General features: G+C 37.0%; 3 protein-coding genes and 4 long non-coding RNA genes across 8 annotated transcripts; 5 read left to right on the top strand and 2 right to left on the bottom strand.

Moving 5' to 3' along the window:
* Positions 1 to 1,574: 1,574 nt before the first annotated feature.
* On the top strand, positions 1,575 to 30,835 carry ocrl (OCRL inositol polyphosphate-5-phosphatase). 2 transcript variants are annotated; one of them, XM_051127247.1, is made up of 24 exons: positions 1,575 to 1,878; positions 2,451 to 2,530; positions 12,903 to 12,994; positions 13,270 to 13,308; positions 13,735 to 13,848; positions 14,530 to 14,658; positions 14,784 to 14,985; positions 15,067 to 15,225; positions 15,306 to 15,407; positions 16,376 to 16,490; positions 17,287 to 17,403; positions 17,640 to 17,821; positions 17,957 to 18,068; positions 19,526 to 19,635; positions 19,733 to 19,868; positions 19,944 to 20,054; positions 20,576 to 20,741; positions 22,211 to 22,446; positions 23,419 to 23,442; positions 25,200 to 25,316; positions 25,407 to 25,491; positions 25,884 to 26,011; positions 27,546 to 27,657; positions 27,742 to 30,835. In XM_051127247.1, exons 1-24 carry the CDS (start codon positions 1,837 to 1,839, stop codon positions 27,864 to 27,866), a joined length of 2,835 nt encoding a protein of 944 aa, XP_050983204.1. In that variant the 5' UTR covers positions 1,575 to 1,836; the 3' UTR covers positions 27,867 to 30,835. The 2 variants fall into 2 exon arrangements, with proteins under 2 accessions (XP_050983204.1, XP_050983205.1); XM_051127248.1 differs by lacking the exon at positions 23,419 to 23,442.
* Positions 6,278 to 7,770, bottom strand: LOC127175934 (uncharacterized). The gene is made up of 3 exons (XR_007829042.1): positions 7,516 to 7,770; positions 7,198 to 7,329; positions 6,278 to 6,369 (listed from the first exon to the last, which is right to left on the bottom strand). It is a non-coding gene; the product is annotated as an uncharacterized LOC127175934 (long non-coding RNA).
* Positions 30,836 to 31,048: 213 nt separating the features above from the next.
* On the top strand, positions 31,049 to 52,242 carry vimr2 (vimentin-related 2). Its single transcript, XM_051127255.1, has 10 exons — positions 31,049 to 31,278; positions 33,176 to 33,317; positions 33,629 to 33,787; positions 33,942 to 34,061; positions 37,070 to 37,165; positions 37,664 to 37,801; positions 40,411 to 40,545; positions 48,593 to 48,703; positions 48,776 to 48,900; positions 51,400 to 52,242. The coding sequence occupies exons 1-10, from the start codon at positions 31,181 to 31,183 to the stop codon at positions 51,440 to 51,442; spliced, it is 1,167 nt and encodes a 388-aa protein (XP_050983212.1). The 5' UTR covers positions 31,049 to 31,180; the 3' UTR covers positions 51,443 to 52,242.
* A 26,146-nt stretch (positions 52,243 to 78,388) lies between these two features.
* Positions 78,389 to 102,879, bottom strand: apln (apelin). Its single transcript, XM_051127269.1, has 3 exons — positions 102,493 to 102,879; positions 87,960 to 88,132; positions 78,389 to 81,976 (listed from the first exon to the last, which is right to left on the bottom strand). Exons 1-2 carry the CDS (start codon positions 102,557 to 102,559, stop codon positions 87,966 to 87,968), a joined length of 234 nt encoding a protein of 77 aa, XP_050983226.1. The 5' UTR covers positions 102,560 to 102,879; the 3' UTR covers positions 78,389 to 81,976; positions 87,960 to 87,965.
* On the top strand, positions 81,937 to 115,262 carry LOC127175933 (uncharacterized). The gene is made up of 11 exons (XR_007829041.1): positions 81,937 to 82,008; positions 82,320 to 82,707; positions 82,813 to 82,846; positions 83,010 to 83,046; positions 83,211 to 83,243; positions 87,937 to 88,149; positions 93,331 to 93,559; positions 100,701 to 101,597; positions 113,210 to 113,327; positions 114,487 to 114,602; positions 115,192 to 115,262. It is a non-coding gene; the product is annotated as an uncharacterized LOC127175933 (long non-coding RNA).
* A 2,731-nt stretch (positions 115,263 to 117,993) lies between these two features.
* Positions 117,994 to 138,514, top strand: LOC127175931 (uncharacterized). Its single transcript, XR_007829039.1, has 11 exons — positions 117,994 to 118,050; positions 118,139 to 118,181; positions 118,674 to 118,769; positions 124,099 to 124,129; positions 125,001 to 125,081; positions 127,165 to 127,337; positions 127,742 to 127,868; positions 133,667 to 133,776; positions 134,247 to 134,364; positions 137,340 to 137,413; positions 137,771 to 138,514. It is a non-coding gene; the product is annotated as an uncharacterized LOC127175931 (long non-coding RNA).
* A 1,348-nt stretch (positions 138,515 to 139,862) lies between these two features.
* Positions 139,863 to 143,324, top strand: LOC127175932 (uncharacterized). Its single transcript, XR_007829040.1, has 3 exons — positions 139,863 to 140,184; positions 140,460 to 140,708; positions 143,238 to 143,324. It is a non-coding gene; the product is annotated as an uncharacterized LOC127175932 (long non-coding RNA).
* The last annotated feature ends 855 nt before the right edge of the window (positions 143,325 to 144,179 follow it).

The following is a 144,179-nucleotide window of genomic DNA, read 5'->3' as shown; positions in this document are numbered from 1 at the left end:
ACACAAATGTTTCAGGAGTTTAGGACACAGAATAGGACACACTGTCGCCTTAGGATTATAAGGTTCTATCTGACCTTTTTTTTCAAAATTGAGTTATTTACATATTCTTATTCGGTGACAACTTATTTACATTATGTGATGTACATTTTTGGCCTTTTTTTAGAAAACAAAAATGGTTCTATCTACAGAAGTCTATAGAACGCAAAAACTTTGAAGCTCAATATATCAAAAGTGCTCAGAATGCATACAGAACCTTATAATTCTAAGGCGACGACATCTTATTTCCTATTTGGGCATATACTTTATTTTTTAAGACGATTTTTTTTTTCCAAGGCATTGATTCCAGTGTTTTCTGTCATATTTATGCAAACATTAGATTTCAAAACCAGTATCACAGCTGTTAACTATTTCTTGAATGATCTCAAAGTAAATAATAGCTTTAACACTTTAACACTAACTTTAATAATAAGTCTGAATTTGTCTTAAATTAAATCATTGCACGGCTCTGTGGAATGCTTGATTCTGATTGGTCAGTCATGACATTCCAAGGTAAGTTATTCCCTGATAACAACTGGTAAAAGCTAATAACTCAGACTCATCTGGACTGATCAGATTTATCATAACTCAGCGCTATACGTTTGATAATTTTTCTTGGTGGAAGCCTTGCTTTTGGTTAGCTAATAAAATATTTAAACTCAATATTAACTATTTAATATTATGTGTACAATTTCGTAATTCTGTCAGCTTGCCACTTTCTGGCAACTGATTTCCTCATGGAAGCTTTGCTTTCAAATATTTCAGACCAGTGTTTTGTGTCTAATTAATTACTTTTGTGGCAAGGAGCTGTGTAATAAGTGGGATAATGTACATCCAGCCAGTTGTTATCGCAAAATAAAGATGTATATTATCCCTTACTTATAATCTTAATTCAAGTGCTAAAGGATTTTGAAAGTCTGACAGTAATCAGTGTTGAGTGCTACTGTAAGGTTAACTCTGCCTGGTTTAAATGTTTCAGGAGTTGAAAATATTAGAAATTTAGAAAAGTAATCAAAAAGTAAAGTAATTGAAAAGTTACACTACTTATTACATTTTAAACAGAGTAACTTGTAATCTGTAACCTATTACATTTCCAAAGTAACCTTCCCAACACAATTTAAGGTTTAGCAACAACTTTCTATCCGATTAATATCAGGGGGTTTGACTGAAACTCCACAAAGCTAATATTTGAAGAGTGCAGTAATCCAAACTGTGTTTACACGCCATATGCGAAAAGGTTAAGCATCTGTGACGTCCCTGAGCAGTGCATAACACACCCAGTAATGTTGGTGCGTCCGGGACAACCCGGTGATGATGACCTAAGAACGCATACATAACCGGTTATGTCTTCCAACATATTTTGGGCAACTTCAACCCGAATCTCACTCGAGATGTCATTGACTTATTAACTCAACAGCATAACTGTCATCAACCGTTGATTCCTGTTTCACCCAAAATTCAATACACAAGTCTCGGAAGGGTGTCGTTCAATGACTCCGCACCGGCTCACAAGCTCGCACTCTTACGTCACTTCTACGTCACTTCTTTTTGGAAGAGCGAGTGTAACGTTACATTGATTGTTTTTTCCCACCCGTATTTATTCAAAACCCGTTTCTACGGGCTAAATTCTTCCCGAGCAAGAAATAACGTTACGTCTCTCAATCACCCCGGAAGGCCGGGAGCACGGCATGCGCGGTGAGGGGTGGAGCTTGACATGAGAAAACAGTCGCGCTGAGTTTAGCCTGTTAGCTAGCCGCCTAGCTGACGGCTTTAATTCAACACATTTAACAACAATTCATCATGGAGCCTTCATTTGGGATATCCGATAGCCGATGTGTGGCCGTATCCTTTATTTGGGAGCTCGGTTGTTCATTTTTAATTTGTAAATAATAGTCGTCTTTTTTAAAGTCATTTAGCTATGTCTTGTTAGCCTAGCTGTAATGGGAAAAATAACATTTATTTTCGTCTTGTTAGTGTATTAGAGAAGCTGAACCGAATGCAAATGTTGTCATTTGGGTTGCTGTTTTGTCTCTGCTGTCAGACAGAAGTTATACACAAGTGTCTCGTGGTAAGCGTTTTGTTTATCCAAACATACTTGTATTTCTTAGGAATTTCTTGAACACGCATTGGCATGTCACTTGATATGATGTGTTTGTAAGGTGTGACATTTTGGATGCTACAGAAACTGCGGGGGTTTATTATGAGAATAGCTCTTTTTAGTTAACTTACATGTCTTGAAGTATGAGAGTTTGTCTCTCTAATCTTTTATAACTTACCTAATTAACTTATATAAGGTCCAACAAGTTATTTCATTGTGAGGGAGGGAGCATAGGAGAGCGTCACAATTTCCACCCTGTTTCCTTTTCCTCTGCCTCCAGCTATTTAATTGAATCCTTGACAGTGATTTTTCTCAGACTGTTAGAGGACATGAGCTCAGAAACGGACAAAAAGAACCAAGACTCCTGTCCCTGCTAGAGTGTTCTGGACAGTTCAAGTGAGTAGAGACTGTTTGATTGATCTGAGTTTTCCTTTCTACGTTAGTCACATGGTTTTGCTGTTATACTAAAGGATGCTTTTGTGTAAAACAGGATTAGTTGCAAACGTTTCAGAAACATGAGCATCAGAGCAGCTGTTGACTGATCATTCTGTCAGGTGGTTCATTGCTACTGCCTGTCTGTTATTACATTGATAATTGTGTTGTTTTTGGCCTTTTTGACATGATTAGCAAGCAAACCCACAAACACATGCCGTCTAATTGCTAGCTATCTAATGAGCGTCTCTATCTTGAGAATGCAGCTGGCTTTTAATAGGCTGCGATTCGTTTTTACATCCGATGGTTTTTACTTTTTACATAAGATATTTCTTACCAGATATATCATTGTCTTTCCAGCTGTCAGAGTTATTCCTGATTAGCAGCCCTAAAATGTCAGCAAATCTCAAAGACCTTAAAGATTGTGAATATGAACTGTCTGTGATGAAGAATTTGCAATCTCAAAGTCTTTTTTTATTCTTTAAAAATGTTATGTACGTTTATAACAGTATGTTTTGTGTTATATGTGACCCACCACCACAAAATCAGTCTTAAGAGTCAATTGTTTGAAATTGAAATTTATACCCTGAATAAATAAGCTTTCCATTGATGTATGGTTTGTTAGGGTAGGACAATATTTGGCCGAGATACAACTATTTAAATGTCTTGAATCAAAATATTGAGAAAATAGCTTTTGAAGTTGTCCAAATGAAGTTCTTAGCAATGCATATTACTAATCAAATGTAAATATTTACGGCAGGAAATTTACAAAATAATCTTTGTGGAACATGATCTTCACTTAATATCCTAACAGTTTTTGGTATAAAAGAAAAATCAATAATTTTGACCCATACCATGTATTTTTGGCTGTTGCTACAAATATACCCATGCTACTTAAGACTGGTTTTGTTGTCCAGGGTCACATATTAGCATTTTAAAAAAATGTTAACGCAGCTGCAAGGATTGACATTCTTCTCTTGTCTGACTGCCATAATCAGACACTTTCTATTATTCCTGGAAACACTATCATGCATTTTTTTCCTTTGCTGTTGAAGCAACTGGGAAAGCAAAAGTCATTCTTGTTGTAGTCTCTCATTTACTACTTGCTTACCCAGCTGTGACAACTTCTGCTTTTGAGACCCCAGAAATGTCAATGTGAATGTGAGAGAAATGTGAATTATATATAGCCTTAACCGCTGGTTGCTATAGATGTGAGAAGACTCTGTGAAAGTTCGTGTAATGAGGCAGTGTGGCTTTCGTTGTGTGTGTGTGTGGTGGATGCCAGCATGCTGCCCATTATCCTGCATTCCACCTTGGTATCCTAGAGCCTAATAAGGCTCACATGAGCACACAAACTCTTTAACTGTGTTAAAACTGTACACACTCATCTTTTACTCAAAGCTCAAGAACTGACTGGGCAAAAGAGGTCACAAATGTTATTTTTTTTAAATCTGTGTAATGAAAAGATTCTCCTAACAATAAGAACAAAGTATAGAGTTCATATTTCAGCCCTGCATGAGCATTCATTGGCTGTGATTGTATTAAGCATTAGATGTAAAAGTATGCATTAAAATATTTTATGCAAGTTACTTTTGCAGGTAGCTGTGCCTTACAAAACTCTTGGATTAGAGGAAATCAATTAGAGCAGTGGTTTGCAGTCCTGGAGAACCTAAGACTGCACATTTTAGTTGTCTTCCTAATCAAACACACCTCATCAGCTCATTAGTAAAGACTCCAAGAGCTCAAAGACCTTGAGGCATTTATGCACATTTATCCACCTTATTTTTCCCATAAGAGCGGGTGTGGTCATTTGTAAATTTAATGTGTCTGGCTTCCAGTCTCATCTGCTTCCAGCAGTTTTTAGCTGTACAAAACAGCTTGTTTTACTGCTTGATATTGCAAACTGATCCGTATTACTCCTATTATTTTAATGTATTGTCTTAATTATGAACACAGTGGTTTGTAGTGTAGTTTTACTGTTTACTGCACTTTGTTGTTCTTCTCATTGTTTCCCTATGGCGGCTTATGGACTGGAAGTCTAACGCATTACCAGAAAACAGCTTACTTCCGCATCGATAAATACGGTAAATACTACTGTTGCATGCTTGAATCTGACTGGCTGACGACCATTCCAAGGTGTCCAATTATTTTCAGGTAAACGCTTGGCTGAAGTAGTTCCAGGCAGGTCTTGAACGCATTACATGTCCATATCAGTTTGCCAAATGATTTCAGTTATTTTGAAGGTCCTTACAGCGTACATCAGCAAAAGAACCGAAACCCACAACGATGCTGAGCAAACAAATAAATATAGAATAAAAATGGCAAATTATTTCCGTGTTTTGCCGCAAAAATGTTTTATGTACGGAAAGCATACGCTACACTCTAAAAAGTGCTGGGTTAAAAAAATAACCCAACCTTAACCCAGCTGCTGGGTAACTATGGGACAGAACACGCGTTGGGTTGTTTTGACCCAAGTGCTGGGTTTAACCATTTGACCCAGAATGCTGGGTTGTTTATTTCACCCAAACAGTGGGTCCGGTTAACTGTGTTGCTGGGTTAAACAACCTAAACATTGGGTTATTTGTTGTCTTATTGTCTTGCTACCTTTATATTTACCAGTAATAATAAATAATCACAAAAGAATGTAAAATTATTATTGCTTTTCTGTAATACAGTTAGAAAAACACACAAAAAAATGCAACTGTAAATATTAATTTAATGAGTTTTATTTTTTTTAAAACAATTTTCAAATGGGTGCAGCTGTCACACATTTTATCCAACCATTACAGACACATAAAACAACAACTTCAGTAGATCAGTTAATTTAAAACACAAAACTGTGTAAACTAGGCACTGTAGATTCCCATTCTTTGTCAACACTGTAGCAGCACAACACTTAAAAATTAATTATTGCCACATGAAAATCGTTCCAAACATTGTGCTATTAAAACTAAGCCAAACAAAGTGTCCACCAGACAATACATATGACAATTTAAAACATGTTACAACTGGCCAGAAAAAACTGTTGGCCTTAAAAAAATCACACATGAAGACTTGTCCATCATAATAATATACTGCAAGCCGGAGAAATTCCCTGGCAACGAGTCCGCTTCAGTGGCATGGCCCGAAAAAAATGGTGAAGGTCTGAGATGTCGTTGTCTCGTCCCCAAGACACAAATCCACCATGCTGGTCCCCACCTGTTAATTATATGACGCTTAGTCTTGAAGACACTTAGGCCTGAAAAAATGCTTATTTTAGAAGAAAATTTCAAACGGCACATTTTTAGTCTTTTACATCTGAACACTTCATACAGTGGGGGCCAAAATGATTGGAGCACTAGTATTTTCACCAGCTAAAAAATAGTTTTAAGTCAGTAAAAAAGTCTATTTTTTGCTGTAGTGTGTCAGTGGGAAAAAATTTCAGTTTGCATTTCCAAAAATTCATTATATATATATATACAGGGTGGGCCATTTATATGGATACATCACACATCAAACTTATTGGGAATTTCACAAGAAAAACAATGGTGTGCTTGGTTTTAATGTAACTTTATTCTTTCATGGGTTATTTACAAGTTTCTGACCACTTATAATGTGCCACAAACAGGACGTTAATATCACCAACCATTCCCATTTTATTAAGGTGTATCCATATAAATGGCCCACCCTGTATATATAGAAAAAGTAAAACAAAACGTACAGGTTGTATGTCAATGCATGGCCTCCAGAATTCTGTGGTTGTGGTTCTGTGGACCATTCCTCCAGAATGGGCAGGACTTTGAAAGCACTCTCCCCTTTAGCATCTAAACCATAAGAATAATACAGTGCAAACTGTGAAACGTATCTCATAATCAAAACAACACATTGAAATCTCCTCATTCCTTTAAATAATGAAATCATAATAAAAAAAAAAAATAAAAATTATAATGGTATTAATGCAAATGAATCCCCACCCCCATTCAACTACTGCAGGTTAAGTTTAGGTATGAGGTGGGATTCAGGGATGTAGAATATGCTCATGCAGAATAAGGCATCAGTATGTGCTTTATAAGTACTAATTAACAGCCAATACACAAACTAATAAGCAACTAGTTAAGTCTTACTGTACCATTGTATTTACCAGTTGATGTGTCAAATCAGTAGCGTAGCCAGGAAAGAGACTCTGGGTGTGCATCAGAAAAACTGGGTGTGCCACATTTATCATCAGATTGATGTGCAAAAACATCCGACTGGTATTACTAACATTACAAATTACATATTAAAATGACCAGAGATGCGGTTGTAGCCTATTTTTCTTGCGCGGCACGCGTCCCTACAACTCCCCCCTCACTGACAGAATTTCATGCGAAATGTTCACGCCAGTAGCGTAGCCCAAAAAAAGACTCTGGGTGTGCATCAGAAAAACAGGGTGTGCCACATTTATCGTCAGATTGATGTGCAAAAACATCCGACTGGTATTACTAACATTACAGATTACATATTAAAATGACCAGAGATGCGGTTGTAGCCTATTTTTCTTGCACGGCACGCGTCCCTACATCTCCCCCCTCACTGAAAGAATTTCATGTGAAATGGTCAAATACAGCTGAATTTTGTTTATATAGATTGACATATTATAAGAAATACCTTACCTGAAGTCATGTCACCCAGCTCTTAATGCACCTTTCCATCTTGCTGGGCATAGGCAACAATTTGGTCTGCAATTGTAGTCCAGTCTTCAAAAAGTCTGCCTCTGGATGTAGCTTCCTGAAGTCTTGTGAAATCTGATCAAATTTGAAAAAAAAAAAAAAAGAAAAAAGAAAAACAAGTTAAAGTAAAGTTAAAGCTTTTAAATGTTAAATTGATTGTTTGATTTTATTGCCATACCAGTAACTATGGTTATTTTAATGAAAAGATCAAATTCTAAAACAAATCATGGGTATTGAATGTTATTGAATGATATAACTTACCTTCAAAGGTTTTAACCAAGGTATCAAGCTGCCTTTCCTTCAACTTCTCTATTTCAAAGCTGTCCATCTGCACCATCAAGAATCTCACATATCTAGAATGAAATTTCAGATTTAGAAAATTAGAATTTCACAAAACTGTTTTTATTTTATATAGAAAGCAGGTTAATGCGTTTAGCTGCAGCGAAATCATTTAAACACAGATCAGTTCTATTATGCTGATATCGCGAGAAGGATTCTCAAGCATTTTAATATTGCGAGATCTCGTAAACGTTTAAAAAAAAAAACGTTTTGCGCAGTAGTGCCAAATTAAAACAGTTTGAATTGTTGCAAAACTTTGGCGATCTTCAGAGTTAGAACACAAATACTGTATGCACTGGAGCGTTTGTCAAACACGTGATGACACGATTCTATATTATATGGTACTGAAGGCAACCCAAGCTAGCATCTCACCACTGAACTGCATTTATCAGTCTCCAGTCTGAAGGGCAGAACCTACGCTGTTAAAAAAATCAGACGGCATACCCATTTAATTTTTATACTGGTCTCCTAGTTTGTAATGTAACACAAGCATTCACTAAAATAGAGGAAGAGTAAAAGGACCTCATAAACAGTGGTGTCGTGGTGCCTGGAGAAGTGGGTATACGCCCCAAATGCAAATAACCTTACATGCTGAAAAGAATAACTTACTGACGTCTGGACGTGATTCTCTGCAGTTTCTGATTAAATCGGTCGGGTTTTCTCTGTCAGAGCCTCCCCTGACATGCCCTCGCGTATGAACAGGGAGCATCTGGGTGGAGGAGTGGACGGAGCGGGCGCGGGCGCATTTAGGCGCAATCATCAAATATATTTAAAAGGAAGCCTGCGCCACGGTTCTGATGGCATCACTGTCCTTACCGGGTGTTTTTAGGGAATATTTGCATTTACTCACATGCGATTGAATTAGCTATTCATGTGGTGGACTGTCACGATTTTGGCTAATAAAGGACACTACTCGATGCGCAACAGAGGGGATTTAGAAGTGGGTACACGCAAAGCCAACTGATAAAGAAGTGGACATAAGCCGTATACCTGCGTATACCCTGCACTACACCATAAACCACTAGAGTCATTAAAGTAAGGTGTATAGCGGAGCTAATGCAGCTACCTGAGGAAAAAAGAGCGCGAAAATGCACAACATAAAAACGACGGATCTACCGTTGGATTCGGCACGTCGCAGACATTGACTTGAAAAAATATGCCCTTAAAAGATCAATTTTAGTACGAAATGACATAATTCTGACAAAACATTACAAAGCCATACAGTATTCAGACAGTAACTGAACTTACCCCGTATTTCTAACCTATGCCTGTTTTCAAAAAGGACAGTACTGATAAAAAAGGATGTGTACTGTATATAAATAAAACTTTGCACGTGCACACACACACAATTTGTTTATATAACGATAAAGCGATTGTTGAGGCAAAAAAGTACCTTACTATAGGCTGCTACTTAACGTTCGTTAATCATTCACAGAATTAACGCTAACCCCGCACAGCAACATATCAAATATTGCATTAAACAGTGAAATTACTGTGTTTTAAACCACAACTTATTAAAAAATAAAGGTAAATAATCATATAATCATATTAACTTACCGTATAATCCTGCTTTCTGCGAATTGCGTGACCGCCTGACGAGGAGACGAGTGAACAATCCAGAAAGTTCGATGAAGTGATAAAATAAACAAACCGGTTGGGTTAAAATAACCCAACCCGCGTGTTCAGTGGTGAAAACCACTAGAGTCCATTTGACCCAGCATGATCAACCCAAATGTGTGTTTACAGTACCTCAAACAACCCAGAATTTTGACCCAGCACAATTAACCCAGCAATGTGTTTACAAAAATAACCCAGCACTTTTTAGAGTGTATTACTCCCACTCTCTCCCTTTACAAACACACACACATACTGTACACACATTTTCTATACATAGAAACACACACGCACGAAAATGTATTGTTAGCGCTGATCTGATGATTTTGTCATTAAAACAGTTAAGCAGCTTAAAAAGCTACATGTCATTTCTCACTAATAACAGCTCTGTTCTTGAAAATGATGAACTAAAGGTTTTGCTATTAGTAGAAACCCTTCTGCCAAACAGTGTTGAGAGACACACAGACTCGGGTCATTTACACGAGCTTAATGTCTCTCTCTCTTTTTTTCCCTCTCTTTCTTTCTCTGTCTAATAACTTAATTATTAACCTTATTAGTTTGCTATCAACAGCTCAGTCCTCTGTTGTTTAGCTAGGTCTAAAATTTTGGAATTATTAAATACAACATCTGAGCAATATATGAGGTGTATCCATAGTATAAGTGGAATAATTGTTGAATTATTAGAAAATAATGCACACCACAAAATAATTTATCACCACCTTGGGTGTGCATTATTTTCTAATAATTTATTGGCTCTTTGGTCTGTTATTCCTTACGTAAACATCGACCATCACGCGTACTTGGAGAACATAAAATATGTTAAGCGGCAGCAGAACTATACTTGCAAGATGTGTAAGAACAAACGTCATTAGTTCTTGTATATCAAGCAAATACACTTAAGCTTACCTTTACCATATTTGATTAGCTCTATGTATGTGCTTCGATCAGTGTTTAATGTCAGGAATTTCCTTGAACTTTTTGAAGTGTCAGAGTTATGGTGGAATTGACCTTTAGTTGAGAGACAGAAATCGCAGGTTTCTTGCAGGTTTGTGTTTTATAGATAAACAATAACAGAATTTTCATTTTTGGGTGAATAGTTTGTTTGACCTGAACTGCTAGAGCATCTTTGTATAGATCACCAAAGGTTTAACCAGCTAATAAAAGTATATTATGCTTCATTTAGCCTGACAGACCTTTGGGGTGGATGGGGAGTGCTTGAGCTGCCTAACAATTTTGAGCTGCGTTGTCAGTGACACGTTAATGTGGCAGTTTAGTGCCACAGTTTAACCTCAGAGAATAAGAAGTATTTTGGTGTGAGCAAATTATAACCATCATCCCTAGACTGGGCTATTATTTGTATTGATCGAATGTAAGATTGCTTAGTAAGTCTAGGCCAAATTTCCCTTGTTCATGAGTGCTTCGTTTCCTGGCAACCGCATCCATTACAGCAATTATCGTCTTCTGAGACTGAGCGAGCAAGGCTCACTGGCAGCACAGAGGGGTTCTAGTCTTGCCTCCATGCGTTTGCATGGCACACTCAGGCAGGGATATCTGAAGGTTTTTCCAATAATCCACTGTAATTGAATTTCCCATGGAGTCAAATGGAGGTATGACCATGTTGAGAGGAACCTGATGCCCTGGAGTTGGCACCGTTATTGTCAGAGAGTGAAATATGGTCTGCAATTAGCCCTTTGATATGCATTTAGCCTGCCACATTTCTATAAGCTTCCCTCCACTCACTACATTTTTGATGAGATAAGATGCTGGACAGTAGTTGTAATATGAGATACAAATACCATTCAAAAGTTGGAGGTCAGTAAGATTTGTCAGTGTTTTTGAAAGAAGTCTCTTTTGCTCACCAAGGCTGGATTTATTTAATTAATAAGTACAGTGAGAACAGCAGTCATGTGAAATATTCTTAACATTTTCTATTGTGATATATTTTAATATATATACTGGTGATGGCAAAGTTGACTTTTCTGCAGCCATTACTCCTTACTCACATTATCCTTCAGAAATCATTCCAATATGCTAATATGATTTGCTGCTCGAGAAACATTTCTTCTTACTATTATTATTATTAAACGGGTTATGGTATGCCCAAGTTGATATGATGCTTAGGGTCTTAATGAAAAGTCTATAACATGCTTTGGTTAATTTCTCAATGGTGGTGTAAAAACACCTTTTTTTTTACCTTGCCAAAATCAGCTCTGCAAAAATTATCCTGTTCTGGTCGAGGTTGCTTTAAATGTTAATGAGCTCTGCTTGCCCCGCCCCCTCTTCTCTCTGTGGAGTGACAAGCCTGTTTACTTTACCCCATTTAGCCACGTTTAGCCGCTAAACTTGCTAACTAGCACATTATTAGGAAAGGCAGTTGTAAAGATTCATAAAAAACACTTCTGCTGTGAAGTGAAGCTGGATCATGAATGATTCGCGCAAACACAGATGGGTATATGTAGAACGGGAGGCGCGTTCCATTTACAAACGAACTTAATCCACTGCCTCTTCAGCGGCTCAGATGTTGGGAGTAAATGATGACCACTATGTTCATTATTACATCCAGCAACACAACACCTCAATCAGAGATTTTCTTGTCTAACTTGCATCCCTGCTTCGGCATGAATTAAAGCGGGTCTGAGGTAAGGCGCTCGTGTCAATCAGCTATCGTGGGAGCGGCCTCTGTCGGTGTGATGCCACAGGTGCGGACAGGCATCTGAGAATGGCTCAATTTGCAAAAGAAGATATTATTTTTACAAATTAATTAAAAACCACTGCATGGATTTTTATCATTATAGGGTAGATATGTACATACACTGCCAACACACATTAATGTTCAAACATGTAAAAGTGAACTTTGCATCCGATGACCCCTTTAATGTTAAGAACTGTTGTGCTGCTGAATATTTTTGTCGAAACCTTGATGTATTTTTTCCAGAAATAGAAAGCTCAAATAAACAGCATTTATTTGCAGTGGAATCTTTTGTAACATTATAAATATTTAGTAACATTGTAATCTCTTATACATGTAAGTTTTGATCAAAGTTCTTTTAAAAATAAAATCGTACTGACCCTAAACTTTCGAATGAATAGCTATAGAGCTTACTGCACGCTAACACATCCGCTTAAGTTTGACGTCACACGTCACCGCTTCCAGGTCCAAACGCTCTATCAAATGCCACAAGAAAACAACAAATTGTGCTAATATACACTCACAATGTGATATAATACTACAAAAGAAATTATAATCCTCCCGTTTAGCTCTATACCGAAATCCCAAGACAATGAAAATATAAATAAATAAATATAAAAATTATTTGTGTTTGCATGGAGACTGTATTGTACACTGTACATTAGAAAACGTTTACCTTAAATGTTTAATATGAATAAACAGTGCCCATAAACGGCTGTTGAGATGGTGTTCTAAAGTAAAGTGAGTTGAGGCTTGGACCAGGAAACAGCTTTCGTTGGACACATTACGTCACCACTTAAAAAGCAGATAAAGTGGTGTTAACACCCTGTTTGTTTGGGATTTTTTTTTCCTCATTTTTAAACTGAGCGTGTTTCTTTCGATAAAACTAAATATATACAACGACTGTGGTAAAATCCTAGAACAATAAAATGAATTGATAAAGGAAGTCTTGTGAAACAGGTTATGTATTCGTACAGCATTTCATGAATGAATCTCTTGTTGCTAGGTTGGATATTCTGGCAAACCCTGAAGCAATTGTATTAAGCCCAGTACCCCAGCTGTCCATCCCCATCAATAACCATTTTCAGTTAGTTCGAGGTAAGCTTCTAATGACTATTTATAGTTTACAGAAGGACTTTGTAACAGTGTAAATGCGTTTGTCCTCACTATAATATTGTTCTCCCTTTATGAACTCACCTTTGGTCTCTGTCAGCGAGGCTTAGATAACAAGCACTGTTTTGAATGATAAAATCTCTCCTCCTGATCAAATATTTGAAAATCATTTGTCACCATAGAGGGCAGGCTATGTTTTATATTTCCTGGTACAGTCCTCTTAAAATCTGCCACTGACTTTCTTTAATTTGTTATTTTAGAGGCTGAAGAAGCACTTCTCATTGACATCTCGTGTAACAGTAAGTTTTTAATTAGCCTGCTTTTCAGTTGTATGTTTTATATAATTCATTGTTATTTTTAGATTTTCATGATTAAGTAATTTTACTAAGTGTCATCAGCATAGAGTATAAATCAAGTGTATTTCAAATAATTGTTACATAATTTATAGTTAATTCATATCTATCTGTCCGTAAGCAGCTTATTGTAGCAGCATTCAGATTAAGCAGCTTATTGCTGCTCTTATCCATTTTATTTTTTAGAAACTGTATGAAATCGTAGTAGCTTATATGCACCATTTTCTATGCGATTTATATACTTGGGCAGGTTTCTTAATGCATATTGCTTTAATAAATAATGATTCACTTAAGCAAAGTGCTTTTGCTAAAAAATAAACTGCATAGCTGTGATGTTTGGATATGAGAATATGACACCGTGTTCCTCAACAGCGACGGTACGGATTCGTCTGCAAGGCGAGCGAACGCCGGAGCTCCACCTGGAGCTGCAGGATGACGTTCACACTCAGTCCTTCTTACAGCATGTGACAAAGGCCAAACAGCAAGGTGATACCTCGTTTTCCCTGCACAGGATGCAGCCACCAACATCAAGCTGCATTTCTTATTTATTAACTACTCTAATCATTTATTTACCAGGGTAACCAACACCCAGATTTATAGGTTTGTCGGTAATGAATGCTTCCTGGAAGAATTTGACCTTAGTGTCAGACAGAAAGTTTGACCCATGTAACTCTTCAGTGTTGGTTTACTTTAATTCACGCTGTTACAGCCACAATCATATCAAAGGTTAGGCCACCTGGTGCGTGATTCATCTGATTTGTTACCTTACTGATTGTAATTCAGCTCAGCTTGTTTTTTAAACTCTTACCTTAGAAGCTCCTTCACTGTCCATTGACATCAGTATATCGTTTAAAAAATCGAATCAGTCATAGATTTATTTTATAGTCAGATTTAAAAAAAAAAAAAAAAAAAAAATGTCCAGGTCATGAAAATATTTAAAATGGAAAACCATGAAACCTGCTTTTCTTGTTTTGTTTCTCTTTTGGTTTTGGCTTATTCTGACAGGTTGATTTTTGTCGTGCATATCTCTCTGAGGCTGTTTGAATGTACATATTTATATTTTTGGTCTTGCATCAAAAAGTTCATTTTCTACTGCTGAAGACATTTTGAAAGCTATTGGCCATGGCATAAATATATGAAACATCACTGTTAAATGGTAATTTTTAGCTGAGAGGAGTTCACTGCCAAGGAAGATGGAGCCTGTTGTACCTGTTCCAGTCCCGCCTCAAAGAGGAACCTCCAAATCCACCTCAAATAACATCAACAATAGCACTTTAGTAAAGCCCTTAATCAGAGGTATGGCACAAGAACATTACAATATCTACATTGGGTTGCATGGGTAGATACACCAAAGACAGTAGTTGCTAGTGAACACTTTATTATTTACAATCCTGCTGGTTTGTTCCTCTCTGTTTTTATAGACTCCGCCCTCGCACTGGCCACTGATTTTGGCTTTGAAGAGAAGAAGAACCAGAAAAACCGTATACGAGATCCACCTCCTCCACCACTGCCCCCTCTACCCCCTCGTAAGGGCACATACACACCATCGACCAACCACACGGCAGGCCCAACTACCAAAGAAAGGCCGCCATCTGCACAGAACTCCACACCTGTCAGAAATGAGTGAGTGCTGCTGGTCTTAAATGCAGAAGCCTGTGGATTTTCTTTTAGCTGTGTTGAACTCAGTGCTGTTTGTCTTTAAAGATTTCAGTCTGTAGACCGCTCTGCTTCCTGGTCTGACAGCCCATCCAACTACACCATGAGACAGGCTATGATGAGCAGCCATGCAGGGTCAAGGGAAGGCCTGCTCAAGTATCGCCTAAGCAAGAAGGAGAAAGATTATGTGGACATTAAGAACTTTAGGTAAATGTGGTATGCCTGAAAATGTGTCATTGGTTTTGTTCCAGTTCATTACCGGCATTTAATTAAGGGACCGTTTACAGGTTCTTCATTGGAACATGGAATGTGAATGGTCAGTCTCCTGACAGCAGTCTGGAGCCCTGGCTGTGCTCTGACCCAGACCCTCCAGATGTCTACGCACTGGGGTGAGTGGCAGATCATGAGCATGGACAGTATATGGGAAACATGTTTGAAAACAGTCATTATAGCTGTCCAGTGGGACAGACAGTAAATATTTCACCCTTAAAGGATTAGTCCACTTCCAGAATTAAAATTTCCTGATAATTTCCTCACCCCCATGTCATCCAAGATGTTCATGTCTTTCTTTCTTCAGTCAAACAGAAATTAAGCTTTTGAGGAAAACATTCAGGGTTTTTCTCCATATTGTGGACTTCAATGGTGGCCAACAGGTTGAAGGTCCAATTTGCGGTTTCGTTGCAACTTCAGAGGGCTCCATGAAGAATAAGGGTCTTATCTAGTGAAACGATTGGTCAATTATATATATATATTTTTTTTGTTTTAAAAAAAAAACAAAAAAGCTCACCTTGCGTTAGCTCTGCAATGCGCATGTGCATTTTTATGTAATCATGTTGGAAAGGTCATGCTCGCAAGGTAGGGTAGGGTGAAAAACGTAAAAATCATCCAATTTCGTTTCTTTTTTCCTAAAGGATGTTTGACTTTCTTTGCATGTTCACTTTGTAAACACTGGTTCAGTACTTCCACCTACGTCATGGGTGCGTGATTACGTAATGCACAAGGTCAAGCTAGTGCATTTTGTTCATTTTGTTAGATAAGACCCTTATTCCTCAGGCAGAATCATGTTGAGTCCTTTGAAGCAGCATTGAAAGGTCAATTTGGAACTTCAACCTGTTGGCCACCATTGAAGTCCACTATATGGAGCAAAATCTGAAATGTTTTCCTCAAAAAGCTTCATTTCTTTTCAGTTGAAGAAAGAAAGACATAAACGTCTTGGATGATATTGGGGTGAGTAAATTATCAGGAAATTTTTATTCTGGAAGTGACCTAATCTTTAAATATATTGTTGTACATTATTAATTGTCCATTCAAAGAGTTGATTGATTATGTTCTTATTGATTTGTTCTGTTATTTGCAGATTTCAGGAGCTGGACCTGAGCACAGAGGCCTTTTTCTATATGGACTCATCCAAAGAACAGTTATGGGTTGATGCAGTTGAGAGAAGCCTCCATCCTAAAGCCAGATACATACGGGTGAGTAAATGACAGCTGATTTTAGCGATTCAACATTTAAGTCCCCATTAAATCAAAAATGAATTTTTTTGTCTTTTAGTATGACTAGCTTAGCCTTAAGGTTAGCTGTAAGCTAGTGTGCTCCAAAACAATGACAAAATTTGCATTTACAAGATATAAGCATTCAAAACTTACAGTCTCTAACTTCTGCCAATATGGGTCAACGGTTTTGATGACATCACTCTGCACTTCAGCTTCTCATCAAACTTTCCAATCAAATGCTCTCTAGAATCCAAAGCGTCCTGCCCCCTACACTCTAAATAGAAGCTGAAGCTGTATCTGAAATCAATCACCTGTTCACAGAATTTGGATTTTCTATGGTGAATGGCACATAGTTCACTATATAGGGTATAGGGCACGATTCAGACGAATAGAGGCGAATTAAGTCTGGTTTCGCTTTGTATCGCACGAACAGCCACAGCACACACGCACACAGTGTGCTCCGGTCCAAAGACACAAAAGGCACGGAGCGGATCATGTGCGTTAGTCAGCATAGACCACAAAACATATCAGAGCCATTTGAATTCTGCCGAGAATGGTATATAGCGATATGGATGAGATTGTGGCTGTCATACACTGAAAAATGGGGCAGGAATGTTTGATTTGTCCCTCCCTGTCTTCCTGTTTCATTTAAAATTGTCAACACATGGACCTTTAAAGTCTAGTCTTCCCATTTTACAGTCAACAGATGAAAGTATTAGGTCCTTGCTTTTTTATTTGAGTGAACTTTTAATGAGGCTTTGCATCTTGCCTTCAGATACGTATCATTCGCTTAGTTGGAATGATGTTGGTGGTGTATGTCAACAAGGAGCACAAACATCACATTCGAGAGGTGGCTTCTGAGTCTGTGGGAACTGGCCTCATGAATAAAATGGTACGTTTGAATTTGCAACAATAGGAAGTGGTTTGTCAAAACAGGAAGTACTTTTAGCCTATCACTTGGCATGTAATGTGTATCTTTTGTTATATTTGCATTAGATATAGTGTAATCTTGGCATCGTATTGATTACACAAATTACCACAAAATGGTGGATACATCTTTTCAATAAGCAGATCAGTGTCAGTGACCTGATAAGATTAACCCACTTTTATTACTCTTCCTTTCTGTAGGGGAATAAAGGAGGAGTGGCTGTGCGCTTCGTGTTCCATAATACCAGCTTCTGCTTCGTAAACTCTCACTTGGCGGCTCATGTGGATGACTTTGAGCGGCGGAACCAGGACTACAAAGACATATGTGCCCGCATGAGTTTCCACCTGCTGGAATACCCCCCTCTCAGTATAGTCAAACATGAGTGAGTGTCACCAACATCTAGTGTGTCCATTGTAGCTGTTTTTAAAACTGGTTTCCTATGATGAGATAACAGAATTTTTAACGCTGATATTGGGTCTGTTTTTAATGGTTCAGTGTTTATGATTTCTCCTCTAAGTGTGGTGGTTTGGCTTGGAGATCTCAACTACAGGCTATGTTTGCCTGATGCTGGGGAGGTAAAAAGACTTATCGCTGAGAAAGAGCTACGGAGGCTTCAGGAGTATGATCAGGTAAATATAACATTTAAAAAAATCACTCTGATGGCCCGGGGCCAGCGTAAAAGACATTCATTTGTGACGGAAAAATAGCCTACAAAAGTTTGTCAAAATACTCATCTTTACGATTAGTTTTGTAGCTTTAACAATGATCAATCCATACTTAATTTATACAGTGGAGTACAGATGCACCGATCGACCGGACATATTTTAACCGATCTCTGTGCTTGTACGCGAACTGCATGCAATGATTTTTCAAAATGCCATGTGTGTGGAAATATTACAAACTCTTTAACATCCATTAACAGAGGCCAGAGGTGCTGAAGATGAACACAAGAGAAAAAAAATACTGTAGCAGGCAGAGCAAGATCACGGTTCACAATGCGCAAAATATTGGAAATATTGGGCCAGTAGAAAAAAACTTAGCGTTGAGCCCTGCTCTATTATTAGTTATTAATATTTTGAATTTAAAAAACACAAAGGTGTGTGGATTAGTGGTTTCCTTTATTTATGCACTCCACTGTATTTATCTGTTTTAAGGTTATCTTTTGTTGCTTCCTCTTTTCTTTTTCCTGTGTGTGTATATGGCAGTTCTGTGGAAGTGGAAGTCAAATATACAGTGCCTTGCGAAAGTATTCATACTCCTTCATTTGTTTTCATATTTTATATTGCTGCCTTATGTTAAACTACATTAAATAACTTTTTTCCCCACATTAATTTACACTCAATACAACATAATGACAAAGCAAAAAACAACTTTGCAAGTTTATTAAAAGTAAAACACTGAAATAAGTACATTGCATAAGTATTCATACCCTTAACTCAGTACTTCAAGTTCAAGCACCTTTGCAGCCTCAGGTCTTTTTGGGTTTGATGCCACAAGCTTTGCACATCAATTGCTCAGCACTAGGAAGAGTCCTAGTTGTTCCAGGCATCTTCTGTTATGGATAATGGAGGCTACATGCTTCTGTGAACCTTCAATGCAGTAAAAAAAATTTTCTGAACTCTTCCCCAGGTCTGTGCCTTGACGCAAGCCTGTTTCTGAGCTCTACAGGCAGTTATTTTGACCTCAGGGCTCTGATATGCATTTTCAGCTGTTAGACCTTTTCTAAGAGGTGTTTGCCTTTCCAAATCATCCTCATTCAAATGAGTTTGCCACAGTTTACCTCCACTTGACGTGTGGTAACATCTACAAGTAATATGAGTTCTCCTGAGCTAAATTTCAAGTGTCCCAGAAAAAATGTGAATACTTATGCAATGGAATCATTTTAGTTTTTAATGTCTAATAAATTTGCAAAGTTGTTACAAACCTATTTTGTGCTTTGTCATTATGGTGTATGAAGTGTAGACTGATGTGGGGAAAAAAGTAATTTAAAGCAGTTAAAAACATGAGTACTTTAGCAAGACACTCTAGACTTCCATTTTTGCTCTAAAAGCACACTTAATAGCATGTTCTGTTTCACCTTTGCCAGCTGAACATCCAGAGGAAGACTAAACGTGCCTTCACTGATTTCATGGAAGGGGAGATTAATTTCACCCCAACTTACAAATATGATGCTAAATCGGACCGATGGGACTCAAGGTACAGTTCTTTAAAATTAGGAGATCTTCCTTTAAACATTGTTCGATTATCTTAAAATGAGCTAGGCACGTCATAATTTGTTTTTTGTCATCCACAGTGGGAAGTGTCGAGTCCCTGCCTGGTGCGACCGTATCCTCTGGAGGGGGAGCAACGTAAAGCAGCTTCACTACCGCAGTCACATGGAGCTGAAGACCAGTGACCACAAACCTGTCAGCTCTCTCTTCAGTATCGGAGTAAGGTTTAGTTCTTTCATCATGCTCTAATAAAGGAGTTGAGAGCATTGCATTGATTTTATGTATGTGCTGCAGGTGAAGATGGTGATTGAGCAGCGCTACAAGAAGGTGTTCGAAGAGATCGTGCGGGACATGGACAGAATGGAAAATGACTTTCTGCCCTCTTTGTCCCTAACACAACGGGAGGTAAGTAATGAAAGGGAGCCAGACAGGGAAGTGTATCCTCTGACAAACTCTCTCTGCATCGATCCGTAGGCCTGACTGCAGTTTTTTAAGATCCCACTATATATATCAGAGGAGGATCAATAATGTTTGCACGATCTTAGCATTCCTCTGGACTCTGAGTGGATTTTCGGCTAATCACATGTGCTGTAGGTGCTTTCAGTCTAAATGCGCCGGGCTGTGTCTTTAACATGAAAGAACAGTAAAAATAAATTGATCTGCATCACCTGGAATCAGTGCACTCTGAGGATACTGTGTATTACATACATAAATGTAAAATATATTATGGTATCCACATAAATGGATAATAAGATTGATCATAACAAGAAATGTTTTTAAGCACCCAGGATATTAGAATGACTTCTGAAGGATCATGTGACACTGAAGAATGCCTGCTGAATATTCAGCTTTGCCAAAAACTTTTGAATGGTAGTGTATTTGCTTACAGCTTCATTTTCATGTTATACCTGTTCTTTATTCCATAGTTTGCCTTTGAGAATGTGAAGTTCCGTCAGCTGCAGCGTCAGAGTTTTCTTATCGCGAATGACGGACAGGTCGCTTGCACCTTTGCCTTCATTCCCAAACTCAATGACTCTCAATACTGTAAGCCCTGGCTACGTGCTGAGCCCAGTGAAGGAGTACTAGATCCTAGTGAGTATCTCATATGTCAACAAATAAAAATGAATCTTGTATAATGGTTTCCGCGATGTGGAATCCAGTCATAAAAACGGAATTCACTGTAAAACACGGAATGTGCCAAATTTTGGATGAATAAATGAAAAGTAGGTCAGTACATAAATCAAAATGCAGTATGGACTAGTGTCTGTGAATATTAAGTCACAAAAATACTATTTAAATATGAATCCTGCCTGTTCTCTGTGTCTCTGTGTGAATGAATGGCACACATACTGAAGCACGTGTGACACTTGCAGTGTTTTCTGCCTTTGCCGCCTAAATATGAGTACATGAACACATAATTAAAAACATAATCTCTAGAAATGTTATTTCATGGGCATTTTAATGTTCTTTTGAGGGGGAAAAAACGTTTCATATCATAACACAAGGAGAAACTTAAAGGTATTCGCAGGAACCCGTCAAAATAAAAGTCTGGTTTAACTTGAAGAAACTGTGACAGAAATATATTGCTTAATGTAATGATAGTACTACTACTAGTAATACAATTATTAAACATTAGTTTTAAGGAATGTTTACCAGAAAAAAATATTTACCAGAATTTCTTTTTTTTTTTCTTTTTTTTTTTTAACACAGCATTTCTGAAAAACAAAAATCAGTTAATTAGAGATGCTTTTGGTTATTAAAATGTAATGAAACCATTAAAATGGAAAAAATAATGGAAAGCACATAATTTGTTAAAAATAAAACTGGATTTAAAAAAAAAACAGTCATTAAAAATTATATTTTTGTTTAACTTTTAATAAATTGCTGTTACATTTTTATGATTTCAATTAATTAGTCATCCGTTTTTTTTTTTTTATTTAACCATTAAAACAGAGTCTAAAAAATTTAAACTGGAAAAAATGGAATCCAGAAAAATTCAAACAGAAAAAAAATAAAATGGAATTTGGGAAAAACAAAAACAGTTTTTGTCAGTATGTTTAATTTGTATCCATGTTGTTCATTCCATAAAGACCAATGGTTTTTACTGGAAATTGCCATAGAAAAACAAACAAACAAACAAACAAAATCAGCATATTTTGTGCTTATTCACACTTTGGGTTTAAAACCTTATCCTTAAGTAGCAATATTTAGAAATTTGTTGCCAAAGAACTTTACTATGCCTCTGCAGTTCAGAGTCCAGACCTCTGAACTGCAGACTGACTTCAGTTCCCCAAATTTTATTGCCAACACTATTTTCTGTTTCATTTGTTGACTAAATGAAATCTAATTTCAGTTTTGGTATTGTGATCAAATAATTTGAGTGCCTCATTAATTAAAACACAGTCTTGTGAATGAATCATTTTGCCAAATGATGAAAACAACGAATTAATTTTTTCTTTTTCCTTTTTCTTTGAAGATAGTAAAATGTCAGCTGCTTCAATGTTTTTGATTGGTGTGCAGACTGCGCGTCGTCCAGATTCTCATATTCCTATTTGTTGCAGATGAGAAAATAGAGATCTTCCTGGAGGTGTATGTCAGCAAAGATTCTGTGACGCTGCTAAACTCTGGTGAGGATAAAATCGAGGACATCCTTGTGCTTCATCTGGACCGGGGGAAAGACTACTTCATCACTGTCGCGGGAAACTACCTGCCCAGCTGTTTCGGCACATCTCTAGAGACCCTGTGCCGTATGAAGAAGCCCATCCGCGAGATTCCCATCACCAAACTCATCGATCTGGTGAGGCACATGTCGCAGGTTTAGTTGGTTTGATGGATTATAACAAAGACTAAAGAAATACAAAGACCGTTCACTCCTATATTTCTGAATGGGTAAAACTGCAATGCGCAATATGGCAGAATAGTCCCATATACTAAATAAAAGAGCCAATCGTTGATGGGTAATGTCATTGCATCACTACAGCGGCTGTTAGAAGTGCGTATGCGCATTAGCTGGTCTAGCTTGAAAAATAAGCTTTTTAAACACTATGTGAGCATAAGAAGCAACATTCATGGGGCAGTTCGTTTCAGATTTTGTTGTTGATTTGAAATATGTAATTTAATTGCGAATTCAGCAAGCAGTTTTTGAGATTTCAGAATTCCCACATTCATTTAGATAGTACTTGGTCTTGGATAAGCTGCCTGGAGGCATTGCAAATATGGCCGCCAAGTGAACAGACTTTCCTTGAAAGGGACTTTGATTATAATCATGGCTAAGTAGGGCTGATGTTACAAAATGCAAAAGTTGTCTTCCTTCCTTTGCCAATGGAAAGTCGTGACAGACAGTGCCAAGGAATTTTGCCCCCAGATGTTATATAAGAAAAGACTTTCACATTTGACAGGATTCTATTTTGAGGCTAAAATGAGGAAGTCATGTAGAGAGATAATGTTTTGATGCGATACTGCAATATGTCATCGTGCAAACCGCTCATGCTGTTCCATTTTCTGCTATATTCTCAAAATATGATTACTTTTTCATTTAGAGAGTAGTCAGTCATCTTAATTATTTGCTGTTCTATCTCTTTCCTGTTCAGTTACTGTATCACCTTTGATAGCCAAAAGCTGCTTATCTGTGATTATGCAATACCGGCTCTGTGTTCTCACGGATTACGCAATGTTTCTCCATTGTCTCATCTCTCCTCCCTTCTTTTACTCCTTTTCTTCTCTGACTGTTCCTTTTCGACCAATCATTCTGGGTCTGCATGACTCTCAGGGAGAGGATAGCTGCATGGAAAAGGTAAACTCCCGTTTCATCCAAGAAAAAGACTTATTAGGTTATACAATAATAAAACGGCTGCTATTATTGCGGCCTACATGTGTGATTGAGGGTGACTTGGTCCTGTTTTTAAATGTTTGTCCCAGTGTGACAGTGTCTCGATGTGCTTGCCCGTTCCTACTGGTCAGCTTGCTGCAGTCACTCTGCTGTTTCAGGCTAATGAAAGTCACTGAGGCTTGAATCTCTCAGCTTGATTTCTGCCCCTCCTTTCCCCACCCAGCTCACTGCTCACCAGCCAGCAATATTAGATTAGTAGAGAGAGAAAGCAGCTCACAGCATGGTGAAACCAGCCTCACAAATCAGTGTTTGTTATTTGGAGCTGACTGTTCTTCAGAGTTGTTTTTGCCTCTGTGGCTCAGCATGTGTTGCAATCCTACTAATTGCATGAGTCCCCTTATATTGTTCAGTGGTTCCGGGGCTGTCACTTATCTCCATGTAATACATTTCTGCGTCTGTATATGAGAGAGAGAGCAATGTTATTTGTCGCCTTTTTTCAGATGTCACATGGATGAATTTGTTATAAGTGTCATGTTTTCATGTTTTAACACAATGGTCATTCTCCACTGTTGTACTGGAACAATCTTAACAATCATCAGTATTTTTAAAGGCACTTTCCACAAATAAGGTGCAAATTCTTAAAAAAAATAAACAAAAATATATGTATATATATATATATATATATATATATATATATATATATATATATATGTATATGTATATGTATATATATATATATATATATATATATATATATATATATATATGTATATATATATATATATATATATATATATATATATATATATATATAAAAATAAATAAAATACATTAAATACATTTAAAATACATTAAAATAGGAAACAGTTATTTTAAATTGTAATATTATTTCACACAATTACTGTTTTAACTGTATGCAGCTGTGTGCAGCTTTGGTAAGCATAAGAGACTTTATATACTCTACCAGTCAAACGTTTTTGAACAGTACGTTTTTTTAATGGTTTTTAGAGAATTCTTTTCTCACCAAGCCTGCATTTTATTTGATCCAAAATACAAATCAGAATATTAGAATGATTTCTGAAGGATCATGTGACTGTAGTAATGATGCTAAAATTTTGCTTTGAAATTACAGGAATAAATTACATTTTAAAATATATTCCAATAGAAAATGGTTATTTAAAATGGTAAAACATTTTCAATTTTTTTTTGTGTTTTTGCTGTACTTTGTATCAAATAAATGGAGGCTTGGTGAGCAGTGAGTGTGAGTATTGGTGAGTATTAAAAATCAAATAATTTTGACTGGTAGTGTGTGTATGTATATACATATGTATATGTATATGTATATGTATATGTGTATATATATATATATATATATTGTTAGTGTTTTCCTTCTGATGTTACACAAATTAGGTTAATTCTGGGCTATAACAGTTTTAAGAATTTTAAAAATTTAGTTGTTATTTTGGCAGAAAAACATGCAGCTCCACTTAAACCAAATATCATTCCAACCGTGTTTTATGATTTTACTAATGAATACAACAGAGAAAGTATAGTTCAACCAAGAGTAAACAGAAGTATATGATCTAGTGCTTTAAATAATGGGTCACTAAAATGTGCTGTATTTGTGGAAAGTGCTACAAGAAATATTATGGCTCTCTTCTTAAACTGAATACAGCCTTAAATATAGTTTGTAAGATGGTGATAATTTCTCAATTTCACAGGAGAAAACCCGGATTAGTTTCTTGTTGGACAGTGCTGGAACAGAGGATAAACCTCTGAAGATTCCCAAAGAGGTCTGGTTGCTTGTTAATCACCTTTACACCAAGGCCTGCCAGCAGGTAAACAAAATACAGCATATGTTTACCAATGATTAACCATAACATCTCAAATTGCTAATGAGTTTTTTTAATTAATATTATTTTATACAGGAGGACCTTTTCCAGACTCCTGGCCTGCAAGACGAGCTACAAAGTATTATTGACTGCTTGGACACCAGCATTCCTGAATTCATCCGTATCCTTTCCCACCAAAAGATACATAAATATGTTTATATATGGAAAGGATGAGTTTTTCCCAGCAGATAGATTACTGTCTGGTACAGACCTCTTTAAAGGGCTCTCAGAGTTACTTAGCATAGAAATGCTAATGTCTGTCACTTGAGTGAATGCGACAGAGTGGCTCTCTTTAAAACTGCTCTGACTGGCTGGATTCTCCCACACAATTTATCCCTGAGCTACTGAGAATGTTTCTTTTGACCTGCTGTAATGGTGTTCGAGACATCCCTAGAGACGCTGTGTACTTTCCTTTCTCTCCCTTTCTTTTTCTTTTTCTCACTGCCACATATTTGATGCTAAAATGTGCATTCTCATGGTTTACCGTGGTTTTTCTTGACTGTTGGTTCTAAGCTGGCTCTAATCACTCAGTTGCCGAAGCACTATTGATCTTCTTGGAGGCTCTTCCTGAGCCTGTGCTGTGTTATGAACTCTATCAGCGCTGTCTCGAATGCTCTCACGACAGCCGCCTGTGCAAACAGGTAAACATGCATGCATGGCAGTAACTATATTGGTAGTGTCAAGACTATGTATTTAATATGCTATTTGTGGTACTTCTAGCAATCTATATATGTTCTTGTTTCAGTTCCTATTCACAAGCTCTCCATATAAATCTGCATTGAGTGTGTTTTGATGCTGATTCATTTGGGTGTCAGTTTTATTTATATGTAAGAAATTGTCTCTTAGCTATTGTAACTTGTACAGAATTAATAATGGGGTCTAAACTATGCAGTTCAGTTGCTGTTTATTTGTGATAATCAACAAAAACAAAAAAGTAAACTTTAAATAGCATTTCTTTATATAGAACTATTAATATAACTGTGTGTAAAATTATTATTATTATACTGCTATAAACACACGAATATATAAATCCTGCTGACTCCAAACTTTAAAACAGTACTGTGTGTATATTTTTTTTTGAGTTTATATATTTATTATTATTATTACTTTATTTTTATTTTATGCTTTTATTCAGTGAGGATGCATTTAATTGATCAAAAGTGAAAAGTAAAAACAGCATTGCCACATTTCAAAAATATTAAAATGTATTTTAAAAAAACTGTACATTAATATATTTTTATATATATGTACACTACCAGTCAAAAGTTTTTGAACGGTAAGAACGTGTTGTGGTTTTTTTTTTTTTTTTTTTTTGGTAAATAAGTCTCTTCTGCTCACCAAGCCCACATATATTTGATCCAAAATACAGCAAAAGCAGTAATAAAGTGAAATATTCTTACTATTTAAAATAACTGCTTTCTATTTGAATATATTTTAAAATGTAATTTATTCCTGTGATCAAAACTAAATATTTAGCATCATTACTCCAGTCTTCAGAGAAGAAACTATAGAAATTAATACATTTATTTAGCAAGGATGCTTTAAACTGATCAAAAGTGATGATAAAGACATTTATGATGTTACAAAAGATTTTTTTTTTTATTCATCAAAGAAACCTGAAAAAATTCTACTCTGCTGTTTTCAACATAATAATAATAATAATAATAAATGTTTTTTTGAGCAGCAAATCAGAGAGAGAATTATTTCTGAATGATCATGTGACTAGAATAGTGATGCTAAAAATTCAGCTTTTTCAGTCACAGGAATAAATCACATTTTTAAATATATTCAAATAGAAAAGTGTTATTTTAAATAGTAAAAATATTTCTACATTATTCTGCTTTTTGCTGTATTTTGGAGCAAATAAATGCAGGCTTGGTGAGCAGAAGTGACTTCTTTAAAAAAAAAAATTAAAAGTCTTACTGTTCAAAACCATCCAACCACAATTTTCCCTTTTTTTCTTTTTTTTTTTTTTTTTTTTTTTTTTTGTAACACATTGCTCGTGGAATTCTATCTGAAATGATCTTAAGACAAGCATGCAAGATACATTGGCTTCCAAAAGTCTGAGACCTCGTTAGAAAATCTAAGATTCAAAGTGTATTTTAATTCCAAAATTGCAATTCCAAAAAATTGCCTAAGTTTAAGAATTAATTCTTTTTTTTTTCTAAACGGCAGCTAATATCTCAGCTCCCACGCGCCCATCGCAATGTGTTCCGCTACCTGATGGCCTTCTTGAGAGAATTACTCAAACACTCGATTGACAACAACCTGAGCGCCAACCTCCTGGGTGAGTCTGACTTTCTCTATTGCCAGCAGTTTACAAACACACAGGTGCGTTACTGTTACATCTCCTTTCGTACCTCTTCCCCAGCTACTCTTTTCGCAAGTCTCCTCATTCGGCCTCCTCCCAACCTTGCCGGCAAGCAGACGCCACAAGACCGGCAGAAAACCAACGACTTCATATTGGGTTTCCTAATGGCAGGCGACGAGGACTAAGGAAGAGGACCGCATAACAAGGTGTCATGCCTTTTCTCAGAAGTGTTCAGGTGAAGCAAAAAGACACTTTAGGTGTGTTTGCAGCTGGTCTTCTGGGAGATACTTAGGTCACCCTGCACTAAAATAAAAGTTTGGCACTGTTGGATAGTGCCTGTTTTGCACAGACACTGCCCATTGGTTAAGTTACGCTGTTTTTCTGTTCCTGCTTCAGAGGAATAGGTATAAGTTTATCTTTATGTAGTATTAATAACTACACTTTAACCCTCACAAACCTCTGATGACTGTAGCATCTATAATGCTATGTGCAACCCCACTTTCTCTGGTTTTAACCTCTGAGTGCTGTAATGCCAAATCCAATATTCCCGACCAGATCTGACTGAATGTGTGTGGATGTGACTCACGGGCACTCAATGACTTTGTTACACTAAAGGAAAGCCATGTTGTGAATATTGTATTGACTGCTGCTGCCGGTTAAATGCTCCCATCGGAGCACCATTTTCCATCTGTCTCATGCCCTCTTCCTTCCCTCCTTCAAAAATGACCTTCAGAGAGGTGACTTTGACAATCGACTACCTTTCAGAGTGGAGGAGAAGTCTGGACTATGATCTTTACTTAGTTCTATCTGAATCATGATGAATCAGCTGGCATTGTGTGCACATGTTATTTATGTTTTCCAGTCTCATACACAGTTGTCCTCAGCACTGGGCATTTGGATGTCCTCCACAGATGAATACAAGTCTGTTATCCTTCAGAAACACAGTTTCTGCTCTCCTCCTCAGTCCGTTATGATGGCACAACCACTCCTGTAATTCTTAGTCACCTTGAGTGGATGTGGTTACGTTCATTAGATCTGGAAACTTTTATTCTTTTGAGGTCTTATTCTTTTACAGCTCTGTTTTGGATCCCGTCGTGCTACAGAGACGTTAACGTTTTAACTGTTGTGCTCACTGGGTCTTTTATCTGTCTTGTCGTGTAATGAAGATGCAGTCGTGGTCCTTCTGTTTATATGTATGTTGAGTGTTGTACTAACCCAGACTGGGGTAATCTTGTGTATGTTTACAGTCTTTGTGTCCTTTGTTGGTGTTTCATGTTGCATTTACTATCTCTCTTGAATTCATAGTACACATTGGGAAATTCTGATAGTTTTGCTGGGTTTTAACTTCTTGCACCAGTCAGTCTGGTTTTATACTACAGTGTGTAAAGAGGAAGTCTCCTCCGTTTTGCTTGTATTAATCATCACCCCAATGCTAACATATTATTGTAGCACAAACCACCAAAGCTGTTTCTCCACAATGCGTGTGACATTTTTGCCTCGGTCCATTAGCAACATTTCCTCAAAATCTTACAGGAAGTGTTTTGTGTCAGTCTTGCAACTTGGAAAAAGAGTTGTAAGCAGTTTCTGACCAACTCTGTGTTCTGCCTTTCCTTACTGTCAGTATGTGCGGAAATTGTAGTTTTAGGCTTGTAACAATACCATTAAAGAAATTCACTTCCAGAACAAAAATTTGCTGATAATTTACTTACCCCCTTGTCATCCAAGATGTTCATGTCTTTCTTTCTTCAGTCGTAAAGAAATTGTTTTTTGAGGAAAAAAATTCACAAATGTTCTCCATGAAATGGTGGCCGTGAGTTTGAATTTCTAAAATGCAGTTTAAACGCAGCTTCAAATGGCTCTAAACGATCCCAGCCGAGGAAGAGCGAAATGATTGGTTATTTTCTAAAATAAATTGACAATTTATATACTTTTTAACCTCAAATGCTTGTCTTGTTTTGCTCCGCATGTATGATATGAGGGTATGTTGAAAAACTCCCATCTCATTTTCTCCTCCAACTCCTCCAAAATCGCTGTTTTACTTTTTTTTTTTTTTTTTTTTTTTCTTTTTTTTAAAGTGTGTCTGACCTTCTTTGCATGGTCACTTTGTAAACACTGGGTTGGTACTTCTGCAGCGATGTAGGATGATTTTAAAGTTGGGGGAGAAAATGTTTTTTGACATACCCTTACTGTATTAAACCGGAATGCACAGAGTTCACGCAGAGCTAGACAAGACGAGCATTTGAGGTTAAAAAGTATATCAATTGTTATTTATTTATTTATTTATTTATTTTTTAGAAAATAACTGATCGTTTTGCGAACCCTTTGAAGCTGCATTTAAACTGCATTTTGGAAGTTCAAACTCACCGGCACCTTTGAAGTCCACTATATGGAGAACAATCCTGAATTGTTTACCTCAAAAAACATAATTTCTTTACGACTCAAGAAAGAAAGACATGAACATCTTGTATGTCAAGGGGTTGAGTACATTATCTGTAAACTTTTTCTGGAAGTGAACTTTTCTTTCAAAGGGGCCACTTTGTACCTTATCTAGCCCTAAAAGGTGCATGTTAGTACCTTAGAGTAGTAATATGTGCATTTAAGCTACTCCTGTGCACTTTTATGGGTAAATAAGTTGCAAAGATGCGTTACAATTTCTGCACATTTTTAAAGACGAAGTAGTGATGTTCTGTGAATAATATCGCCTGTGGGTTTCGCCTCCGATCTCAGATGTCTAAATCTCTTCACATCCTCTGCCATGTTTACAAGCCCCTGCCTTTGTCTGAGCTTTCTGTTGGGTTTTATTTTTTTCTAATTTCTGCTTTGGAGAGGGCCAGCATGGAGCTCTGCTGTCTTATTCAAATCCTTGTGGCCTGAAATCATTCTTTTCAGTGCCAACAGATGATGTTTCTGGGAGGACCTCATTGCAGGAGACTGAATCAGAGGAAGAGAAATGCAGATGGCCATTACACAGATTTCTGGTGTGTTGTAATCACCACCCTGCCTGTTTGTCTGTTGTTGTGTCCTGTCTTTCTATCCATTCAGTTTTTGTAAAGATGTTTCTGGTACTTTGCAGATGGGTACATGTACATGTTTTATTTGTGGGGAGGGTCCGGGCATCTAATTTATTCAATGAAATAAAGACATTATGATCATATTATTGGGCTTTCTGGAATTTTCTTATTACTGGTGTATGATTATTATTGCTCAAACTTGTGCAGCAAAGTTTAGGGCTCACTGTTTGTTCAAATTAAAGCAACACTAGTGCAAGCTCTTGAAAAGTATAACTGCTTTCTGAAGGAGTGGCTATCAGTGGTGTTGCAATGGCTAAATTGTTTCTGCTTCATGTGAAAGGTTTGTCTACTGACACTTGTTTCCTTAGTTAGTCCACCTTGTGTTCAGTGAGAGTTCCCACAAGTGCTTGTGACATTCTCAGCCCTGACGTCTATAAAGACCCCCGGTTTGTGCGGTTGTCATCTTTTCTTGCTTTCCTGCTGCTGTCATGGCCCTGCTGAGAGTGTCTTCCTACCGTAAGCTGTTTGAGGAGCAGTGGAGCCAGGCTGCAGGACGCTGTGGAGTCCAGGCCCGCTTCGCTGCCAGGTCAGTGCGTATAAGTCTAAAAGCGTGGTATATTTTAAAACCTAGATTATGGATGAATATTTAGTAATCAGTATAGAATTGCTTTGTTTTGTCATTTCAGAGCATTCCTCTATATAAACTCATAGTTAAGACAGGATTCTGTGTCATCTTTATTCACACTGTTTTGCTTTGTTTTTCAAAGAATTAATTTTTGTTTTACAATTAACACCAGGAGCAGTTGTACTAGTTGTTATTGTTATATGTGGAATTTTAGGGTTGATGCATTTTTTTTGAATTTCTGAAAGAAGTCTCTTATGCTCACAAATATGTTTTTGTGATGGCAAAGCTGAATTTTCAGCATCATTACTCCAGTCTTCAGTGTCACATGATTCTTCAGAAAGCATTCTAATATGCTGATTTTCTGCTCAAGAAATGCAGCTTTGCCAAGTTTCTTCTTTTGGAAAAAAAAAGAAGAGAAAAATGGACATAGTCCAAACATTTGAATGATAGTGTTTATATATGTAATTTATATAAAACAATATGAAACACTGAAGTTTTAACAAAATTATATATGGGGAAAAAAAATGTTTCATATATTTACACTATATTCACTGCTGCTCAAAAGTTTGGGATCAGTAAGATTTTTAATGTTGTTGTTGTTGTTGTTGTTTTTTTTTTTTTTTGTTTTTTTTTTGTTTTTTTTTAAACAAGTCTCTTAGGCTCATCAAGGCAGCATTTGTTTAATCAAAAATGCGGAAAAAACAGCAATTTTGTGAAATATTATTACAATTTAAAATAATGGATTTCTATTTTAATGTACCTTAAAATATAGTTTATTTCTGTGATGCAAAGCTGAATTGTTAGCATCATTCCTCCAGTCCTCAGTGTCACATGATCGTTCAGAAATCATTCTAATATTATGATTTTATTTTTATTATTACTAATATTAATGTTTAAAATAGTTGTGCTGCTTAATATTTTTTTTGGAACCTGTGATTCTTTTTTTCAGGATTCTTTGATGAATGAAAATGTAAAAGAACAGCATTTACTGAAAACAAAAATCTTTTCTAACAAATAAGTCTTTAATATCCCATTTTTTTTATCAGTTTAACACATCCTTTCTGAATTAAAGTATTATTTTCTTTCAAAAAAAAAAAAAAAAAAAAAATGTATTGAACACAATTTTTTAAACTGTAGTTTACATTGTTACAAAAGATTTTTTTTTTTTTTTTTTTTTTTTTTTTTTTTTTAAACAAATGCTGTTCCTTTTAACTTTTTTCATCAAAGAATCCTGAAAAATGTATTGCAGGTTCCCAAAAAAATATTAAGCAGCGCAACTGTTTTCAAGACTGATAATAAATCAGCATATTAAAATGATTTCTGAAGGATCATGTGACACTGGAGACAGGAATAACAGCTATTTAACATCAATAATATTTTACATTATTGCACTTTTTTCTGGTATTTTCGTTCAAATAAATGCAGCTGTGATGAGCATAAGAAATGTATTTAAAAAAAAAAAAACCTAGAAATGCTCAATGTATTTATTTACTGTGTGTATATATATATATATATATATATTTCAAGTTCATCAAAGTTGTCCTAAGACAAGAATGGGTATTGTTTTGTTTTTAGGACAACTTTGTTGAAAGGTTTTGATCCACTTCAAATGCTGACTACTATATATTGATTTGTTTATACATGTATATCCATCCAAAATCCTAAATTGAAATATGTAAACAATGACTTCACACTCTTTGTTCTTACTTTCAATTTTAAATAAGCTACATATGTGTTATTAGTTAGGCTCTTTTGTGCTTCAGTATTTCCTCTTTTCCTTCATTACTGTTTGCTTATGCTTGCTTAGAAAATAAACAAGCCATTGCAGACATGGGAAAGCTTTCAGTATGTTTGACAGGGGTGGACTTTCAGTGCGAGAATGTCCCGAGCTAGATTTTGCTGCAGCTCGTGCCCTGAACAAAGAGGGTGTGGCTCGATTTGTCCATGAGCGTTCCGTCATCGCTGCCCTCAACGATCGCCTGGCCGGCCTCATCGACGTGGTGAGACATGAAAATTTTCACACTCATACACACCCTAGGCTCTGCTGGGTAACAACCAGCTGTGCTCATGCTGAATGTAATGGGTTCCCTGTGTGTGGCCCAATTATCATATTTCCATGATGTTTAATGGGGTCAGTCATTTGCCTGAGGGTGTGAGGAAAATCATATTAAGGCCATGAAGATGCTGCAGTCACAGTGTCCTCTACTGTGTGGTGTAATATGATCATCAGTTTAAGCATAAGCTGTTATTCTTACGGTACACATTACATGTCCTTTACTTTCATGCCATATGTTGTGTGTGACTATGGTAGACTCGATGTCTAGAAGAGGAGAATGAATCTCTTGAGGCTGAGATTATTGAGCTGGAGGAGAGGCTGAACTCAGAGCAGATTTCCACCACTACCATCAGCATCAGAGCTCCTGTGGACTACAGTCTGGAGGCTGTGATAGAAAGGCTACGGAAAGAAAAGGTACCACTCAGAAACTCTGAGAAGCCTGGGTGGTGCTGAGCATTTATGCCTCACTTGATAAAATTAGGTTGAGAAGTCATATCTGTTTTCTCCTCATGGCACATGATCTATTTTGTTGATTCTTTTATTGCTGCTGGGCTGTCGTTTCCCTCAGGAGGAGATTTTGTGCAGCACCGAGGAGCTGAAGGGTGAGCTGTGGCGTCTGCAGATGAAATACGATCAGGTGGTTGAGCACAAGAGACTCATCCAGCAAGAGCGAGAGGATGTTTCTGTGGTAATGCCATGAATACTGCAGATGTTATTTGATATGTGGTGTATATAAAGGCCCCAAAAAGTATTTGGACACTTTAGCCACATTTAAAGTTGAATTTCACAGCTTTTGATGGAGTATGACATAATATCAAACCCACTCTAATGATAGATGATCTTTTCTCAGAACTAAAACTTTTGTTATTTTTACCATTTATTTTTAGACTAACTGCCCCAAGATCATCTTTAGTGGATGTGTAAAATCAGTTGACCATTTCACACAGAATAAATCACTGGAGTAAAAATATAGTATATTGCTGGTATACTTTACATTGCTCTATGAACACACAACTATAGACAGGTTTGACAAACACGGCATACCCAATACTGTTTTATTTTAGTTTTATTTAATAATATAGTCATAATATTGTAATATTTATAGTTAATGTTTTGAATTAGCATTTAATTTGAGTTTATTTTAGTAATTTTGTTGAGCTTTTGTCATTTCTATTTTTATTGTTTCTGTTTTTACTTTTTAGATTTTATTCAGTTACCAAAACTGTTTTTAAATAGTTTAAATTAGCATTTTACTTTTATTTTAGTACTTTAGTTGAGCTCTTGTCATTTCTATTTCTTTTTTACATTATTTTATTTTATTTTACATATAGTTTGAATTAGCATTTTAATTTTAGTAATTTTGTTCAGCTATTGTCATTTTTATTTCTATTCTATTTCTTTTTTTACTTTTATTTTATTTCTTTTATTTGATTTAGTTACCAAACACTGTTTTAGATGGTTTGAATTAGCATTTTAATTTGTTTGTTTTAGAAATTTTGTTGAGCTTTTGAGCTCTGAGCTCATTCTATTTCTGTTCTATTTATTTTACATTTATTTTGTTTTATTTTATTTTATTTATTCAGTTACCAAAATGGTTTTAAATACTTTGAATTATCATTTTATTTTAGTTTTAGTCATTTTGTTTAGCTATTGTTATTTCTATTTTTATTCTATTTCTTTTTTACTTTACTTTTATTTTGTTTACTTAATTTGATTGTTACCAAAAACTGTTTTTAAATAGTTTTAATTAGCATTTTAATTTGAATTTGTTTTAGTTATTTTATTTTATTTTATTTTATTTTATTTTATTTTATTTTATTTTATTTTATTTTATTTTATTTTATTTTATTATTTAGTTACCAAAAATGGTTTTAAATTGTTTGAATTAGCATTTTAATTTTAGTTTGTTTTAATAATTTTGTTGAGCTTTTATCATTTCTATTTCTATGATATTTGTTTTACCTTTATTTTATTTTATTCAGTTACCAAAAATGGTTTTAAATAGTTTGAATTAGCATTTTAATTTTGGTTTGTTTTAGTAATTTTGTTGAGCTTTTGTCATTTCTATTTCTATTCTATTTCTTTTACATTTATTTTATTTTATTCAGCTACCAAAAATGGTTTAAATAGTTTGAATTAGCATTTTAATTTTTATTTGTTTTAGAAATTTTGTTGAGCTTTTGTCATTTATTTTATTTTATTTTATTTTATCAAAAGCGGTTTTGAATAGTTTTGGTTTTAGTTAACAATAGCAACACTGATCCAGTCAAAATATCCGTATACATTTTATCTTTATAATTAAAGTTTAATAATATTAAAAGTTACGTTTTTAATGGAATCACATTACAAAAATACATTAAATGTGGCTTAAGTGTCCAAATACTTTAGATGCCACAGTGCAATTTTGAACATTAAGAATTCATTTTATATATATATATATATATATATATATATAAATGAATTCTTTGAATGAATTAATGCATAGATGTGGCATAGTGATTAAGGTTACTGTTAAGAAGTGTTACTGCCCTGCAAAAAGTGTACTTTTCTGTTCTTCTTATATATATATATATATACCACATCTATGCATTAATACACCAGAATATAGTTTTTAAACTAACTTTTGCACAGTTCTACACTCTCCCCACCACTAGATGGCAGTGTTAGCCTGTGCTGTGGGTGGGGTGGGGTGTTCTGACTCCAGTGGAGGTGTGTGAAAGTCCCTGGAGTGGCACAACACAGCTGCTGCTCCCAGATCCGCTCTGGAGAGTCCTGATTACAGGCCCCGCTGACTCCCGGCCAGCGGCCACTCTGAAACCCGAGCTGCTTTCTGTAGAAACCACTCCGTCACCCCACAGATGTCAGAGCACATCTCCAGTAAAAGAGCAGATGTGGGAAAGCTTTCACCGTGCCTAATAATTCACTCATTCAGACTCTCATATCTCCTAGATGCAACAGAGCAGGGCTTAGCTCTCCGGCTGCGCAGAGAGGAGAAAGGAGGGTTGGAGGGAAAGAATAAAACAGGAAGAGAACCACTAGGATCATATAGAAGCGGGGTTGCAGCTGTATAAATAATATATACTTTAGATACAGAAGTATGGCATTCTATGCCATGTTTTTAGTTTTGAATTCACTGGTTATAACTGGCATTTTAAAGAATTGATAACCGGTTATATATATGAAAAAAATGGCATGAGAAAATGTGATTTTAAGCATCTAGCTGGAGTGCGTCCACCATAGTGGAGTTCAGCCCTTCAGCGGTGTGGAATAGAGGAAGCAAATCGGCATCGAAACGCTGTCTAGACTCTCTCCAGTACTAGGCTTGTGTTCATGCTGAGATAACGGGAACAGCGGCCACCGTGCCAATTCTGGGCTCCAGGGAAGCGTGTGTGTGCAATGCGCTTCCTCTGCCGCCCAGACCCACCGTCACACTGCAGCATTCACATGCAAATGCTTTCATTCTGAGTAATTGAATTCATCGCCAATTAATCAGCCACTTAAGATACCCAGATGAGCCGAATAAAGCGCAGCTTTGTCTGAGCGTTGGATGTCGGGCTGCGTATGTGGATCTCTTCTTCCCTGCATTGCAGTCTTTGCTGGGGCAAACCTGGTGGCACTGATGATGCTCACGATAGAAGATGTTGAGGCTAAGTGCTTCGTGTTTGAATTGACCTTTATTTCCGTTGCCCCGCTCAGGAGGTGGATGCAATTACCACTGACTGCCTGGCCCTTCGAGAGCAAGTGGCCATCTATGAGGAGCAGCTGGCCGCCATGGAGAGGCAGCACGAAATGGTAAGGCCATGTTACTTCTTAGTTTTGATCAGAAAAAGCATAGACCTCTGAATTCTTGGAAAGGTCTTGTGGGGGTTTCGCCATTTAAAGTGTCTCCTCTGATTGTAAGGGGAACGGGTTTTGCGGAATGGAGACTGACAGGAAACACGGTCCCTCAAAACATAGAATGAAAGAATATAGTATATGGGAAGTCTGCGGGTACTCAAGTGCTGGAAACTGAGAAATATCCGTTGACCTCCCTCTGGGACGTGCGGCATAACTCACAGTTCAGGCGTATGAAATGAAAACAGAAGTTGTTCTTGTTTTATTAACTGCTATTATTATCTTGATTCATCTGCCGCTCACTCATTATTCATGTTGAGGAGAACAAGCTGAGACTTGGACTCAATCTCCTTTTCATGAACACTTCATCAGGCCCAGATTAATGAACAGCTGCCCCGTCTCAGATGTTGTTACCTGAGGAGAAACTAAAAGTCGTAATGTTGTGTTTGTCCACAGAGGCTGGAGAAATTGTGTGAGCCCACGACTCTGGATGAAGGTTCTCCGACTGTATCCCTCCGGTTTCCCTCTTTTGATATCACTCCAGCCATCGTGGACATCAAGGAGTACTATAGCACGCTAGTTGAGAGCCTCAAGGTGAATAACACACAGATAAAGACATCGATTCTGACATGTCAATGACTTTCGACACTGTGAGTACAAACTAAATTGCCCATGTCATGGGCAAGATGTTCATGTCTCTCTTTCTTCAGTCCAAAAAAACCGCTAGGTTTTTGAGGAAAACATTCCAGGATTTTTCTCTGTATAGTTGACGTCAATGGTGGCCAGCGGGTTGAAGGTCCAAACTGCGCTTTCAATGCAGCTTCAAATGGGGTCTACATGGTACCAGCTGAGAAAAAACGTTCTACAAAAAGGTAGGGTAGGGCGAAAAACTCCATACATAATGTGTGAAGTCAAGCTAGTGCAAGATGAGCATTTGTAGTTACAAAATTTATATATTTTAATTATTTTTTGGGTCAAATGACATATCGCTTCGCTAGATAAGACCCTTATTTCTCAGCTGGGATCGTGTAGAGCCCTTTGAAACTGCAAATTGGACCTTCAACCCACTGGCTTCCATTGAAGTCCACTATATGGAGAATATCCTGGAATGTTTTCCTTAAAAACCTCAATTTCCTTTCGACCAAAGAAAGAGAGACATGAATATCTTGGATGACATTGGGTGAGTAAATTATTAGGAAATTTTATTCTGGAAGTGAACTAATCACCAAAAAAGTAGCAGTATCTTATGGTACAGAAAAGGAGAAATGTAACATAATGCTCATGCTGCTCTTTTCCATATAATGAAAGTGAATTGGGATGGACGCCATCAAGCACTGCAAAAAGGTCTAGAAGAGTGGTTCTCAAAGTAATCACTAAATTAAATATAAATTAATGTTAAAACACAATACATTTAATCTTTAAGTAAAGTTGCAGTGCAGTCTTAATTTTCAAACTGTGTATTTACAATGTTAAAGTGGCTAACAGCAATAAATATTCTTATTAGGAATAAAATAAGATTTTTGAACTTTGCAGAGCTGTAGGTGAATATTTAGGCCTACTACGTTACTGTATTTTAATGTTGGTCATTATGGTGGTATTTGGAGAGCCAAATATTTTCTGAGGTGGTACTTGGTATAAAAAGTTTGAGAACCATCGGTCTAGAAGGATTTAAATATAAAAAATGACAGATATGATATTTTTTTGCGATATTTAAAAAAACAAAAACAAAAACAAATGAAGAATTGGGGGAAAAAATACAATTTTGTACATTTTAAAGTTAAATTATTCTGTCTAATGCACTTTGAGAGTTCAAAATTAAGAGCTTCATCCCATGTTCTTAACTAGGAAAGCTTAAGTCAGGAAAAGAGTCAGTGAATTGGCTTGTACCTGAACTTTAAAGAGGACTCAACCCTATTTTTATTTGTGATATACTGTCTCAGTCTAAATTACATTCACATCGAATCTAGTGAAATCCTATAATCATCTGCTGTAAAAAAAAAAAATAATAATAATAAAGCCTAAGTGGCGGCTGTTGAGCTCCGAAACGTGCTTTAAACTTACAGCACGTGCAATAAATGAGTTCACTGCATTTACTGTGAACGGAAGCGCTCTGCGGTGCGAAACACATCGGATCATGAGCTGATCTCCTGAATGAAGTGCACGCTTCGCTTTGAAATAGTTGAAGAAGGGATTAAGCCATATTGTGCTTTCGGTTTTAGTTCATTTGACAGATGCTATGTCAAAGCATAATGACCCAAAACGCAACTTTGAAGACCTTTAATGTTAGAATAAAATGTTTAAATGTTTTAAAAACTACACTTTTGCCTGGAAGACCTATCGTTTCATATCATCCTGTGACCATGATAATATCAAGACAGTTTTTATATTACAGCATTGATAATATCGTTACATCCCTACTGACCTCTTAACACATCTCAATATGACTGGTATGCTTGTTTTTTTTCCTTCCTCTTTCACGCTTTACTTCAGGGGACAGTTCTGTTGGACAGAGAGCTCTGTCCACATCTAGCACAGAGCACTATTGTCCCCTCTGTGTCTTTTGAGGAGTGAGGGCTCTCTAAAGGTCATCCTACAGCACCAGTGCCCTTTAACCCCATTTGCCCCCAAAGTGGCTGCTCTCGACCAGGGTCGCGGAGGTAATCAGAGCTCTGGAGCCCTTCCCAGGCTTCTATGCAGAATGAGTCTGGAGAGGAGAAGAGAGCACTTCTACAAGAAGACACTGGAGAGCCTCTATAGGCTATAAGAGACTTCTAGTGTGTGTTTGTGTGTGGGTGTAAGATAAGCAGGCCAAGAAAAACTCTCTGCTAGTGTGCTAAAAGTCGTACATGCACAAAAACCAGCTCGCACACGCACAAACACATTCCCTGTTTTCATTTGGTCTGCTTTTCTATTCATTGCTCTCTCTCTCAGGTGGTCTCAGAACCAGAAACTAGCACTTTGTTTCATTAGTGCCACACAAGGCCTAATTGTTTCACTCACAATTGATATTGATTGGGATTTGGGGGAAACAGTAATTGGAGGCCGATTTTTGACTGGTTGCACCTGCTTACCTGATGGGCCTTCATTTGCTCTTCTTTCTTCTGGGAATAATCAGTGATTCATCTTCACTGCCTGCAGACTGCAGAACTTAATGGGTGGTAACTCTTCCAAACTTAAAGCTGTGAACCTTTCCTGCTTTTCAGTTTGAGTTCAGAGCCTCGAGCGCCAGTGCCATTGATGCCGCAGGAAAGGAGAAGGAGGAGCAGCTGGCTAAATTGACTGGAGGGAAAGTGAAGGACGTCTCCAAAGAGACTGACGTGAATGTCCTTAAGAACCTGGTAAGTGACTTTACCCTCAACGACACACTTCTGCTTCAACGACACAGCTCTGAACCATTAAAAGACACTCCAGGGCTCCAGGCTGCCACTAAAATGGCCACAAATGAGACTAAAAACAAAACCTTTGAGCCATTATTTAAATTAGTCTAAAGCTTAGTTTGAGTTTAGGCAGATATCGTCTCATTAGAGTGCACACTGCTATTTCCTACATGAAATGATGCACATCGTCCAAACAAATGATTCTTATGAACCAGTGCAAAATGGTCTTGAACTTGCATGTGAGTTAGGACATTGAATCAAACTCCCTCACTGAACTGCAAGTCAGTATTAGTGATGATTGATTCTAAGTGAACTGGGAATGATTCTTTGTAGTTAAAAATATTTGCAACAAAGTTTTATTGTAATAAATAGTAGGACTGGGTAAAACAAAAGTTGATTTCTCAATCTAATCGATTCTCATTCTCATTATCATTACGAAACAATATTGATTCCCAGAAAAATCCCAAGAATTGATTAGTCTAGCCTGGTTTCAGTTAATGAACGGAATATTGTAGCTCACTTCCCATCCAGTAAATCGCAATAAGCTTTGTGCTTTTTACTTTTTATATGAAACAAAATCTCAGATTTCAAATTATGTCCATTTTATTACAATATTCAAACAATAATTGCCATTTTTGCCTAATTTAATGTGGAGTTACAGATTGCTGTAGCATTTGAAATGATCTTCTCTTTCACTTTAATACCAGTTTCAGTGCAAAATAAACATGATTAAACATCTGAAGGTATGTTAAATGAAAAAGTACAACTTACAGAAATCTGTGTCTTGTCTCATTTAATCGCTCATTAAGTTTTAACTGCGCAAGGACGTAAATATAACAGCCTGTACACAATGTCACAACAAAACCTTTACCTCTGAAAAAACATGTTTGGTGACCATAAACTTATTAATCAGCTAGAAAATGAAAATGAAAACTTCAGAGAGGAGCATTTTGTTAAATATGTGCACCATATAACACATTTATTATAATTTTTTACTGTTCTTCAATGTTTAATGTATAAATCCGTCAAGTTTTTACGATAACCCCCATTTAACATTTAAGAAATATATCTATGTAATTGTAATTTTTTTTTTTAAACTTCATTAAGTGTAATTTAAGCGTTTGTATACAAATCAGTTCATTAACCTCCAATATTATAGTAATGCAGTGCCAACTGACTCTGTATATTTTACAGCATTAGTTAAGATGAATCGCAAGTTTGTGAATAGAAATAGAATAAAATTGAGAAATTTTTGTCAAAACCGAATACATAAAATTCTAAAAATGTCTGAATATTCTAAAAGTATCATTGGTTGTTTAGCATAGTAAGTTGAAGTAACAATATTTCACCTCTAAAAAAAAAAAGTGCACCATTCCAACATGAATTTCACTTTTTTTTTTTTTTTTTAATTATGGCATTGTCTTCATCAGACAAGTTGGCTGAAGTGTCACTGTTTTTGAAGAAGTAAAGGTACATATTGTAGTTATTATTATTAGTTTTATTAGTTATATTTTATTATATATTATTAGTTAAATTTGTAGAGTGAGTGCACTAGAGATTACATCTAAATTCGTTTTTATAATTTACGATTATAATTTAAAGGTTTAGTTCACTTCCAGAACAAGAATTTACAGATAATTTACTCATCCCCTTGTCATCCAAGATGTTCATGTCTTTCTTTCTTCAGTCGTAAAGAAATTATGTTTTTTGAGGGAAAACATTTCAGGATATTTCTCCATATAGTAGACTTCTATGGTGCCCGCGAGTTTGAACTTCCAAAATGCAGTTTAAATGCAGCTTCGAAGGGCTCTAAACAATCCCAGCCTAGAAAGAAGGGTCTTATCTAGTATAACGATCAGTTATTTTCTACAAAAATGTACAATTTATATACTTTTTAACCTCAAATGCTCGTTTTGACTAGCTTTGTGATACGCATGCTTACTCTGTGCTGTCCCACTGTTAGGGTATGTTGAAAAACTCCCATCTTATTTTCTCCTCCATCTTTAAAATCGCCCTACTTCGCTGCAGAAGTACCAACCCAGTGTTTACAAAGTGAACGTACAAAGAAGGTCAAATGCCCTTTACAATAAAAGGTAAAACAGCAATGTAAAACAGCAATGTAGGGCGATTTTGAGTTGGAGGAGAAAATGAGAAGGGAGTCTTGAACGGGACTGCACAAAGTACGTATATGCATTGCAGAGCTAGACAAGATGAGAATTTGAGGTTAAAAAGTATATAAATTGTAAACCGTTTTAGAAAATGACCAATCGTTTCGCTAGATAAGACACTTATTCCTTGTCTGGGATCATTTAGAGCCCTTTGAAGCTGCATTTAAACTGCATTTTGGAAGTTCAAACTCGCCGGGACCACAGAGAGGACTTATATGGAGAAAAATCCTGAAATGTTTTCCTCAAAAAACATAATTTCTTTACAGCTGAGGAAAGAAAGGATGACAAGGGGGTGAGTAAATTATCTGTAAATGTTTGTTCTGGAAATGAACTAATTATTTAACTTGTTCATTTTCAAACAGGCAGAAATATTTGTACAAAGCTGTGATATGTATATGTCACAAATACAATCAGGATAAATCAGGATTGAGTAACAGTGAAAAGCTGCTGTCGAACTATACTGTAATTTGTAAAATAGAGAAAGTTGGATCCTAAATATTTAATTTTAGGAGTCAGCGACTTCCTAGCGAGCCTCTTATTGTGCAAACAAAAACTAACCTATAAGGGATGGAGGTACTTGTCCATATTTGTCTTGCTGTTTTATGCTCTTGTAATCTGTGTGGTCACAGAACAATAATTCAGGGGATTTGGTCCCACGTTTAAATACGCTTGTTACTCTCAAACCTGTTCAGTGTGTACATGGCCACAGCTTAACTCAAATGATTGACCTGAACACCCACCACCTCAGCAGCTCAGCATCAGACACGAGTTCCTGTGTCAGCCCTAATGCTGAAAATCAGCGTTTAGGAGAGCGGGCAAAAGCTGAGGAGTTTTTTTGTGGGGGATGGTGTTTTACAATGCAGCGTCCTCAGTCAGACTGACAGCTGAGGAATAAAGTAAGAGAACTCCTGCTGCCCGGAGTGTTTATTCTGAGAGATAGGACCAGGAGCTTGTGAGGAGTGTATCGTCTCTAACAGTGTTTATCTCCCTCACTGCTTTCCATTATGAACAATACATTTCACAGTCTGCCAACGCACTCTCTCCCCCAATCATAAACTTCATAAACTTCACACATTCCTGCAGTGCCTCGGGAGACAGCAAATCGCACTGAGCCGTAGTAATAAAATCTCACCTGTCAGCCTCCCTCACCGACAGGAAGAGAAACTTTAGGTTGAAAAAAAAAAAAGAAAAAAAAAAAAAAGTGACTGCATTTGTGTAAAAGGAAATCATTTAGGATTATGTTTGGAACGATTAGGATCCGTTCGCTGCTTTAGTTTACATTTTGAAGAGCTAGAAAATCATTGGTCAGCCACAGGTGACACCTTTACATTTAAGATAACAAACAGGGTGGTTTGGTTCTAATTATTGTGGTTGTGGTCGTAGCCCCTTTCTTAAAATAAACTGACCATCTTCAACCACACTGCTCACTCTCATAACACAGGATCCTGTTCCCTGATCAGTGATGGACAGTCCGTTTCGCTGCATCTTGCTTCTTCCTTTCATACTACATTCTCTCTGTATTTCTCTCCTCATTTTTCTCAGTTGTGCTTCTTAGCTTCTGTCAAAAACCTTTGCAGGATGCCTTCCTACCTTGGAGGCAGAAAGGCATCAAGGCATATCTGAATCCAGTGTTTATGTCCTCTCTACTAAAATCCCTTCAACCGGTCACTTTTTGACAGCTGCATAGATGTCTCCTATGATATTCAATTCCTTGTGCAGTTCAGTGGTTGGCGGAAAGAATAATGGCTTCTGAAGCCGTTGATCCCATTTCTACTGGGAAATATGCATTGTAGTGAAGCAATATTCAGTATTTATGAAACTCACTTGAAGTTGTCTTGGAAGCCTGTTTGAAGGGTCAGTGACAAATAAGGCTACGTTCACACTGCAGGCAAATGTTGCTCAAATCTTAGTTATTTTTTTTGCTTACATCTGACTCAAATCTGTTTTTCTCATGACAGTGTGAACAGCACAAACCACAAGGAATCTGATCTTTTCAATTCCAATTTGTGCTACTTCCATATGTGGTACTAAATGGAATACAGTCGTATCTGATACAGTCATGTTGGAAATCATTCGACTTTTACATCACTCTAGATTAACATTTGTCACGATTCTGCACTTGTGGGAGTCACTTCAATGGGCACATACACACTGCAGCTAAATTTGGTTGTCAGTTCACCCTTTACTCCTTAAACGTGTTCTGTACACACGTAGTTCACTAAAATATGGGAGTGAAATCCGCATTCGACAACCACATTAACTCCTGGAAAACACTGGTAGTGACAAGTGTATTTACATAGATTCTACACAGTGTGTACGGAACTAAACTGAACTGAACAGCTAGTTGTTACTGACGTATTTAAACGTGCATCAGAAATGTGTCTTCCTCTGTATGTGAGATGCAAGAAAATAACAGTTAAATAAGCCTTAACCTTAGCACATTTTGACACGGGGTTAGTTGTGCTCATGAGCCCTGCGGAAAAGTGTCAGTGTTGCCAGATCTTCATTTAAAAAAAAAAAAAAAAGCAACAAACAAGGACAAGCACAAAAAACACCCAAATGTTTTATGATTTATAACACCAAAAAAATCATATCTCATATCCACAACATATAAAGTGTTTTACTTGCTTTATGAGCCTTGTAAATATGAGGACATGGCAACACTGCAAGACAGAGCTCTCTAAAGCACCCTCCCGAGCATAAACAAGACACAGCACGTCTATCAGCAGTAGTTTAATTAAAATCGACAGACAAATACAGTCTTTAGCCAAAAAAATGGCAGATACCAAATGGCTAAATTCTTATTCACTCCCGCAAGACGCCAAAATTTTGCTATGGTTACAAATGCGGGAGTGACTGTTCCGTACACACATGGAACAAAACAAGCAAAATGAGGAATAGGATCAAAACTTGCTCTCTTGTCACGTCCTTGTCTTTACTTTTCATATTGCTTGTGCATAATTTCCGTGGCTTCTGCAGCAGATCACATGATAAATAAATGCATAATCACTTGCTTTATTTCCTCCCTCTTTTCTTGTGTAAGACAGCACGCCGCGCAAATGTTGCCAAGTCCACCGTTTTCCTGTGGAATTGGGCTACTTTTTTACTTTTGCTGTGGGTTGTTTTTCAAGTCTGGGTTGAAGTGACCCCACTAACCGATATTTACACCACGGAATGTGATTGGGCTAGTTTTGAGAAGCAGTTGAGTGGATTTTGTTGTGAAAACCTGGCATCCCTGTTCGTATTGTTTTTTGCACATGCGGATCAGTTTAGAACCATGATGAAACCAAGTAAAAAAATATTAACACATTTTCTATACACCTCAAAGTGAGTGTGCACATTTTAATCATTATTTTCAAAAACATTTTCAGTGTATTTTTAGTACAAACAATTTATTTTATTTTGTTTTAGCCTTTTACAAATATTATGAATTGTTAATTCATAAATGGCAGGTTTTGGAGGGTTGCACCTAGGGGTTGACTGATTATTGACCTGGCCGATTATCGGTGCCGATATTAAGCATTTTTATGGTTATTGGTATCCAATAAAATAATTTAAAAGCATTTAAAGAACGTTTTTGTCAGAGCTCTTGTTATTTTTAATTTTGACATTAATTTTTATTTTCACACCAGACATATATGTTGGTTCAAAATATCGGTTATCGGTCTACTATCTGTAATAATCCGTATTCCATCAGCCCTGAAAAAAAAAATACTTATCAGTCAACCCCTAAAAAAAAAAAAAAACTAAGGAACTCATGAACAACTAAAAAAAAAAAAAAAGCTGTGGATCATTCAGGTTAAACACACAGTATTAAGAACAGTAAACTTTTGAACAGGGATTTGCAGATTTTGTAAAAACCTGGCAACCTTGTTTGTATTGTTCTTTTGCACATGCGGATCAGTTCAGAACAATGATCTGTTCACATTGGAAAAGTGATATTGGCCACATTTAAAACAAATAAGAACAGAAAAAAAAAAAAAAAAAAAATCAGATTTGAGAAAAAATCAGAATTGAACTCTAAGGCTCGCACTGTGAACGTAGCTTAAGAGTGTCCAGGATAAAGAAAAAGCTAGTATCTTGAAATACTAATTTAAAACACATGTGCACACATAGAATTGTGTTCTATGCATTTATTAGTTTCATATGGCTTTTATGCCTATTTAAAAATAAAATAAAATAAATATTTTAAGAATAAATACATTAAATGATTCTAAAATGTCAACTTGTGAAAACAAGTAAAAAATATTAACACATTTTCCATACACCTTAAAGTGAGTGTACACATTTTTTTTTTTTTTTTTTTTACAAATTTTATGAATTCACAAATAGCAGGTTTTTGTAGGGTTTGAGCTTTTTTTTTTTAATTTATTTATTTATTTTTTACACCAGACATATATATATCTCGGTTCAAAATATTGGTTATCGGTCTATTTGGTCTATAATGATCAGTATCTCCATCGGCCCTGAAAAACACATATCGGTCGAGTTGGACCAAATGACAATTTACAACCTTAGCTAACCTTGCCTTGCTGTCAAATTAACTGGTATCTTAAGAGACGTAATGACCTTGACACATTTATAATGAGGCTTTTTTCTTCACTGCAATATCAGATTTTTTTTTGTTCCATGCCCCAGAAAATTATCATAATAAATATATTCTAATTTAAAATGTATTACTCCTTATACAAGAGCAGAATTCAAATTATTATGTTTAAATTACATGTTTAATGTAGTTTTAAATAAGTCAGTATATCAAGAGTTGTCACTGACCCTCAGTTTTCTTAAAACATTCCTTATGATTTTTCTGACTGACTTGGCAGTGGGCAGATGTCTTTGGTTTTGGACACATCCCTAATAAACTCATCGCCCTATCTCTCCTGCCATTAAGGATGGATACTAGTGATCTTGTTGCTCTCTGAGACAGTTTGCCTAAACAAACTGTTGGTGGTGAAATCAGGCCTCATTTAGCTGTTATTACGACAGAGACGTGGCTAGTTTTCTCTGGGGTGGGGGCAACTGACCAGACCGCCTTCCCCTCACTCAAGACTCAGACCAGAGTAACAACCGTTTTCATCGACTGACGTATCATCAGCTTGTTAATAACAGAGCTCGGAGCCTCCCGTGATCTACCTGAAAGAGAAACCGAGCATGCAATCTCCATCCATCTCTGACAGCTGACTGTTTAACTTACCTGATTACAGTAATTACTCACAGCAGGGCAGCTCGTGCACAGAGGTGTGGCTGACAGTTCTCTGCGTTGTGTTTGTTGATGGCTGAATATGCAACATGAAACGTCGACTGTTTTCAGACATGTTCTCACAATTGCTAGTTTAAGACCAAAATAGCCATTAATTACAACATAATGTTATGTTAAGCTCGGCTCTGTGTTGTTATACACTGTGGATCTGCATCAGATTATGTTTGTGCACAGTGGACGTCTTTATTTGGCCGCTCATACTCATTTTTATCAAATTATTTACAATTATTCACATTGTAAAGTCATTAAAACTATGAAATAACACAAAGGGAGTTATGGAAATTATATAGCGACAATAAAAAGTTAAATAAAACTAGCTTTAAATTAGCCGTCCTTTGTCTAGATTATAGCTCTGCGCACTCTGGCCAACTTCATGGGATGCCACCTAAGATGCTTTTTAAAGAGTACTGAAGGAGCTCCCGATATGTGCTGGATGCTTGGTGGCTCTGGTGTAGCATCTTGTGTTTTTATTAAATAAAAATGCATGCATCAGTAAATACATTTTAAGCATTTTAGATCACACATACATTCAGGCAGGTGTGTTCAAATCTTTTTTGGTGTTGTGTATGTGTGATTGTAGATTGGAGAGCTGCAGAAAGAGGTGGCAGAGCTGGAGAAACGTGGAGATGAGTTGGATGCTGAAATAGAAATCAGGAAAGCCAAATACCTGGAGGAGATCGAGGAGCTGGAGGTACAAACACTCACTGTTTATATTCTACTGCAGCAGTTCTCAGTGTTTTATCATTGCGCTGTCTCTGTTCAGAATTACATTTGTCAGCTGGAGGAGGAGGAGGCTGATCTTCAGTTCCAGATGAAGGATCAGAGCGGGGACTATGAAGAACTGCTGAATCAGAAAATGAATCTAGATATAGAGATTGCTGCTTACAGGTGATACATTATGACTATCATTAGTGGTGCTGTGTAAAGGCAACCATCGCTGTTATTACTGCTCATACATTAACATGATGCACTAACATTCAAAAGTTTGGAGTCGGTGAAAGTTAAATGTTTTTGAAAATAGTCTCTTATGCTCATCAAAGCTGCTTTTTGATCACTAAGACAGTAAAAAAGACAGGAAAACTGTGTTTCCCCTAGGTTCACAGTTTTGGAGGGGTAGGGGTAGGGGGATGGATGGGGCAGGGGTGCCGGTACCCAACGGTTCTTTTTTTTTTTTCGATACTTTAGTCTCTGTATAATAACAAAAACATTATTTCAGTGAAAAAAAGTCCAAAACTCTCCATTTCAACATTTACAAAATCTTTTTCTTTTTTCTTTTTCCAGAATTTTTAAATTTTTGATGAAGGCATTAAGCATTTATTTATTTTTAATCAAATGCAAATTAAACCAAACAAACAGTTTACTGTTAAAATTAATACATGGGAGAAAATTAGTGTGAATATTCTGTTAAAAAGTTGTAATAAGTGGATAAACTGGTTGTAATATTTATTTTAATCATTTAATTGTTTTATTTAAATTGGCCAGAAATAGAAATATATAAAGATGTACATGATACTGTACAAAGTAATACAAGATTAATATATTTCTATTACACGTTAAACCGGACTTTTATTTTGACAGGTTGCCGTGAAGTTTCTGTGTGTATACAGTATGATATGATGCTAGTTTTGTCAAACAAAATGGTAAAATTTTTATTTAATGACTCTCACAGCAGCTGTGGAGATATATACAAAATATTTTTACAGTTTATAGAATATATTTGTGTTGAATTACACTACCAGTCAAAGGTTTTTAGAATATTAAGATTTTTAACATTTTTAAAAAAGTCTCTTCAGCTCACCAAGCCTGCGTTTATTTTATTCCAAAGTGTAGCAAAAAAGTAACATTGTGAAATATTTTCACTATTTAAAATAACTGTTTTCTATATATATATATTCAAAAAGGTAATTTATTCCTACAATTCCAAAGCTAAATTTTTAGCATCACATGATCCACATGAAGTTAGATGATCCTTCAGAAATCATTCTAATATTCTGATTTGCTTTTTTCTGTTGAGTCTTTTGTAACATTATAAATGTTATCACTTTTGATCAATTTAAAGCATCCTTGCAAAATAAAAGTATTAATTTCTATAATATGCCCCCCACCCCATGGAAAAAAAAAAAAAATATTGACTCCAAGCTTTGGAATGGTGTAGTGTATAATGTTACAAAATCTTTTTTATTTCAGATAAATGCTGATCTTTGGATCTTTCTATTCATCAAAGAATCCTGAAACAATTACTCAACTGTTTAAAATAATAATAATAATAATAATAATAATAAATGTTTCTTGGCCTGCAAATTAGCATATTAGGCAAAATTACATTTTAAAATGTATTCAAATAGAAAGCAGTTATTTTAAATAGTAAAAATATTTCACAATATTACTGCTTTTGCTGTATTTTGAATCAAATAATGCAGGTTTGGCGAGCAGAAGAGAATTCTTTAAAAAAACATGAAAAATCTTACTGTTCAAAAACTTTTGACTGGTGGTGTATGTCATTGCACTGCCAAATGAGTGATGCAATGCATGCTGATGACATGTCTAAGAATAGTGCCCTCATTCCTGAGGCCAAGATGGGTCACAGGAAATGCATCCCCTTACAGTTACAAAAAGCATGAAGTAATTTCCTGCTTCCCTTAACATGTTTTTTTTCGTGGCATCACCGGATTGGGAATACACCCTATCTCCACTGATGTATGTGGCATGACGCCACATAACCTTAATCCTTTGAAATGCCCCTAAAATAGAGCTTCCTGCCCCTAGAGGTTTAGGAAGCGACCGCTTTACAAACAATAGCTCATTAAAATGGTTTTGTCTTAGTCAACAGGCCAGGCTGCTGATATCACACCTCTATATAAGATAAACTAACTTTCCTCAACATACTAGTTTCGTATTACTGCCGCTTTCTCATCCTTGATGAATAAGAGATGAAGACTTGGCTTGTATGTTCTTGCAGATTTTAGAGAGCTGTCTGCTCCACAAACCCCTAATGACACTGTGCTGCCATCTCCATTGCCATTTGGCTTGTGAAAAATCCCAAATGTAGTTTTTGCCAGATGCAAGGTTGTTGATGAGTATCTCTGATGCCACATTCAGCATCATAATAAGTATAAAATGGCACAGACTCTACACCATTTATCCAAGCATCTGTGTAGCTCTCAACAGACATTTCACCATGATGTACAGTTGCTTAAGATTATCCTTAATTTAGAAACCTGTGACAATGAGATTTGCGTTGTAATAGTTGCCCCAACTTTTCACTAGTGCAGATGAAATTTAGATTTAACATTGGTTTTACTAGGGTGTAAAATATCAGATGCCTTTGGCTAAGCTTTGGGTCAAATACAAGCAGACTGACTTGTTTTTTTCCTTTTCTTGCTGCAGGGGTTTGGTTGAAGAAGAGGAGGAGAGACTGAGCTGCCTGTAAGATGCAAGAAGAGGTGATGCTCTCCTCTGGACTGAAGCAGACACAAAGAAACACTAAAACCACATACAATTCAACCCTTAACTGCAAGTCTCACAAATCAGGAAAGTAAAGAAAACAGCTGTCAGACACACTTAACCTTCTGAGCAGATGTAAACCTTCACTGACAGATGAACTTCAGGGAGTTCGCGCGAGCTCATTGATAACGGGTCAGTGGCCGGTAACCCCGGGTCTTCAAGAAACACTGGATCTGTGCAGCATTGGGAGTGTGTTAAGAGTGATGGGGGGATTTTCAGCACTGGAAGACCTTCTGCTTGGAGTTTCATAGTCTCTGTCTGAGACTGAGACACATACATACCCTGCCATTGAAAAGTTTTGGGTCGGTAAGATTTCTCTTTTAAAGAAACAGTACTCTTATCCAGCAAGTATACCTTAAATTAAAACAAAAGTGACCATAAAGGCATTTGTAGGTTTCAAATAAATGCTGAACTTTCTATTAATCATAGAATCCAGGAAAATGCAATGTAAATTATTAAAAATATTAAGTAGCATAAATGTTTTCAACATTAATAATAAGAAATGTTTCTTTAGCATCAAATCGGGATATTAGAATGATTTTTGAAGGATCATGTGACACTGAAGACTGGAGTAATGCTGAAAACTCACAGAAATAAACTACATTTTTAAGTATACTGAAAAAAATTACTTTAAATTGTAATAATATTTCACAAAGTTACTGTCTTTAAAGTATTTTTGATCAAATAAATGCAGACTTAATGAGTGTAAAAGACTTAAAGATAAAATCTTACCAACCCCAAACTTTTCAAGTGTACACATACATTTCCTTGTTCTCTGCTGAAACTTACCTTAACCTTTCATGTACTGTCCAAACATTGTTTTTAGAGCATTTACATGCACTTTGAAAGTTTGATTTCAGTTGGACTAACAAAATCATTAGTCTGACTGAAGTTGCACCGATAATGAAAATGTAGCTCGATTTCATCCACCATATATACAAACTACAAGTGTATTCAATCCTTCAAATATTCAATTACATTTTGTGTCATGCACTCTAAAAAAAAAAAAAACAAAAAAAAACACTGGGTTAAAAACCAACCAGCACTGAGTGAAATATGGACAAACCCAACGATTGGGTTGTTTTGACCCAGCCTTCTGGGTAATTTTATTTAACTAAACTATTGCTTAAAGATTACTATATTTCATGCTTAAAATGAATCCACAGTATTTTGGAAATTAACATTTATTAATATGTTTAATAAATGAACATTTATAAATTTAACATTTTTTAAACTTGCTTACTAATAAATGTCCACCTTTTGATTATTGCTGATGCCTCTACACTCTTAAAAATGCTGGGTTAAAAACAACCCAACTTGGGTTATTTTGTAACTCAGCGCTGGGTAAATATTGGACAGAACAGATGTTTTTACCAAACATGCTGGGTTATTTTATTTTGTCAACTATTGTTTAAAAATTATTATATTGCTAGCTTAAAATGGACTGGAACTTATTAAAAACACACACAGAATTACTAGAGGCAACAGCAATAATCAAAAAATTAACATTTATTATTAAGCAAGAACATATACAAGACAAATTAAATTTATTTGGGTGAATACAGCATAGTTTACAATATTACATACATTTAAACTCATTTAACAAGCATTTAAGACAAAAAAAATGTAACATTTGAAAGTAGCATTTTAATTTTTGTGTATTCAACCGTTCTCTGTAATCGCTTTTTACTGAAATAGCACTAATTCTCGTGTCGATGTGTTGCCAAAATCTGAGGCAGTGAAGGGCTGCTGTTTCGGCGGGGTAACTGCGAACTTCAGACCACAGCCTCGCATATCACTCGTAGCTGAAAGATGCCATGACTGACTCCAAAACCTGCCCATAAATAAACAGTACTGAGATTAGAGAACACATTTTATCAAACTAAATTAGTCTCGGTACAATAACGAATAAAATCCATTTATTTTATGCAAGGCAAAATGCGTTTCCATCCTGCGAAACAACCGCTGCTGACACAGCTGACTGACATCTCGTCCTGATGCTGCGTTGTGTAAAATAATACAATTTACAACCCAGTAAAGACTTTAAAAATGAAATAAAATGTATACAAACCTTTATTTCGCTGCACCAAATCGGCGACGCTGAGAACCTGTCTCTCCTGTAGAGGACTCAAAAAGCCCACGTTCTGACTCTAACTCAGCAGCTGGGTTGTTTCGTCAGAGACAGGCTTAACTCAGCAGCTGGATAGAAAGAAATAACCCAGCAAGTTAAAAAATGACCCCGCAGCTGAGTTACAGAAAAACTACCTGGGTAAAAAATATTTTTAAAACTAACCCAATAAAATAACCCAACAAGTTGAACCCTGCATTTGGGTTAAAAAAAAAAACAGCACCTGGGTAAAAATATTAAAAAATAACCCAATAAAATGACCCAACAGGCTGAACCCAACATTTGGGTTAGAAAAAATAACCCAACATTTTTTAGAGTGTAGAAATTATGTCTGATTTTTAATTTCAACCTATTTTGGGTTCATTTTAAGACAATCATGTAGTAATTTTTAAATAATAGTTGAGTTTAATAAAACTACCCTGAAGGTTGGGCTAGACATTTAACCCAACCGCTGGGTCAAAATAGCCAAATTGCTGGGTTTGTCCATATTTCACCCAGCACTGGATTGTTTTTAACCCAGCATTTTTTAGAGTGTGTATACATGGACAGAAAAATGAAGAATGTAGCTTGACTACCTAAAATTGTGCAAAAAAAAATTGGATACAAACTTTCTGACAGACGTTTATTTAGATAACATAACTAAAATTCCTAAACGACTGTAGTACACCACATTTTTATGACTTGCTGGATATTTTGCCTGTCTGTTATCATCTGCAGCTCGTTCTATACTGATTCTCTTCTATGCAACAACTTACAGCATTTAAATAAATATTTGCGTTTGAAATCAATCAGTCCTCGTACTTCATCTTTCTGAACTCTAAGTTCAGTACATTTCACTTTCAAGGGGGTGTTTTCTGCCGACATGGACTTGAAAGAGACCACAATCGTCTTTCTGTCAGTCAAGTGCCATATCGTTTCACCACCTTTGAAGTCTTGAAATGGAGCGCTGTGGAGTTTTACCCAGCGAGCCCTTCAATCTTCATACTGACCCTCGCTTGTAAGCGCCCTACGCTATTAACCCTATCAGAGGCTTGTTATCTGTGCATTTAAGATGAAAAATGCAGCTAATAATGGATTAGATAAGATTATCCAGGACCCGTGAATTCCTGTTGAACTGAAGCCCATCCGTAAGGCCTGCGGTGCGGCTGAACTGACCTGTGCAGCCGAACTGACTCCTTTAATTCGGTGGATATGAAACATGGGCAGCAGGAGAGGAAGTCGCTCTGTCTTTGGGGCCCTTATTTTCACTGCTGCGGTACTTAGTCATTCTTGTTGCCCAAGGGCACCAGATCACCCTGAACCTCCCCCTCTTTAAATACACTCACCCACCCCAAAGCCTTCTGGGTGCTTGTGATGAAGTATGGGACCCTGGGCCTGGTCTGCTGGCCTGTGGGGATTTCGGTTTGCTTCTGGCCTTTCCTGAGGTTTGACAATGGAAGACAGGAGGGGAGGATCTGACATCAGCAGGGGCGAGCGAAAGGTCACGCGGGAATATTTGTCAGGGCATTTTTTTTACTCTGCTCATTGTCTTGTTTTCTGTTTTGCATCTTTTTTCCAGCTTGTTTCTGTCTCTAATGTGATGAATATTGTGTTCTCATTACTCGCTAATTTGTTTACCGCGTGCTGATGTACCTCAAATTGAATTTGATCAGTTAAAACATTTCTTAAACACTGGTAATGCATTTTTAAACTAATTTGCGCTACATTATGTTAATTTCGTAGAGAGGGTTTGTGTCGTTTACAATTTCGTAATTTCAATTTTCTCAATCTGAACATTTGTATCCAGGCTGAAAACAAATGATTAGAACACAAACAACTGCTCTTTAAAACAAGAACTGAATGATTTTGCTGATGATGGCAGGGTTTGGACATGATGTATTGGTATGGGAGTTTCAGCCCTCGTTTTTACCCCCCAGTGGACCCTTATGGGACGTTTGAGGGCTATTAACCCCTTGTAGACCAGCGGTGACATTGAGAGGTCAGAGGCCGGTCTTCCTTTTGGCTTTTAGACCTTGACAACTTGGCATTAGGGGTCAGTCATCAAAGCTGAGGTTTGGGTCAGCGGTCAGTGACACCCCTGGCCTTTTAATCCTGATGCCCTTGATGAGAAGTGAAAATGGAGGCAGAGATCGGCGGAGAGACATCTATGAATAACAAAGATTAAACGCCAGCTCTTAATCTTTACTAATGCTAATGCTTATGAAAGTTTACACACCTGAGTCTGGTTCGACAGTGTTATTGCTACCCAAATGTCCAGCCTGTGTGTGTAATACGCTGGCATTAATAATAATAAGGCTTAGAGTGAGAATAATGAGGTCAACTGCACCCAAATAAATTAAAAATAAGGAACTATATTTTGCACAAACAAAGCATTTTGAGCCATTGCATTGTGACTTGATGCATCCAGAATTTTAAAAAACATTTTTTAGGTAGTAATTCCCAATATTCTCAATGGTGATTGCCATTATTCATGATTTCTTTTATTAGTACATATTTAGTTTAAGTTTTAAAAGATACAGTTGAGGTCAAAAGTTTACATACACCTTTCAGAATCTGCAAAATGTTCATGCAAAATGCATGTTAATTTTTATTTAGTACTGTCATGAATAAGATATTTCACATAAAAGACCTATAGTCCACATATAGTCCACAAGAGAAAATAGTGGTTGAGTTTATAAAAATGACCCTTTTCAAAGGTTTACATACACTTGATTGTTAATACTGTGATGTTACCTGAATGATCCACAGCTGTGTGCTTTTTCTTTTTAAGTGTTAGTTGTTCATGAGTCCCTTCAGATCCCACAGTTCTTTGGTTTTTCAGCGTTTTTGTAAATTTGAGCCCTTTCCAACAATGACTGCATGATTTTGAGATCCATCTTTTCACACTGAGGACAACTGAGGGACTCATATGCAACTATTACAGAAGGTTCAAACACTCACTGATGCTCCAGAAGGAAAAACGATGCATTAAGAGCTGGGGGTGAAAACTTTTGAACAGAACGAAGATGTGTACATTTTTCTTATTTTGCCTAAATATCATGTTTCTTTTTTATTTAGCACTGCCCTTCAGAAGCTAGAAGACAAATAAGTTACATTTTTCCTGATATTCAAATTAAAAAAATCCTGGCTCTTAATGCATTGTGTTTCCTTCTGAAGCATCAGTGAGCATTTAAACCTTCTGTAATAGTTGCATATGAGTCCCTCAGTTGTCCTAAGTGTGAAAAGGTTGCTCTCAAATCAAGTATTCGTTTGAACAAGGTCATTTTTATAAATTCAACTTTTATTTACTCTTGTGGACTACATGTAAACATATTTTATGTGACATATCTTACTCAGGTCAGTACTAAACAAAAAAATAACAAGCATTTTGTATGATCCCTCTTATTTTGGTAAAATAATTAACATTTTGCAGATTCTTGCAGGTGAACTTTTGATCTCAACTGTATATAACAAAATGTCACAAAGGAAAAAAATGTAATGGTACTAAACTTAATGTCATGCTTTTGATTTTGGTGTGAAATAAAAGACTAAAGGTTTTGTGAAATTTACCTAAGGAGTCAAATAATGTCATTTGCTAAGAAAGCAGCTTTCCACATATGGTACAGGGAAATTTCACATGAAAAATGGACGTCCAACCTTGTATAAAGTAGTCTTTGGCAATACCTTATGATATCTGAGCCAAACAGAACATGCTGTTTCAGTCATGAAAAATTGGATTAGGAATTTAAGGTAATGTTCACTAGAGAGCAACACGTATGATTCAATTCAGCGGTCACCTCTTGATAGACACTCTCGGCCATTTTATCCCAACCTGACCGACTGAACAAATAAACAAAGTCCCTTTGAAAGCGAAAACTCATTTTTAAGGTTCACGTATGCTGCGCCTTGAAACGAGACCGAGCATGTTATTACATCAAATAAACAAAGAGAGGGAGGGGGTAGAAGGTAAAGAAAGAAAATAATGACTGTGAAAATATACAAAAGTGAGAGTCAATTGAGAAAGTATTTCCATAATAAGAACCGAACAAATAATAAATGACACAGGCCGCTCTCAGCTGCAGGGAATCGGCAAGATGTTGCCAGCCGAAGAAAGAAGGCGTCACTCTTTCACCCTCTCTACTAGAATGATGGAGCTGCCTACATAGTAACACTGAGGACACCGAACATCATTCTAGCTCAAGGTTGTCTTTATTTTTTCATGTTCATTCTTCTAGGTGCAAAATATTTTTTTTTTTTTTTTTTTTTTTTTCCTGTTTGACAAAGAATTTCATCATCCATGAGATAACCTTAGTATGACAGTCTGTGTTGTGTATATTTTCATGGTTATTGTGACATTTCTATTTAACAGGGATGTTGTAGGTTAAAGAATTAGTTCACTTCCAGAATTCAAATTTCCTGATAATTTACTCACCCCCATGTCATCTGAGAAAATCACGTCATTTCTTCAGTCGAAAAGAGATAAAGAAGTCCACTTCCAAAAAAAAGATTCACATATAATGTACTCACCCCCTTGTCATCCAAGATGTTAATGTCTTTCTTTCTTCAGTCATAAAGAAATTGTTTTTTGAGGAAAACATTTCAGCATTTTTCTCCATATAATGGACTGATATGGTGCCCCGAGTTTGAACTTCCAAAATGCAGTTTAAATGCGGCTTCAAACAATCCCAAATGTGGTTGTAAAAGAAGGGTCTTATCTAGTGAAACAATCAGTTATTTTCATAAAAATAATACAATTTATATACTTTTTAATGTCAAATAGTCTGCCTGTACTGTTTTTTTTCCAGTTCATGATAGTTAGGGTATGTCAAAAAAACTCCCATCTCACATTCTCCCTTAACTTCAAAATTGTCCTATATCACTGTTTTACCTTTTTTGTTAAGGGTGTTTGATCTTCTTTGCATGTTTACTTTGCAAAGACTGGGTCGGTACTTCTGCAACGATGTAGGATGATTTTTGAAGTTGAGAGAGAAAATACAATCAGAGTTTTTCGACATACACTGTATTGAACCAGAATACACAGAGTTCAAGGACTGCAAGGCAAGACGAGCATTTGACATTAAAAAGTATATGAATTGTATTATTTTATGAAAATAACTGTTCATTCGCTAGATAAGACCCTTCTTCCTTGGCTGGGATCGTTTGAAGCCGCATTTAAATCGCATTTTGGTTCAAACTGGGGGCACCATAGCAGTCCATTATATGGAGAAATGTTTTCCTCAAAAAGCATAATTTCTTTACGACTGAAGAAAGAAAGACATTAACATCTTGGGTGACACGGGGAGGGTAGTACATTACATGTGAATCTTTGTTTTGGAAGTGGACTTCTCCTTTAACCTTTTTGAGGAAAACATTCCAGGGTATTTCTCCAAATAATGGACTTCAATGGTGACCAACGGGTTGAAGGTCCAAATTGCAGTTTCAATGTTTCAAAGGGCTCTACACAATCCCAGATCATGAATCTGTTCTTATCTAGCAAAAACAATCAGCCATTTTCTAAAAAAAAATCAAATGTTCGTCTTGCACTTGCTTGACCTCACGTATTACGTAAGTCACATGTGTGTGTGACGTAGGTGCAAGTACCGACCCAGTGTCTACAAAGGGAAAATGCAAAGAAAGTCAAACGCCCTTTACAAAAAAAAAAGGTAAAACAACAATGTTGGACATTCACAGATGAAGAACTAATCGTGTGTGACTTTCCCAACATGATTACACAATGCATGAAGTTGCGGATGCACATCGCAGAGCTAGTGTAAGAGGAGCATTTACATTTTTTCTAGAAAATTACCAATTGTTTTGCTAGATAAGACCCTTATTCCTCGACTGGGATCGTGTAGAGCCATTTGAAGCTGCATTGAAATTTATTCTGGAAGTGAACTTAATCCTTTAATGATTTTCCAATCAGTGACTCTAAGGTGCTGCTTTCGTGTAGCTAATGAATCAACATCACAGAATAGATTTAAAACCTGACTTTGGCAGGTTCTCAAGTGTAAATTGGCAGTATGGTTTCATTCTGTCACAACCATCTAAAGTCAGCAAAAGCCCATTTTACTCACCCTCATGTTGTTCCAAACCCATAAGACCTTTGTTCGGAACACAAATAAATTTTTTTAATGAAATACGAGAGCTTTCTGACCCTGCATAGACGGCAACGCAACTACCACATTCAAGGCCCAGAAAGGTAGTAAAGACATCATTAATGTAGTCCATGTGACATCAGTGGTCTATGCAGGGCCAGAAAGCTCTCAGATTTCATCAAAAATATCTTAATTTGTGTTCCCGAAGATGAATGAATGTCTTGCAGGTTTGGAACGACATGAGGGTAAGTAATTAGTAACAGAATTTTCATTTTTGGGTAAACTCTCACTTTAACGCCACAATAAGCAATGCTTAGTATATAGTATGTATCATATCATCGACTCAATATAGATGCTCCCAGGCATGTTTTCCCATAATGCTATGCTTTGTCATACTTAAAAATGTAAAATTTAAGCCGTTCTAACTTGTCCCATCAATCCCTTGTCCTATAATGAATATAAATGCATATACAATGGACATACAACATTATCATTCTGTTAAAATAAACTTTTTTTGTTGTTTTGTTTTTGTTTCTTGTAGCATCTGCTTTTATCCTCACAGCAATTATTAGTATTTATACGAAGTGAAAAGCAGGATATGAGTTGTATAAATCTCTAAAAATGGGTTTGCATGCTGCTTTCTTCATCCTTCGAAGCTATTTCCTCTCTTTCGTCTCGCTGAGTTTGATACAGCATTAGCCCGAAGGTATGACTGCTGCTGGATCTTAAACAGACTCTGAAATGATTTTCCACTGGTTACTCATTCATCTTACTCCATATACTGGTCTGGTTCCTCTCAGAGCTGTCAGGTCGAGCAGGTAACCAGAAGGCAGTTGTAGTTTGTACTGACTGGAGTGTTAGTATTCAGTTTGGCAGCTGAAGCTGGCATGAGTTGGCACCCCTCTGCTCTTTGTAGATAATGTTACCAGACGTAAGACACATCTTGTATACTAAAGAGATTATGGTAGGCATTATATCCCCTTTTATCAGAGTAAATCTGCGGGATAATGTTCCTAAGGAACTTTAACAACATATGGAGCTTACAGTGATTACCAACAGATGAAAAGATACTTACCCTCAACCTCTGAGGTTTACGCAATACCCATATGGTTTGTAAATATTCGATAAAAGGGTTTGACGAGGTCAAAGTCATCTGTAACCGTTATGTTTTGGTGGAAACTGTGGTTTAGTGGTTACTTGCTGTGAAGTGTTGTCAACTAGCAATATCCAAACGGAGTTTGGAGACAAAACAATCTCACCTCGTTTTCGAACAACATCTGCTGCCCATTTGGGAGCCATTCCCGCGGTCGGTGCTGTTTAATATTCACAAAGTCTCTGGAATCCGGCTGGTGTGAAAAACAAGAGAACGACCTGGAGGAACACCCAGAAACGAGGGGGTTAAACGGGCGTTTTTGAACTCTGGTAATTTGGACGGATGGTAACAGCAATGGCGCTCGGGACTCTTGGGGGGCCCAGAGGCGAGGCCAGACCTGAGGGTTAGCCACACAGGAAGTTTACACAGCAGCATGCCAAATCAAAATCTATTTAATCATCAAACCGAAGGAATGGGAGCTGTCCACCAGACGCAGCTCAGCAGCTGCCTTAGATGAAGACAAATGTGCTGTGGAGCTGCTGGAGCAAAAGCCAAACGCGCGCGGAGCCTCCACGAAACGGTATCGCGTCTGTGCGCGCTTCGCGAAGCAACTCGCCGAACCCTTTTAATACAAATTGAAATGCTTTTGAATGCGTTTAATTGTTTGCATGTGAGCATTTGCGAAGAGATATTATTTTGCCATTGTTAAAGTGGTCATGGAGTTGATTCACAGCATGCTTTATGGGAATTACTTGCATGTGGAATTGTGACATAAACAATGTTAATTGCCGTTTTTAAACTGCACAAACACTTCCCATATGTTTTACTGTAAGCCAAAGACATTAACCTTGTTAAACGCACTTGAGTAGTGCAGTGTGACTCGAATATGAGAGTATGTGATGACTGATGGGCATGATGATGAAAGTTGAATTCCAAGCAATAGAAGCTCATTGTTTCATTTCCATGTAGGATGAATGTAATTTGTTTACGCATATATGGATGTCTCTCAGGAGCGCTTGTTTTCTTTGCACGCTGTGTTTGGTTTTCTCATGAATCTGATATCCGAGTTTAAGAATGCGTGTCTCTCGAGACCACAAATAAAGAAAGGTAACCTAAATAATGCAACCGGTCTGAGATAACCAGTCTGCGAGATATTTCATATGCATGAGAACATCATCTCTTTGTCAACAGCTCCAATAGTAATCATCAGGATGGTATTAGGCTTCTGGGTGGTATCGTAGCTGAAAAAAATCCCTCTTTGGTCCTCAGCCAGCGCTCATCGGTTATCCTGCAGAGTAGAGAGAAGCGCTTGTGTATGTTTGAGACTGATGCTATAATGGTTGTCTAAACCTGAGGGTGGTGAAGATCATTAAACACCTCCTCAGTCTCTCTCTAAAGGACATCTCTCGTCATGGCAACTACATAAACATCACACGCTTTCTCCCGCAGGGTAAATGTGGAAGGAGCATGCAAGGGTGCTACTTCTGAAGTCCTCTAGAGACTGGGACTCTATAAAGAGTGCACAGAGAAATATATAGTTGAGATATGCAGAGTCAGGCTGTCTAGGTGCTTGTGGGATATTATACAGTGATATAATTTCCTGTTTAGAAGAGAAAATAGGCTCCAGATATTATGACTTTGAGTATCTGGGAGAGCATGTAAAGAGGGTATTGAGGCTCCATGGTTTCATTCTTATGCAGAGGTTGGTCAGATGTGAGAAGTAATGTGAATTCAGGGCATGTTGAAGCTTATAATTTGAAGTAATTCAAAGTACTTAAAAGGTAGTTAGCAACACTTAAAGTATAAAAGCCTGTGTTCACACCTAGAATAATATCTATAATAATAAATATACTGTACATCCATTCCAAACTATGTTCTAGCTCAGTGTTGTTATTGTTATTGTTATAGTTATAACTTAATAGTTAAGCGTTAAAGACTTGGTGTGAACAGACATTAACTGTCTAATGATATAATTTAATAAGAGCTGAATTCTGAAACTCTTAATTATGCTGACAGTTTGGTGAGAAACTCACAAATCGGTTTGCAAAAAAAAAAAAAAATGCTTTTTGTGAATTTGTTATTTATGTCTGACTGAACTGATGGATTGACATATTAAGTACATATTAAGATCTGATCATTTAGGATAGACTGAACTGATAGACTGAATTGGACTTAAATGAATTAGAAAATTCAACACTACAGTACATATTCAAAAAGATCATTTTGAAATCAATTCATTAGAATGAAAAAGAGTTTTCCAAGTATCCAGCCCTACATTTGATAGGGTGGGGCTGATTTGGACGAACCAATCCACTACAGTCAATCAGACTTTCCTGACAGGACCAACAGATTGAATCGGATTTGAATGAGTCAGACAATTCAAGTCTACAGTACAAATTTGATAAGATAATTTATAATGAATCGATTCATTAGAATGAACAAGACTTTCCCAAGTATCCAACACTACATTTGAGAGGGTTGGGCTGATTTGGATGGACCGATTCACTACAATGAATCAGACTCTCCTGACTGAATGGATTGAATCGGACTTGAATGAACCAGACTATAACACTACAGTACATATTCGATGAGATAATTTAGAATGAATCGATTCATTAGAATGAACAAGACTTTCCTAAGTATCCAACTCTACATTTGATAGAGTGGGTCCGATTTGGATGAACCAGTTCACTACAGTGAATCTGACTGAACTGATTAAATCTGACTTGAATGAATCAGACTATTAAACACCACAGTACATATTCAGTAAGATAAATTAGAATGAATCATTTAAAAAATCCAACTCTACATTTGAGTGGGTGCAGTTGATTTTGATGATCCGATTCACTACAATGATTCGGACTTTCCAGATTGAACCGATTGAATCGGACTTGAATGAATCAGACTATTAAACACTACAGTACATATTCAGTAAGATAATTTAGAATTAATCATTTCAAAAATCCAACGCTACGTTTGAGAGAGTGGGGTCGATTTAGATGAACCGATTCACTACAACGAATCTGGCTGAGCAGATAGATTGAATCAAACTTGAATAAATCAGACAGTTCAACACTACTGTACATATTTCGTTAAGATCATTTTGAATGAATCAATTCATTATAATGAAAAAGACTTTTCCAAGTATCCAACCCTACATTTGATAGGGTGGGGCTGATTTGGATGAACCGATTCACTGCAATGAATCGGACTTTCCCGACTTAACCGATAGATTGATTCAAACTTGAATGAATCAGACAATTCAGAACTACAGTACATATTCAATAAGATAATTTTGAGTTAATCAATTCATTAGAATGATCCGGACTTTCCCAAGAATGCAACAGCTATATTTGAGAGGATGGGTCTGATTAGGATGAACCAATTCAGGACAATGAATCGGATTCTCCTACAGCACATATGAAAAAAGGTTAAGGTGAATTGGTGAATCCTTTTGTGGATTTGTTCATTCACTTCTGATTGAATCAATAAGATCGATAAGATCATTTAGAATGAACGAGACTTTTCCAAGAATCCAACGCTGCATTTGAAAGGCTGGGCCGATTTGGATGAACCGATTCACTACAATGAATCGGACTTTCCCACGACGTCACATACGAGAAAGGAAGAGAACCCTTAGGTAAGCGCGTCTGTTATTTCCTCGCGTTTGATTGCATAACTTGTTACATAAAGTAGCTCGTTATTGTTAAAGATATGCTGTTATTTTAAAAAATAACCGATTTACTGAAGAATGTGGATACGTTTGTAGCATCGCTACATTAAGTTAAGAGGTATAAACAAGATCTTGGGTCTCAACTGTTTTGATTTCATACACATGTTTATGTTTTTGTCTCTGCTATTGCAGAGTTCTGTACAGTACGTCTTTTCGATGTGTTTAGGAGATGATTGTTGAACACTTGTAAGAGCTTAGATTCGATTTTATCGCTGTGTTGCAGTTGCACTCATGCTACGGTTTATCATGTTGACTAGAAGAAATGGGCTGTGTCAAATGGGGCACATTTAATGTCGAAAATCTCCTGCCAGGCAAAGCAGCAAATTGTTTTCCAGCAGATGTTGTCTGGCTACTTACGATCGACTTGTTTGTTTGTCAGAGATGTTTTGACTGTCTGAGTCGCGCTGTTGGTTCATGTTCGGGGCTCCGGCCAGTAGCCAGGGGAGCTGGGGTCACTGCATCACTCCGCCAAACTGTAGTCATGGCAACAACCGCAGTGGTAATCATGTGTGATCATGCTTTTATAATCTCTGCTTCCTAATGGTGCCGGATCAAATGCCAGCTGTTTATTATCATAAAATAATTGCAAAACTCTCAAACATGTGGAAGTGGTTTAAAGATTCACTTGCTTTCTGTGGATCCTGGCTGAACATCACATCAAACTGTTTACAGAGAGGTAACTTTTTTGCTGTTTACTTATAGTTTAGCCAAGACTCTTATCCAAGCAAAGAAAATGGGATTCTAATTATACCTCAAAGTAGTTTTAATAATGGAAAACAGCACTATTTTCACGGAAAGAGAGGATCCACACTACGGTTCAAAAGTTTGGGGTCAAACGACAGAAATGTTACAAAAGATTTACATATATCTCATGGTTTCTAGGAAAATCAGAAGCATCACAACTGTTTTCAACATTTATAATAATAAAAATTTTTCTTGAGCAGCAAATCAGCATTCTGAAGAATGTCACACTGAAGACTGCAGTAATGATGCTGAAAATTAAGCTTTGTCATCAGAAATAAGTAAAATTTTAAAATAAAATAAAAGAGAGACACTTGTTTAAAATGTTTAAATTGCAATTACAGTTTTACATTGCAATAATGTTTCATTTTAATGTATTATTCAGACTTGGTGAGCAAAAAAAGACTTATTTTATAAACATTACAAAATCTTCTCTTCAACTCCAAACTTTTGAAAAATAGTGTAGGAAGGTTAAATAGTCAATATCATAAATCCTTGTTTTTCTTAATATAAATTAATTAATTTTACCATTTGAAGACCAGAAACAATAGTTTGTGTTGTTGCTGATCAGTGCAAAGTGATCACAAAATTGCGATTCATGCTGATATTTTTTTACTTCCTTTTTTAAGGCCTATTTAGTTATATAGCATAAATATACATTTATTGTCTTGTAGATAGCAGAAGTGACCTGCAGTGGTCAGATTAGTTTGCACAGAACCTGAAATTAACAAGGGCTTGTGGCAAAAATGGCCCATAAATTCAAGACAAAGGGGGAAAAATGCCCCAGTACAATTAAACAATGTATTACATTGTCACAATTAAAATGAAATGAAAAGTGTCAATTCACAGAATTATATTCAGATTCGCTCATACTGCATCAGATTGCTTTTACACGCTGTTTTGTGAAGCATTGAGCCTTAGAACCAATCAAATGCATTTCTGTTGAACTTAGGAATGCATTGGCCAATCAGAGATTGTAAAACGGCGGAGCTGTTGAGTGCGCACGATCGTTAATTCCCTTATCATAAACAACACAGTGCAGATACGATGTAAATAAAAGATTAATTTCGTAGCTTCAGTGATTATAATGGGAGTTTTTGCATAACTTGTGCTAGACATCATGGACTGACATGTTTATCTATGAAGGCAGAATGTGACATGCCCAAAATGAAACGAAAATGAATTTGATATTGTTTTCTGTATCGATATTAATAGTTATGATTTATGATTTATTAATAATTCAAATGTTTTTTGTCATAATATTGCATCCCTGTGAGCTCCAGTTTTGTTTTGTTTTTTTAACATGTATACAGTTTTATGCAAAAGTTTGTGAACCCCTTGCAGAATCTGTGAAAATGTTAATAATTTTAACAAAATAAGAGATCATACAAAATGCATATTATTTTTTATTTAGTACTGTTCTGGGTAAGATATTTACATAAAAAGATGTTTACATATAGTCCACAAGACCAAAAAATAGCTGGTTCTTAATACTGTGTGTGGTTACCTGGATGATCTAAGGCTTGTTTTTTGTTTTGTGATGGAGTCCCTTGTTTGCTCTGAACCGTTAAACTAAGCACTGTTCTCCAGGTCCTGCAGATTTTTTAGTTTTCCAGCATCTTTTCCATATTTGAACCCCTTCCAGCAGTGACTGTATGGTTTTCAGATCCATCTTTTACACTGAGGACTATTGAGAGACTCAGACACAGCTATTAAAAAAGGTTCAAACATTCACTGATGCTCCAGAAGGAAATGCGATGCATTAAGATCTGGGGGGGTGAAAACTTTTTGAATTTGAAGATCAAGGTAAATTGCACTTAATTTGTCTTCCAGAAAACATGCAAGTATCTTCTGGTGCTTCCGAAGGGCAGTACTAAATGAAAAAAATGATATTTCAACAAAATAATAAAAATTTGGACACCTTCATCCTGTTCAAAAGTTTTCACCCCTTTAGCTCTTAATGCATCATGTTTCCTTCTAGAATGTCAGTAAATGTTTCAACCTTTTTTAATAGTTGTGTTTGAGTCCCTCAATTGTCAAAAGTGTGAAAAGATGGATCTCAAAATCATACAGTCACTGCTGGAAAGTGTTCAAATATGCAAAAGATGCTGGAAAACCAAAGAATCTGTAGGACCTGGAGGATTTTTCTGAAGAACAGTGCTCAGTTTAACTGTTCAAAACAAACAAGGGACTCATGAACAGCCATCACAAAACAAAAAAAAACAGTCGCAGATCATCCAGGTAACCACACAAAGTATTAAGAACCAAGGGTTCCCAAACTTTTGAAGGGGGTTATTTTAATAATTTTAGCTTGTTGACTATATGGAAACGTCTTTTATGTAAAATATCTTAATCAGGACAGTACTAAATAAAAAATAACATGCATAAATAAAACTAAAATTACAATTAAAACTAATTTAGATACAATTTTAAACAGTTTATTGTTATTGACAACAGTTTAAAATATTGATTAAAGTAATTGGGTAAATTTAAGTATTTAATATTAAAGACAACATATATAAATATTTTTTTTAATCTAAGATGGTACCTAAAAAAAAAAAAAAAAAAGGAGTTACTATAATTTTTCATACTGACGATGTAGAATTGAAAGTGGAGATATTGCTCTCCTAATAGTGAAGTTTAGCACTGTGTGATATTGCTTACACTTGACTTGACCTTTGGAAATCAGGGGTGTCGTCTACATTTTAGCACAACCCTTATTATTTTCTGTGAACATTCCATTCCTGTTTCATGTTTCATGTTCCTGGCTTATTGCTCTTGTCATGGTGCTGTCTATTGCATGCTGTAATCCACACAGCAGGCTCTCCAGTCCAAGACGAGTGGTGGAGGTCCTCAGCACCACTCTGCCAGTCTCTTCTTTATACTTCCCTTGTCTCTGTTTACAGGCTGTCTCGACCAGACCCAGACCCTGCCTGCCGTCACCGCACACTCCAAAACAGCAGAAAGGAAGGTCTTCGGTTCATGTTTAATAAACAATCCAGTAAAAAATAATTAGCTGATAAGGAGCCTGTTTTGATTCAATGTGGAGGTGAAGTTTTACATATCTTCTCTAAGCTCAGCTGCATTTTTAATATATATGCTGAATATTTAATGCATTTACAACCTAAAGGAACCCGTGATGAAATGCAGATTTATTCCTCGGAGGAGAGTTGTGGGAAGGACAGTGCACATGGATTTGCATATCTGTCAGCATCGCTGCACATCTTGACTTCCTCACGCTACTCCTCGTGTGCATGGCACGATACGGGTCCCTGTGATCCGCAAGACAACAGGTTTGCTCCAGATGTGCTGAGATTTAGTCTGTGGTGTGGCTGTTTCTCTGCCTGGTGGTTTCTCTATGATACATACGGACTGTGCCAAGAAAGCCTGGCTTGTTGTTGAGCGGCAGCGTCTGAGACAGGCTCAGCTGGCTGTGCTGAAAGATAAGAAAAAGAGAACAGAAAGCTCTCCCTGTCTTTCTTTTTCTATCCATTTCTCTCTCTCTAAAACCCAGAGGAGCTGACCTGCATTAAGACATCAGGAAGAGTGGGGCGATAATAGGATGGATACAGGCAAACATCCTCAGAAGCTTGTTAAAGAGAGCAGCGTTGGCAGCGATTTAGAAAATCAGCTATTATAGTTTAATGGGGTTCATCAAATCCGAGCTGGCAAATTATAGCAGTCTGGCCCCCTCCCAAAAACCATCTCTTGTGGTCTGTGACATCTCCATCTCCATGTACTAATGCGTTTATAAGCTGTGTAGAATTCACAAAGGCAGTCAGTATGTGAGCCTTATCGCATGAATGAAGCATCCCTGGCCAAGATTTTCCAGCCGTTACATCAGAACCTCCTCCGGCTCGGAGAGGTAAAGGATGATATAGCCAGTGCCGTTTCTGCTTTAATGCGCCTCTCCTCCAAAAGCAGGTCTGTTTCTCATTGAGCTCAGTTTGTTGTGATGTTTCATGTATGACGTATGTAAAGAAGGTTTTTGCATTCCTTGAACTTGCTGCACTCCCTGATGCTTCTGTTGTTCTTTATGTTTGACATAGAAATGTCTGACAGTAATTTACATCCGGTGCAATTTTATGATGACCGCTGCACTTATATATGCATATACAGTGTACCAAGTACCAAGTAAGACAGCATTATATGTAATAGCAACAGAATTATCTGAATCAGAGGTGTCCAGCACCTGTTTTTTTTATTTTTATTTTTTAAAGTTTTAATATTATGTAGTTATTGTCATGTACTTTGTTTCCCAAAGTAAATTATTGCTGCCGATTTTATATCGTTACTGCATTGAAGTCAAAGAGAATGATTAAAATATTATCTGGAAAATATGTATTATTACAGTAATACTGAGTAATATGACCAAAATCTTACGTCAGGATATGAGTCATTTTATTTTACGGTAACGATATGCAGTCAAACCAAAATTTATTCAGACGCTTTCAACATTTCTCACAACATCCCAGTTTATTCAGTATAGTTTAGAAAACGATAATAAAATATGACATGAACCCAAAGTAAAAAACTGCATCAGAACAAATTTATCTTGATGATGTCCTATAGCTTTGATAGAAAGGTATGTAATGGATTACAATCAACGAATAAATCAGACAACTGTTAGTATGACAATATTTACACAGCTATCAATACTTGTTACCAAGCAATGCTTAATTTTGTTCAGTCTGTTGTAAAAAAGTTGCATTAGCAGTTAAAGAAAAAAAAAAAACACTTAACCAAAACATGGTCAGGTCAAAGTAATTTTTGGTCCCAAATTTTTTTTACCAATTTTGCTGGTAGTCCACTGTATGAAGATTTTTTTAGTATAATGTGTCAAAGTTTACTATATTTTGCTATCCTCACATAAATGAACTATAGTGTCCTGCACCCACAAAAAAAAAAAAACGTTTTTGATACCTTAGAAATTTCATAATTCTTGTCACCAGATCATGGAAAAACTAATACTAGCCTAAAAAAAGGTCTCAAGCTTGCTGAAGACAAGTAAATGGTGATTAAATAAGAATAAGAAACAAATTACAAAAAAAAAACTACAGTAGAATAAATAACTAAGAAATGCTATATACACTGACTAAAGTAATCAAATGTATAAAAACACTGTGTATTCTTCACTCTGTAAATAGAGTTCAGATGCAAAACCAGTTAAAAGCCATTTCAGTCAAAAATGAGATAATGATACTGAGTGAATGCTCTCTACACATATTATATGTCCATCAAATACTTTTTCTTCAAACTCGCTACAATACCAGCCTCAGCCCAATCAGAAGTGCCAGTACTTACATAGAAACCTATACATCTGAGCCTGATAAAAATGCATTTTTTAAAGAAAGACGTCAGATGGATATAGCTGGTTTTGCATCTGAACTCTTCATATATTCTTCTTGTTAAAGTCGCAAAAGTGATTTAGTTGAGCAGTGAGAGATTTTCTCTTTTTTGTTTTTTAATTAACATGAATGACAGACTGTAGGAATATTAGACTGCTGTCACTTTAAGAGCTGCCCGGATCCAGTATATTGTTACACATATGTTTTCTTTCTCAGTTGTTTGCTTTTATTTAAGAGCTAAATTACGGTGCTTATGATGATACTTGCAAAGATGGGCATTTTGGCACATAAAAGTGTGTGTATTTAACTGTTCAAGGCCTATAAAGCGGCCCATAAAGTCTTCACATGCATATAGTGAAATGAGTTCTCTTTCGCTGCTGTTTGCATTTCAACGGCTTAAAATCACTTGTTTTTAAACCACAATGCTTAAAATTGGGTGCAAACGATACGTTTTTATGACCACATTGCACAGAATCGTCATGCCAGGCTTTAACCGCGATAGAGACAATAGTTGGAAATCTCTACCGGTTGACAAATTTCTACCAGTTAATCATATCTACCGGTATATCGCCCATACTGAGTAATGATGTATAAAACCCAATATATAACTTTTTTTCATATTGGCTGACTAAATTTAAATGTGAATGAGTGATTTCTGTTACAGCATTTTAGACCAGCACTTCTTTTCCACAATAATCATGGAACAATTCGATACAGATACAGATTTTGTCAGAAGTTGTATCCAGAATCATTTGGCTGAAATATCATTGTGAGTCAACACAATGCTTCTGCTGTGAATGCCTTGACTTGGCAGGCTTTGCTTCTGTGTAGCCACATGTCATGTCTGCTTGTGTCACGTTATCACCAGGTTCAGTTTATGCACTTTTGCACAAATGCTAGGGTTGGGAATTTTCAGGGATGTTAATAATTGATTGTCATTCAAATTAATAATCAACTAATTGATTAAACATCAGTATGGCAAAATGAATGTGAGGAATCCTAATGTGTGACCCTGGACCACAAAACCAGTCATAAGGGTCAATTTTTTTTTTTGAAAGTGAGATTTATACATCATCAGAAAGCTGAATAAATAAGCTTTCCATTGACGTATGGTCAATGGTCAATAGTATTAGAATACTGGTTTTGTAGTCCAGGACACATATTATAGCAATGGCTGAACAATAACGTGCATGTATCTGTACAGAACTAACAGATACAGGGTTTTTTTTTTTTTTTTTACAGCACACACAATGACACATCTTGCTTTTTTTTTTTTTTTTGCAACTGAGTGCATATGTGCTAGACGGATGTTGCGTCATGTCTTGCTATTTTCTACACTTCTTGTGTGCAAGCGGTGTGGTGGCAGTTAACAGATAATGGTGTCACGAAAATGTGCTCTTCATGTGACTGTTTCTCCTTCTCGATATCTCAGCATGAACTGAAATGCTTAAAGACAGATAGAGTGCGCTCACCTTTGACACCTCACTCATAGCACTCATTCAAATAGACAGAGAAATTCTTACTAGAAATAGAGACGGAGAAAGTGTTTTTGGCATCTGCTTGCATGATTACTGGAATGCATTTGATTTTTTTGTTGGCTGGTCACTGAAAGGATCCTAGTTTAGTTCAAGTTCACTATTTAAATACTTTACTCTAGGCCATGGTTGCCCCTGGTTGTTCCCTGAGATTGTCTCTGTTGTAGGTTCATGGTCTTGTTTTGTAGTTGCATTATATAAAAGTTGTTGAAATAGACTCCATCCACCCTGTTCATTTCTTTCTTTTAACATGAAACTTCTTACTCAGACAGATCTTTTGCAGTAAAAGGAAAAAAATGAGTTCACTGCACTGTCAAGTTTCTACAATTCAATCTACCCAACTTTAGTTAAGCTGTGCTTCTGATTATGGCAAACTTCACTAGGTTCAGACAAAACGGCCTTTATTCTTCTTTGTGTGCAGAGGGAAGATTAATTTCCCTCTTGAAAGATTAGTTGAATACCTTGAGGGTAGCGACTCGTGCTGCTGTCTGTCTGTCAAAGCGGTGGCTGAGCCGTTAACGTCTGAATGTTTGCACTATAGCCACAAACCACAGCCCTCCTGCAGGGCCTGAGATTCCCTGCCAAATGTGGCATCCACCTACTGATAGTTACTTTCCTTGGCAGATAATAATTTTGCACTTGTTCTGCGATAAGCTGGCAAACGCGCCCCTATGCTTTTTTGAGGAGCCACACCACGGTGCCCCTCAGTGGGGTTCATCAATGGTCTTTCCTGGATCAGGATGTTTTATTGTTGGTTATCTGACAATCTCCATGGTGCAGAGCACTGATAACCTTCTCTCTAGGGTGACTCCCTTCTAATCTGTTTCCTTTGGGCCCTCGTGCAACTTACGCCTTGGTGTAAAATCGCATTGAGGGCTAGTTAACATTTAGAAGAGGATGCAAGCAGATGCTGACGTTTAAAATGTTGCCATAATGGATTTATGTGCAGGCCAAGGCAACTGCAAATAGTTCAATAAAAGTTTTAAGAAACAGTGTTTCTGAAGTGACTGCCCTGCACAAGCCCTTGCTCCATTTTACAATGTCACAGGATCCCCGTGGGGCGAGTCTTGTTTACTGCCTGAAATGCAATCATAAAGACTGAGGTAGAGCGTCCAATCTTCCCCACTCCCAAAACAAATCTCAAACCTCCCTCTGTACAAGTGGTTTGAAACTGGAGACCATTGGAGATCCATGAAAGATTGGTCTGAGAAAGTGTCCGTATTGACTTAATTGATTTATTTATCGATTAAGTTCATGAATTTACTGCCTATATTAAAGAAATAGTTCACTCCAGAACTAAATTTTACTGATAATTTACTCACCCACATGTCATCAAAGATGTTCATGTCTTTCTTTCTTCAGTCGAAAAGAAATTAAGGTTTTTGAGGAAAACATTCCAGGATTTTTCTCCATATGGTGGACTTCAATGGAAACCAATGGGTTGAAGGTCCAAACTGGAGTTTCAGTGCAGTTTCAAAGGGCTTCACACAATCCCAGGTGAAGAATAAAGGTCTTATGCAGTGAAACGATCAGTCATTTTCCAAAAAAAAAAAATACAAATTCATATACTTTTAAACCATAAATGCTCGTCTTGCACAAGCTTGACTTCATGCATTACGTAATCACGTTGGAAAGGTCACATGTGGCAAAGGCAGAAGTACCGACCTAGTGTTTACAAAGCGAACGTGCAAAGGAAGTCAAACACAATAGGTAAAACAACAATGTTGGATGATTTTGAAGTTTGAGGAGAAAATGAAATGGAGTTTTTCGTCGTACCCTACCTTTTTTGAACCTGAGTACCCAGACAAAGAACTAACTGTGCATGACCTTTCAAATGCAATGAAAGTACGCAATACATGAAGTTGTTGGATGTGCATCACAGAGCTAGTGCAAGACAAGCATTTGTGGTCAAAAAGTAAATACATTTTTATTTTTTATTATGATTGTTTAGCAAGATAAGACCCTTATTCCTCAGCTAGGATCGTGTAGAGCCCTTTGAAGCTGCACTGAAACTGCAATTTGGACCTTCAACCCGATGATCCCCATTGAAGTCCACTATATGGAGAAAAATAGAATGTTTTCCTCAAAAACCTTAATTTCTTTTCAACTGAAGAAAGAAAGACATGAACATCTTTGATGACATGGGGGTGAGTAAATTATCAGGAAATTTTAATTCAAGACCGAACTAATCCTTTAATGTTAAGACACTGAAGGTGATGAAGGTTGTGTATTAACAACTACAGAGATGTACAAATGTTTTTGAATCCTTTTGAGTTTGTAGAATATTGAATGCATGGATGTTATAGGTTGATTTTATTGTACTGAATCAATATTATTTAGGTATGTTCATTTGCATCACATTTATTTGACACCTAATGTAATGTTATTATAACGTTTTCATTCTTTTCTGTGTGATTTCTGGTTTGAAAGGATTCTGTTCATAAAGTTTTTCAGGTTTAGATGCTGTCAGTAAGTCAATACTATATTTTCCCATATCCAAATGTACAGTCGAGGTCAAAAGTTTACATACACCTTGCAGAATCTGCAAAATGTTAATTATTTTACCAAAATAAGAGGGATTTTGAATTTGAATTAGTTGGACCTATAAAAATTACGCTTTTTAAAGGTTTACGTATGCTTGATTCTTAATACTGTGTTGTTACCTGAATGATCCACAGCTGTGTTTTTTTGTTTTGTTTAGTTATAGTTTATAGTTCATGAGTCCCTTCCGTTCAAACGCTCACTGATGCTCCAGAAGGAAAAAACAATGGATTAAGAGCCGGGGGTGACAACTTTTTGAATTTGAAGATCAGGGTAAATTTAACTTATTTTTTCTTCTGGGAAACAAGTAAGTATCTTCTGTAGCTTCTGAAGGGCAGTACTAAATAATAATAATTAAAAAAAAAAGATATTTAGGCAAAATAAGAGAAATGTACACATCTTCATTCTGTTCAAAACTTTTCAGCCTTGGCTCTTAACGCGTTGTGTTTCCTTCTGAAGCATCAGTGAGCATTTGAACCTTCTGTAATAGTTGCATGTGAGTCCCTCAGTTGTGAAAAGATGGATCTCAAAATCATACAGTTATTGTTAAAAAGGGTTCAAACACACCAGTGGACTATATGTAAACGTCTTTAATGTGAAATATCTTCTTCAGGTCAGTACTAAATAAAAAATAACATGCATTTTGTATGATCTCTCATTTTGCAGATTCTGCAAGGTGTATGTAAACTTTTGTCCTCAACTGCATACTTATAAAACTTGTGTTAACACAAGTACCTACGAATACTAATATGGTCAAGCTGAAGCCTCTCTCTGTGTGTTCAATCCTGGACTATGGTTTTTGGCTCAGTGGTGAGGCAAATGAGTCCAGGATGTGTTCCAGCCCTCTTCGCTCCTACTCACCTTCACCTATAACGGTCCATCAGAGTACGTCCTTCCCAGAGGGCTCTTTGAGCAAATCACAAGAATTCGGCACCCTGATTAGAGCAACAACCAAACTCAAGCCTCCGACTAACTTCTCAAAATGACACGGACGCTCCTACGCTACTCCCTGGTGGCTTGCCACAACCCCCTCACCCACAACGCTTAGCATTTGTGCCGATTTTTTTGTTTTTGTCCACGTCAGTGATCCACCCCCTCCTCAGGATGGGTGCTGTTAACACAGCTGAGGTGCATTAGGTCTGTGTTGTTCTTGCTCCTTACCTGGCTCCAGGCTCTGTTTGCAGTCCCTTGTGTTTTCCTTCCACTTCAGTGCAGCCGCAGACCCCGTGCAGGAGTCCAAGTGGCAGCTCTTGGAGGCTGTAATGTGCTAAATTGCCCGTGATGTTGTTCTTTCTGCAGTTTTGACATTTGGAATGGCAGTGATTTGACAACGTGCTGTCAGATCCACTATGTATCAGTGTGGCTGATTAATTAGAAGTGACTGAGTTAGAAAGCAGAAAACACCCACTGATATTACTGGTGGTGCTTTCAGACAGACAGGTAATAATAAGGCTTTTATGATGTGGCGGAAGAGACTGGAGGCTTGTTGCCAGGGTTGCGCCAGATGTTACTGCTGTGTCTTGGCTTGCAGTTAAAGTTGTAACATCTTAGCTTTTATTTCTCCATCATTTAGAACACCCTGTGATAACTAAGCGTCTTTACATCTTCATGGGTCCAGGGTTGTCAACTCAATCTATAAGTTAACTTAATGGGAATCGGTGACACCTTTTATTGCAGTGAGAGTGAGCAGACTCCTTGCTGATCTCTGAGCAGTCTGGGGTACATAACTGCACTGTAACTCTAGAGCTTCATTGTCATGCTCCATATCACCTCACTGACCCCCCGGCCCAATTATACAGCTGACCCGGGTTTGATGACATAACCTCTCCGGATCGGGGTGCGATCACCTCGTGGGGTACCTTACTGCCTGTCAGGACATGTCAGCTCACCATGTTAAGCAGACACTTCCCAGAGCTGCTCCCAATGGACGGAGCAGCAATAAGGGCCTGCAGACATAACATATAGATCTTTTTTTTACCGGTGTATATATAGATTTCTCTTATTTTTTCTTTCCTCAGTTTTAGCTTTCAGTCGAATAATGCAGTAGTCCCAAAATGATTTGTATTTTGATGATGGCAATTTTCTCTTATCTGTTTCGTTGAAGAATGTTGGAAGAATGTAAATAACATTAAACCCCACTGACTTTCATTGTATGGACATGTTTTTGTGTGTGTGTGTATATATATATATATATTGTCAGCAGTACACTGTATGGGTCAAAATTGTTGATTTTTCTTTTAAAAATCATTAGGATATTAAGTAAAGATCATGTTCCATGAAGTTATTTTGTAAATTTTCTACCATAACTGTATCAAAACCTAATTTTTGATTAGTAATATGCATTGCTAAGAACTTAATTTGGACAGTTTTAAAGGCAATTTTCTGAATATTTTGATTTTGCACCCTCAGATTCCAGATTTTCAAATAGTTGTGACTTGGCCAAATATTGTCCTATCCTAAAAACGTCAATGGAAAGCTCATTTATTGAGCTTTCATACGATGTATAAATCTCAGTTAAAAAATGTACCCTTATGGCTGGTTTTGTGGTCCAGGGTCACAATTATGATTTACCATTTAATTGTTCTTTTCATTGAAGAATGTTTCGGTCAATACAGTGAACGTAAATGTTGTACAGAACAATGCACCAATTTTTTTTTTTCATGTACAGACATTTTTGTCCAGTCTGTGTTTTTGTGCATCCAGGGCCCTTTGAAATCTGTTTTATGTTTTCCCAAATTCCGTTTTATTTTTTTTCCCAAATCTTGTTTTTTCAGTCATAATTTAAAAAAAAACTAATTTCTAGACTCTGTTTTAATGGTTCAATTAAAAAATGTTAATTAAAAAACATGTCTAAATAAATGAAATCATAAAACTTATAGATTTATAATTGTGTATATAGAAATTAATAGCAATTTATTAAAAGTTTAACAAAAATTAAATGTTAAGGCACTAAGAAATATTTTTTTTTCTCATATTCAGTTTTATTTTTTACCAAATTTTGTGTTTTCCATTAGTTGTCTGGATTCAATTTTAATAGTTTCATTATTATTTTTTTAATTATCTGATTTTATAAAAAATTAATTTAGTTAAATTTTTTGGGTCACCATTCAAGTCAATCCAGTCAAGATTTCTGAAGTGGCCTATATGGTTTTCAAAACATCAGTAGTAATTAGATCATAAAAATTCAGCTTGTCATATGTTAATATCATAATAGGGTAGAAAATTTATCTATTTCCAACATAAATGTGACCCTGGACCACAAAACCAGTCTGCTGCTTATGACTGTTTTGTGGTCCAGGGTCACAAATGCTAAACATTATTATGCATGACAAACCATTTTTGTAGCATTTTTTAATAATAAGGACAAACTCACACTTGTTTCTTAAAATAAGATTTTTTAATATTACTTATTATCATAAAGATATATTTACACACTTTACAGAAATAGAAAATAAAAACACAAAGCTACGCATGAAAGGAAAAAAATAAAATAAGTACTCCAAGAGCTAAAGCTTATCTTTTATAAATTAGAAACCAAAAGTTCAAATATGTACACAGTATTTCAACCATTTCTGATACACTTGTTTAATTCATTTATTTATTCATTTGTTTTTGCCCAGTTCAACATCAAAACAGAGACAGGGACTGTACATTTGGCCAGGTGAGTTTGATGAGCACACACCTCCAACAGGAATAAAGAGGAGGAATAATACCTTGCCGTTGCGCTGCTTTTCACATGGCCCACTAATACTGTTGAAATGCCAGGCCTGACTACAGATTCGAGAATCGAAATGGATGGGGTGTGCTGAGCAAACAGGCCGTGCGTATGGATGCATGTTTTGGTTGGAGGTTAGAGCTCTTAATGGGTGTGAAGTTGTGTTCGAAGCAACAGAATAATCAGAGCATTCTTAGCGTCCCAACCAGTTGGTGGACATTTGTGAACTGTTGGGATTGAATTTCGGTTACTCGATCTGGTCGCCACATTTTACATGCACCGTGACAAGCTAATGGAAAACAAGCGGCCAAATGGGCGTTTTCTCTTTCTGTGTCAAATATGAAAGCAGAAGTGTCCCCTAATGAAGGGCAAATGGGAGTTTTGAGTATAGTATTCGTTGCTTTATACTCTAAACGCTTCAGACCTCTTTTCAATCTTTACAGCTCTGTTTTTAACATACAAACAGCTTCTTTTTCTCCCATGCAAAGGTCTGTAAACTAAAGACCTCTGAATGATTAAGTGGAACGTGCGTACAAGTGCATAGGACTTATGATGGGCAGAAACACGTGGTAGAATAGGAATGAGTTTCTCTTGTGAGAGAAAAACGTTTATAGAAAATGATTTGTGCTCTGTAAGTATAACGTGTGAGTGTTTGCCATTTCAGTTTTGAGTCTGGACATGCTTGTTCTCTTGACGCCGCAAGCTCCATTAACCTGATGTGCTGACGGAGACGACGGACCCGGTTTGACGGCAGAGGAGGGTGAGAAAGCTCTTTTGTGTCCACGACATATTGTGCAGCAGACTACTTTTTCTACACTTTTGTACGACCATACACACAAAAATAAAATACAGCTTTCCACACTCTATTGAAAAGTAGGCTTTGGACAACCAGCTAGACAAGAATCAGTCAATTTAATTGTCACAAGACACTGGAAAACCATTACATGCCAAAAGACTTGTTTTCAGGATTTACTTTTCCAGCAGCATAATGGAATTGCAAAAGTGCAGCCTTGCGTGTCCATACAGAGAGGTGTTGGAGGAAAGCCAAGTGATTGATAGGGGTCTCTGCTATAGCAAGCTTTGGATTTTGTCATATTTGTCTTTGGATGTTTGATGAAACAGATAACCATCACCATCGGTGGGAAGGGGGGGATCGGGGTCGGTTGTCGTATGTAGCAGTGACGGGCTAGTTTTTCAAGATTCAAGGCTTGAGCTGAACTGAGACACTGCTCGACGGCCCTCAGCTCAGCTCCGGCGAGGATGGCGAAGATACATTCATGAACGACAGTATGGATACAGGCGTTACTCTGCACCTCGAACAGACTCTTCAGATGCCGCCCTCAAACCTTCTGACCTACTGATCCATGAAGCAGAGCTCTCGGGAGCACTATCGTTCTGCGAAAGCGTTAATGAAATCCACATCTCTGTCTGAGAGGGTATGAAATAATCATGGCGTGACTGGAATTATTAGTATTCACGGCGCCCTAAGATTCGATACATTTTTAATCGAGGTGAGCTTGGCTGGGTGTTTTACCGATGTAGGTTTTTAGGCACTCTCTTATGAAGAGCTGACTTTGCCGCAAGGCAATGTTTGTGGATCTTTTCATAACCACAGAGAAATGCCGAACAGGAAATGAGGGAGGGACTCAAATGCTAATTTGCAATAACTCGGTGCATTGTCTAATTAAGCGTCGGAATTATGAGTGTAGCTAACAGTCTCATAAAAGCCTATCATCTCGGCCTCGTAATACGAAGGTTTGACTAAGCCAAGGGTTGCTCGTTTTCATAGATTATTACATCATAAATCGGTCGAACGCTAAGGTGGTGTGGTCATTCTATGCCAATTTGTCTCGTGAGCTCTGAAGGAGATTTTAGTGATTCCAATCTAAAACCGATTAGCAATGGGGTTTAATAACCAGGCTGTGGCCACCTGTGCCAAAGAGGCCCAAACTCAAAAGGCAACTGCTCCCAATGGGGAGAAAACAATAAACGTAGTCTGGATATAGCTAAAAAGTGGTGGATACATACGCATGAAGCTAAATGGTGTGAATACAAATAATGTGTGTTCTTAAATAAACTCGTGTAATATAGACCATACAGGCTTCTGTCACAGCACCCTGAGAAATGAACTGAAATATAACAAAAATACAACAAAAGAATGAGAAATCATTTCCAGTATGATGTCAAATAAAGGCATAGAGTTCAGTCAAGGGGAAAAAAATCATCAGATCTGCAAGGAAATTTCTTTCTTTCTTTCTTTTTGGTCTAATGTCTTCAAACCATGCTACCATTGCCTTTACATTGGGTGTTCGAACAAATGGCAAAACGTGTACATGTGGTTAGATGTTATGCTTCCCCCAAGATAAGAGGTAACATGTTTACTTTTCTTCTCCTGGCAGCACTGTGGAGTAGATTTGCTATTTGGCACTTCATTAAAAGGAGAGATGGTCCGCCGTGTGAAGCAGATCACCCTGGCCAGTTAACAGTCATGTATCTCTGCTGTAAAGCAGCGTGTGTCATGGGGGAGGAGAAGAGGGCTCAGGACCGATGATCTCACGCTCATGGAAGTGGAGTGTGATTTTGATAATGAGACACTGTGGCTTTATCCTTAAGCTTCGGATGGCTGACAACTCTTAAGCTCATTGGTGGGGTGATGTATAATGACCACTGGACAGCACTGTGAGATGTAATCAAGCTGCTTTAAGTAGATGTGACCATGAATTATATATTCATTCATCATTTTTAGAGGTAATTATGTAATCAGTAATTATAACTGAACCCGAAAACATTGATTGCATTTACATTACAATCAGCATTCTGGACGCTTATTCAATGCGCTTATTGTGCACGTGTTAACATTTTGGGTTTTTAAACATTGATAATTACATTTTGTGAGCAGTTTGCCATGTAAATGCACTTTATTAAGCCAACTGTCCAATTTTTGGTAAAATTGTGTGAGATGTAAAACAAAAAAAAAAAAATAAAAAGTAAAGTTGCTGGCCATAATGGGCCTGAGCATTTAGTTGTGCCTTCACTTTAGTTTCCCTGCCACTTCTTTCCCTCATAAACGCCATTTATAAGCCAGGAGTTGCCAACACGTAGCAATGGGACAAAGCGCTGTGGTCACCTTCACATTGGAGAGAATGGGACTAGCACACCTCGGAGAAGAAACTGACGCTTTCGGACTATAACTGTTTGGACCAGGCTCCCCACTGCTCACACATCATGCAAAGTGTGGCCATGAAAGGGCTCTAGAAAGCAAATGAGGAAAACCACAGGAGGAGAGAGACAGACAGAGAGAGACAGAATCTGATAGCTCGGGCTCAATACCCCCCACCCCCGTTCCCGGCCCACAATTCTTCGTAGAGCTGAGGGTGAGTGGCTTGTCCTGGTTTTTTTGTGGACAGAAGAAGAGTTGCTTGAAGAACCAGCAGGTGCTATGGACATCACTCTTCAGGCTGGGCTAGCAAAGGCCCCTTGTTGCAAGGCCCCCCCAAGGCAAAGGAAGAGCATAGAAATCAGAACCAAGGGGGAGGGCACTCTAAGCTGTGCCTGTGGACAAAAGAAAAAGACACATGAATAAGGTACAATTCAGGAACCTTCAGTGTTTTTCTGTACTTTTACTAATTGGCACAGGTAGTGGGTACAGAACATAAAAGCTAAAAAAAAAAAAAAAAAAAAAAGAGCAAGTCATCAAACTTTTAATAATCCGAAAGGTTGCTCAAAAAAATCACTGAAAATTTTTGAGTTAACATTATGGATCATAATTTTGCATTCAGATTTAAAAAAAACAAAAACAACAACAACAACATTGGACCCCATTAACTTTGTGTTTTTGGAGTTTGGAATGACATGAGGGTGAGTTAAGGGTTACACAACTTTTTTTTATTTTTAGGTGAACTGACTACAAAATTGCTGGACAAATTGATTAAGGCAGCTGTATAATCCATTGGGAAGAGATGGAAAAAATGTGGGGAAAAAATAATAAATCCAAGATGGCAGGCAAGGCAAGTGAAATGTTTCGTGCAGAATTCAAAGATATCAATAAAATCGTTCAGTCTAACTAAAATTAATTTGTTTACCCAATATACTATACTATGCATTTACTATGCATTATCTAAAAATGACAATTCTGTCATTAATTACTCGCCCTCATGTCGTTCCAAATCTGTAAGACCTTCGTTCATCTTCGGAACACAAATTAAAATATGTTTGATTAAATCGGACAGCTTTCTGAGCCTGCGTAGACACCAACACAACTGACACATTCAAGGCCCAGAAAGGTACTAAGTACATCAATAAAATAGTCCATGTGACATCAGTGGTTCAACTGTAATTTGATGAAGCTAATTCAGAATATCTTTTTTTGTGTGTGTGTTTTCCACAAGAGAAAATTGCATACAGCTTTGGAACAAAATGAGGGTGAGTAATGTAAAGTAATGTAAACATTACAGTAAGAAATTTACAAGCAAAGTAAATACGGGCAATACCAAAAGAGGTAAACAGCAGTTCTGTTAACAAGATTTTAGTGTGAAAAAAGACATTTATATTACATTTTTAAAAATTTTAAATTCTTGTTCCACAGAAGAAAGAAATACATACAGCTTTGGAACAACACGGTGGTGAGTAATTAATGACAGGATTTTAATTTTGGGGTAAACTATCTCTTTAAAGGTTTTGATTCCCATTGGCTTCAATTGTGTTTTTTGTCCATATAATGGATATCAATAGGAACTGGTGTTGTTTGGTTACCAACCTTCTTTAAAACATCTTTTATTTTCCACAGAACAAAAAAAGTTGGATTTGAAAGAACATGAGGGTGAGTAATTGATAGAATTTTCATTTTTGGCTAAACTCTCCGAACTTTCCGTTACGATCAGGACTCTGCTTTTATAAACCGGTATCATTTATGCATTTAGAGCGTAACTTTAGAATTCTGTTCCTACACTTCACTTTGAACAAATAATCTATATAAACCAATGAGGTCATCTTTTAGCGTTTGTTTCATGACTTCACAGTGATTTCAGATAGCTTTAGATGTCAATAAGCTTCATTCTTCCAGTACAACAGTACCCATTGAACGATAAGAACCGTCTTTTTATTTTTTTCTTACACCTGCATGGTGGTATGTTTGAGTCATGTACAGCGCAGCACCAGAGATTCTTATCTAAACTCTGTTTTTGTTTGTAACTCATGACATGTTTGTTTGTTTGTGCTGTATGACATCATGTCAATTGTCAGAATACACCCACAACAGAGAGCTGCGGGCACTTCAGAAGAGAAACTTTGTGTCAGGCAGTTGCTTTCTAATCATCCAGTGTGCCCCTTGGTACTGAATGAGGCAGATTTCCAATTTCTAGCTCTCTGCAGTGCAGTGCCTTTGTGCTAGGAAGTCTTTGAAGAGGAGGTCCCTCAACATGTGCTGTTCCGCTTATATGTTGTGGCATCTGGATCTTGTAACGGGTTGTTCATTCTTGTGTTGCTTGTGTTCCATTACCACAACCTTCAGTTCTCATAATCTTCAGCTGAGGTTTTAACCTCGTTTTCAGTTTACTTCTTAGAGCATTCACAATGAGGAAGCCTTGTTGTTCAGTTAGACTGTTTGGTCTTAAGGGTTTCATATACAGGCAAGTCAAGCTCAATCAACAGCACTTGTGGCGTAATCTTCATTTACCACAAAATTACTTTTTCTTTCTTTTGTTTAGACATTACAGCGAGGAATTTACACCTGAAGTGAGTAGGGCAAATCTGTAAATGTTAATATACCAAAGGAGAAATGTGTGTTAACAAGATTTTAGTGTGAGAAATTACATTTGTTACATTTTGTATATTTTGTGACCCTTGACCACAAAACCAGTCATAAGAAGCACATGAATATTTGTAGCAGTAGCCAAAAATACATTGTATGGGTCAAAATTATACATTTTTCTTTTATGCCAGAAATCATTAGGATGTAGTAAAGAACATGTTCAATGAAGATATTTTGTAGATTTCCTACCGTAAATATATCAAAACTTAATTTTAGATTAGTAATATGCATTGCTAAGAACTTTATTTGGACAACTTTAAAGGTGATTTTCTCAATATTTTGATTTTTTTTTTTTTTTCAAATGGTTGCATCTCAGCCAAATAGTGTCCTATCCTGACAAACCATACATCAATAAAAAGCTTAGCAAATTTCATTAATGGAAAGCGCATTAACTTTCAGATGATGTATAAATCTCAGTTTCATCAAAACTGGCCCTTATGACTATTTTTTGTGGTCCAGGGTCACATTTGTATTATTGTAATTTGTTTATAACCTAACAACAGTTTATTGCCAAGATAAAATAGTGCCAAGTATGGAAGCCCATTTCTGCCACTGAATACATTTTTTTGTTTTTTGTTTTTTTAAAAAAAAAAAGGTAATTGCGAGATTTCATCAGACAGTTTTGATTTTTTTTTATCTTTCATTTTGGACTTTTCTACTCAGAATTGCGTGATATAAACTCACAATTGCAATTATAAAGTCAGAATAGCGGAATATAAACTCGCAATTGCGAGAAATAGTCTTTTTTTTTTCTTGCAATTTCGAGTTTGAGTCTTTTTTCTCAGATTTGTTAAATATAAACTTGCAGTTGCAAGTTATAAAGTCCAGTTCAGACTAAATAACTTGCAGTTGTGTGTTATAAAGTCAGAATTGCAAGATGTAAACTGAGAAACAAGTCATAATTGTGAGTTTATATCTTGCAATTCTTTATTTCTCAGAAATGTGAGTTTATACCTCCCAATTCTGACTATATAACTCACAATTGCGAGTTTATATCATACAATTGTGAGGAAAAAGTCAGAATTATGAGATAAAAAGTCACAGAATTGTTAAATGTAAACTTGCAATTGTGAGTTTTAAAGTCCAGTTCTGACTTAATAACTTACAATTGCGTGTTATAAAGTCAAAATTGCACGATATAAACTCACAATTCGGAGAAAAAAAGTCAGAATTGTGAATTTATATCTTGCACCTCACAATTCTGATTTTATAACTCATAATTGCGAGTTTATATCACACAGTTGTGAGAAAAAAAAGTCAGAATTATGAGAAGAAAGTCACAATTACCTTTTTTAATTTTTAGTTCAGTTGCGGAAACGGGCTTCCATAGCCTAGATTCCTAAAATGATTGTAAAAATGACTAGAACAACTATACAGTTCAAATAATACATAAGTTTTATCAGAAAAATAATACATTTTGTTATCTTCAAGTTTTTGCTTTTAAATTCTTCAAAAATGGTCCTATTTAATTCTATTCTTTCCTTTTTTTAAAAAAGAAAACAGGAGATGAGGCAAAATAATTTTTTAGGTAAACAAAAATGTTCATAAATGCTGTTGATTGAGCTTAACATTAAACATTAATCTCTGTATGTTCCTCTTTTTTAACGCTTTTATCAACACTTATTCTTACAGATAATCCTAGTCTAATTCCAAGTCATCACCTTGGTGTTAACTCATAAGCTTTCAATTCTACACAAGCGATGATTTCCTTTGTACTCTGGTGTGGAAAGATGCAGTCTGTCAAGCCTTTAACGAAGGCATCTTTCGCATCTGCAAGCAAGGTGGTGCAACATAATGAAAAAAAGAGAGAAAGCCTTTCAAGTGCCTCCACTGTGGCCTTGTTCGGTGGTTCTCTGTCTGTTATCAGCCCTTGAGGAGAGTTAATTGCCCCGGTCAGTCTGTGCCCCGTTTTAGCCGTAGATGATGAAGTGTGAGGCTACGTTTCTCACACTGCACAAAATGTGATATGTTGTACACAAGCCAGATGCAGGTCAAACACTTTAGTGGGAGTCCCATCTGGGCCATGGACTGATTTACTGTACTGTGTCATACAGTAATTATCACAACATGTTCTCTTTAGCGATAAAATGTCTGTCAGGCAAATGAATATAAATGTAAATGTATCACATTGTGGGAATAATGAACTGTGAGTGGATTAGGACAAGAATTTCGGGGTTTGGTACCACAGGCTTGATTGGCACATTAGTCGCCTCAAATGGACTGGTTTAACAGACCGGGCCCAAAGGAATGTTGGTGAATGTGCTAAAAGACGTGAACTTTGAACCCTCGTACGGCATGAAGGGAGCTGAAGAAGGAGCCGAATGAAAGAGAAATCTTCGTCTTGTTTGGGTTGAAGTGCTGTTTGTGGACTCTACATTGTGAGTCACTGAGCCGTTCCTTTTAATGGAGCTACACAACTTCCTGCAGCTCCCCTCATTGTGCTGCCAGTATGCTGGGGGATCAAAACAAGCATTGACTGCCCAACTCACTCAAAGGATCTGTGCGTTTTATTGGTCGGGATGGGAGTACATGCATAGGCCTTGCTCTTGTGTCCACCTCTTTGGAAGTTAAGATAGTGTTTTCCCTTGGACTGATGAAGCATTTGAATAAGGATTGTTTGCCAAGAGGGAAAAAATGTAATTCGCTATAGACTGTAAAACTGCGGTGGATTTGAGGGTTTGAGATTTCTCACTTTTTATTGCCTTCTTTTCTCATGATTAACTATGCCATAAAGAGCTGACTTGTCCTTCTCCATAGATTCTAGCCTTATATGAGGTTAATTTATGGCGAGACTTGTGTTGCAGACTCCTGTAGGGACATTGTTCCCTGTTCAGTACTGTGCAGAGTGTAAAAAAAACTGTGAATGAGTTCTTGGCTACAGTATCTCACTGCCTTCCACTGTTTTTTTTTTATCCATTCTTTCTTTTTTAAAACCACTTAGTTTCTGGAAAAACTAAAAAAATGTGTCAGCATTTCAGTGCGAAGACTGTACTGTAGGTAATAAAATGTAAATGTGCTGATAAGATCTGTCAGATACAGTTCTCTTTAATTTATTGATGTTGTAACTTGAATATTTCCTTAATAGAGTCTTAAAATAAAGGACTTGGTGCTGCATCACTGGAAATTTTATGGAAACAGTGTTTGTAGGAAGAGAAAACACTTTTATTAGACAAAAAGATTAAAGGAATTGTTTATCTAGACATTAAGTTAAATATCCTTTTAATATGAAAACAAGCTGAAGCGGTTCAAATGAGATTCAGGAGTATTATCTTTGGACAGGGAATTTAATTGGCATTATTGGGATAACGGAATCATGTTGACTCAGATATAATACAACACTGACAATGTATTATATTCCACTCTGTATGGGTTTTTTAGATCTGCTGGAGGAGATCGGGACCACAGAAGCCATGAGTCTAAAGTCCAGTAATCTCATAAAGACATGCAGTTTTTCCATGCCAGTAGTAATCTATAATTCATGGAAAAAGTGAATGAGCAAGCAGATTTCTGTCAATCACAGTTCTTCAGCATTCCCAGCTTTTCTCAGTATGCACTCAATGAAACTTTAGAATTTGAGACAGGTGCTGCTTCCCTCAAGGCCTGTTCAGAACTGGTCCATTTATAAATGAAAATTTGATTAGATTATTGTTTTTTTTTATATTCCCCTGCATATTAGTTACTCATATTCTTTTGTTGCTTTCAGGGTATTAGAAATGTCAAACTGACCTTGCTCTAAAATGGCATGGGCCCCTTATGGGAGAGGCGGGGTCGAGGGCGTCTCCTCCTCCAGCCAGAAGGTCTTTGGCTCCGGCCGGCTCGAGCGGAATTCTGCCGCAAAGGAGTCCTCATGCTGCCCACCTCCTCCAGCTCTTTGCTATGCTCGGTGGAGGCCATTGGACCTGTGAACAAAAACAAGGTATGTGAATTATGAAACCCAATATAAAAAAACTCAGTTAAAGGAGAAGTATGTAACTGTAATTGCAAAAAACAATATTTTCAAACAAATATAGTGTCTCCAAACAACATTTTTCCCCATTGGTTGTGGACAGAGTTAGCCCCGCCCCCAAATCACACCATTGGCTAAGCCAGTGTCTTATGGTGTGTGCACACCAAAAGCAAAGGGAATCGCATCGCGTTATCGCTTAAGATTACTTGTGGACGTTACAAATAGACGTGAATTCGCATTGGGTGACGCAAATAGATGCAAATTTGTGTCGGGCAATGTGAATAGATGCAAAATCGTGTCAGGTGACGCAAATAGATGTGAATTCGCATTGAGTGATGCAAATAGATGCAAAGTTGTGTCGGGTAACGTGAATAGATGTGAAATCGTGTCGGGCAACACAAATAGATGCAAATTGATGGCGGGCAATGTGAACAGATGCAAAATTGTGGCAGGTCGATGCAAATAGACATGAATTTGCATTGGGTGACGCAAATGAATGCGAATTTGTGTCGGGCGATGTGAAGAGATGCAAAATCGTTTCGGGTGACACAAATAGATGTGAATTCACCATTATTATTAGTTTTGCACTAATTTGCATCTATTCGCATCTTTGCATTGACTTGTAATTTACTCACAAATAATTAAATTTGCTTTTGGTGTGCACACACCATTACAGTATAAGTTGATAAAGGACGTATTTTAACATAAAATGACAGATATCACATTTAAGAAATTTTATTAAAATAATATTGAATACTAAGTTGAGATAGGACAAGTGTTTTAGCTAAAAAAATACACATTTCACCTTTAAGAAACGTCATTAAAATAATTTATTGCAGCAACAACTATCAAAAATCCAAAGAAAGTGCCTCAGCACAGTCACACACACTGTATATGTACAAATCTTTGAACTTCTCACATCATGTAAGAAGTGTCTGTCTCAAGAACACTGGGAAGACACTAGTCCTGGGTGCATATTTTGTCTGTGCGTCTGTGTGCACTACACTGCTCGATTGTGAGCGCTCAGATGTTTCCAGTCATCTCTCAATAAGTGTGAGTAGATCCTTTAAGCCCGTCTCGTATCCACAGCTTGATCCACATCAGCGCGTCCCTAACCTCTCACCTCTTTAGAAAAATCAAACAAAGTCCTCCGGAGAGAGCAAACATTCTGGGAGGTTTTGGGGAGACCTTGATCTGCACAGCACTATCTGATGTCACTGATCTCCCATTCAACTAGCCTCTGAGGGTATTTGTTTGAGTGCATCGTAGGGATTGGATGTCTTTCCATCGGAAAGTTCCCAGTCGTCCTAATGACAGAAGCTAGAATCAATGAAACCCATCTTTTCTTACATTATGGAACGGGATGAATGGGTAAACGTGCTTGGTCAATCATCAGTTATGTTTTCCGTTTCAGGCCACTGCTCTTCAATACTTCATTCCATACGCACATACCACGCTATCCTCTTTCCGCTGAAGCGCATGAAGATTATTCACATGGTTCTTCTAAATTCGTCTCCCTTTTATGCATACGTCTTTTTGTCTGTTTGTCTTTAACTCCAACGCATGCAAAAAAGGAATCTTTCAGTGAGAGCTCAACAAATGCCTATCCTACAGAGTAAACAGAGAATCCCATTAACCTTTTCCCAGCAAGAACTTGAATGAGATTACTCTCATTGGGTCAAGACATTCCTAACATCTCCCTGGGGAGTGACAGACAACCTATATTAGGAAGACTACAGGGAGCAGCTTTTTTGAAAATATTATAAGCAATTGTGATTTCAAACATTCTAGGTATCTGGTTTGTACAATAAATGCAATTTTTTTGTCTTCATGACAATCTGTTTTTAATTCACAGAGTGCAACAAGCAGCCAACGCATATGATTTGCTAATCACACATTCTTGAAATCATACAGACGGTTAGTACGTGTATTCTGGACGACGTGAGGCAAAACACGATGCCTGCAAGTCTTCTTATGAGTTAAATATCCTCAAACTACATTTTTTAATTCCTGACAGCTCAAATTACATTTACAAACTAATCGCCTTTAGCTGACACGATACACGTTCACAGCAGACTAATTCGCTGAACAGTGGACTAATTCATTTGCCCCACAGAAAGACTTCACTGCATATTTTAAGCGAAGGAAACCACGCTAAAACCCATCTTTCCACCAGGCCTGTTAATCCGAGCATTATCCTCCTGTTATTTCTCCAGAAATGAATGAAGCAAGTTTACACATTCTGTCTGCATTCAAGTCTTTTTTTATAATCTGAAGGGTTTAACATGTAAAAAGGCACCATGTGATCAGAAATATCCCCCACCCAATTGGTCACTCAGGATCAGCTATGAGAAACAGGCCAAGAGTTTAGCCTATTTTGCTTTTTCCAAGCCATAATCACTCAACCCAACATATTGTTCACCTAGCGTGAGGAATAGTCTTGAAACCTCTCTTAGGGGGCAAAAAGACAATGTTTTTGGCCAGGCAGGCAGAAGAGGCTGTAATTACACCTGGCTGAGCTGAACACAGCACATCACTGCAGCTCTTGTATCGGCGTCTGTCATAATGACACAATTTAGATGTTTCCTGCCATCACCATCTGACAGGCAGCATTTGCTGCCCGCTTAGCTTTGAGGGGAGCAAATCTCTGCAAAAACTGTCATCCTAGGCCGAAAACAAAAAGAACGCTGCTAAAAATAATCTCTGGTAGTGATACGAACAGCGTTTATGAATTAACTCAAGACATGCGTTGGGCTGATGAGGAGCGAGGTCTATTTTAAGCACTCAGAATCACTCCATTGTCTGTTTTACGACTCTTGGCTTCTTCTCAATCTTCGTAGCTCCTTGTTATTCTGCAGGCTGTGTCTTTCCACACTGTGGCGAATACAAAGTGACAAGAGCAATAACCGTGGATATACTATAATAGATGGCATATGCTGATGGGATCTTCCCCTAACTTGCTGCTTGTTTACTAGACCCACTCAGGGATGAAAACGCTCTAGCCTCCTTATTGCATTAGAACTGATGGTGCTGATAGTGGGCCTCCTTCTCACCGACATAATTTCTTCCAGGTTCACCACCTAATGACAAGCAAATCAGGAAGTAATATTGCAATAGATGTTTCTCACGATACCAACAGCCTTACTTGAAGACTTCAAACCCTTAAAGGAATAGTTCATCCAAAAATGAAAATTCTGTCATTATTTACTTACCCTCCGTTTTTTCTAAAAATGTATGGCTTTCTTTTTTATGTGGAACACAGATGACAGGTGGGTTTTTTTGTCCATACAATGAAGGAAATGTGGTCTTTCAATGTATTGTTTTGACTTTCATTGTATAGATAAAAACATTTTGTGTCCCTGGACCACAAAACCAGTCTTAAGTAGTACGAGTATATTTGTAGCAATAGCCAACAATACATTGTATGGGTCAAAAGTATCGATTTTTCTTTTATGCCAAAAATCATTAGGATATTAAGTAAAGATCATGTTCCATGAAAAAAATCATTTTGTGAATTTCCTACTGCAAATATATCAAAACTTAATTTTTGATTAGCAATATGCATTGCTAAGAACTTCATTTGGACAACTTTAAACGCAATTTTCTCAATATTTGGATTTTTTTTTGCACCCTCAGATTCCAGGTTTTCAAATAGTTGTACTATTTTCAAACCAGTTATTACTGGATTTGTGGTCCAGGATCACAAATATATTATTTTCTGCTCCACAGAGGATAGTCATAGAGGTGGGTGTAAATTTTCCAACCCAGGCGACATTCTGCAAAATATTATCATGTTGTTTCTTGCACGTTTCACACCTTTAAAAATGAAGTGAAATGTTCTAGTGAGTGGTGTTAAAACTGCTCAATTTTCTCTGAAACAGATGACCATGAATATGGCTGTTAGCCCTTGGTTGTTGTATGTATCGTGGCAGTTTGTAAATGAAATGTCAGTAACGCTAAAAGCTTAATACTCTGAAAATAAAGTACCATCTTTGCTAAACCTGACACTAAGTCTTAATAAACACAAACATGAGATAAAAACACATTTCCTGCAGCAGCCATGCCATTTTAGCTTGCTTCTGCAAGTCTTTGAGCTCTTTTGTTTCACAGGACTCACTTTCACCAGGTGTGCTACTGAGCAAGTTTACTACATCAGAAAATCCACACATCTGGATCTCGTTAAGTGATGCAAACATCAAAATGTATTAGTTTACATATTATGCACTGTGGAAAAGTGTTTTGAGATCATAACATAGAATTGTGCAATTTTTGTTTTGTCATTTTTACGTGAACTATCCCATTAAGCATGACTGTGGTAGTCATTTGGTCAGTTAATGTTTAACAAAGTATGAATTCTGGCAGCACTGAAATGCTGACCACAATTTGCTTCCGCAGAGATGGTGGCGTGACAGGAGGTGTCCAGTTTGGTCAGCTTTCTTCCAGGCTAATGATAAATAGCTAGATCGTTGCCATCTCATCCTCTAGTACCACACTCCTTAGGTGCTATCCATTATGTTGACTTTTTAACACGACTGGCTCACCGTGCCTCGCCTCCGCTGGACACCTTGTGTCTGATAGTGTGTCCCTGTAAATCCCAGGGCTGCCTCTTAGCCGAGAGAGTTATCCATCACCCGGCACTTTCCTGACAGTGAGAGAGAGGCCCAGGGTAGGCAACGTTTATAAAGGGCCGAGCACAATCTGATGAATGGTTTACCGAATGTCTCGGACTGGCCTAAATTTACAATACACTCCCTGTACAAACACACAACACGACAAATAAAGAACCGTGACTTCTAAACGATACAAAGTTTAGGCTAGTCTGAAGACCTTTAAGCTTGGGGCACCAGATGGATCTAATCTTTTACTCACTACTCCAGGAAGTGAGAGATTAGATCTACTTACACGCAAAGCAGAACCAGGTGAGGAGAGGGCAACCCTTATTTATGGCTGGTTGTACTACATGCATTATCTCTGCTTATACATTTGCCCTTCTAGCACCTCCACCACCACCCATCCTAAATCATCCGAATGCAACGACCAATCAATGCGTAATATAATTGCTCCGTCTATGCGAATCGAAACCGTCTCGCTTGGTTAGTTTGTTTGTGCAACATTATACAGTAATATTGATTTATTTGTCATTGTTTACAGAATATTCTCCTTGACGCACCCCATCTATTTATCATGGAGACACGGATGCAACGGCAGGCATGATGAGAGGATCATTCCTAGGTGTTTGTCAGACATCCAGCCTCACTCTCCCCTCAGTGTGAGTCTGCAGTCATAACAGCTCTTGTAGGGGCGTCTCCACAAACATGCATAATGGATACCGGCAACGCAGCCACATCATAAGTCAAAGGTGACACAAAGTGTTATGGAGGTTTGTGTATTTTCTTATCTTTTGTTTTTATTAGCAGTCTGAAGCTAATGAGGTTTTGTGTGCGGCTTTAGCGTGAGAATCTTTGCATGTATGAACAAATGTAGAAAGTTAAGAGGCCTTTAGAAGACTTTGATTGTGCATACAGGTGTCTTGCAGTTAATAAGTAGTGAACTGGTTTATGTAGATGTTCCTACAGTCAAACGAAAAATTATTCAAACACCTGGTAAATTTTTTTTTTGTTGTTTTTTTTTACTAGTGGGTGCAGGACACTATATATAGAGGATAGCAAAATAAAGTAAACTGTGACATATTATACCCACAAATTCTTCATACAGTGGACTACAAGTAAAATTGATCAAATTTTGGGACCAAAAATTATATAGACACTTTGACCTGATCATGTTTTGCTTAAGTTTTTTAATTGTTAATGCAAGCTTTTTAAACCACAGACTGAACAAAATGAAGCATTGCTTGGTAATTGGTCAACAAAGTATTCATAGTTGTGTAAATATTGTCATGCTAACAGTTGTTTAAATAATTTATTACATACCTTTTTATCAAAGTTATCTGACATTATTAAGATGAATTTTATTACCATTTTCTAAACTATAGCGAATATATTGTGATAATGTGAGAAAACTTGGTGTCTGAATAAATTTTGGTTTGACTGTATATAAAATGTTTCTGGCACACATGCATTTTCGTATGTTTGCATAGACAGTACAGTGAAATTTATTTTTTGACAAAAGCTAGAATGCATTTTATAAATGAACAACTACAGAGATGTGGAAATGTTTACAAAATCGTAGAATTCATCAATCCATTTTTATTGTTTTTTTATTAGTCAATCAGAGAGTAGTCAGTAAAAAAATATCTGTACTACCGTTTAAATTTTTGGGGCTGGTAAAATTTATTATGTTAAAGTCCCTTATATTCACCAAGACTGCATTTGTTTATTAAAAACCTACAGTAAAAGACTAATATTGTGAAATATTACAATTTAAAAATATTATTTTCTTTTTATTTTATTTTATTTTTGTGGAAACTTTCACTTTTTTGAATTTTTTTTTTTTTTTTAATTTTTTCAGGATTATTTGATGAATAAAAGTTCAAAATTGCATTTATTTGAAATCTTTTCTAACAATGTGAAAATCTTTTTCGTTATTTTTGACTAATTTACCACATTATCATTGTCTTAAAAAAAAAAAAAAAACCTACTGACCCCAGAATTCTGAACGGTAGTGTATGTAATTGTAATGTAAATATATTTATACTAGTATATTTACAGTACAGTAAAAATAGAAGGGATTTTAGGCTGTGTATGTGTGTATATTTGTATGTTTTACATACTACATTACATACTAATATCTACAAATACTAACAAGATCAGACTGGTCTGATATGAGTCCGTTAACCCAATTGTATCCTACTCATCACAAAATCACAAAAAAAGGTGATTTTTAAGTTTTATTTAAACACAATTTTTATAATGAGCTAATTTCTGAATTTGATGTGCATGCAAGTGCACTTACTGATGCACGTGAATCCTTTTCATCCATGTATGAAATTGCACACAGAAAGGTGTGGCATTTATGCTGCGTGTGAGTAAACACCGCATTAGAATCATTTCCATTCAGGCCAAATAATTCCCAAAAGCATTTTGTGAATGAACGTGCATGTGCGTGACTGTCGGTGCTTTGTTTTGCCTTGCATATGTGCGAGAAGAGGCGTGGAGTCCCACGGGGGTGTAACCATAGCTGACGGCGTGTGACGTCAGAGGCGTGATCCCCAGTGTCTCAGAGGACGTTCATTCAATGAAATAAGAGAGAGAGAGCTCCACACTTAGCTGCTTTTTTCTCCGCCACACGCAGGCGTGCCAATTTGATGCCTGCTAAGACTATCCTTTAGCTAGTCACACTTGATCATGAGCATTATGCCTCGAATGAGACACGTTAATTAGCATGAAACCCCAGTATGAATCACTTGCCTAGCTCATAAATAAGACCCTGTTACACAAAATTTCCTAACAGTGTGCTATTATGTTCCTAAATATACTACTTCTGATATGGAAATGAAGTTAAAGAAACCAGTAGGACTCTCAGAGCGGCTGCTGAAATCAGCAGCCTGGCCTTTTGAAAACTGGAGTTGCGCCGCTGCTTATCGCATGCCTAGCAGTAGTGCAGGGCCTTGGCATAAACTGGTACCAATCTCTAACATGCTCTCAAACCACGTTTCCATGGCAGCCGCTGTGAAAGGCACTCACTGAGGAGCAAGAGAATGACATTGTTAGCTGGAATGGATCAGGTTTCCCAGTTTACAAATTAGGTAGGCAGTAAGATTTCCTAACCCTTTCGCTGTCCGTTGGATCGGTCGTCATTTGCGTTGTGCTCCATCACGGGGCTGTTTGATATTCAGCATTGTGCTGCTGTGATAGCACGCAGCGTGCAGGAGGAAATGAAGGCGTGCATTGTGTTCTGCGACTCCGTGGAGGAACGAAATCGCATGGAAAGTTCACAGACTTTCCCACACCTCCACGTTGAGCTCCGTTACTGAAAATAAGAGCGGCGCTCTGATAAAAGTAGCTTCTTGTCACCGCGCCGTTTTCTGATCGTTTCTGACACTCTCAGATGGTGTGCAGCCTTGCAAGCAAACTACACATGACCCAAATTAGTGCTAAGCTATAATAATGTGGTTAGAAATGGCCCGGTTCCGAATGATCAGAGAGCTGCAGGTTCAAAGAGCTACGGCTGCTGCCTTGACTGCTAATGATGTGTTGAGAGAAAGAGAAAAAGGATGAAAAAAAAGGGGAGAAGGCTGATTAAGACTTGCTCAAGCTCTCGCACCAGCACTTCAGACTGGTAGGGGTGAATCGCTGGGTAGAGGTTACTGCAGGTTGGACCTTTAAGTACACGAAAATCAAGAGAGCCGATCATGCAAAGCATCTTAAGTGCGATTTCTTCTGAATTGGCTTCCAGGGCAAAACAGCATGCCGTCTCAAAGAGGATTTGCCTCGAGACCCAAATATTCTCGTCAGCAGTGATGGGCTCAAACTCAGCACGTTGGTAATCGTCAAGAAAAAAGCTAGCTCTTTAGCGACGGGATTCTCCGGCAGTCTATTTTCCAAGAGCTCTCTAATCGGTAATGAACCACATCCACCCCTTACTATTGTGCTGTCAGCTGTGAGCCCGCATGCATACTGTCTTTAAAGTGGATGTGTGACGACGTAGCTTCAATTCGCCTGCTTCGGGCCCGGTGCCGAGTTACTGAAAGCAGTGTCAACCAGTGCATGCTGGGATATTTCCAGCTGAGATCACACCAAACAATCCGTCACGAAAAGATACATATGTGTCATGTGGACGAGAGCTGACTGATGGTGCGTGATTAACAGCTCAGATGTGAATGGTTGCTTGTGTTGCGTGATGGAGTGTTTTTGTTTTAGAAAATTCGCCCTGGTTCTCACAGAAACTTTGTGGGTCAAGTTACAGGCCGTTTTTAATTACTGACAGTTCATTTACCTTTTATGTTTATGTATGTTGGTATATTAACCACAGTGTTTAACCCGAATAAGATTAAATGTAAAGCTTCACAATCTTTGAGTAAACTCTCTGTCTGAATTGTATATGTATTTACAGAATCCGGTTCCAATTTCTACATGCTAGTTTAACAAACAACACTCACTCGTTCAATGCAATGTTTTCTCTCTAGTATAGAATATAAAACGTGATATTAACTATCAAGCATACACCTCATTTGTTCTATACTGAAAGACGGGAAATGATAAAGCATGCTAAGATTTGCTTCAATACCTAATATCTTTCAGTTCTCGACATTTTAAAAACAAATTCCTCACTGTATCAGATATATGGTGGCAAACGTTTAATATACTTATCAGAATAGTTCATAATTGCTTCATGAGCAAAAATATGTACAGCGGTGCTACATTTTTAAAGGGATAGTTCACCCAAAAATGAAAATTCTGGCATTAATTACTCACCCTCATGTCGTTCCAAACCTGTAAGGCCTTCATTCATGATGAGCTTGATGAGCTTTCTGACCTTGTGTAGGCAGCAATGCAACTAACACATTCAAGGCCTAGAAAGGTAGTAAGGACATTGTTAAAATAGTCCATGTAACATCAGTGGTTCAACCTTAAATTTATGAAGCACAAAACACTGACACGGAAGAGAAGATGTCTTGTAGCCTCATAACATTACAGTTGAACCGCTGGCGTCACATGGATTATTTTATTGATGTCCTTACTACCTTTCTGGGTCTTGAACATGGTCAGAAAGCTCTTTGATCTCATCAAAAATATCTTAATTTGTGTTCTGAAGCTGAATGAAGGCCTTACGGGTTTGGAATGGCATGAGGGTAAGTAATTAATAACAGAATTTACGTGTTTGGGTAAACTAATCTATTCATGTACAGGACCCTGTATTAAAGAGATCAGAAAACACTGAGACTCAGGCTTGTATTGGCAGTATAAAATTGAGAGCAATAAAATTGAAGGCATAACACGGATATGTTGTACCTCAAGGCTTTTAGTTATGGGTAGTCCCAGTGGGGGCATCAGTAAAGTGTTCCAAAAACTCTCGAACACTTCTTATAAACAGTCCAGTCAGTTTCTCACATCCATACTGCTCAGAGCAATCAAACGCCCGGCTCTGTTTCTGAACGGATTTAATAAGGTCCCCCGCAGCAGAAGCCTTAAATCAGGCTAATGGTTTGATGTGATATACTTCTGAAATAATCTGGGAAAACTCACGATAGAAGTACAAACAACAATGCGCTGTTTTTCTGCCCTTAAACACGAACAAAACCCACCCTGTGTGCTGTAAATTGTGTTTTTCATTCCTTGCTTTTCAAATTGAGCATGAAAATAATTAAAGCACATTTATTCGCCGACGTGAAATATTTATACAGCATTTTGCCTCGCTGTTCATAAAAATGTCCACTCTGATCATATCTGATCAGCGACCACAATAAATGTAACGTTTAATATTTGAAAAGGGAGCCATAAATCAGGTTAATACCGGGCCCCTGTGGACGCAGCGAGGCGTTCGGCGTATCTGGCTTTAATTAAAAAGTTGGGGAAAGAGAGGGAGATTTTGGGGGTGTTGAGGGGATATGTTTTCTGATGTTTAGTAGAAGGGGCCTAGCTAATGGTTCGTCAGCTTGCTTGTGGGTACAGGCGGCATGCAGCTAAGCCAGATGCAGAAGTGTGCAAGCATCCATTTGAAGCAATTTTGGCACCGTGCCCTTTGTATTACCCGCATTTGTCCACCTGCAAATTCGGGAAGACCACCAGCTGTGAAGTTTTAAGGACCTTTTAATATTTCAGCGGCTGTGTTCCTCGCCACATCAGAAGGCTGTACGATCGCTTTCTTCTTTTCTTTCTCCTCCATCAGCACCCTTCAAGATTTCTCCTCTGCATCTGTTTAAGTCTGATGGTGGAGGTGATCTGATTTACCCAGAGTGCTGTGATTTGCGTTATGCTGGCCTATAGCAATCACACATGTCAAGATATTCACCGTACTGCCACTGGGGAGCTTTTCTCAAAGGTTACTCCTTGTCTTTAACACATGAGTTATAATTGAGCTCAGAAAATGTACTCTGTTTTATAAAGGGCACAGTTTTATTGGTTCTGCTCTGCCAAGCCGTGTAGCCGGAAAAATAACCAGTTCCACAGCTGCGGGCAGATATTTCTGAAGTATTTATAAAAGGGTGCAACAAGTTGGCAGAGACTGCAGATGACACTTTGCTTGATCTGTTTGAAAGAGAATTAAGTGTTTTAAAAAAATGCTGCATAATTGTGTTAAAGAAATAATTGTTCAGAGAATGGAACACTCTTATGCCATTCCAAATTTGTTTGATTTTCTTTCGTCAAATGTTTACATTTATGCATTTGCTAAAGCAACTTGTATCTTAGCAGTTCATGCATTCCCTGGGAATCAAACCTATGACATTGGTGTTGTTTGCACTATGTCCAACAGTTTGAGATACATGAATGTTTCAAAAAGTTTAGCTGAGTGTACATGCTTTTCTGTTCTTTTCACTCTTCCAATGACAGTGCCTTTTGTCATTACGAGTTTGTCAAGCTCCAAAAACAACAAAAAGCACTGTGAAATATCAAAAAGTAGTCAAATTACATTTCAAGTCTTCCGATAGCATAAGAAATCATTTTTTGCACATATGCACATATTCAAATTGTACATTAATTACATCTTATTTAGTTGTTTAGGGTTCAGAACACTTGAAATGCAGTGTACAAGTCATATGGATTACTAATATGTGACCCTGGACCACAAAACCAGTCGAAAGTCACACAGGTATATTTGTAGCAATAGCCAACAATACATTATATGGGTCAAAATGATCAATTTTTCTTCTATGCTAAAAATCATTAGGATATTAAGTAAAGATCATGTTCCATGAAGATATTTTGTAAATTTCCTACCATAAATATATCAACATGTAATTTTTGATTAGTAATAGTCAGAAACTGAAAAAACTTGTGAGTTTGGAATGACATAAGGGTGAGTAAATGGTACCAGTATATATCTATTTTCATGTTTTCATATTGGTACATCACATTAAACTCTTCTATAATTTATTTGCAAATCCCTCAGTGTTACAGTCTCTGACAAACCACGCTGCATTCATTACAGTGTAACCATAGAGGAAATCCAGGTTACTCATAAAATAGATCTGAGTCAGTGACCCTCTAAATGTGTGTGTGAGCATGTGCACGTATGTGTGTGCGTGCGTGCTTGTGAAAGAGAGGAACTCGGCCAAAAAGCTATCATGCCTCAAAGCGCCGCTGAATGATTCTCCATAATCCTGTAATGACCTTTCTGTAGCGCTCGTCTCCTTCATGCTGTTCGGATACTATTATCATGTTATCACTGGACATCTGGAAAAGTTTGGCTGTTTGTGTACTCTCCACGGCCCCTATAATCAAGTGCGTAACCGCAAACACCTTCTTCACATTAGGTGGACTCATGGAATTATGATTTAATGCTTCCTGCATGCTGTTAGCACAGGGCCACTGGTGTTATTTCACAAAATATCCTCGTTTTCTTCTAAAAAGAAACTTTGTGCGGCTGAAGATTTCCTAATGAGCTCTGTATTTGTTTTGCAGGGGTCTCACGCCAACCCAGGACGCATAAGCCCGTGCAAGATCTCTAACGCTTTAATAGCGTATAATAGCGTTGTTGACAGCTTGTAAGAAATCACCCTTTTCCAAAGCACTGATTTCAAACAGATAAAGCTCGAGATCTGATCCACACCCTCACCTGGAAGAGGACAAACCAAGTAGCTAAAATTACACAATCTCAGGACTTCTGTGCGTGTATGTGCGTGCACGCTATATTTTTAAAAGGATTTCCGTGACTTTGAAAGATGATGCGTCGATACCGGACTCAGAGTGACAACTCCGAGTGGCTGAATTGTTTCCATAATATGAAGTGTTTACATACCAGACTTGAGAGTGGAAGACAGATTGCATTCAGGATGAATTACGAGTCAATACGCTCAAAATTCGCCCATTCTTGAGGGGGAAGCCCATTACAAGATGAGCAGATTGAGGTATGCGCAGACGAGATTAGCAGGGCCGCAGCCGTTCTGCTGGGTGACACTCAATGCGAAGCCATAGTCGCCTGTTGCACCATGACTTCTCCTCCGCGTCCCCACCCTCTTTCAACCTGAGAGAAAGCAGTGCACAGATAACCCCTATTGTACGATTGACAATTTCCAGCAAACTCCCAGTGTACTGAAAAAAGCGTTTGTCTGAAGATGAAAGGCTTCACACCCGCTGCCTACACACCGAGTCGCTTCCAACACCTTCCCGCGACAGCGCGCAGCTCCGGCTCCCCGCGGCTCCCTCACCCCCATCTCATGATGGAGATAATACTACTAATAACGACAAGCGAGCAGTCTGACCCGTTAGTAGCCGTAGCTACTGAGCCTGATCCTGTCCTTCCCGAGGACTCCACACGCATGCACGGAGAGTGAAAAACGACACTGACCGTAATGCAAGGTAATTGCTTCCCATTTACTCATGCAGAGACCAAAATAGCAGCATCTCCGTAACAAACGTGTGTGGAAATGCAGGGCGTAAGGGGCCGTTTGATGCGCTAGCCAGCACCCTTCAAACACACATGCTTCCCAGCAGTCGGACTTTAGAGAGATGCGAGCGTTTACACAAGGGCCACAGTTGTTTTTTAACACGAGCCTGTTACCTGCATCACATCTGCAGGGTGGCCACCGGTCACCTGACTCGCGCTCTCGGTCAGACTTGTGTGACATCCTTCATAAAAGCTTTTATTGTAGAGGCAGATGAAAAATTCTGTGGTGTTTGAGCGTGAATTACATAACACTACAATACCAGATTGTTTTTGGAATAAATCATTTGGAGGTTAAGCATAAGAACTCATCCATGATGTGGCACAGCCCAAAAGAAATAGATCAAATACACCTTTAAAGAAATCATCCAAATTATACAACCATCTGCTGTTTTTAACACCTAATTGCATGCACCACAATACCATATAGACGTACACCTTACATTTACGACATCCAGGAGTGCATAATCCTAGAAAGCCAAGCGTTACATGACAGCAGGAAGAATCACCATCATCATAATCATCGCCGTTATTTTCCTACATACGTCAAGCCGAAGTCGGCAAGTAATTCACCAATGGCACAATTAACTTCATTAAACGGGCACAATAACAAGCCAAACCTCTGCAGTGCAGTACAGCGCGCAGCCAGGTGCCGTTTCCCTCCTCTCCCCAGCCCCAGAAGGCTAACCATGCTGGGTAACTGATCAACTACAGCTGCCCATTCCCGTTCCCAAGCCCAAGGCTAACAGCAGAGAGAAAAAGATAAACACGGGGAGGCTCCGGGCAACAGCCGTCACGCTCCCGACTTACCAGCACTGGCTGAACACAGCAGAGAAACCACCAGCACAATCACCAGCGTCAAGATCTTCACATTCATTTCTGCTCTCCCCTCCGTTTCCCTGCCAGTCGCTAGCTGATATACTGTAGTGGTGTGCGTGTGTGGATGGGAGGGAGAGGAGAGTGGGTGAGCGAGAGCGAGAGAGAAAGGGAGAGAGACTGTTTGCTCTTCAGTGCGCGCGTGTGGCTCTGTGTGTGTGCGTGTGTGGCTGTGAGTGTGTTTGGATGTCTGTGTGCAAATGTGTGACAGCGCCGCTGAGATTGAGGGCAGGTTTCTGTCGGAGTTCTCCTGCCGTGATGTGCGTTTCCCTTTTGTGAATTGGAAGTCCGGTGGAACGTGTGCGAAGCGAGTCGGTTTGTCTCAGATAAGCAGTCCAAGTCCCTCATGTTGCTTATGTATCCCTGACTCTGGGGGTCAAGGAAAAGGGGGCTTCCCCCCTCCACCCTCAGCATTAACCCTCCCACTGAGAGAGAAAGAGAGAGAGAGAGGAAGAGGGCAGCTTTATGATATTAGCCAAACAGATACCCTTCTCAGAATTGTTTAGGTGGTGCGTGTCAGGAAACAACATCACGTGAGGGAAAGATGACTTTCTGCTCTTAAACGTCTGATGTATACGTTGACGAGTTGAACAGACCCACACGGTTCACTTCCATGAACTGGGTGGCACTTTTTCTGTGTGACAGAGGAAAACTTATCAGTTTTGTTGTTTTCTTTGATTTGCTGATTCTGAGTCATTTGTTTTGTTCTGTGTATAGATTTCTATTCTCTGCAAGAACAAAAGGCCTGATGAAAATCAGGGCAGAGGTACACTGGGTACTGCATGAGTTTTCTGTCGTCCAATAAACAGGAAGAGTTGCTCTTACTGAATGGTGAGTGATACGAAAAAGCCCTGAAGCGATTTCTTATATTTCCCATCAGTTGTATAGACGTTGATGTGCATTGTATTTTATTCCATTAGTTTTGTTGGTTTTCGTTTGAAATATGTGACCCTGGACCACAAAACTTTATACATTTATATATCTATTTATATATTTCAACTGATGTATGGTTTGTTAGAATAGGACAATATTTGCCCGAGATACAACTGTTTGAAAATCTAGTATCTGAGGATGCAAAAAAATCAAAATACTGAGAAAATTGCCTTTAAAGATGTTCAAATGAAGTTCTTAGCAATGCATGTTACTAATTAAAAATTAGGTTTTGATATGTTTACCGTACTAAATTTAAAAAAAATATTCATGGAACATGATCTTTGACTTGATTTTTGGCATTAAAGAAACATCTATAATTTTGACCCATGCAATATAGTTTCTGTCTATTGCTACAAATATACCCTTGCTATTTAAGACTGGTTTTGTGGTCAAGGGTCACATATTTGTTTGGTATTTACAAACTCTGGTGCCATTAATCTAGCACAATTTAAACTGTTTATGGCCCACCCTCTTTATTTTCAACACCCAGATGGACCTTCCCATAATCCAGTCACTAAGAGAATTAAATACAAATGTAGCTAGAGGCCAAAAGACTGGGGCAGTTGAGGACGGATGAACATATTATGTGCTGTAATGTTGTCAGAATTGTTTTAATCAAGATGCTTTCCATATGGTTTTGTTACAAAAATATATTCTCATTACTTGGTACTCCAGCTCAGCATAGTGTGACATTCTGTGTCTTTCAGGACTAAATATAATGATTCAGAATACTTTGTGTTAAAAATATTTTGATCAAACAATTTATACCACTTTTGAATGATGTTTTCGTTTCCAAGAGACTGAAGATGCCTGACTGATGCCTATGAAGTAGCTTCTTAACGGGAACCCTGGGTATTAAGACTTGCATGGCTTAATATCATGTAAATGATGTCACTTACTAAAAGATGTAGTAGAAAACTCATTAAAGATTTACGTTAGTAGAAGAATCCACGTTGTTTTATACATATTTTAAACTATGGGTGGCGCCAATATTTTCAATGACATCAGATGGTTGCACTCAGTGAGCTACTGGCGCTGCCTGTTGCTATTATATAACCACAACATAACTCGGAATATAATAAAATACTGATACGATGGCACATTGTGCGGCTTTCGGTTTGTAATTATCAGTCAGAGCGCAACAAGAGAAGCGATGTAAGTCTGCTTTCCTAGCGATAAGAAGAGGAGAAAAGAATAGGAAGATGCCCGTGGATGAATAAAACTTCCTAAAGACCTGCGTCTTTGTTCTCTCCACTTTAGCCCTGATGCCTTTGAGGCTTTTAGTAGATCACAGCTACTGAAAGAGCTTACAAAAGGCAGAGACAAGAAATGCTAGATGCCATCCTGATAGGATGTAAACATGCCAACGCTTGTCATGATGCCGCAGCCACTGAAGGAGTTTCTACGCACATATTTCATTTAATATTCGGGGGCGTTTAGACTTCTTGTGGGGAAAATCGATGGTACGGCATTTGGTTTAAGTCTGCGCTTATATCCATCCACCTGTAAGCTCTTTCAGAAGCTGTGGTCATCATATCAGTGTTTTATTTTACGAATTTTGTTGCGGTAAAAATAGCAATAGGTATTGCCAGTAGCTCACAGTCTGCAACCATTTCACGTCATCGAAAATAATGGCGCGCCCCATAGTCCAAAATATGTATAAAACAACATGGATTTTTTAATTAACATAAATCTTTCATGGGTTTTCTACTACATATTTCGGTAAGAGACAAGCTATACAAGCCTTAATACCCAGGGATCATTTTAAGGCATAAGGTTGTTTACAACCTGAGTTCTCTTAAATTCTCATTTGTGGGACTTTGGCTCCATGTGGAATTGTTTTCTGTGGTCATCCGCCCCAGGCAAGTATGTCCATAACACCCTCTTCAGACCTAACAACGGGAGCGCCTTCCATTTTAGCAGGGTCCACTTGAAGCCTTCCCTCTTTGTGAAGTAATCCTCTCGTCTGGTACTGTCCAATGCAAAGTCTGAAGGTGCTTATCCTCCACTGAACTAATTTTAGCCAGGAGATAATTTGTTGAAGAACACTGTCCAGGTTTTATGCATGGCTGTTATCTGCTCAAACATGTTTTAATGAGAGGATTAATGTAACAGTTAACACAAGGCGAACATAAATGTACAGTACATTGGTTTACAACCCACAACTGTAATTTCCAGTAGAGGTGAATAGGATGTTGTAATGCTCAAGAAAAATATTTAAATTCTTCTTATTTTAAATTTAGAGCTTCTTATTTTTCCTCATAGCTTTGTTATAAGACATATTCATAACATGCACCTGGCATATCTGACCTCACAGGAAGTACTTGTATGTTTACAGGAAGCCCTTTGAGTGCTGGAATGCCATGCACACTGCCAGTCAGCTACCGCTTTCACGTGCCGACGCCGTTCATCATCCGAAACCTTTCCTGATTTAACGATTTATTAATAGTGAAGAATGTCTCTCCTTCCAGTCCTCCCTCCCAGTTAAAGTGAATTCAATCTGGGTCATAGAAAACAAAGCTGACGCCCAGTTTAGCGATATCTATCAATACGGAAAAATCAACAGGTGTTTTTTCATCCGAAGCTATAAAAGGCAACTTATGACATGAAATGTTTACCTTATGATTTGCCTGCATTCTTGATTAATGTTCTTCCTGTTTGTTATCCCCGTTTTAATTGTATCTTTGTGTTTAGTCCAGGCATCAAACGCAGTACCTGAATAAATGCGGGCGGATGTTTGTTAATGCTGTTGAGAGATCTGCTGGTTTAAAATAGTCGGGCTACTGAAGCACAGTGTCATGTAGTGAGTATTGTTTTTTAGGCCTGTAAACATTGAAAAGACCTAAAACAATGTGGTAGATACCCACTGTAATGTTTAGCTAGTTTTGGCAGCAGCATTGAAGCTTAATTAGTAAAACAATATTGACATATACACACATTGGCCATATCAGACATCAGGTCAGTGGATTAAACTTTCATCCCATGGTCTACCCAGCCATGGCTATTCAATAGTTTACTCTCGTACTGTAGATAACAGATTGATTTTCTTCCAGTAATTTCTTTTACTAATGTGCAATTTGTTTTTTTTTTCTGGAGCCGTGAGTTGCTTTCATGGAAATTTATTGCAAAGGATTTGTGGCTATGCAGACAGTTGTTAATTTCTAGCTCATTATTTACCCTGGACCAGCCAATTATCTCTAGTGAACACTGGCTCCAGTGTTGCGTGACTCAGCAGCAGCTGTCTCCATAATCCAGGTTATCCGGCCCATCAGCGAGAGCGCGCTAACATGGCTAACATGGGATGACAGTTTAGGGTCACTGTCATTTCAATAGAACAGGTTTTTAAATGCTTTTTACTTCATAGACAATACAAAGAATCCAAAAATCTCAGGTATTTTCACCTTTGCATGGACCCTGAGTTGCATTGTGTTAAGTTGTACTATTGCATTTTAATAGTCCAGTTCAGCATTTTATTTTATTTGTTTTTTTATTTTTTAGACATACAAGGAATCCAAAAATCCAGGTATTTTCATCTTTGCATGTACACTGAGTTGCATTGTGTTAGTCTGTACAATTTTATTTTATTTTATTTTATTATTTTAGTACAAGGAATCCAGTAATCTCAGGTATTTTCACCTTTGCATGTTCACTGAGTTGCATTGTGTTTTGTCACTGTTTTGTCACATTCTTGTCACAATTTTATTTTTATAGTGCAGACATTTTATTTTATTTTATTTTATTTTATTTTATTTTATTTTATTTTATTTTATTTTATTTTATTTTATTTTATTTTCGCCTTTGCATGGACCCTGAGTTGAATTGTGTTGATCTATTTAATTGTGTTTTACTATTGTATTGTAATAGTCCAGATCAGCATTTTATTTTACTTGTTTTTGTTTGTTTGTTTGTTTGTTTAGGACAATACAAGGAATCCAAAAATCTCAGGTATTTTCACAGTCGCATATTTTAACATTACAGATGAACATTTTATTTTATTTTTATTTTATTTTATTTTTTCACCTATACATGGAAATATTTGCATTGTATTTTAATTACATTTTTTTAGTACTGATCAACATTTGATCAGTGTATATATATATATATTACATTTGCACGATCAATACTTTGTTTATTTGTTTTATTTTATTCATAGAATTGTTCAGATCTACATATTTTTTTATTTTATGGTTCTTGGACAGACCGTACACATTGCAGTTAGAGGCATGTTTCAGGAAAACCCTGTGGTGCTTGTGCATAATCAATGAGCTGCCTTGTCTTTATACAGTCTGAAGCCCACATGCTCCTTGTAATAGGTTTACTCCAGAAACCTTAAAAAAACAAACTCACAACAGCTTTTGACTGTACAGCCAGCATCTAATCAGAGATGTGCATCTCTGGGATAGTTTCACAGGTGCCAGATAATGCGAGCACTGATTTTGAAGTCACCCGGCTGTCTGTGTCTCAAAGGCTCTGATGAATACATCTCTGGGATCCTTTATTACCGTGTGCTTAGTGGACTTTTGTGTGAGCTGGAGATACATGCCAACTTTTCTCATGGTCCTTTGGACTTCTAATGGTGCTGTTGTTTTTCTACATGCACTGCTTTCCAGATCCTTCCTTCCTTGAACAGTGTTTTTCCCCTCTGCTTTCTCCCGTCTCTGTCATGTTAAAAAAAAAACTGATCTAAAAGCAGAGATATGCTGTTCATCCAAATCCGGAGTTCATTTATTGTAGCAGAAAGATGAAAAGAAGTCAAAACAAATTGAGAGGTCGTAAAGAAAGCCATAGCAGAGCGTGTTCCCTTTTCCCCCCCGATGATTGCCAGCTTATCGGACTCGTGATCAGTTCACACCGTCGCACGCAGTTTAGAAACGGCCGGCTTGGTTTGAATGGATGCTGGTTGTAAGTTCTCGGAGTTAGCAAGTAGAGTGTCAGGCTGGCTTTGGATCAGAGTCTTTGGAACTGATGCAAGTTAAGAGATAAGAGACTAAGCTTTCAGGAAGAGCAGTAGCGGGCTTTAAGTGTTCCTGAACAGGACTTTGAAGTCGGACAATGCCCACTCCTCCATCATCTCTAATGATCTTCATCTTCATGAATGATCTGCAAATGACCACGCAATCCCTTCTCACAAATTTCTCCTGTTTACAGTTTCCGCCACCAGGCTAATCTCACACCCCATTAATGTGCGATAACCGATATTCCAGGTGTTGCACACTTCGTGTTTAGTCTGGAACGTGTCCAAAAATGTAAGGTTGCAATAAGTGGACAAGAAAAGCAACAACTGTTGCATAGAAGCCGTTAAAGATTTTCATATTCCGATCTTTTTCCAGTCCTCATTAGTGGTCTGCATTCTTAATTTCATCATTAGCATCAGTTAAACGTCTGCCGTTTTCTCCTCCGTGTATTGCCCCGGCAGTCTGCCAACACCAGGGACTTCTGTAGGAAAATTGCAGTCATTTTCATGAAGAGGTCATTATTTGCTCTGATGCAATCAGGCCAAGGTGAACAAAAGACAAGGAGAGGAGTCAATAAAGAAACGGATGTATCAAGCGCAGTTACGGGGTCATCTGCTGTAAAAGCAGCAGCCGCGGTTTTTACCCTACATTCGCTATGGCTGTGCTGATGGATTGCTGTTTCACTCACTGCCCTCAAAGTCATTGTCAGAAGCTCAGTCTAACACACGGTTTCAGAAATGAAGGGAAGAATGTGAGGTGTGGAAATGCGGTGGATTCCTTCTTCTGGCTTCGAGTGAATAGGAAATAAGCAGCCTCCATAAAAACTATGGTGGAGTGGCAGTGTTTTGAACCCGGGCTTTGTTTCTTATCTCTGTGAAATTCGTCTTTGATGGGCTGACACCTTCCCTGTTATGAATTCTCTTTGCTCTGTGTGTAAAGAATAACATAACAATTCACACTGCCTTAGTGCGCAGAGCCATAAATGCAGTTTATTTTGTGTCACGCATAAAGTCAAAAGCTGTGCTTTTAGCCCAGCTGTGTATTGTTATCAGCTAAAATGGGCAAAAAATGTCTAATGACCCGTACTACTTAATGACCAGCTCAGAGGCCGTTGAATCCATATCATAAATCGTTCCTGTGGGTCGTGCCTCGGTTTCCACCTGTAAGGGGGGTAGTGCAAGTTCGGGTCATTTTTCAATGTGAACAGGGACTCGTTAATGGCCGTTTTGTTTTGCTTTCGTAGCAATGAGGAACATATGAAATCTTTTTCCTATTGTACAGAGTTCTTGTTAGCGAGGTCATTCAGGGAACCTTAAGTGCGATAAAACATGAAAATTTGGAATAATTTTCATATTAATGTATCCCTGGTGTCCCTGAGTTTAGCTGACATTTAACATCTCATGTGGAAGTTGTATTTGTGAACTTTTTGTAAGATTTAAGGGACAAAGATAAAGGTTAAAATAAAAGAAGGAAAGGGGGGTTAGAAAGAAGCAGTGAAAGGAACAGGATCTAGCGGTGGATGTGTTGTCCTTTGTGCGTTTGGCATGTTGGCAGCACTTGATAAATGGACTGTTCTGGAGGAATCCATTCACCCTTCACAGTGCCACTGACCCTTCTCTGTTACGTAGCAACTAGACCTTCACTGGGGGAATCAGTATAGTCCACATAGCACAAATATAGAGGAATATGCTTAACACTTTTCTGATGTCACAGAATTGGTTGGAAGTTGAAAACATTATTATAATTATAATTTTTTTTTAATTTGTATGTATGCAAATTGTATAATATCCAAGGTACACATTTTTAGTGATTGTGCAGTTAATTCTCATTCTTATGGAAGTTTTGGAATATTTGTCCTCTTCTCAAACTTGTCACTACCGAAACACAGTAATTATAATTTAATTACAAGGGTTATGTTGACCTAGTAAGATTTTGCTTACATCTACATTGTAAATATATATTTTGCTATTTTTTTTTTCAGAGGTAAATCAATAACAATTATATTTTTAACAATATTTCAAGTGCAATTTATGAGACTTGCATTTTGAATCCGATTTTTCTTTGTAAAAGGCAAAAGTTGATCATACTGATTTCAAAGTTAAAGATTCATTAGTTTGAATATACATTGAACCAAAAACTATCATAACATCTTAGTTGATAATTCAGTATATTTTATTTCTGATAAAACATCCCATGTTTCAGTAGTGACAGCACATTTTCGGTAGTGACAGTAATGATTTGGTAGCGAACACATCACATTACAGAGTTTTTACTTGCATACTAAAACACTACTGAAACATACTAAAATACAAAAAAACTGCATAACTGTACTAAAATTTTGTTTATTTCCCCAAAATATGAGGATTATGTGTTCCCTTTTTTCACCACCAAAACAATGATTACATGTTTTGGTCGTGACTGTTTCGGTAGTGACAATTTTATATATATATATATATATATGTGTATATATATATATATATATATATATATATATATATATATATATATATATATATATATATATATATATATATATGTATATGTGTATATATATATATATATATATATATATAAAATACTTCACATATTAAAAGAATCAGAAAGATACCTTTAAAATCAACAATGGAAAAAATACAAAAATTATGTAAATGTCATTTTCATAAGTTGAAATTTAGAGGTTAGGGTTCGGGACAGCCACCTCCTGAATGAAAGTACCCAATAAGTGATGATTTTATATATTTTAAGTTTGTTAATATTTTATACATTATTGTGGGTTTCAATAAATAACAGAAGAATATCAATACACATTTGAGATTTGAATACTTAATTAAATGCATTTTAAATGTGTTTTTTGATTGTGGGACAGCAGTTTGGAACAATTCTATAGAATGGCCCACATAGTTTGCATGATGTTTTCTATTTCCACCAAACTTTTATCTCTTCTGCTTTATCATGCTCAGGTTGAACTCATGCAGAAATTCATCTCTCTCTTTTTTTAGTATTTTGAGTGATACCTGTGATTTAAGGGTGAGACTAAAATGGTTTGCTTCACATTGTGCAGATTTTTCAATTTCACACAAGTCAGCACACAATGTAAGGCTGCTGACCAGCATTTCAAAATAGCACTGAGAAATCTTTCATCTGTCTCATGTGGTAATTTAGCTGCTCAGACACTTTTTCTTATCTGTTATCTGTGATTTTCTATCTTCAGTACATTTTCACAGCTGTTTTACCAGCGACTCCTGAAGGATCTACAGCTAAAATGAACAGTTTTATGATTTGCACTCATTTAACCTTCATAATGTGATGGATTGGATTAAGATTCAAGGCATATGTACAAATGTCTGTGTGTGTGTGTGTGTGTGTGTGTGTGTGTGTGTGTGTGTGTAGAGTATATAGAACAGTATATACACATCAGTCAAAAGTTTTTGAACAGTAAGTTTCTTAAAGAATTCTCTTCTGCTCACCAAGCCTGCATTTATTTGATCTAAAAAGAGCAAAAGCAGTAATATTGTGAAATATTTTTACTATTTAAAATGATAAAATTATAGAAATTAAAATTTTTATTTATCAAGGATGCTTGTTGATCAAAAGTGATGATAAAGACATTTTTAATGTTACAAAAGATTTCTATTTCAGATAAATGCTGTTCTTCTGAACTTTCTATTCATCAAAGAAACCTGAAAAAAGATCTACTCAGCTGTTTTCAACATAATAATAATAAAAAATGTTTTTTGAGCAGCAAGTCAGAATATTAGAATGATTTCTGAAGAATCATATGACTGGAGTAATGATGCTAAAAATTCAGCTTTGAAATCACAGCAAAAAATTACATTTTAAAATATTTTCAAATAGAAAAATCTACAAAATTTTACTGTTTTTGCTGTATTTGGATCAAATAAATGCAGGCTTGGTGAGCAGAAGAGATCCTACTCAAAAACTTTTGACTGGAAGTTTACATAAAAAACTGTTTGTTAATTGTAGTTTATTGTAATTACTGTAAATATTAGACCATATTTATAGTAGAAATTAACTAATTTCATTTGTAGAGAATGTTCACTTTAGGATTATGGAAGATTATGGACAATGAATTGTGTATAATACAATATGGAACTTTTATGAAGAATTTCATTTGTAAAAATCAGTTTTGATATAATGTGACCTTTACATTTGAATCTGGCATTGTTTAGGTCTTTCAAGTTCATGCAGTGACCTGAATGCATAGTTTGGGTCCGAAATGCATATTCTCTGACCCGAACTATGAATTCAGATCCTTACACCCACTATGTAGTGTGAGTGTTAGTACTGATGTAATGGAACGCCTAAGATCCCTCCGATTAATCACATACACATGGACACTCATTTGCAAGGGTGCGACTCTGGAATATCTTAATATTTCTTATATAATGTGTGTGAATATTTTCAGTTGGTGCTCATAGTGTCCACTAATCGCTCTGCGTCGGATGTCACACATAAGGGCCATGCCTCATTCCGCCCGGGCCAGGATTACATGCGCTTCTCTGACTCAGAATATTGCAGAAGTGGCACTCCGCCATCAGCTCACTTGATCATAAAGGACAGTTTGTCCACTTACAACCTGCAAATGAACTTCAGTGTTTGGTTCAGTCCGGATCAATCAACATTTCCTAGTCTAGCCCAATTCTAGGTTTGTGCACAGGGGCAAAAAAGCAAGTTTCAGTGAGGGATGTGCACTGAATGAATCATTATGTCAGTCAGTTCTGGCTGATTGATTGTATCCTTAGGCTTTCCTGAGGCACTATGTGCCTGGACACCAACCCTACTGACAGCCAGACCTGACCCAGAAGAGAGTGAAGCATGACGTTACAGAGCACACTTTGCCCTATCCAGGACATGACAGTGGTAAGTGCTGAGTGGCTCAAAAACGGGAGCACATTCCCAACTCTGATCATCACATTAAGAGCTGCCAAAATAGTCTGAGCCAACGGGAGGTACTAACAGCGTATCATCATCTTGGCCTGGCTGTGAGTGCCAAATATGTCATGTAAAGCTTCTCAGATCTCAGCGATTAGAGGGAGGCAGAAACAGCTTTTAAATGTGGGAGGTAAAGGACACTTACAGCACAAGAGTGGAGCTGTCTATCTGAGAGCTGTTACTGTGGAAGTAGGTGCGGGAGATCTTTCTTCAGTCAAAAAGAAATTAAGATTTTTGAGGAAAACATTCCAGGAGTTTTCTCCATATAGTGGACTTCAATGGTGGCCATTAGATTAAAGGTCCAGTTTCAATGCTTCGAAGGGCTCCACACGATCCCAGCAGAGGAATAAGGGTCTTATCTAGCGAAACAATGAGTTATTTTCTAATAAGAATACAATTTTATATGCTTTTTAACCACAAATGCTTGTCTTGCACCAGCTCAACTTCACGCATAGTCATGTTGAAAAGGTCATGCTTAACATAGGCGAAAGTACTGACCTAGTGTTTACAAACTGAATGTGCAAAGAAAGTCAAACGTCCTTTACAAAAAAAGGTAAAGTTTGGTGAATTTTGAGGAGAAAAGTTTTTCACCCAACCCTACCTTTTTGAACCTAAGTACACAGACAAATAAGTAATCGTGATTATGCAATGCGTGAAGATGTGCATGCATATTGCAGAGCCAGTGCAAGACAAGCATTAAAAAAAAGCAAATCTTTTTTTTTTTTTTTTTTTTTTTTTTTTGACCAATCGTTTTTGCTAGATAATGCACTCATTCCTTGGCTGGGATCGTGTACAGCCCTTTGAAGCTCCATTGAAATGGCAGTTTGGACCTTCAAACCATTGGCCACCAATGAAGTCCACTATATGGAGAAAAATTCTGGAATGTTTTCCTCAAAAATCTCACTTTCTGAAGACTGAAGAAAGAAAGACAGGAACATCTTGGATGACAAGAGTGAATTATTAGGAATTTTTTATTCTGGAAGTGAACTAATCCTTTAAGCTACACAAGCTGTTTAAAATCAAGCATGCGACCATAAAAACTCCATAAACATTTTTAGTAAAGAGCAGTATACCTTTTTTCTTCCAGCATTACAATCCAAGGTCATGGGGTTTCTGAGTCTCTGGGATGAATTGGACCACCGACTGTGAACCAGGCCTCATCACCCAATATTACTGTTTGGCCTTATGCTCTTGATTCTAAATGTGAGTAAATCCCTGAACTTACAACAGCTAGTGGAAAACCTTCCCAGAAGAGTGAGAGCTGACAAGCGAGGACTTCTTGATGAGTGTTACAGATACCCTTCAGTGGACTGCCAAAAAGTGATTTTTATTCTGTTGTACATGAGAATGTCTTGTTTGATTTAGATGTCAAGAACGAACTTGGAAACTTTCATATGACGTTGATTAGAGATGGCACAAGTATATGAAATATTCTGACAAGAGACTTCTCCCAGTCTCACGAGCTAACAGTTGGTAAATTGAATTTTTTGAGAGAAAACACACTTCTGTGTGATGAGAAATTAAATCCATTTATCAAGCACATAATTTGCAGCTCATATACTGTCCTCGCATAACAGGGTAAATAAACCTGCGCATAATTTCACAGTAAATTATGATGCTCATGAAGTTTTATTTTAATCTGTACCTTGATCACATCCTCTCTTATGCAGTTTTTTCCCTTTCTCATAAACATTTTGAAGAAAAAAAAATTCAAATTTCAGAGAGAGGTTTATTTTACTTGCTGTATTTAGAAAAAGGGTGTTATGTTTTATGTTTTTTCTCCACTGTGCAGATGAGCAGAGTGACAGAATGTTTAAAGAAAAACACAAGAGGATCATCAACACCATCACTCATGAGAAACAGGCAGGTTTTAAATCTGTTCTGTGCTGTAACAGTATATTTTTGCCAAGAATATTTTAACAACTGGATGCATTTGTAAAATTGTGTGTCAAGGTTATTTATGAAACATTTTGGCAAAGTAAGATCATGATGCTTTATGATGCACCTTTATTGGTTTCCTACATGAAGGGAATGATGTATGCATGTGTGCGTATACACACACTGCAAATAATTCTATTTCCAGAAGTCAAAGAAAATTCATATTCATAATGCTGTGAAGCAATATATGATTAGTAGCTTACAGGGATAGTCCATCCAAAAATGTATATTCTCTCATCATTTACTTACCCCGATATGGCTTCAAATACTGTTAAACCAAAAATTATTCAGACAACATGAAATATTTTTTTAACTAGTGGGTGCTGGACACTATAGTTCGTTTATGTAAGTGAGGATAGCAAAATTGTGATATATTATACCCTAAAAATTCTTAAAGGGGTCGTCGGACGCTAAGTTCACTTTTACATGTTGTTTGAACATTAATGTATGTTGGCAGTGTATGTACAAATCTACCCCATAATGATAAAAATCCATGCAGTGGTTTTTAATTAATCTGTAAAAATAATATCCCCTTTTTCAGATCGAGCCATTCTCAGATTCCTGTTGGTGTGGCGTCACATGGACAGAGGCTGCTCCCACGATAGTTGATTGACATGAGCGTTTTACCTCAGATCAGCTGTCACCGTCCGACCTCCATTGTTTTGATGCCAGAGCAGGGATATAAATTAGACAAAAATATCTCAGATTGACCGATTGAGGTGTTGTGTTGCTGGATGTAATAATGAACATAGTGGTCGTCATTTACTCCTGACATCTGAGGATGCAGTAGATTAACATTACCTTTGTTTGTGAAGGGAATGCGCCTCCCGATCTACACATATCCATCTGTGTTCGTGCAAATCATTCATGATCCAGCTTCACTTACAGCAGAAGTGAGTATAAGGGTTTTTTATGAATCTTTGCGACCGCCTTTCCTAATAATGTGCTAGTTAGCAAGTTTAGCGGCTAAACGCGGCTAAAGTAAACAGGCTCGTCTCTCCACGGAGAGAAGAGAGGGGCAGGGTGAGCAGAGCTCATTTACATTTAAAGCAGCCTCGACCAGAATGAGATGATTTTTGCAGAGCTGATTTTGACAAGATAAAAAGGGTGTTGTTTTACACAACCATTGAGAATTTTTAATCAAAGTATATTATAGACTTTTCATTAAGACCCTAAAGAATCATATCAACTTGTGGAAAATGGGCCTCCGATGACCCCTTTAATACAATGGACTGCCAGTAAAACTGATAAAAAATTGGGAAAAATTGGGAATTTAGAGACTTTGACCATGTTTTACTTAAGTGTTTTTTCCTTAATTGCTATTGTGACCTTTTTACACCACAGACTGAAAAAAAATTAAACATTGCTTGGTAATTGGTCAATAAAGTGTTGATAGTTGTGTAAATATTGTCAAACTAACAGTTGTCTGAATTATTGGTTAATTGTAATCCATTAAATACCTTTCGATCAAAGTTATTTGACATTATCAAAATAAATTTGCTCTGACACTCTTTAACTCTGAATTCTTGTAATATTTTATTACCATTGACTGAACTATAGTGAATAAACTCTGATATTGTGAGAAATGTTGAAGGTGTGTGAATAAATTTTGGTTTGACTGTATATATGACTTTTTTTGCGGAAGATATTTTAAAGAATGTTGAGAGCCAAACAACATTTGAGCCAATTAACTCCATTAAATGGACAAAAAGCTCTTTTTTTTGTTTCCATAGCCATGTAGAAACAACATCACAGTGATTAAATGATGCCAGAGTTGTCATTTTTGGGTGAACTGTTCCTTTAATTTTGATCAGCAATTGTTTGTGAACCCGTGGGCTTCTTTTAGCAATAAATATTTAGAACCCAAGCGAAACAAACAGGCAAAAAGCGCTATATCCAGAATAGCTTTTTTGAGAGCAGTGTTCCTGAGATAGTAAATTAGATCCCATATGCAAGTGCTTAGGGGTAGAAAAGGAGAGAAAAATAGTGTTGGCCATCTGTGTGCTATTTAGATTGATCCCAGCAGCTATGGCTGTTTAATTCAAAAACTGTCAGGGAGTGTCATTAGGTGCGGCCATTTTCAGGCTTCAGATTTCATTAGCCACAGGAAGGCCCACATTACCCTCAGGATTAATGTCAAGCCTCCCAATCCAGCTCTGGAGCTCTGGAGTGCTTAGAGGAATATCTCTGACCTTTTTGTGTAAATACACTCTGATTCATTAAAGATTATGTAGACCACGGGAAAACTCTTAAACAGCTGAAGAGTGATATGGATTTGGCCTGTAAAGTCATCCTTGCTACTCTGGGAAAAGAAAAATTGTACCTGAAACATATTTTTATTTAAAGAGGCAAAAAATATCTACTTTCTTTATAGATATATCGAAAAGTGGAGACAGTGGGGTCCAATGTTCTTTACAATAATTTGAAAGTAAGTCAGGTTTGTACAGGTTTGGGATGACATCAGGGCAAATAAACTATCCATTTAAAAAAAAAAAACTCAAAACATCCTGCGTAGTTGTTGTTCTCCATACAAATTGTCTTTGTTGTTTTCTTATTCAAAATTACATCATGAGCTAAAACCACAACAGCCGTGGTGATAGTGGTCTCTGGCCTTCCTTCCTTTTTTCTCCTAAAGCCTCTTTCTTGCACTTATCAGGAGGAAGGCGCGAGGGGCTACGTCAAGGCCAAAGCCAACAGCGAGCATGATAACTCGGTGAGGATGAGAGGAGTCATCACTTTTCCTGTTTTAATTAGTAACATCAGCTCTTCAACAGGCAATCATGTCATCTGCTTCCTTCCAGGCGTTGATTATAGAGTGAGGACTGCGTCACACGGACCGCACGGGTAAGATATGGTGTGTTTTTAAGGCTAAATGCTGTGTTTTGTTCCCAGTTCCGAGTGAAAGATATTGCACAGAACCCGGAATATGATAAATTTAGAAGTGCAATATTCTGACAGCTGCAATAATGGAATACAATTTTCACACGGGCCCAATTGAGACACAATCAAGCCCTCGCTCTCTAACCCAGGCTCAACATGTTGATGTTTCTAGAAGCTTGCTGAATTACGAACCTGCTTCCACTCATGGGGTTTTGATTTTACCTGATTCAGGAGGTTGTTAAATGTGCACGATCATGGAGTCATTTATCACACGCTCACTGTGCGCCGGTCACAGTCCCAGTATGCCGTTCCAGGTGCACACAAATCAGAATGGTCACAACTACATGTGATTCAGAGCGGTCTGGATGTCATATAGAATATTTATCATACTTCCGTTTTGAGGTCAAATGTATTCAAGGTCTGAAAAGATTTGTTTTGCCTTTTGCTTCACTGTAGATGTGTGCATTAACCTTACCCCGGATCTGAAAACCTTCAAGAGTACAGCCAATATATTCGTCCAGAATGTTCTAAAAGGGAAAGACCTTTTGAACTGTGAGTTTTCATCTTTTTTTAGTCATTTAAATTAAAACTTAAGACAGCTTGACAGGTTTTAAACAGAACAAAGGCAAGGCTGAAGAGAACTGACTGAAAGAGCTCTACTGTTTGTACATATTGTTCATTGGATTCAAATGTGGGTAGTGTTCAAGTTCTTTTTTTTAAATTTTGGTTTCTTAAAGGTATAGTTCACCCAAAAATAAAAAAAATAACCCATGATTTACTCACCCTCAAGCCATTTTAGGTGTATATAACTTTCGTCTTCTAGACAAATACAATCAAAGTTATATTAAAAATGTCTTGGCTCTTCCAAGCTTTATCCACCTTATTTTCCAGTGCAGAAGTAAGCTGTTTTCTGGTAATGTGTTAGACGTCCGATTCATAATCAGCCATAGGGAAATAACGAGAAGAATATCGAAGTGCAGTAAACGGTAAAACAGTTTGCACTACAAACCAGTGTGTTCATAATTAAGAAAATACTTTAAAATAATATGGTAACACACACCTGTTTACAATATCAAGCAGCAAAACAAGCTTTTTATGCAGCTAAAAATAGCTGGAAGTAGATGAGACCAGAAGCCGGACATAAAAAATGTACAAATAGCTGCACCCCCTCTTATGGGAAAAATAAGGTGTATAATAGCACTGAATGGGTGTTGAGATTTTGAAGTTCAATAAAGCGCATCCATCCATCATAAAAAGTGCTCCACGTGGCTCCGGAAGGGTACACATGCTCACAAGAGAGTGGCGTTCCAGCAGATGATGTAGGACAAAGGCCAAGTTTTGTTCACAGCAAAGGAAAACCAAAAAAGGAAAAAATAAATTTTATTTACACAAACGCATCGATTTGATTCAGAAGGCCTTTATTAACCCCTCGGAGCCATGTGGAGTACTTTTTAAGATGAATGTACTTTATTGAACTTCAAGATCTTTACACCCATTCACTGCCATTATAAAGCCTGGAAGAGTCAGGACATTTTTTAAAAGGGTCCTATAATGCTCTTTTACAAAGTCTTGATTTTGTTTTGGGGGTGTACTAGAACATGCGGTCATGCTTTATGCATTATTGTTCACATTATTTACATTATTACATTACCTTTCTCCCCAGTCTGGCACAAATGGCTCGATTAGGTCCGGGTTTGATGAAGGCCCGCCTTCCGAAATACGAAATGTGTTGTGATTGGTTAGCTGTCCCAGTGTGTTGTGACTAGCGAACAGCTTAGACGGTGTTTCAGTACTGCCACGCCCCCTGCCAAAGCAGCAAGTTCCATCTGCTCCATTATAGTTATGGATATATTAAGGTATAGTTGACGCTACAGTAGTGTTGGGTCCTATCGTCAGCCTGCGAGATCGCTGATACATGATATTATCGTGCTAATTTATTCAATTATTTACATACATAGTTTCATTGCCCAAAACCAGCTCCAGCATAAGTCTGAAAGCAGCCTAATGTTTTTAGTATGACTTAATTTGTGTTTAACATGACAACGATTGAATAAAAACATTGTAAGTTACTAATTATAAAGCTTACATTTCGTTAGTTATTCAAAAAGCAGCTACAGAAAACGAGCAAAGAACATTAACATTATCAAAAAACATCATCACTGATTAGCCTGGCCTAGTCTAGTGCAAGTTGCGTTATAAGTGATGCTGTCTACACTGTATGATGAATAAATCTCTTACCACACACTGCACACGTTAGGGCTCCGACATGGCCACTGGAGCAGATCGCCACTCTAGTCAATGCTTGTGTTTACACCAGCTGCGCCTCCACATGTGTTTTGACCCCCTATACTGCACACGTCTGTGGCGCGTTACTGCTCTGACTTGTTGAAGCATCCCAGAAACGGCTCTCCGTGCTGCATCGCTAAAGTTAGGCTAATCCCCCACCTCGTCCCTACTCACCCCACAACCATTCGAATTTCCGTAGGCAGGATTTATTTTGATGATATTCTAGTGGGACACTTTGTGACATCACAGCACCCAGAAAACAACGCAGTAATTAGTAGTCCAAACGAGCCGTTCGTTGTAGTTCTTGAAAAGGGATTTTTTAAAAACGAGATATCTCCCTTTGGAGTGGACTTTGAGATTTGTAACTTTGTAGATCTTTTTTATGCCCAAACATACATACCATACACTGACTAAAATTCAAAAAGTGAAAAAGCATAATAGGACCCCTTTAATATAATTGCATAAACATAATTCAATAATTGGCCTTAAATATGTAATGTAACAGTAACCAACCATTTTCAGATTTGCTTATTTTTAGAAAATACTTCTATCTTTAACTAAATTTTGTTTCATAAGCACCCAGTTGATAGCTACATTGATTTAAGTCAGTGTCATTAGCTGTAAGCTTTATGTGTTCACTAAAAAGAACCAGTTCATAAGAGTCGTTCATTGGGTCGTACAATGCTGGCTGATTCATTTTTAAAAAACAGCTCTTAAAAGCCATACATTCAGTAATTGAATGTGATCATGAAAGGTAAAGTAAAAGGTAAATCTTTCCCATATTATCTTTACTTTCAGAAAATGTTTAAATTCGTAAAAGCATAGAGAAGATCATCTCATGCAGTCTGGCATAGTAAGATCATAACAGTATAATGCTACTTATACATCTTCTCTTGATTCGAACAGAGACTTTTTATTAATCAGAGTCAAGTTCTGTGAACATCTCTGCACTTGAATGAATTACCCACATGCTCCTCGAATCCTGTGTATTGGTATTATCAGTTTGTCATAGGTCATGCTTCCTGATGCTATTTTGAGATGCTGTCAACAAGTGTTGTTCTACATCCTGTGGTGGAAAAAGTCTGATGATGACTATAGTTAACGCTGAGCAGCTTATTGAGTTTCCCCCAGGAAACCTCCCCCGTGAATCACTAAAAGCGGTGCTGTAGGCAGTCACTGTGGAGACTTCAATTACTGGCGTGTCCCAGTCGGCTGATTTCTAACTGTGGCCAGCAAATTAGAAAAAGGTGGAGGGAGGCAGAGACAGAGAGAAAGTAAGAAAAACTGAAAAATTATATCGAAGGATGGTCTGAAATTCGGACAGGATACTATAACGGAGAGCAGCAAGAGTTTCACCAAGTGAAACGTTTCTCGCTAGAAGTGGAGAGGCAACCTTTGTTCATACTGTATGTTGGCTACAGGCCAGCCATCTGCACCACAGGATTCACTTCATAATCCTGTGTATGACTGATTTATGGCTCACATTATCAACTGTTGTTGACTAAACGTCCCCAACTGAGTCTTTATCCTATGTAGAGACAGGTCTGTGAAAATACAGACAAAAACGTCCTACATTTTTTCGAATTTAGGGCAGCGCACTTCATCATCAGTGTAATTGTGTGGTTTTTAAAGATGATTAGGAGAGAGTTCATTGTGGCAGTAGGTTATTAGACATTCACGGTAGAGCTGTACATGCAGCAGTCTGCCCTGAACAGGCATGTTGACAGGCACGTAGAACATAGACATGTAGAAAATCAAACAAGCTAACTTAAATGAGCATTTAGAAAGTTGTTTCCATTTAGTTGTTCCCATGTTCCTGTCTAGAACATGACTTTATATTTTGACATATGGGTCATTCTGTAATTAGGGGTCCTTTTAGAATTTGACAATGTGAAGAAAAAAGTTTCCCTTTTTCCCAAAAACCCAAACATGACCTTAAATAGCTGCTTTGAAACAATCTGTATTGTATAAAATGCTATATAAATAAAGGTGATCTGTAGGAATATGTGTATAAAACACCATCTGTGTTTGCTACTGTCCACCATGTTACCTTTACTGGGTAACACAGTTGACAGGTATAACTTAGTTGACATTTTTAGTGTTTTGGGACTATATTCAACATGGAAGCCTGGAACGACTGAGCATATGGTGTGTTTAGAAATATATTTTCATAAACAAAACATAAGTTTTAGTTAAATTATCTTGTTAAAAGTTGCAGCAATAATACTTGTGTAACACTGTTGACAGTCAATTAATTCACTCTTGACACAGGTTTGCTAGTTTAACCAATATTAGGGGGAAGAGAGAGAACATAACTTCTAGTGTTTCATCCATATGCTTCTAGAGCAAATATCATCATACTGTGCAAATTATGTGAGAATAGGACAAACCATTCCATTTTGAGGGGAGGTTTTCTAGTGGGTAACTTAGTTGACAGTGTTTTTTTTGGACACAAATAAAACAAGTTAAATCACAATAAACACTTATTATTTTTTAAGCGCACACCCAAATGTCTTGATAACTTAATCTAACTGAAGGCAAAACTATGAGAATATTTTGTATTTAATGTAATTTTCGTGCTTAAATGCAGAGTAGAATGAGCAGCTTTACAAAATCAGACAGCTGAATACGAGGTTGTATGTGAAAAAAAAGTTATTGCTTTTTCAACATATAGTTGTGTGATTGGGAAAAGTGTATTTGTGTACTAGAAAATTAAGTGTCGGGGCTATATATTGTTGGAAATATATTAAAAATATAATTCACGGACATGAGATGTACCCACAATTATAGAATAACCCATATAATACCATTTAATTCTTTTCATTTGAGCAGCAAATCAGCATATTACAAATGATTTCTGAAGAATTATGTGACACTGAAGACTGGAATAAGCATGCTAAAAATTCAGCTTTGCCATTGCAGGAGTAAATTACATTTTAAAATGTATTAAAGGGGACATTGGATGCAAAATTCGCTTTTACATGGTGTTTTCATATAAATGTGTCTCAGCAGTGTGTGGACACAGCCATTCTACAATGATAAAAAAATTATCCCCTAAAAACCTAAACAGTCTCAGTTATCAAGCCATTTTGACTTTCTGAGCACTATGAGGTTATACTGCTCAGGCCCCGCCCACAGACGCTAACGGACTGTCCCATATTAGAATGTTTACGCCCTCAGTCAGTTGTACGCTGTCCACCATTTTCTCCATGATTGTTTTTGATGGTAACGCGACCAAATACAAAAAAAAAAAAAAAAAAGAAAAAAAACGGAAGAGAGGGGAGAGGTGAACAGCAGCTCATTATAATTTAAAGAGATATGCACCAAAACAGGTTGCTGTGAAAAGTGCTATTTCTGGTAAAAAGGGTGTTGTTTTACACCAGTTTGTGGAAAACTTACCAACTTGTGGAAAATGGGCATCTGATGTGCCTTTAAAATAGAGAACAGTTACTTTAAATGTTTGTAATATTTCAAAATGTTTCTGTCTTTACTGTATTTTTAATCAAATAAATGCAGCCTTGATTGAGCATTAGGTTTGAATTTTAGTGTACATATTGCATGTTTCTTAACATTATTTTTCTTTTGTCTTCCACAGAAGAAAGTAAGTCATTTGGAATGACATGAGAGTAAGTAAATCATGAATTTTTATTTTTAGGTGAATTGTTCCTTTAAGAATGCTGATGTGTGTGAGGGACAGCTGTTAGAATCATCACTACTTACTTGCAAGTTGATTTGCAAGGGTTTTGGCTTTTATTACCTTTAAAGGTAAAAAGCCTAAAGCCTGTACCTGCACTTCAAATTAAATCATTTTCCATAATCTGATTAAATTAGTGTAATTTTGTTTTGTCTGATCCTTAACGTAGGCATTTATGGCTGATTAGTTTGAGAATGTCACTTGTTTAATATAATCTCAACTAAAACAGCACACCTTGCTATTTATAGTGAACGTGACAAAGTTTGTGCTGTTCAGGATACAGTCTGCAAAATTTCTAACACCTCCACAGATTTAATTTTTTCCCAGTACCCATGCTGAGACATGAGAACACTATTTACCTTCAGATGACTGTAGGCCAGAAAATGTAGTCTTGCTTTTTCAGTGTCCTGTTAAGACACACTACAACGATTGACTTAATCCTAGCAGATTCCTTTTTAGTGCACTTTTCACTGTGTCATTTGTGGAGACATGTAGTAGGCAGCCACACATGGCTGGCTCTGTGAACCCACAACACTCCTCTGTTTGGATTGGAGGATTTTGGGTAAGATGTTGTAGTGTCTAGCAGTGGCATGTTAGCCTAGTGATGACCAGCAGATCATTGCCTGCACTAGGAAAATGTGAGATTTTTCCAACAAAAGGTAATCAGGATTTCCACCCTCTTCAAAGCACTCGTCAATCTGACCCTAACGACTGGCCCGGTGCAGCCGTACATCTGGTGCAGATGTAGCAGACTCTTTCTCTTTCTCTCTCTCTCTCTCTCTCTCTCTCTCTCTCTCTCGCAGGATCAGGAGAGCTGGACGTCTGCCAAGCAGTGAATGTGCTTCCTGGTGTCTGTGGCCAGCAGAGAGAGTAAACACACACAGGTACTAGAACTTGAGCCAAAAGCCATCAGCACCCCAACTGCAAGAGGCCAGGCCTCAGTGATGTGGGTGATCACTTCAAACAGAATCTAAAGAACGTGTAAAACACATGGCATTCAATCACAGGCGTCTGTGACCAGGTGCAGAGAGGTGTGCAGCATTACAGCCCAGTGCCAAAACGTTGATTAAACCTATGGAACATGTCAAAGATCACAAGCATAATGTATAAGACAGATTCGAAAATCAAAGTCAACCGAGGTCAAGCTCATGTCACCTTTGAAATGGTTTTTCCCCATTGAGTCACATTGCCATGCGGTGAGGTATTTCTTTAATGTCACTCAGGTATAGAGTAGTGCAATATATAATGTAATTAAATATTTCATGTTAAGTAGAAATGTCACTATTATTTACTCATTATGGCTTACAATATTTCAGCTGTTGGAAATGTATATATTCATTCTCATGAGCTTATGCTTTTATCCAAAATCACTTCTGTTATCCAAAGTGACAGTTATTCAACACAGTGTATATAAATTATACATTTTATATAGATTATTTGACAGTAATTTCATAAAGGTAATTTGACAGTTGTATGTAGGATATCTGACTGTTATACAACTTAAATTTATATACATTTGCTTAAATTTGAATTGTAAAGAATTTAAAATGTTAAAAAATGCATGCATGTGATTATTAGTAATGTATGTAGTATATAAATGAAAATGAATCAAACTATATATGCTTAGTTGTGACAGTGACACAATTTTTTATGAATTAACTAATTTTATTAAACTATATTCAGTTGAGGTCAAAAGTTTACATACACCTTGCAGAAGTGTTAGTTATTTTACCAAAATAAGAGGGATCATACAAAAAGCATGTTATTTTTAATTCAGTACTGACCTAAATAAGATATTTCACATGAAAGATGTTTACATATAGTCCACAAGAGAAAATAATAGTTGAATTTATAAAAATGACACAAGTTTACATACACTTGATTCTAAATACTGTGTTGTTACCTGAACAATCCACATCTGTGTTTTTTTTTTAGTGATAGTTGTTAATGAGTCCATTGTTTGTCCTGAACAGTTAAACTGCCTGCTGTTCTTCAGAAAAACCCTTCAGGTCTATGGTTTCTCAGCATTTTTGTGTGTTTGAACCCTTTCCAACAATGACATTATGATTTTGAGATCCATCTTTTGACACTGAGGACAACTGAGGGACTATTACAGAAGGTTCAAACACTCACTGATGCTTCAAAAGGAAAAACAATGCATTAAGGGGTGGAAACTTTTGAACAGAATGAAAATGTCTACATTTTTCTTATTTTGCCTAAATATAATATTTTTTTCATTTAGTACTGCCCTTCAGAAGCTACAGAAGATACTTGCATGTTTCCCAGAAGACAACGTTTGTTAAATTTACCCTGATCTTCAAATTGAAAAAGTTTTCACCCCCCGGCTCTTAATGCATTAGGTTTCCTTCTAAAGCATCAGTGAGACCTTCTGTAATAGTTGCATATGAGTCAGTGTGAAAAGATCTCAAAATCATACAGTCATACAAGGGACTCATGAACAACTATCACTAAACAAAAAAACACAGCTGTGGCTCATTCAGGCAGCAACACAGTATTAAGAATCAAGTGTATGTAAACTTTTGAACAGGGTCATTTTTTTTATATAAATTCAACTATTATTTTCTCCTATAGACTATATGTAAATGTCTTTCATATGAAAGTCAAAAATTAAGAATAGCAAGGGATTTGACAAACAACAAAAAACAATTGCATTGATAAATCGTTTTTGAAAATTACTGATACTCATAAAAATTCGTAATATTGGTACCGATAATTGGTCGACGCCTATTTGTTTTTTTATTATAGAATTTAGTTTATCCCAGAATATTCATACAGTTGTTATGACTTAATCCATTTTTATTCGTTTTAAATATGAAGGTTTACAGAGGTTTTTCCACTCAAAACAAAACATGTTACTATTTAAGTTAAGTGAAATGTTTCCTTTGATTCATGTAGTTCTTTTCTTGACCTTCCTCTTTTTTTCCTTCTTTCTTTATGACAAAACAGCCTGAAGATATGTGACATTTTGTCCTTTTACTATGGCAGACATCACAGAGGAGACAGATGTGATGGCTGTTTTGAAAGATCAAGAGAGTGAAAAGCCCAAAACGCTGCTCCGCAAGCTCCAAAGCTCAACGGGGAGCTCCTCATATGTCTACATGAAAAACCAAGGTTGGCTGGTGAGCGCTGGTCTTTGTGATTCAGTCTGTTAGATTCTAAGATGCCCCATGCCTGCAAAAGATCAAATCATTTCCTCCCAACCAGATTAGACATGCTAGCAGGGGGTATGAAACACACTCACAGGCTCATATTAAAATGCCTTCATTTTCTCTGATGAGCCTCTTTGAACGGAAGAACGCTGACTCGTAAGTGTTGAAGAATCTCAGGAGAGCTAGTGAAGAATTTAATGGAAGATCTGCTTACTTTTAGGAAAATTTGTATGCTAGTTTTGTCCACTTCTAGTATGTAGAACTTGATGCAGTTAAAAACAGATCTTGGATGCTGTATGATGATCATTGTATTAGTTAGAGGATTTCTGCTTAAATCTGTTTGAGTATTTGGCCCATTTAATCTGACTGAGCAGGGCAAATGGAGTTCATCTAAAGACATCCTGACCATTGATCCCTCTTACGTGACTAATTGCCTAAATCTGATCGGTGTGAACATGCTGCGTGCCATTCATCTGAAACGCCCTCGTCCTGCCTTGAAAGGTGAGGCCTGCTTCAGCATTCATTCACGTCACACGTTTTGTGTCGATAACCAGAAACAAACCAAAGCTTTGGTGAAACATCACAGCATATGTTGGATAATGAGGCTCAGCTGTCCCGTCGGTTTCTCTGACATACCCCTCTTAATCTCATGATGGCTCTGAGGATAATGGGGGTATTTCACTGGAGATACAGGCAGACAGATAGCGGGCACTGTCGCAGGCTAGCACTAGCCAGCAAAGTTAGCACTTGGGGCGGGTACCTCCGCATTAGCCTGCCATCTGTCGCTCAGGCAGAAGTCCAGCAGTACGACAGGGCGCCCACCTGGGAAGGTAGTTGTGTGCACCATCTCTGTGTGTCTGTGGATACTCGCCACTGCCCCCTAGTTAGACCTTAATTCATTTGAACCAGGGGTGTCCAAATCGACATATTTTAATATTAGATGCATTCGCAAAGTCTATTTATATAGCACTTTATGCAATACAAATAATTTCAAAACAGCTTCAAAGTCAGTGGTGTTAAAATTGATCAGTTATGAAACAAATTTAGCAGCTCTACAGAAAACATGTTCAGTTCAATGTTGCAAAGCAGACAAGTCCATAAAAAGACTAAAGAGAGCAAATTTGAGGAGAAGGACTTTTGCCCTCCAAAAGTTTGAAAATGCCCTAGAAAAGTGGGGTTTTGGACAATATTGGCATGAATCCATTTTAATTTGTGATACAAATTGCACTGATAAGGGACAACACAAACTACAAAAACATATTTTATTACATAAACAGTTTATACATAGAGAAAACATTTTCGATTCATCAAAATATCCACCATTAGCAGCTATTACAGCTCTACATTATCTGGGCCTAAATTCATTGTATTCTAAACTTAACTGGCAATCATTCATGAAGCTATTAAGGTGTGACCCAAAAATCTTTTAAAAACATAGGCCAAGTTTAAATCAGTAACCAGGCATCACAGCTGGCAAAGGGGCATGTCTGACTTTGACGTATATATTGCCATTATTATTTAATCAAAATGAAAATTATTATTCCTGGTCTTTAATGATAATGTCAAGTTACTTTAATGTATTTGCACCAAAAAACGATAAGGATTTATGCTGATATCGTCCAAAACCACACTTTGCCAGGGGTGTTTCCAAATGTTCGGAGGGCAGTGTATGTGTTTTTAGCTTGACACCACCTTAAATGAATAGTTCACTCAAAAATGAAGATTTGCTGAAAATTCACTCCCCTTCAGGCTATCCAAGATGTCGATGAGTTTGTTTTCTTATTGGAACGGATTTGAACAAAATCACAGCACGCCTGTATTCAAAAACCTGCATGTTTGTAATAAAATGTGCTTGTTTCCAGTTAAAATACTCCTTTATCCATAATATTGCTTTGAAAAAGTCATCTTGTCTGAATAAGCTGAGAAATATGCAGATCAAGCATTGTTTACAAGCAAAAAACAGTCCAAAACAGTGTTAGTGGATTTTGATGTGAGAGGACAACAGGGCACGGACTTTCTCACTGGAAGAAGTATGGATTATTTTTGGGCAGAAACAAAGTTTTAAAGTTAAAACTAGAGTTGGGGTACTTGGACTGGGGACTCGGACTGTAATTGTGAATGAACTTAGACTCACATTGACTAAGACTTGGACATTTTGGACGCAGAATGTTTTTGGAATAAATCCATGCCATGTGCAGTGTTGGGGAGTAACTAGTTACATGTAACGGAATTACGTAATTTAATTACAAAATAAATGTAATTGTAATTATTTTTACAGTTACTGAGAAAAAATATGTAATTAAATTACAGTTACTTTTGAAAAATGCCAGTGATTACAAAGGGGATTACATCTGAAATTTTTCACACACCTACCCCCACTTACAGATTTAATTGACTTCTTTTAAATTGCATTGACTGCTCTAAAATGAGACACCAATGTTTCAGGAGTTTAGGACACAGAATAGGACACATGCTTATTTGATATAAGCATGTTTTATTTCCTATTTGGGTTTATGCATAAACTTTATTTTTTAAGATTGTTTTTTTCCAAGGCATTGTTAGATGCTAGTGTTTTCTGTCATAACTATGCAAACATTTGATTTCAAACCCAGTATCATAGCTATTAAACTATTTCTTGTTATGATGTTATTTATGTTATGATCTTGTTTTGACATATAGCGCAACTGCGCTCACGGTGACTCGAGTTCGATTCCCGTCTCGAGGTCCTTTGCCGATCCCGCTCCCCTCTCTCCTCCCAGCTCTTTCCTGTCATCTCTCTACTGTCCTATCGCAATAAAAGGCATAAAAAGACCAAAAATATAAGTAAAAAAAAAAAAAAAAAAAGTCTGAATTTGTGGTGGCTGTGCTTTAAATTAAATTATTACACAGCTCAGACTCTTTCGGGGCAACTTAAGTCAGTGCCATATGCTTGATAATTTTTCTTGGCAGAAGCTTTGCATTTGGTAAGATTAGCTAATAAAATATTAAAGCTTAATTCAATATTATGTGTACAGTTTCTTAATTCTGTCATCCTGGTATCGTGGACTTGCTCTGTTGTTTCATACAAACGCAGTTGCTGCCATTTTTTTTTTTTTTTTTTTTTTTTTTTTTTTTTGTACATTGTAATGGATTATAAGATAACTAACAAATTAGTACTACTACTTAATTATTTATGTGGTGAAATGTTGTGTAAGAAAAGTGGTATGACTGCACTGTATCCCTAAAATGTCTAGTTTGAACTTGCCGTTTGCTAGCAACTGATTTCTTCATGGAAGCTTTGCATTCAAATATTTCAACTCAGATCAGTGTTTCGTGTCTAATCATTTTGACACGAAACATCTAAATAATATATCAAGCAGCTATGTAATAAGTGAGATAATGTACATTCAGCCAGTTGTTATCGCAAAATAAAGATGTATATTATCCCTTACTTATTATAATCTTAATTCAAGTGATAAAGGATTTTAAAAGTCTGACAGTAATCAGTGTTGAACTGCTACTGCAAGGTTAACTCTGCCTGGTTTAAATGTTTCAAAATGATTAACAGTTGAAAATTATAAAAAAAATTAGAAAAGTAATCAAAAAGTAATTAAAAGTAATAAGTTACATTACTTTAATAAAGTAATTGAAAAGTTACACTACTTATTACATTTTAAATCAAGTAACTTGTAATCTGTAACCTATTACATTTCCAAAGTAACCTTCCCAACACTGGTCATGTGTAATATAAAATATTTTAAACATAAGTAACAACATTAAAAAATTAAGATAAAAAATGTCTCCCACTCAAACTAGGATTCTTCTTGGATTCAACAAGGTGGACTCAACACTAGTTAAACCTTTAGTAATGTGCAGCTTTTCTCCTGTTGATGGACTAGAGTCGTGTGGATTACTTATGGGTAATTATTATGTTTTTATTAGCTGTTTGGACTCTCATTCTGACGGCTCCCATTCACTGTAGAGGATTTATTGGTGAGCAAGTCATGTAATTCCAAAAATCTCCAAATGTGTTCTGATGAAGAAACAAACCCATCTGCATCTTGGATGGCTTGAGGATGAGTACATTTTCAGCCAATTTTAATTTTTGGGTGAACTATTCCTTTAAAAGTGCAGTGCTCATGTTGCTGGACAGTGAAATGATATCCATCTGTGTACATGGACCAACATTTAGCAAAAATCTTTTGTCTGCACAAAAGCACAAAAAGACTTGAGAATAATGACAACATTGCTCACAGCGGGTGGTCTGACAGTAAATACAATGTTGGAGGTGGTAGATTTGTTTCACAAATGCTGATTTAAAGGTAGTAGAAGTGTTGTTTAGATAACCTCTCAGAGAGAGTGTACTCTGCTGACAGCTAAACTGCTAATAGCACAGTATGCTAAAATCTGAGAGACTGTCTCTAAGCTCCGTCTATGCAAAAATGACTGTTAGGTTCTCTCAGTAAACAGTGTTTTAAGTGTTAGTGGAGATTTTAGAAACACTTCTAAAATTAAGACTTTTCAAAACACAGTTTTCCCTTATGCATGAGGTGGAGAGGTGAAACAGACATTTTGGAAAAAGAGAACAATTTTTGCATGACTGCGAATGTTAGCCACGTTATAAACATTAGACATGCAAAGGAATTTGACAACAGTAGTGGAATGCTGGTTTGTTTTGTTGTGGCTGACTCTCATAGCTTTAATGATGTGTTTACAAGTGTTTTTGGTTTTATTGTGTTTGACATAAGAAAAAATAGAAACAGGACATAATATTCTAATGTGGTTTTTGATTTAAAAGCATAATGTTAAAGGATGAGTTGATTTCCAGAATAAAAACTTCATGATAATTTACTCAGCCCTGTGTCATCCAAGATGTTCATGTCTTTCTTCACTTGAAAAGAAATTAAGGTTTCTGAAGAAAACACTCCAAAAACACACTATATAGTGGACTTTGGTGATGGCCAATGGGTTGAAGGTCCAAATTGCAGTTTCAATGCAGCTTCAAAGGGCTCTACACAATCCCAGCCGAGGAATAAGGGTCATATCTAGAAAAACAATGTAATTTTAAAAAAAAAGAAAAAATGTATATACTTTTCAACCACAAATGCTCATCTTGCTTCTTTGTGATCCACATCTATGACTTGTTTGTCTGTGTACTTCGGTTCAAATAGTAGGGAATTTTCTTCTCCAACTTCAAAATCGTCTGACGTCATTGTTTTACCTTTTTTTAGTAAAGGGCATTTGACTTTCGTTGCATGTTCGCTTTGAAAACTCTGGGTTGGTACTTCCGCTGACATCACGCCTGGCCTTTTCAACGTGACTACATAATACGATAAGTTGAGCTAGCGCAAGACAAGCATTTGTGGTTAAAAAGTGTATAAATTTTCATTTTTTAAGAAAATGACTGATCGTTTTGCTAGATAAGACCCTTATTCCTCAACTGGGATCGTGTAGAGCCCTTTGAATCTGCATTGAAACTGCAATTTGGTCCTTCAGCACATTGAACCATTGAAGTCCACTATATGGAAAAAAATCCTGTAATGTTTTCCTCAAAAACCTTCATTTCTTGTCGACTGAAGAGAGAAAGACATGAATATCTTGGATGACATGGGGGTCAGGATATTTTCAGTAAATGTTTATTTTGAAGTGAACTAATCCTTTAAATTATCACCAACACCTGGCCTGCCATGGTTATGAGAGTGCTTTAAAGCATTTTTACATTTTCATATGGACAATAAATGTGACCCTGGACCACAAAACCAGTCATAAGCTTTCCATTGTTGTATGGTTAGGATAAGACAACATTTGGCAGAAATACAGCTATTTGAAATATCCAGAATCTGAGGGTGCAAAAAAATCAAAATATTGACAAAATCGCCTTTGTAGTTGTCCAAATGAAGTTATTAGAAATGCATATTTCTAACTAAAAAAATATTATATACAGTAGGAAATTTGCAAAATATCTTCCTGGAACATGATCTTTACTTAATATCCTAATGATTTTTGACCCATACAATGTATTTTTGGCTATTGCTACAAATATATCCATGCTACTTAAGACTGGTTTTGTGGTCCAGGGTCACAAATTCAAGGTCTCAATTCATCCCCTATAAAGCACCTACACACAAAATATAAAAGATATAAAAATATGAAATTGTAGATAAACTTTCCAGCCTCACTAATTGGTTCACTAATAGCCTCACTAACAGACCCATTCCTAATTGGAATAGAACTAATTTGAACTGATTGATAAGTGGCCTTAAAGTGACAGTTCACCTAAAAATTTAAACTTTGTCTTAATTTTTCTCCTCCTTCTGCAGTACACAAAAGATATTCGAAGACCATTGGAACCCAGTTTTGGTGACTATTTACCTTCTCAAAACATCCTTAAGTTCTACGTAAGAAAGAAAGTACAAGTTTTGAGATGAGGGTGAGTACATGATTTTTTTGCATGGACTATTCTGGCTTTTAAAAATCTCAGAAACATAGTATGAAGATTTAAGAATATGCATATCTCATGTTACAAAATGCAGTCATCGAAATGTAGTGAAGTTTTGTTGAATTTCATATGTCTGCTCTTAATTTCCTGTCAACACCCTGCCTTTGATTCTGTTGATAGGACACAGGATTGTTTGGGTATGTAGTCCTCTGCCGCTGTCAGTTGCACAGCAGTGTATATGATATTAGCACATGCCTCCTAAACATCAGAAGAATATTATGAGAGTCAAGGGACCCCCCCTTAACGCAGCCTCATTACAAGCTCCTTCACTTCACCAAGCAAAGTTCCTCTTGGATCTGTCACTTCACGGGGCATCATAAATCACTTTGTCAGGCACGGGGTCTTTAGCCTCAGGTCTCCCCTCAGCCACCATCACTTTGTACGGTGCTGTTTTTTTCCAGGAGGCTGCTAGTGTGTTCCTGAAAGCGTGGCATGTTCCCTACAGATGATCTTGCGTGGGAAGCTGACTCAGGGCTTGGGCACAAAGCGCGCTGTCAAAAACCCTCCGTGAACTGGATGGTAATGTCTTCATGCTTAAGCATGTGTTAGCGCATTAGATCTGCTTTACAGGTTTAGATGCGGTACGTATACATTTTAATGCTATTATAAAATTGATTTTGGAACCGCATTTCAAAAGTGGCATTGTAAATTATGCAAAGCATCTTGCGGTTTAGTTTACATTACTTTTTTTTCCAGGCTAAACAATGGCAGCCACGGTGTAAGTGTGAGCGTGCATAAGTGAGTCGCCATCACTGGGGACGAGTTTTTTGATTTGGATCAGATGCAATAATCTAAGTTTAAATTTATTTTTAGTTAATGTTCATTAATTTATATATATGCACGTTTTTGAAAAATTCGCTCTTTTAGTCTGACCTAGAGTCAGACTTCTTAGGTGATGAGAAAGTGCAGCTGGTCTCAAGTCTGGGTCTCCTGGATCATTTTCTCTCCAAGCATTTTTTTAGCCAGTTGGTGTTGATTGACAGGCAAACTTTCTGCCCCTTTTCAGTTAGGGTTCAATGCGGATGTCTGGTTAATGAGGCTGACTTCAAGGATTATAATCAGAGGGGGGATATTACTGACCATATGTGTCAGCACAGATGAGCGAACCTCCCAGGCTCATGGTGTCAAAAGGATATTTTTTGCTTCCTCGCAGTTCTTATTTACCATAGAACCATACAGATCCATGTCACTGCTCCCCAGGGGTGACTTTAACAGCCTAACGTCTATGACAGATAAGTTATGCTAAACAGATTATTCGTGTTTGCAAGACCTTAGAGGCACAGCATGGCCCTTCTGAAGAACCCGATCATCATATCTTGGCTTTCAGCATCTTTGACAAGGCCAGAAAATTTATAGTAATAGGTTCATATGGGCTTCACTCAGCTAACGAATCTAAGGTGTATCTCTCCACAGGGATGATTAAAGGAATAATTCACTCAAAAATGAAAATTTGGCCCCATGTCTTTTCAAACCCTTGTAACTTTAATTTAGTTTATGGGTGAACTGTTACTTTAAATGACTGCCCTGATTGCTTTTGTCTGTGGGTACGCTCACCTATTCTTCATCGAACAAAACATTTGATGAGAAAACCAGAGAGAAAGAAGGGAGATGGGGCAAAAACAGAAATGTTAAAGGGAAAAAATAAAAAAGCACCCTCAGAAGCGCACTGTGACATATGGAAGCTATCACAAGGCTATGCTCCCATCTGTGTCCACAGCCGCGGCTCGCTGGCACCCAAAAGCCACTGCGCAGGATGGGAGTAATCCATGGAAGAGGATCCATGGGATTGTGATGGGACTCAGAATTCCCTGGGGACAGAGATTTGACCAGGAAGAGAGGAAGAAGTAGATGGATTATAATGGTGTAGGGTGAAGTGCAGATGTTCAATGCTATTTACAGAAAACAGGTGCTCAGACATTGAGAATGGTTTAGCAAGGTCACCAATTCTTGCTTTTTGTCCGTCATGAATATTCTTCCTATGATGTTAGTGCCAAGTCCTGTGTTTGGAAATGTTGCAACACAAAGTCTCTTAGCACTGTGAGCGTATGGTGTGATTAAATTGACTTTGAATTGCCTTTCCCGACTTTTCTTCTCAGAATTGTAAGATATAAACTCGCAACTGAGAGAAATAAAGTCAGAATTCACAATTCACAATTCTTTTTTTCCTTAGAATTGCAAGATATAAACTCACAACTGCGAGTTATAGTCAGAGTTGCAAGGTATAAACTCACAATTGCAAGTTATAAAGTCAGAATTGCAAGATATAAACTCACAATTGAGTTATAAAGTCAGAAGTGTGACTTTTCCTCAGAATTGCATGATATAAACCCAATTGCGAGAAATAGAAGTGCAAAAAAAAACCTCGCATTTCTGATATTTTTTCTCAAAATTGCAAGATATAAATTTGCATTTGCAAATTGATATAAACTAACAATTCTGACTTTTTTTCTCAAAATTATGTGATATAAACTCGCAATTTTGACTTTTTACTCAGAATTGTGTGATATAAACAATTGCAAGAAATCGTCAGAAGTGCTAAATAAAAACTCGCATTTCTAATATTTTTCTCAAAATTGTGATATAAACTTGCAGTTGCATGTTATAAAGACAGAATTTCTTGCTATAAACTCACAATTGCGAATTATAAGGTCAGAATTGCAAGATATACTCACGATTGTGAGAAATAAAGTCGGGGTGTGAAATAAAACCTCGCAATTCTGACTTTTGCTTAGAACTGTGTGATATAACCTTGCAATTCTGACTTTTTTTCTCAAAATTGCACGATATAAACTTGCAATTGCATGTTATAAAGTCAGAATTGTGTGATATAAACTCGCAATTGCGAGTTATAAAGTCAGAATTGCAAGATATAAACTCACAATTGTGAGAAATAAAGTCAAGAGTAAAATAAAATACCTCGCAGTTCTGAATTTTCCTCAGAATTGCATGATATAAACAATTGCGAGAAATAGAAGTGCAAAATAAAAACTTGCATTTCTGATATTTTTTCTCAGAATTGCATGATATAAACTTGCAATTGCATGTTGTAAAGTCAGAATTGCATGATATAAACCCGCAATTATGACTTTTTTCCTCAGAATTGTGATATAAACAATTGCAAGAAATAGTCATAAGTGCGAAATGAAAACTTGCATTTCTGATATTTTTTCTCAAAATTGTGATATAAACTTGCAATTGCATGTTATAAAGTCAGAATTGCATGATATAAACTCACGATTGTGAGAAATAAAGTCAGAAGTGTGAAATAAAACCTTGCAATTCTGACTTTTCCTCAGAAATTGTGTGATGTAAACTTGCATTTGCAAGTCATAAAGTCCAATTTTGAGGGGGAAAAAAGACTGATATGTTCTTAGAATTGTGAGTTTATGGCATGTCACAGTTCTGACTTAATAACTGACTTAATAACAATTGCGGGTTATAAAGTCACAATTGCAGGATTTTTGTGATAATTACCTTTTTTATTTTTTGTTTAGTGGCGGAAATGGGCTTCCATATGATGCTGACTTTTTTGGCAGTTCTGGATTATTATGGCTGTTTTTGAGGCAAGGTGAGTTTTTGGTAATTTCTTCAGCTTTCATTCCTTTAAATTGCAGCACTCATGTTTTTGCAAGTGAATGATCTTAAATGCATGAACTAAAATTACACATGTAAAACTAGAATACACGTAATTCAAGCTTCCCATGACTAAAACTACATTGGAAATACTTTATTCCTGCAGGTTTAATCATACTCTGACATTACATTTCACTTCACTGACGTATTTTGCTCCTTTGTTGTTAACAAATGAAAAATGATTAGCTTCACAGAGAACTTCCTGTTTAACGCAATGGAAGTTTGTGAACTGTGTTTGTGAAGGCACCGGTTAAGTGTTTGGTTTACGTGCGGTTTTGCTCTACTTGTCTAGTGCTCCTGAGTCATTTGGATGTCGAGTGCCCCCCTGTCTCAACCTCTTTTCCTGCCCTGTTACTCACCGGACCACTTCAAGTTTTCTTGGAGTGAAAAATTTATTGCAGGTTGGTAAATTTTTTATAGCTCCATTTCAGTGGACCTTTGATGGCGTGCTGCGTTCTGTATCAATCTGGCAGCGACCAGCCCTTAACATTCTCACAAGCAGTCCCGTGAGGCCGTCTGACGCACACGCACACCTCCTGAAAAAGTTACACAGAGCGAGCGCTGTCCTGTCTGATAAATCCCCGTGGACCAGACCTCTATGATTTACCGCATGTCTGGAGTTGGGCTTCTCTGGAACCAATGACCCTACCAGGCAAGTGAAGTTTGTCATCTTAAACACACCATACGCTGCAAATGGTCTGTAAAAGCAGATTTGTTCTGTATTATAATCCTATCTTAATTATTCATCTCAGTTTTGGAAATCCACTGAGTGCTCGAAAATTACAAGATCAGACTTGCTGGTTTTGCTCTCAGCCTGTGGGCTAAACTTTTGGATGGCCTCCTGACTGAACCTCTTTTTACTCTTACGACAACAAAACATTTGCCTCTGTCCAGTATGTAGGGGAGACCAGGGATGGTTGTAACACTTTTCCTTGACGTGTATAAATCTAGATTTTTTTTCCACTCATTTATCTCAGACTTTTACTATGAAGTTTTCTGGCCATGTTAAAAAAAAAAAAAATCTAAGATTACGATATTAAGGTCCTAATATTTCAAGAATAAAGTTGAAATATTACGAGAATAAAGTCAATATACTATGAGAATAAAGTAGAAATATTTAGAGAATTTAAATCGTAGAAATTAAAGTTATAATATTTTGAGAGTATAGCCTATAGCCTGTTACGCATGATTGAGAGCACCGGGAGAAGTTGCCGGGCGACCGTAATTTATTATTATTTATTTATTTGAATATTGTTGCGTCCGCAAACAAAGGAAACAGCTTAATATCAAGAATATTATATTTATGCTGCCTTCACGCCATGTCGTAATTCCGAGATTAAAACACGTGACACTTTACTCATATCTTTCCATGATGTCAGACTCAGAGGTAGTGCCTAAGCAGCACCAAAATGAACCTGACTGCGGTCACATGGTACATCTGTCACTGGTCCAAGTCGACTTTGGAATATCTCCCAGTGCTCCCAATCTGGGCCAATTGCATGCGCTATAGGCTAGAATATACTCTCAAAATATTATACCTTTAATCTCTTAATTGCTACAACTTTATTCTCTAAACATTTAAACGTTATTCTCTTAATTCCAGCTTTATTTTCAAAACATTTCGACGTTATTCTCATAATTTTGACTTTATTCTCGAAGTATTTCGACTTAATTCTTGAAACATTTTGACGTTATTCAGGTAATTTCAACTTTATTCTTGAAACATTTAGACGTTATTCTCATAATTTTGACTTTATTCTCGAAATATTTTGACTTAATTCTTGAAACATTTTGACGTTATTCTCATAATTTCGACTTTATTCTTGAAACATTTTGACGTTAATCTCATAATTTCGACTTTATTCTCAAAACATTTAGACTTTACTCTAATAGTATTTCGACTTTAAACTCGTAATTTCGATTTAATTCTCAAAATATTTTGACTTTATTTTAGTAATTTCGACTTAATTCTCGAAATATTTCGACTTTATTCTCATAGTATTTCAACTTTATTCTCGAAATATTTCAACTTTATTCTCATAATTTCGACTTTATTCTTGAAATATTTAGACTTTATTCTAGTAGTATTTCGACTTTAATCTCATAATTTTTACTTAATTCTCAAAATATTTTGACTTTATTCTCGTAGTATTTTTACTTTATTCTCATAATTTTGACTTTATTCTCAAAATATTTTGAATTTACTCTAGTAGTATTTCGACTTTATTCTCGAAATATTTTGACTTTATTCTCGAAATATTTCGACTTTATTCTCGTAGTATTTCGACTTCATTCTCCTAATTTCAACTTTATTCTCAAAACATTACGCCTTCAATCTCAGAACCTTAGTTTTTTTTTTTTTTTACATGGCACTAAATGTAATATTGTAATTTAATGTTATGTTTCCACATTTGTCTGCTAAAAATGTGAGTTATTTGGGAATCTACAACTTATACCTGACCTGTGTTGATTAGTGTAATTTTCTTCCATTGTAATTAATTTCTTAGTAATAAAACTGACTGAACCTATCTCTAAATGTTACTACTCACCCCATGTTTTTAACCTCTCTGTTGGTTTCTGTGTGCATTTGTGTGTGTGTGTGTGTGTGTGTGTTTGACCTCAGCTCATAGACCTCCCCTAAGGCTACAGTGCTTGGGCCCCTGTGTTAACACCTCTCAGTGCTGGACACACCTGTCATTGATTAGCGTGAGTGTGTAACCAATCCGGTATGCCTTCCCTCATAAAACAATACATCCAATTTCAGCTTTGCTACAAGCTGACCCAATGTATACAGTTATTTTAAACATAAGTACCACCACACCAGCTTGTAGTTTTTTCTCCCTGAAGCCACGGAAATTCTGTTGCCTGTGTGTGTGAGTGCATGTGTATGTGCTTATAGAGGCCCCACTAATGTGGCTCATATAACATGCAGAACGATAATAGTAAACCTTCATTTCCACAAACCATATTTGTTGTTGCAGCTCTGTCTGTGATCCCATCCCTCAACTGCATTGGCGGTGCATGTGAAACAAAGAACAGCTGCTCCTCTCTTGCACCATGCTTTGAATGAATGCACCAGTCCTCGACCCGCAAAGTAGATCCCCAGGACAAAACCTCAGGAAGACGCCGGTCCCACAGGAACCGGGCCGACCACCGCTATCGGCACTTGACGAGCTTGTCAGCCGCATGCAGCGGGCCAGCTTCTTTTCTTATCATCAGGAAGTTGTCAGGTGGGAGATATTTCTGTTTGTTTGTTTTGCAAATGTATTTGTTTCCGCTAATGCAAACAATTAGGTGACATCCTACGACACAACCAGCACAAGTCCGGCTACAGCTGGATGCAGCTCTGTAGTAATGGACTCATCAATCAACACAGTCTGTTAAAACACTGTGACAACATGGCCGAAGCTGAAGTGACCATGCTCAAGGTTGACATTTTGGACACAAACAGGAAGCTGAGCTGCTTCAATACTTTAATAGAACCTTTTCCCATAATTTGATGGACTAAACAGCAGAAACGCAAATATATATAATTAAACTCAAGGATTATTTTGAGAAAAAAAAAAACACATTTTAGCATTACTATAAAAACTAATAAACTTATATATATATGTATATATATATATATAAAATCTATTTTAATTTAATATTATTTTGTTATATATAAAATATATAATATTATACACTACCAGTCAAAAGTTTTTGAACAGTAAGATTTTTAATGTTTTTAAAGAAGTCTCTTCTGCTCACCAAGCCTGCGTTTATTTGATCCAAAGTACAGCAAAAACAGTAATATTCTGAAATATTTTTGCTAATGAAATTAACTGCTTTCTATTTGAATATATATTAAAATGTAATTTATTCCTGTGATTTCAAAGCTGAATTTTTAGCATAATCACTCCAGTAACATGATCCTTCAGAAATCATTCTAATAATCTGATTTGCAGCTCAAAAATAATTTATTATTAATTAATTATTATTATTAAAATGTACTAAAATTTTACTGTTTTAAATATTGATGTTAATATTGATAATAATAATAATTATAATTATAATAAAATGTTTCTTGAACAGCAAATCAGCATATTAGAATGGCTTCTAAAGGATCATGTGACACTGAAGACTGGAGTAATGATGCTAAAAATTTAGCTTTGATCACAGGAATAAATTTTATATTGTAAAAATATTACAATATTACTGCTTTTGCTGTTTTTTGGATCAAATAAATGCAGGTTTGGTGAGCAGAAGAGTATTCTTTAAAAAATATATTAAAAATCTTACTGTTCAAAAACTTTTGACTGGTAGTGTGTACTAATTTAAACACTTCCATCAGTAAGCCTTTTTGATGTTTTTGGAAAAAAGTCTGTTATGCTCACCATGACTGTGTTTATTTAATGAAAAATACTCTAATGTTGTGCATTATTACAATTTAAATATATTTTAAAATACAATTCATTCCTATGATCGCAAAACTATCATTACTCCAGTCTTTAGTGTCACATGATCCTTCAGAAAGCATTCCAAATGTGCTAACCTTTATTATTATTTTCATGATTCTTTAATAAATAGAACGTTCAAAAGAACAGCATTAAAAAATCTTACTGACAAGGTTTTGAAGGGTAGTGTGCTGTATACAGTTGAATATTTATTTTAATTTAAAACAATATTAGCGTTTTTGAAGGCGATTGTGAATTATTATGACAACACATTTAGTTGGTAGACATGATGTTTGAATCCAAATCTCACTGTCTTATTTGCAGTCTTTTTTTTTTTTTTTTTTTTTTTAGAGAAGTTAAGGAACTCATTCCTCTCTTCTGCATAACAATATATCAAACTCCAAAAGTTCAGTTCCTCTTGGACTTTTGCCGCTCACTCTAGTGTTTGTTATTGTTAATCAGCACCTTGCACTCCAAAGTCCGAGATTCAAACCATGCTGTTTTTCCTGGAGTTTACTCTGTCTACCAGCAATACTTTTTCAGACTCAAGGCCAAAAATCACATAGGTGCTCCATTAATAATTATTTTTTTGGTTAACAGTAAAAAGAACGGTGCACATGTGGTGTTTATGTCCTGTGGCATAACGCTTTGATTTGAATGAGTTTGCAGTTTCCAACTCAGAATCAACCTATTCAATACATTTACTAAAATATGCTGTAAATCTGAATCGGCTTTTATGCTGTCATCACAGCCATTTATGCATGCTGTGGGCTTATTTGTTTGGCCCAGTGTCATATGCCTTCTGAGAAAGCATTCATGCGGAGAAAGAACCAATTATGTGTAATTTCTGCTTTTAAGCCCATCTCCTATAATCACCATGGTGATATTTTAAATGTGATTAAACACACAGGAGTACTTCCATGTGCACAAATGTTCCTTCATCTTCACAGAACTGGAACAGCCAGATTAGCTATTTTATATATATTTATATTCGAAGACAGCTGGACGAAATAGAACAGAAGTCTTGAGATACACTGTCCAACTACTTCTAACCTGACTCACAGTCTAAAAAATCCAACACTCATGGCGTTGCTCTAAAGCAGTGACACAAAGACATCCATCTAGATGGGCTTTTTATATAATGTAATAAAAATAAAATATTACATTCAGATATGAAAATATATAGACTCTACATGTGTAAATCAAGTCTAATATATTCTCTCTATCCTCCATTGTTCTTTACTCTTTTTTCTGTCCGTTTCTCAAGGACACCACCATAAAAACTCTCTTAGACTAATACAGTTATCTGTTTATCTCAAGCAGATGAAAAACTTCCCCTGAATGAATATACACAATATCTTGGCACACCGGTCAGGATCCAGCACAGAGGACCCTATCTTTAAAATCGCAGGCATGTAAGTATGCATCCTCCTGAATTCCAGTCCCTTTGTTTTCAGATGTAAGGGAAGAGCAGTAATGGGTCTTCTGTTGACTTTACATCCTTGGAAAGTCCGCCTGGGCCGCACACCTGCTGTCCATCCAGACCTGTGGAATCTCTGCATGGATACAGAGGATGCAAGATCTGGAAAGTATGCGGGTGGCCGAAGACCCTTAAGGCAGCACTGCGTGCGTCGAGGAAATGGTCAGGAATGTCAGCGCAACCATTCCTTCCATATCCTCCGCCGTGGCCAAGAATTCCAGCATTGTTTGAATGGCCGTGCCGTTAATCATCAATATAAACACCTGTATACTTAATATAATTCACCAAGGCTTTTGTTAAGGGTTTTCCCCTTGTTTTGACGGGACGCTCTAAGCGGGAGATCATGAGGTCGTCTCTCTATGATAACCCGAGTGTAACACTCATGGGCGGTTTTGGTTTATGTATTAATTCATTGCGGTCAGCTGACAGTGTGCTGTGAAGGGTAGTGTCACCGGGTGCACTGGCGGCTTGACAAGTGCCCCATCTGACAGAGGCCAGACTGAATGTCCTTGACAGTAGCATAGCGCTGCCAGGAGTGCTTCAGTGGCAGCAGAATGCATAATTGGTGACATGATGAGCAAAGAGGACACTTGACAGAAGTCCTGGGCTGGAGAGAGAAAGTCAAGCCACTGGCAGCCTTCACTACCTCGAAGATGTCTGATCAGCTCATGGTTGATTGAGACTCTTGGTTTCTTGGTTCAAAGTACAGTTTAATGGCTGTCAGCTATATGCCATTCATCTGTAACCTTAGTACAGGATTTGTTCAGTCAAAAATCCAAAAACAT

The sequence above is a fragment of the Labeo rohita genome, chromosome 14, assembly GCF_022985175.1.
Source record: "Labeo rohita strain BAU-BD-2019 chromosome 14, IGBB_LRoh.1.0, whole genome shotgun sequence".
NCBI lineage: Eukaryota > Metazoa > Chordata > Actinopteri > Cypriniformes > Cyprinidae > Labeo > Labeo rohita.
The sequence above is the reverse complement of the archived record's forward strand: the minus strand, read 5'-3'. Positions and strand labels throughout refer to the sequence as shown.

What these genes read in the sequence shown, in the direction of transcription:
- ocrl (XM_051127247.1), top strand. Translation starts at nt 1,837, where the DNA reads ATGGAGCCTTCATTTGGGATATCCGATAGCCGATGTGTGGCC. An exon ending in TCACCAAACTCATCGATCTG is followed by an intron (nt 22,447 to 23,418) that starts GTGAGGCACATG and finishes CATGACTCTCAG; the next exon opens with GGAGAGGATAGCTGCATGGA. An exon ending in ACACCAAGGCCTGCCAGCAG is followed by an intron (nt 25,317 to 25,406) that starts GTAAACAAAATA and finishes TATTTTATACAG; the next exon opens with GAGGACCTTTTCCAGACTCC.
- vimr2 (XM_051127255.1), top strand. Translation starts at nt 31,181, where the DNA reads ATGGCCCTGCTGAGAGTGTCTTCCTACCGTAAGCTGTTTGAGGAGCAG. An exon ending in CGCTAGTTGAGAGCCTCAAG is followed by an intron (nt 37,802 to 40,410) that starts GTGAATAACACA and finishes CCTGCTTTTCAG; the next exon opens with TTTGAGTTCAGAGCCTCGAG. An exon ending in AGGAGATCGAGGAGCTGGAG is followed by an intron (nt 48,704 to 48,775) that starts GTACAAACACTC and finishes GTCTCTGTTCAG; the next exon opens with AATTACATTTGTCAGCTGGA.
- apln (XM_051127269.1), bottom strand. Translation starts at nt 102,559, where the DNA reads ATGAATGTGAAGATCTTGACGCTGGTGATTGTGCTGGTGGTTTCTCTG. An exon ending in GCTGTGTTCAGCCAGTGCTG is followed by an intron (nt 88,133 to 102,492) that starts GTAAGTCGGGAG and finishes TTTTGTTCACAG; the next exon opens with GTCCAATGGCCTCCACCGAG.